This window comes from Cajanus cajan, chromosome 2 (assembly GCF_000230855.2).
Source record: "Cajanus cajan strain Asha chromosome 2, NIPB_CcT2T_4, whole genome shotgun sequence".
Classification (NCBI taxonomy): domain Eukaryota; kingdom Viridiplantae; phylum Streptophyta; class Magnoliopsida; order Fabales; family Fabaceae; genus Cajanus; species Cajanus cajan.
In genome coordinates this window covers 54,940,867-55,085,045 of record NC_138518.1, presented here as the reverse complement: position 1 = coordinate 55,085,045, position 144,179 = coordinate 54,940,867, and the positions used below count along the sequence as shown (strand labels likewise).

General features: G+C 31.3%; 7 protein-coding genes, 2 long non-coding RNA genes and 1 other non-coding gene across 20 annotated transcripts; 4 read left to right on the top strand and 6 right to left on the bottom strand.

Annotated features, from left to right (window-relative positions):
* Window positions 1–4,283: 4,283 nt before the first annotated feature.
* On the bottom strand, window positions 4,284–25,620 carry LOC109814680 (uncharacterized). The gene is given in 15 exon segments (XM_083068456.1): window positions 4,284–15,257; window positions 15,401–15,519; window positions 15,608–15,667; window positions 17,174–17,269; window positions 17,401–17,553; window positions 17,825–17,911; window positions 18,808–18,875; window positions 19,571–19,694; window positions 20,268–20,284; window positions 20,287–20,362; window positions 20,470–20,579; window positions 20,686–20,803; window positions 24,147–24,212; window positions 24,868–25,028; window positions 25,114–25,620. Coding segments are annotated over 15 exon segments (1,677 nt in total). The 5' UTR covers window positions 25,352–25,620; the 3' UTR covers window positions 4,284–15,073.
* An 8,130-nt stretch (window positions 25,621–33,750) lies between these two features.
* On the bottom strand, window positions 33,751–36,239 carry LOC145955308 (uncharacterized). The gene is made up of 2 exons (XR_014431935.1): window positions 35,057–36,239; window positions 33,751–33,961 (listed from the first exon to the last, which is right to left on the bottom strand). It is a non-coding gene; the product is annotated as an uncharacterized LOC145955308 (long non-coding RNA).
* Window positions 36,240–52,173: 15,934 nt separating this feature from the next.
* On the top strand, window positions 52,174–67,504 carry LOC109814666 (actin-related protein 2/3 complex subunit 1B). 2 transcript variants are annotated; one of them, XM_029274639.2, is made up of 16 exons: window positions 52,174–52,224; window positions 52,360–52,457; window positions 56,086–56,171; window positions 58,560–58,636; window positions 58,769–58,863; window positions 59,381–59,450; window positions 61,645–61,714; window positions 62,402–62,475; window positions 62,559–62,601; window positions 63,602–63,683; window positions 64,045–64,133; window positions 64,244–64,329; window positions 64,540–64,603; window positions 66,661–66,767; window positions 67,001–67,056; window positions 67,170–67,504. In XM_029274639.2, the coding sequence occupies exons 2-16, from the start codon at window positions 52,388–52,390 to the stop codon at window positions 67,226–67,228; spliced, it is 1,128 nt and encodes a 375-aa protein (XP_029130472.1). In that variant the 5' UTR covers window positions 52,174–52,224; window positions 52,360–52,387; the 3' UTR covers window positions 67,229–67,504. The 2 variants fall into 2 exon arrangements, with proteins under 2 accessions (XP_029130472.1, XP_082924581.1); XM_083068455.1 differs by lacking the exon at window positions 52,174–52,224 and adding an exon at window positions 54,001–54,128 and having other exon boundaries at window positions 52,231–52,457.
* A 143-nt stretch (window positions 67,505–67,647) lies between these two features.
* On the bottom strand, window positions 67,648–73,543 carry LOC109814656 (uncharacterized). 2 transcript variants are annotated; one of them, XR_014431578.1, is made up of 3 exons: window positions 72,348–73,543; window positions 70,851–72,034; window positions 67,648–70,735 (listed from the first exon to the last, which is right to left on the bottom strand). It is a non-coding gene; the product is annotated as an uncharacterized LOC109814656 (long non-coding RNA). The 2 variants fall into 2 exon arrangements; XR_002241087.3 differs by having other exon boundaries at window positions 70,851–70,983; window positions 72,348–73,522.
* A 3,195-nt stretch (window positions 73,544–76,738) lies between these two features.
* LOC109814664 (Amidase family protein) lies at window positions 76,739–82,322 on the top strand. The gene is made up of 10 exons (XM_083068454.1): window positions 76,739–77,301; window positions 78,774–79,085; window positions 79,253–79,432; window positions 79,558–79,652; window positions 79,775–79,850; window positions 79,980–80,057; window positions 80,220–80,313; window positions 80,399–80,448; window positions 80,987–81,100; window positions 81,850–82,322. The coding sequence occupies exons 1-10, from the start codon at window positions 76,798–76,800 to the stop codon at window positions 81,940–81,942; spliced, it is 1,596 nt and encodes a 531-aa protein (XP_082924580.1). The 5' UTR covers window positions 76,739–76,797; the 3' UTR covers window positions 81,943–82,322.
* Window positions 82,323–85,452: 3,130 nt separating this feature from the next.
* LOC109814665 (transcription elongation factor B polypeptide) lies at window positions 85,453–89,153 on the top strand. Its single transcript, XM_020379148.3, has 8 exons — window positions 85,453–85,674; window positions 86,530–86,719; window positions 86,813–86,950; window positions 87,297–87,375; window positions 87,767–87,835; window positions 87,968–88,043; window positions 88,494–88,547; window positions 88,719–89,153. The coding sequence occupies exons 2-8, from the start codon at window positions 86,537–86,539 to the stop codon at window positions 88,801–88,803; spliced, it is 684 nt and encodes a 227-aa protein (XP_020234737.1). The 5' UTR covers window positions 85,453–85,674; window positions 86,530–86,536; the 3' UTR covers window positions 88,804–89,153.
* A 2,598-nt stretch (window positions 89,154–91,751) lies between these two features.
* TRNAM-CAU (transfer RNA methionine (anticodon CAU)) lies at window positions 91,752–91,823 on the top strand. Its single transcript has one exon. It is a non-coding gene; the product is annotated as a tRNA-Met (tRNA).
* A 3,039-nt stretch (window positions 91,824–94,862) lies between these two features.
* LOC109814674 (citrate synthase, glyoxysomal) lies at window positions 94,863–102,475 on the bottom strand. Its single transcript, XM_020379158.3, has 13 exons — window positions 102,076–102,475; window positions 100,411–100,591; window positions 100,092–100,177; window positions 99,313–99,417; window positions 98,199–98,261; window positions 97,943–98,052; window positions 97,517–97,636; window positions 97,150–97,225; window positions 96,942–97,015; window positions 96,389–96,509; window positions 95,963–96,060; window positions 95,543–95,666; window positions 94,863–95,179 (listed from the first exon to the last, which is right to left on the bottom strand). Exons 1-13 carry the CDS (start codon window positions 102,313–102,315, stop codon window positions 95,048–95,050), a joined length of 1,530 nt encoding a protein of 509 aa, XP_020234747.1. The 5' UTR covers window positions 102,316–102,475; the 3' UTR covers window positions 94,863–95,047.
* Window positions 102,476–108,189: 5,714 nt separating this feature from the next.
* LOC109814676 (Aminotransferase-like, plant mobile domain family protein) lies at window positions 108,190–112,891 on the bottom strand. 6 transcript variants are annotated; one of them, XM_083068453.1, is made up of 8 exons: window positions 112,741–112,785; window positions 111,675–111,753; window positions 111,400–111,571; window positions 110,868–110,983; window positions 110,100–110,747; window positions 109,813–109,980; window positions 109,326–109,715; window positions 108,190–109,251 (listed from the first exon to the last, which is right to left on the bottom strand). In XM_083068453.1, the coding sequence occupies exons 4-8, from the start codon at window positions 110,973–110,975 to the stop codon at window positions 108,295–108,297; spliced, it is 2,271 nt and encodes a 756-aa protein (XP_082924579.1). In that variant the 5' UTR covers window positions 110,976–110,983; window positions 111,400–111,571; window positions 111,675–111,753; window positions 112,741–112,785; the 3' UTR covers window positions 108,190–108,294. The 6 variants fall into 6 exon arrangements, with proteins under 6 accessions (XP_082924579.1, XP_020234750.2, XP_020234752.2 ...); XM_020379161.3 differs by lacking the exon at window positions 111,675–111,753 and having other exon boundaries at window positions 112,741–112,891; XM_020379163.3 differs by lacking the exon at window positions 111,675–111,753 and having other exon boundaries at window positions 108,190–109,230; window positions 112,741–112,891.
* A 16,648-nt stretch (window positions 112,892–129,539) lies between these two features.
* Window positions 129,540–142,442, bottom strand: PP5.2 (protein phosphatase 5.2). 4 transcript variants are annotated; one of them, XM_020379150.3, is made up of 14 exons: window positions 142,284–142,442; window positions 141,149–141,308; window positions 140,777–140,946; window positions 140,618–140,689; window positions 137,251–137,401; window positions 135,215–135,385; window positions 134,236–134,344; window positions 134,030–134,147; window positions 131,776–131,923; window positions 131,188–131,436; window positions 130,884–131,009; window positions 130,701–130,801; window positions 130,137–130,211; window positions 129,540–129,933 (listed from the first exon to the last, which is right to left on the bottom strand). In XM_020379150.3, the coding sequence occupies exons 2-14, from the start codon at window positions 141,216–141,218 to the stop codon at window positions 129,874–129,876; spliced, it is 1,620 nt and encodes a 539-aa protein (XP_020234739.1). In that variant the 5' UTR covers window positions 141,219–141,308; window positions 142,284–142,442; the 3' UTR covers window positions 129,540–129,873. The 4 variants fall into 4 exon arrangements, with proteins under 4 accessions (XP_020234739.1, XP_020234740.1, XP_082924578.1 ...); XM_020379151.3 differs by having other exon boundaries at window positions 141,149–141,305; window positions 142,284–142,437; XM_083068452.1 differs by lacking the exon at window positions 142,284–142,442 and adding an exon at window positions 142,143–142,160.
* Between the last annotated feature and the right edge of the window lie 1,737 nt (window positions 142,443–144,179).

Genomic DNA, 144,179 nt, shown 5'->3' with positions numbered 1-144,179 from the left:
ACAGGCATCTAATAATAACCGACGATATCAGGATGAGGCATAAGAAGATCATATACCTTTTTCATCATTTGTCGACAAAAATAATCATCATGTAAATACAACTATTTTTTACCGAGAGAAGGGACAAAGTCAAATATATAGGACTTTCATGCCCTATATTTTTTCATGATAGATACAACATCCATCTAATTATAACCATCTCAAATTTTTGAAATCAGGATGAGGCATAACAAAATCGTATACCTCTGTCATCATTTATCGACAAAAATAATCATCATGTATATGCAAGAAATTTTTACCGAGATGAGGGACAAAGGCAAATATATAGGACTTTCATGCCCTATATTTTTTAACAATGCATACAACATGCATCTAATAATAACCATCTCACTTTTTCGATATCATGATTATGCATATGAAGATCGTATACTGCTTTCACCATTTGTCGACAAAAATATTCATCATGTGTTTACAAGCAACTTTGATCAAGATGAGGGACAAAGGCAAATATACAGGACTTTCATGCCCTAAATTTTTTCATGATGCATACAACATGCATCTAATAATAACCATCTCACTTTTTCGACATCATGATTATGCATATGAAGATCGTATACCTCTTTCATCATTTGTCGACAAAAATATTCATCATGTATTTACAAGCAACTTTGACCAAGATGAAGGACAAAGGCAAATATATAGGACTTTCATGCCCTATATTTTTTCACGATACATACAACATACATCTAATAATAATCGTCTCAATTTTTCAACATCAAGATGAGGCATAAGAAGATCATATACCTCTTTCATCATTTGTCGACAAAAATAATCATCATATAAATACAATCAACTCTTACCGAGGTGAGGGACACAGGCAAAGATATAGGACTTTCATGCCCTATATTTTTTCACGATGACTACAACATGCATCTAATAATAACAGTGTCAATTTATCGACATCAGGGTGAGGCATAAGAAGATCGTATACCTCTTTCATCATATGTCGACAAAAATAATCATCATGTAAATACAAGCAATTGTTACCGAGATGAGGGACAAAGTCAAATATATAGGACTTTAATGACCTATATTTTTTCACGATGCATAAAACATGCACCTAATAATAACCGTCTCAATTTTTCGACATCAGGATGAGGCATAAGAAGATCGTATACCTCTTTCATCATTTGTCGACAAAAATAATCATCATGTATACACAAGAAATTTTTACAGAGATGAGGGACAAAGGCAAATATATAGGACTTTAATGACCTATATTTTTTCACGAAGCATACAACATCCATGTAATAATAACTGTCTCAATTTTTCGACATCAGGATGAGGTATAAGAAGATCATATACCTCTTTCATCATTTGTCGACAAAAATAATCATCATGTATATACAAGCAATTTTTACTGAGATGAGGGACAAAGGCAAATATATTGGACTTTCATGCCCTATATTTTTTCACGATGCATACAACATGCATCTAATAATTACCGTCTCAATTTTTCGACATCAGCATAAGCCATAAGACGATCGTATTCCTCTTCCATCATTTGTCGACAAAAATAATCATGTAAATACAACCAATTTTTACCGAGATGAGGGACAAAATCAAATATATAGTTCTTTCATGCCCTATATTTTTTCACGATGATTACAACATGCATATAATAATAACCATCTCAATTTATCGATATCAGGATAAGGCATAAGAAGATCGTATACCTCTTTCATCATTTGTCGACAAAAATAATCATCAGGTAAATACAACCAATTTTTACCGAGATGCAGGACAAAGGCAAATATATAAGATTTTCATGCCCTATATTTTTTCACAATGCATACAACATGCATCTAATTATAACCGTCTCAATTTTCTGACATCAGGATGAGGTATAAGAAGATCATACCTCTTTCATCATTTATCGACGAAAATAATCATCATGTAAATATAACCAATTTTTACCGAGATGAGGGACAAAGGCAAATATATAGGACTTTCATGCACTATATTTTTTCACGATGCATGCTGTTGAGCTTAGGAGAGCTTGAATCTTAAAGGAGTTTTGATGATCACAACAAGTATACAAAAACAACTTGGAGCACAAAAACAAAGTTAAAGAAGAGTCAAGAAAATGCTATGAAATGGAGCTATGTAATAGAGCTTAGGAAATAAATTGTTTTGAATGTGTTTTTATATTTTGTGTGCTTTGTATGCTTTGTGCATAAGCAAATCTATATCTAAACTAAGTAGAGAGTATATGATGATGAATTTAAAAGATTGGAAACTTATTTTGAGGTATAAAATGATGTTTTAAAAACTAACTCAAAATAATCGATTATCATTAAATATAATCGATTATTCCAGCTAATAGGCTAATTGGAATGCCTTGCTGTAACAATCGATTATCGCAGGAACAACTCTCTGGAATAATCGATTATCCAGCTAAATAATCGATTATATTGTTCTTGGTTGATTTCCAGAAAATCTGAAGAACAAAATAATCGATTATTCTTTAAAATAATCGATTATCTGTGTCTGAAATTTTTATAAATAGTTTGAACTTTGAGAAACTTCAGAAAAGGAGTTAGAACTGATAATCAATTTGTGAAAAATGTTTTTGTGAGTCTTTGTGACATCTTGGAGAGTTTTCTTTGTGAAATCCAAGAGTAAAAACGTTTGTGAAAAGCTTTGTTAGAAGATCATCATCATCATATTCTTGAAAGGGGAAGATAAAGATTTGTTCAAGAATTCCAGGTGAATTCGTTCCTTTTATTCTTTGTGAATCTTTGTGGAAAATCTTGAGAAGGGTTTCTCAAGTGGTAAGGTTTCTTGTAGTGGGTTCTACAAGGGGTGCTTTCTTGGGGTCAAGAAAGTGGTTATCTTTAGTGTTGAAGTATATGCATGTGTGTGTGCTTGTAAACCTTCTTGCTTAAAGATAGTGGAACAAATCTTAATCAGGTGTTGATTAAGGACTGGATGTAGGTCATATGTGGAGTGGTTGAACTAGTATAAAAGACTTGTGCAATCTTCTTCTACCTTATCTTTTACATTGTGTAATTTCTTGGTTGAACTTTAAAGAATATAAAACTTGATTAACAAGTGTATGTGAATCTTGATGGTTTAAATCTGTAATTGAACATTATTTTTGAACCTCATTATGTTGTAATCAAGTGAGCATATTGCATTCATATTTTCTTAACAAGTCTTTAGAAGAGCTTCATTTGAAAATTCTGTCATAGAAAAGTTTTCCTTAGCTTGCATAGGAAGCTTGAGGAACCAAAGCAAAGTTGAAGAACTTTGCTAGAAACCTAGAGTGAAGGTTCTCTACGGTTTGGTGACTCTTGATTGAGAGAGAAAATCTGATTTCATTCTCAAAATTGTTCAAAAGTGAGTACAAGAGAGGTAATTACAAATATATAGGTTAGAGGTAGCTTTTAGGAGAAGCAAACCTTAACCATGGTTCCCTACGAACCATGGTAAAGTAGACTTAACTCCCACAGTTTAGTTAGCTTGTAGGAGAAGCTAACCTTGACCATGGTTCACTTAAGAACCATGGTAAGGTAGGCTTAACCTTCTAAGGTTTAGAAGTTTGCAAGGCAAGCTTCAAAAACTTAGAAGTGTAGCTTAGAAATTCGGCCAAGGAGAAAGAAAAGAGCTAGGCGGCCTTTGGTTCAAAATGCTCCATGATTTAATTTGAAAATCCTTGATTTGGTTTAGTTAGGTTCATCATATGATGATGAGACCTAACTAAATCAAATCTATGAAAAATTAGGAGCAAAATGAGTCCAATATGCAAAATTTTGCCTAGGCCCAACTCAGGCCCAATTTCTAAGTACACCCTCAAGCATTGTTAAATGTCACCCTTTTTTCCCTACTGAAAAAATACAAAATGAAAGTATCAACTAGGGAGGTTAAATGGAGCTAAACTCTCCAAGTAGCCTACCTTAAAAACAATATACAAAAACACTAGGAAAAAGCAAGTAAAGTGCCTCACAAATACAAAGGCAAAAATAACCTATACGAGAGACTATGTACAAAATATATGCAAAAGGTCTTTAAGATCATCCCATTCCTCTTGGTTCTTTTAAGGTATCACCACTTGGATTCCTTGGCCTGGGCCATAGTCTATCAAACCGTTTCAATTTTTTGACATCAGGATGAGGCATAAGAAGATCGTATACCTCTTTCATCATTAGTCGACAAAAATAATCATCATGTATATACAAGAAATTTTTACCGAGATGAGGGACAAAGGCAAATATATAGAACTTTCATGCCCTAAATTTTTTCACGATGCATAAAACATGCACCTAATAATAACCGTCTCAATTTTTCGACATCAGGATGAGGCATAAGAAGATCGTATACATCTTTCATCATTTGTCGAAAAAAATAATCATCGTGTCAATACAATCAATTTTAACCGAGATGAGGGACAAAGGCAAATATACAAGACTTTCATGCCCTAAATTTTTTCATGATGCATACAACATGCATCTAATAATAACCATTTCACTATTTCGACATCATGATTATGCATATGAAGATCATATACCTCTTTCATAATTTGTCGACAAAAATATTCATCATGTATTTACAAGCAACTTTGACCAAGATGAGGGACAAAGGCAAATATATAGGACTTCCATGCCCTATATTTTTTCGCGATGCATACAACATACATCTAATAATAACCGTCTCAATTTTTCAACATCAAGATGAGGCATAAGAAGATCATATACCTCTTTCATCATTTGTCGACAAAAATAATCATCATATAAATACACACAATTTTTATCGAGATGAGGGACAAAGGAAAAAAAATAGGACTTTGATGTCCTATAGTTTTTCACGATGACTACAACATGCATCTAATAATAACGGTCTCAATTTATCGACATCAGGGTGAGACATAAGAAGATCGTATACCTCTTTCATCATATGTCGACAAAAATAATCATCATGTAAATACAAGAAATTGTTACCGAGATGAGGGAAAAAGGCAAATATATAGGACTTTAATGACCTACATTTTTTCACGATACATAAAACATGCACCTAATAATAACCGTCTCAATTTTTCGACATCAAGATGAGGCATAAAAAGATCGGACACCTCTTTCATCATTTGTCGACAAAAATAATCATCATGTATACACAAGAAATTTTTACCGAGATGAGGGACGAAGGCAAATATATAGGACTTTCATGCCCTATATTTTTTCCCGATGCATACAACATGCATCTAATTATAACCGTCTCAATTTTTTGACATCAGGATAAGGTATAAGAAGATCATATACCTTTTTCATCGTTTATCGACAAAAATAATCATCATGTAAATACAACAAATTTTTACCGAGATGAGGCACAAAGGCAAACGTATTGGACTTTCATGCCCTATATTTTCACGATGCATACAACATGCATCTAATAATAACCGTCTCAATTTTTTGACATCAGGATGAGGCATAAGAAGATTGTATACCTCTTTCATCATTAGTCGACAAAAATAATCATCATGTATATACAAGAAATTTTTATCGAGATGAGGGACAAAGGCAAATATATAGGACTTTCATGCCCTAAATTTTTTCACGATGCATAAAACATCACCTAATAATAACCGTCTCAATTTTTCGACATCAGGATGAGGCATAAGAAGATCGTATACCTCTTTCATCATTTGTCGAGAAAAATAATCATCATGTAAATACAATCAATTTTTACCGAGATCAGGGACAAAGGCAAATATATAAGAATTTCATGCCCTATATTTCTTCACGATGACTACAACATGCATCTAATAATAGCCATCTCAAATTTTCAACATCAGTATGAGGCATAAGATCGTATACCTCTTTCATCATTTGTCGAAAAAAATAATCATCATGTGAATACAATCAATTTTAACCGAGATGAGGGACAAAGACAAATATACAGGACTTTCATGACCTAAATTTTTTCATGATGCATACAACATGCATCTAATGATAACCATCTCACTTTTTCGACATCATGATTATGCATATGAAGATCGTATACCTCTTTCATCATTTGTCGACAAAAATATTCATCATGTATTTACAAGCATTTTTGACCAAGATGAGGGACAAAGGCAAATATATAGGACTTCCATGCCCTATATTTTTTCACGATGCACACAACATACGTCTAATAAAAACCGTCTCAATTTTTCAACATCAAGATGAGGCATAAGAAGATCATATACCTCTTTCATCATTTGTCAACAAAAATAATCATCATATAAATACAAACAATTTTTATCGAGATGAGGGACAAAGGCAAAAAAATAGGACTTTGATGTCCGATAGTTTTTCACGATGACTACAACATGCATCTAACAATAACGGTCTCAATTTATCGACATCAGGATGAGGCATAAGAAGATCGTATACCTCTTTCATCATATGTCGACAAAAATAATCATCATGTAAATACAAGTAATTGTTACCGAGATGAGGGACAAAGGAAAATATATAGGACTTTAATGACCTACATTTTTTCACAATGCATAAAACATGCACCTAATAATAACCGTCTCAATTTTTCGACATCAAGATGAGGCATAAAAAGATCGGATACCTCTTTCATCATTTGTCGACAAAAATAATCATCATGTATACACAAGAAATTTTTACCGAGATGAGGGACGAAGGCAAATATATAGGACTTTCATGCCCTATATTTTTTCCCGATGCGTACAACATGCATCTAATTATAACCGTCTCAATTTTTTGACATCAGGATAAGGTATAAAAAGACCATATACCTCTTTCATCATTTATCGACAAAAATAATCATCAAGTAAATACAACTAATTTTTACCGACATGAGGGACAAAGGCAAAAATATTGGACTTTCATGCCCTATATTTTTTAACGATGCATACAATATGCATCTAATAATAACCGTCTCAATTTTTTGACATCAGGATGAGGCATAAGAATATCGTATACCTCTTTCATCATTAGTCGACAAAAATAATCATCATGTATATACAAGAAATTTTTACCGAGATGAGGGACAAAGGCAAATATATAGGACTTTCATGCACCTAATAATAACCGTCTCAATTTTTCGACATCAGGATGAAGCATAAGAAGAACGTATACCTCTTTCATCATTTGTCGACAAAAATAATCATCATGTAAATACAATCAATTTTTACCGAGATCAGGGACAAAGGCAAATATATAAGCATTTCATTCCCTATATTTCTTCACGATGACTACAACATGCATCTAATAATACCCATCTCAAATTTTCGACATCAGTATGAGGCATAAGATCGTATACCTCTTTCATCATTTGTCGAGAAAAATAATCATCATGTGAATACAATCAATTTTAACCGAGATGAGGGACAAAGACAAATATACAGGACTTTCATGCCCTATATTTTTTCATGATGCATACAACATGCATCTAATAATAATCATCTCACTTTTTCGACATCATGATTAGGCATAAAAAGATCGTATACCTCTTTCATCATTTGTCGACAAAAATATTCATCATGTATTTACAAGCAATTTTTACCAAGATTAGGGACAAAGGCAAATATATAGGACTTTCATGCCGAATATTTTTTCATGATGCATACAACATACATCAAATAATAACCGTCACAATTTTTCAACGTCAAGATGAGGCATAAGAAGATCATATACCTATTTCATCATTTGTCAACAAAAATAATCATCATATCAATACAAACAATTTTTATCGAGATGAGGACAAAGGCAAAAAAATAGGAATTTGATGTCCTATATTTTTTCACGATGACTACAACATGAATCTAATAATAACGGTCTCAATTTATCGACAACAGGGTGAGACATAAGAAGATCGTATACCTCTTTCATCATATGTCGACAAAAATAACCATGATGTAAATTCAAGCAATTGTTACCGAGATGAGAGATAAAGGCAAATATATAGGACTTTAATGACCTACATTTTTTCAGGATGCATAAAACATGCACTTAATAATAACCGTCTCAATTTTTCGACATCAAGATGAGGCATAAGAAGATCGTATACCTCTTTCATTATTTGTCGACAAAAATAATCATCATGTATATATAAGCCATTTTTACTGAGATGAGGGACTAAGGCAAATATATAGGACTTTCATGCCCTATATTTTTTCATGATGCATACAACATGCATCTAATAATAACCGTCTCAATTTTTCAACATCAGCATGAGGCATAAGACGATCGTATACCTATTTCATCATTTGTCGACAAAAATAATCATCATGTAAATATAGCCAATTTTTACCGAGATGAGTGACAAAATCAAATATATAGGACTTTCATGCCCTACATTTTTTACTACAACATGCATAAAATAATAATCATCTCAATTTATTGACATCAGTATAAGGCATAAGAAGATCGTATAAATCTTTCATCATTTGTCGAGAAAAATATTAATCATGTAAATACAACCAATTTTTACCGAGATGAGGGACAAAGGCAAATATATAAGACTTTCATGACCTATATTTTTTCACGATGCACACAACATGCATCTAATTATAAGCGTCTCAGTTTTCCGATATCAGGATGAGGTAGAAGAAGATCATACCTCTTTCATCATTTATCGACAAAAATAATCATCATGTAAATACAACCAATTTTTACCGAGATGAGGGACAAAGGCAAATATATAGGACTTTCATACCCTATATTTTTTCACGATGCGTACAACATGCATCTTATAATAACCGTCTCAATTTTTTGACATCAGGATGAGGCCTAAGAAGATCGTAAAAATCTTTCATTATTTTTCAACAAAAATAATCATCATTTGTACACAAGAAATTTTTACTAAGCTGAGGGACAAAAGCAAATATATAGGACTTTCATGCCCTATATTATTTCACGATGCATATAACATGCATCTAATAATAACAGTCTCAATTTTTCGACATCAGCTTGAGGCATAAGAAGATCGTATACCTCTTTCATCATTTGTCGACAAAAATAATCATCATGTAAATACAACCAATTTTTACCGAGATGACGGACAAAATCAAAAATATAGGACTTTCATGCCTTATATTTTTTCACGATGACTACAACATGCATATAATAATAACCATCTTAATTTATCCACATCAGGATAAGGCATAAGAAGATCGTATACCTCTTTAATCATTTGTCGAAAAAAATAATCATCATGTAAATACAACCAATTTTTACCGAGATGAGGGACAATGTCAATTATATAAAACTTTCATGCTCTATATTTTTTCACGATGCATACAACATGCATCCTATAATAACCGTCTCAATTTTTCGACATCAGGATGAGGTACAAGAAGATCGTATATCTCTTTCATCATTTATCGACAAAAATAATCATCATGTAAATACAACCAATTTTTACCGAGATGAGGGACAAAGGCAAATATAAAAGACTTTCATGTCCCATATTTTTTCACGATGCATACAACATGCATCTAATAATAACCGTCTCAATTTTTCGACATCAGGATGAGGCATAAGAAGATCGTACACCTCTTTCATTGTTAGTCGACAAAAATAATCGTCATGTATATACAAGAAATTTTTACCGAGATGAGGGACAAAAGCAAATATATAGGACTTTAATGCCCTAAATTTTTTCACGATGCGTAAAACATTCACCTCATAATAACCGCCTCAATTTTTTGACATCAGGATGAGGCATAAGAAGATCGTATACCTCTTTCTTCATTTGTCGACAAAAATAATCAACATGTAAATACAATCAATTTTAACCGAGATGAGGGACAAAGGCAAATATACAGGACTTTCATGCCCTTAAGTTTTTCATGATGCATACAACATGCATCTAATAATAACCATCTCACTTTTTCAACATCATGATTATGCATATGAAGATCGTATACCTCTTTCATCATTTGTCATCAAAAATATTCATCATGTATTTACAAGTAAATTTTACCAAGATGAGGGACAAAGGCAAATATATACGACTTTCATGCCCTATATTTTTTCACGATGCATACAACATACATCTAATAATAATCGTCTCAATTTTTCAACATCAAGATCAGGCATAAGAAGATCATATACCTCTTTCATCATTTGTTGACAAAAATAATCATCATGTAAATACAACAAATTTTTATCGAGATGAGGGACAAAGCCAAATAAATAGGACTTTCATGTCCTATATTTTTTCCTGATGACTACAACAGGCATCTAATAATAATCGACGACATCACGATGAGGCATAAGATAATCATATACCTCTTTCAACATTTGTCGACAAAAATAATCATGTAAATACAACTAATTTTTACCGAGAGGAGGGACAAAGTCAAATATATACAACTTTCATGTCCTATATTTTTTCACGACGACTACAACATGCATATAATAAGAAGATTGTATACCTCTTTCATCATTTGTCGACAAAAATAATCATCCTGTAAATACAATCAATTTTTACCGAAATGACGAACAAAAGCAAATATTAGGATTTTCAGGCTCTATATTTTTTCACAATGCATACAACATACATCTTGTAATAACCGTCTCAATTTTTCGTAATCAGGATGAGGCATAAGAAGATCGTATACCTTTGTCATCATTTATCGACAAAAATAATCATCATGTATATGCAAGAAATTTTTACCGAGATAAGGGACAAAGGAAAATATATAGGACTTTCATGCCCTATATTTTTTAACAGTGCATACAACATGCATCTAATAATAACCGTCTCAATTTTTCCACATCAGAATGAGGCATAAGAAAATCGTATACCTCTTTCATCATTTGTCGACAAAAATACTCATCATATAAATACAATCAACTCTTACCGAGGTGAGGGACAAAGGCAAATATATAGGACTTTCATGCCCTATGTTTTTCACGATGACTACAACATCCATCGAATAATAACGGTCTCAATTTATCGACATCAGGGTGAGGCATAAGAAGATCGTATACCTCTTTCATCATATGTCGTAAAAAAATCATCATGTAAATACAAGCAATTGTTGCAAAGATGAGGGACAAAGGCAAATATATAGGACTTTAATGACCTATATTTTTTCAGGATGCATAAAACATGCACCTAATAATAACCGTCTGAATTTTTCGAAATCAGGATGAGGCATAAGAAGATCGTATACTTATTTAATAATATGTCGACAAAAATAATCATCATATAAATACAAATAATTGTTACCGAGATGAGGGACAAAGACAAATATATAGGACTTTAATGACCTATATTTTTTCACGAAGCATACAACATCCATGTAATAATAACCGTCTCAATTTTTCGACATCAGGATGAGGTATAAAAAGATCGTATACCTCTTTCATCATTTGTCGACAAAAATAATCATCATGTATATATAAGCAATTTTTACTGAGATCAGGGACAAAGGCAAATATATAGGACTTTCATGCCCTATATTTTTTCACGATGCATACAACATGTATCTAATAATAACCGTCTCAATTTTCGGCATCAACATGAGGCACGAGACGATCGTATACCTCTTTCATCATTTATCGACAAAAATAATCATCATGTAAATACAACCAATTTTTTCCGAGATGAGGGACTAAATCAAATATATAGGACTTTCATGCCCTATATTTTTTCACGATGACTACAACATGCATATAATGAGAAGATCGTATACATCTTTCATCATTTATCAAGAAAAATAATCATGTAAATAGAATCAATTTTTGCCGAGATGAGGGACAAAGGCAAATATATAAAACTTTCATGCCCTATATTTTTTCAGGATACATACAACATGCATCTAATTATAACCGCCTCAATTTTCCGACATCAGGATGAGGTATATGAAGATCGTACTTCTTCCATCATTTATCGACAAAAATAATCATCATGTAAATGCAACTAATTTTTACCGAGATGAAGGACAAAGTCAAATATATAGGACTTTCATGGCCTATATTTTTTCACGGCGCATACAACATGCATCTTATAATAACCATCTCAATTTTTTGACATCAGGATGAGGCATAAGAAGATCGTAAACCTCTTTCATTATTTTTCGTCAAAAGTAATCATCATTTATACACAAGAAATTTTTACTGAGATGAGGGACAAAAGCAAATATTTAGGACTTTCATGCCCTATATTTTTTCACGATGCATACAACACACCATCTAACAATAACCGTCTCAATTTTTCGACATCAGCATGAGGCATAAGAAGATTGTATACCTCTTTCATCATTTGTCGACAAAAATAATAATCATGTAAATACAACCAATTTTTACCGAGATGAGGGACAAAATCAAATATATTGGACTTTCATGTCCTATATTTTTTCACGATGACTACAACATGCATATAATAATAACCATCTCAATTTATCGACATGAGGATAAGGCATAAGAAGATCATATACCTCTTTCATCATTTGTCGACAAAATTAATCATGTAAATAAAATCAATTTTTACAAAGATGAGGGACAAAGGCAAATATATAAAACTTTCATGCATGAAGGTCGTATACCTCTTTCATCATTTATCGACAAAAATAATCATCATGTAAATACAACCAATTTTTACTGAGATGAGGGACAAAGGCAAATATATAGGACTCATCTTATAATATACGTCTCAATTTTTCGTCATCAGGATGAGGTATAAGAAGATCGTATACCTCTTTCATTATTTGTCGACAAAAATAATCATGTATACACAAGAAACTTTTACCGAGATAAGGGACAAAGGCAAGTAAATAGGACTTTCATGCCCTATATTTTTCACGATGCATACAACATGCATCTAATTATAACCGTCTCAATTTTTTGACAACAAGATAAGGTATAAGAAGATCATATACCTCTTTCATCATTTATCGACAAAAATAATCATCATGTAAATACAACTATTTTTTACCGAGACGAGGGATAAAGGCACATATATAGGACTTTCATGCCCTATATTTTTTCACGATGTATACAACATGCATCTTAACTGTCTCAATTTTTTCACATCAAGATGAGGCATAAGAATATCGTATACCTCTTTCATCATTTGTCGACAAAAATAATCATGTATACACAATAAAATTTTACAGAAATGAGGGACAAAGGCAAATATATTTGACTTTCAGGACCTATATTTTTTCATGCATACAACATGCATCTAATAATAACCGTCTCAATTTTTTGACATCAGGATGAGGCATAAGAAGATCCTATACCTCTTTCATCATTTGCGACAAAAATAATCATGTAAAAACAATCAATTTTACCGAGATGAGGGACAAAGAAAAATATATAGGAATTTCATGCCCTATATTTTTCACGATGACTACAACATTTATCTAATTTAACTGTCTCAATTTTTCGACATCAAGCTGAGGCATAAGAAGATTGTATACCTCTTTGATTATTTGTTGACAAAAATAATCATGTATATACAAGCAATTGTTACCGAGATTAGGGACAAAGGCAAATATATAGGACTTTAATGACATATATAATTTTTCACGAAGCATACAACATCCATGTAATAATAACCGTGTCAATTTTTCGACATCAAGATTAGGTATAAGAACATCGTATACCTCTTTCATCATTTGTCGACAAAAATAATTATCATGTATATACAAGCAATTTTTACTGAGATGAGGGACAAAGGCAAATAGATTGGACTTTCATGCCCTATATTTTTTCACTATGCATACAACATACATCTAATAATTACCGTCTCAATTTTTTAAAATCAACATGAGGCATAGGACAATCGTATTCCTCTTTCATCATTTGTCCACAAAAATAATTATCATGTAAATACAACCAATTTTTACTGAGATGAGGGACAAAATCAAATATATAGGACTTTTATGCCCTATATTTTCTCACGATGACTACAACATGCATATAATAATAACCATTTCAATTTATCGACATCAAGATAAGGCATAAGAAGATCATATACCTCTTTCATCATTTGTCGACAAAAATAATCATCTTGTAAATACAACTAACTTTTACCGAGATGAAGGACAAGGGCAAATATATAAACACTTTCATGCCCTATATTTTTTCATAATGCTTACAACATGCATCTAATTATAACTATGTCAATTTTTCCATATCAGGATGAGGCATAAGAAAATCGTATACCTCTTTCATCAATTGTGGACAAAAATAATCATCATGTAAATACAATCAATTTTTACCGAGATGAGAGACAAAGGCAAATATATAGGACTTTCATGTCCTATATTTTTTCACGATGCATACAACATGCATCTTATAATAACGGTCCTAATTTTTCGACATCAAGATGAGGCATAAGAAGATCGTATACCTCTTTCATCATTTGTCGACAAAAATAATCATGTATATACAAGAAATTTTACCGAGATGATGGACAAAGACAAATATATAGGACTTTCATTCCCTATATTTTTTCACAATGTATATAACATGCATCTAATAATAACCATCTCAATTTTTCAACATCATGATGAAGCATTAGAAGATCGTATACCTATTTCATCATTTGTTGACAAAAATAATCATGTAATATATAAGACTTTCGTGCCATAGATTTTTTCACGATGACTACAACATGAATCTAACAATAACCGTCTGAATTTTTCGACATCAGGATGAGAAGATCGTATACCTCTTTCATCATTTGTCGACAAAAATAAACATCATGTAAATACAACCAAAGATGAGGGACAAAAGCAAATATATAAGACTTTCATGTCCTATATCTTTTGACGATGCATACAACATGCATATAATAATAACTTTCTCAATTTTTCAACATCAAAATGAGGCATAATCATCATTTTTTTAGACAGATGATGCGTTGTGCTCACCAACATTGTACTTGTACTTTTGTACTCCCCATCTTTTTTAATTAAAAGGAATTTTCATACTAGAAGTTATTTATACTAAAGAAAACAATAGATCACCCTTCAGCAAACAACATAAATACAAATTACTGAACATAAATGTCCTAGCATAGAACCAAAGTCATTTTTCAATTAAAGTTTTATGTGTCGTGATGCAAATTTTAATGAATGGAACAGAGATAATTCATGTTCCAAGCCATTGAAAACAAAAAATTTTGTGCAATATACCTGACTGTGTATTCCGCTGTCAGTTACATTAATTAACTGTAAAACTCGAGCTGAAAGTTCAGCATCAAGTACTTCCTGGGATTCAACACTGCATATAAAAATGTTAAAAGTAAATAAGACTACAAACAAGTTGATACATCATATGCTATGAAGACTGCTCAGAACTTATTTGGCAGTCCTCCATATTCCAAATTTCCAATTTGCAAAGGCAAGAGCTGAAAACGTTTTTACCTACAACCAGTACACTGTTTTATTTTAAGAATTGCAGCAATGATATGAACAATCCAAGCAAGTTTATCTTCAATCACAGTGAGGTCACTGTTATCAGGAACATGTAATCTTGCTCTTTCCTATTCCAATCAATAGTTAAGCATCAATCTTTAATTCATTTCTCTCAACAAAAAAAGTACCAGCCTTCATTGAAAGTTATAATCACACCGTGTATATTTGCAGGACTGGCTCCATTATGTTTATTATAAATAAACTACTGCTTTCATACTGCACAATGAATTCAAAGGAGTCAAACAACCAACATAGTTCAATAAATTGCAGCAGAACTGAAAAGGACTAAAACTTAAGAATGAAGAGTTTCCCATGTTGGAAGCTAGATTATATTCAGTAAATGAGTAAAAACAATGATATCTGTCCGACTCCTTGATCAGCCACAAGGTTTGGACTCAGTTGGATGAATTAATTCAAAGTTCACTCTTGATGGTCATTTTCTCTCTGGTTGAAAGGTTAACCCCTCTTTAGTAGGTTTCAAGTTTAGAATCAGAAACACTCTAAATACACTTTTTGCTTAAGATTAACAGCCAATTTTCTCAGTATAATGAATATCAAGAGAATCATTGATTTTGAATATAACAATTTATTATATATATCAGAAAGAATAAGATATCCTATGTAACGAGGCAACATGGTAAACTGAAGGGGGAAAAGGCCATATCCAAAATGTTAGAGTTAGACACCCTTCTATGCATATCAGCTAGAAAGATTCCCTCAAGTAAACCACCGCATATCTGATTTCATTGCAAACTGTAACAGACTCTGTACAAATGGTAATTTTTCATTTTCAACTTTCTGAGGCAGATCGGCATAATTTAACAATTGCTCAAACTCACAATCAGATTTTTTTTAAGTAAATTCTGAGTTGCAACTCAATTTGGCAAGATTGGATTAGCAGTTATTGATGTGAAGAGACAGATCCATAAATCCTCCAACTCTAGTCATGTACCAGTGTGTTGTCAGGTTTGGTAATGATTGGCAGGAAACTGTTGGGCTGTTTCTTATTGGGACTCTAAGATTCATAATATCCCAGAATTTGGAAGGGTGACTCATTTTCCATTGGGAGGATAACTTGCTCACAGGAGAGGTAAAATTTTGACTCAGTAATTTGGTGCCCAGAACCATTGCTTCAGAGTATTAACTAAAGGTATCTTCCTAGTAGCACCAGGCTGTTAAAAGTAAGTCTAGTTTAAACCATAATATGTGGAATGCTAACATTGCAATGATCACAACTCATTCAAAACCTAAAAAGTTCATTTACATGATCATGTCTCTTTTAGACCACTGGCTTTTTTAAATGTGACTTGATATTTCAGAGGATCTTTCAAAGGTAGATGTTATCTTTATCAAGGCCCCTCTCCATTACTGTCTTTCTTCTTTGCAACATTCTCCAAATCTAAGCTTCAAGAAATTTTGAACATTTCTTTTATTGCTACTTTTTCTCTCAGTAACTTGGAGGACTGACTTTGATCCAGAATCACTAATCTGGAATTCAACAGCTCCTACCAAGATCCTTCTATGAATTAGGATAGTATCAATTCTTTATCACACTTTAATTAGCCACAGGAGATGGAAAGAAGATTTCTTTACTTCCTGTTAGTTTCAGCTTTGTCTTCTACTGCTTTGTTTATATCCTCCTTTGGAATCCTTCTTGCCTTCTAATTAAATTTCTTCTTTTATTAAAATGAGAAGAATGAAAACATTAAATATGGATGATACCTGAAATCTACATAGGTATGGGAAGCAATCTAATTGATCCTGACGAAGTTCAGCATTGTCTAAGGGGTTCTCAGAAAGATCGTCAGGTAATCCAGCCTATAAGAAACAGACAGAAGATATTATACTTCCGAAAGTTCTCTTATTAACAGAAGTTTTAAATTAAATACATACAGCCTTGGAGTATGCAGTAGGCAACAAGTAAAGCAGGCATGGATAATTGGAAATACCTGCACAGAGTTGAACCGTGATGTGATGAAACTTTCAGTAATCTTGGGAACAAATTCATCCAGTAAGCTTGGAGCGTCGCCTTTTAAATATGGAACAGAAGACAACAATCTAGACCACATCCCTAATAGGTAGTACACACTATTGCTTGCCCACTGACAATAAGGTATCAGCTTAATAAAGATCTCAATATTTCACAATACAAATGCAAAAAACACCTATGTTAAAATTTTATTAACTAATGAAATATGTTATTGATAATTCTCACATGATGTCACCCTGAACTTTGTTTCCAAAGGAGGAGGTGGCAGCGCCACCATTGTCCCAAAAAAGATAAATTGCTCAAATAGTCATCAGAATATATTTTTGAGCAGCAATATATCATGTATTCTCTGGAAAATATTTTAAAGCAACACAATAGTTAACCTGCCATGACTGCAATGATTTGAGAGTAAACTCTGCAACCAAACGTATCCAATCGCTGTAGCCTTCCACATTAACAAGCTCTGACAACTGCAGCATTCAATTAACAAATATTGGTAACAGGTTCAAGGTAATTGAGGAAGGAGGTAACTATAGACCAAAAGGGTGTTCAAATGGAATAAATTATATTATAGAACAAGCAAATATTGTTAATCCTCCAAATTTTTCAACATAAATGTCGGTGTATTGTTACTGTAAGAAAACTAACAAATCAGGAAAAGTCTATTTCCTAGTTTAGAGGCAGCAGTTTTGGGAGAGTTAACATTTGATGTTTATTTCCAGGTGCATTAAATGCTCATCAATTTTGAATACTAAATTTTTAACAGTAGAATAAACATACAGTTAGCTGAGAGACAAAAAGGACAAGCTGCAAATAAAGAAGTGAGACAAGGATAGGATGTCCCTGTGGTAATTGACTTGAAATAAACAGCCCCACTTAACAAGTTCAAAATTAAACATTAATGCCTGTAATTATTGTGTGTATGGAATGAAGTATTTGAAACACTGGCGGAGTAAATATAGAAAGCAATGACAAAGTAGATTAAAAATATATTCCAGCTATTTGTATATCTCTTTTATATACTAACTACATTAAATTAAAAACGAAAGTTAAATGATACGCTAACTAACTACAATAAACAGTGGCAAAGTGCCAAAGTCAAAATAAAAATATGGTCAATCTTTGAAGTTACTCTCCTAGCATGGTGTGTATTAAAGTTTAAAACTTAAAATCCCACAAGTATTACAAGGGCCATTTTGTATGATGCACACAGTTCAGTGCCCTTCTAACTTCTAAGCCAAAGTATGTACCTAGCCTCCACTGCATGAACCCCATATGTCCCTGCTTATGTACATTGCATTACTGCCAATTAGAAATAAAAACCAGTAGATAGACCATAAAAGGAGAAAAAACTACACGAGTTTACCTGATAATTCACTCTGAACCGACCAAGAAGACGACAAAACTCATGGTAATTATCATGATCTGCAAGACCTGCTTTCCAACACATTTGAAATTATAAATGCATGGCCAGCAAGGCAAAAACAATGAAATGGAAATAACAAATTAAAGAGTGCTTAAAAATGTATATGCAAGACTGGCCAATATTTGTCGCAGGAACTTACTTCTTCACAACATTTTTTGCTATCCTGAACCTAGAGGGATTTACTAGGGTTTTCCCTTTTCAATGCTACTGAAAAATAGAGTATGATTGGGTCTTAAATTAACTAATCTATTTCCTGACTAATGGTTTATAAAAAAACAACCACATCTCCAGCCCAATTTCACCTGTAATTACAAAATCTCACCAAGAGCTTTTACCTAGGTCGAGCATGGCGCTTCTACAAATTACCATACAACCTGCTGATGCAAAAATTAGGTTGAAATTCTCATTTCCTAAACTGGCAGGAAATAACTGACTGGTTTGTTGAAGAGGTAAAGAGATCAAACAACCCAAAGGCCAAAGCAAAGATAAATTGCCAAGATGACAAATGCATGCATAAAAAGAAAATGAGATACAGAAATATTCTTTTTTATTTGGTGCTTCTCATAATCAATATGTAACAAGGAATCCAAAAAAAAGTGAAACAAAAGACATTTTTCCCCTTTCACCTGTAATAATGGAACATAATATTTCCAGTTTGTCATTACAATACAAAACAAGTGAAGAAGTAACAAGCCTACAACACCTTGCCCTGTTTGCAGGATTACTTTGGTTCCTGTCATTAAATGGGCCAAAAATTTAGAACGAGCAGCATCATTTGTAAACAAAGAACGTCTTACAGACGCTAGTCGCACCAAGCACTCCAATGCCTGGAAAGAAAAATAATTAATACCTAAGAGAGAAAGTAGGTTCAAAAGTACAAGTCGATGAACCATCAATAAGACATTTCACAAAACAAAATAAACAATAATCAATCATTAGTCAAGAAACAATTATAGTATCAATTTTCTGAAATTGGACATAAACCAATAAGAAAACAAATTGTCAACTAATAGAAGTGATAATATAAAATTGAAATATATACATGACACATAATTTAATACCTCAGTAGTATGTTACTGTGGAACTATATTTTCATGCAAAACATAATATAAAAGGAAGGTAATGTTGAATAATGACTTTTCTCCATGTTGTGCATTTCATTTCAGAAGCAACTGTAATTTTACACTGCCATTCACTAACATACTTTGGTGAAGCTTGGAGTGTTTACATTGAAAATTTTGATACTGATCAAAAGATTTTCGAACAAGACCACCTTTCTAGAAAGTAGTAGACGATTTCCCAAGAACCAAAACAGGTTCAAATTTTAACAGTTAATTAATTAACAAGGACTAAATGTTAAATATCAATCGTAGAAAGTAGAAACAAATGCTTGCACAGACCTCCTTTGAAAGAGGGGCTTTGTAATGGCATAGTAATCAAAAAATATTTGCAGTGTTGAAGAATCCTCCAAAACAGGCTTCCAAGGTGATGGAATCTGCAAACCACCATATTACAAGATATTAGATGAACCAACATACATAGAAGGAATTCATGCAGGATTTTCCAAAAATTAAAATTTTAAATGATAATAAAACAAGACACCTGAACTGTGCCAAACTCGTCTGAACTTTCATCAACAGACGTCCCCACAAAATCAAATGATAAACATTTCAAAGAAAGAGCAAGGGCAAATTCTTGCAATTGATTGACAACTGCATATTATATAATTTCAACTCTTAAACTCATGATCAGGAAAAAGTAATGAAAATGGTACTAAATGGAGGGATGAAATTTTAAGCATGAGTATACCCAGTTTACCATCATTCTTCAGTTGACCGAATGATGTTAAAGATATTTGAAATATCTGAAAAAGATGTTGGTCCCTAAAGGAGCAAGCAACCCTTCGATGATTTGTTGCAGGCATACCAGCATTAGCCTGAGGAAGGAATTAAGAAATAAGGGATGTAAGAACAATAGCAATGGTATAAAGTAATTTTGAAACATGTTTGCCAAATCAGTTTTTTAATTATTATTTATTAACACAAACCCATCCAAATGTGTCAGCAACCAACACAAACATTGGGAATAAGGTTAGCACAAATTTCAACGAAGACCTAATGAAGCATATAACATGACCAGTGCTTTAAACTAGTTAATGAATATGTGTCGGCATGAAAAATCATAAAAAGTACAATAAAACAGAAACCATTATATGAGCACAACTAAGCAAAAAATTTAAAAAAATAAAAAATAAAAATAAAAAATAAAAATAAAACTCCAATATCGTTGAAATACCAAGACTAATACAGGAATATTGAGAAATTTCCCCCAACCAAAGGCAATTACTTCCACGAACTTGAAAGGGTCCTATTTTACTTACCTATGAAGCACATATACCTCTTTTGTTCAAAGTGTCATGGTGTAGGACATGTTTCAACATTGACACTCCACGACATGTCAGACATGTCTAATTAGGTGCCCAATTGAATTTTTTCTGTTTGGACACCTAAGCTGACACCTCTACACACTATTATTATTGTTTAAAAAAATATTCATTTTTTAACTTTTAGATAAGTCACCTTAAATATAATCAGTGTTGTTAAAAAACAGTTATGGCGGCGCCATAACGGCGTGGCGGCGGCCGCCGCGATCCGTTATGGCGGATTTGGGTGTTTATGGCGGGGTTCCGCCATTTTGGAGATGGCGGCCGTTACGGAAGGTTTTGCGTGGCGGTCCGTGGCGGACATGGCGGACATGGCACCGTTTTTGGGCCATTTTTTTTCCGTTTTGGCCCCTTGTTTTTTGTTTTGGGCCTTTTTTATTTTCTGGTTTGGGCCCAGGTTTGTTTTCCGGGTTGGGCACCCAACAGATGAAATAGGGCATTAGAAACCCTAAATCAATTAGAGTCCCTTTCGTGCAAACCTCTTCCCCGCAACTGCTCCGACTCCCATGCCGCATCTGCCACCGTCGCCGACGACGCAACCGCCACCGTCGCCTCCAACTCAACCGCCGTTGTCGCCTTCGACGCAGCTGCCACCGTCGCCGCCTCCGACCCAGCCGCCACCATCACGTAAGAACTAAGAAGTGAGTTTCTTCTCCTCCTCCGCTTGCATCACTGTCGCGCCACCATGAGGAGGAGGAACCAAATGCTAATTTCATACATTCAGATGGAGAAGAAGCTGAAGGATTTTTGAATGAGCAACATCATCATGTAGAAATTAATTATGCAGACATTGATGAGGATGAAGAGTGAAGAGGATTAAACAAAATAGTTTTAGGAATGACAATTGTGTTTTGCTACTTTTTAACATTGTTGCTTTGTTTTGATGGCTGTTTTTGTTGGTTAGGGGTTTATGTTTCTTTATGATGACTATCAATAAATTATAAATGCCATGAATTTTAGATTGATATATTGATGGTTTTAATGTGACTGTGTTTGTTATTTTTCTGCTTTTGCATCATATTATATATATATATATATATATATATATATATTTTTTTTTTTTTTTTTTTTTTTTTTTTTGTCCGCCATGATGTCCACCATAGACCGCCATGACATCCGCCATGGCAATATGACACTTAAAGGTCCTTGCCGCCATCCGCCGTATAACCTGTATAACCTTATTGATAACCTTGAATATAATACAAAATTATAAAACTAATGTCTTGCTTTTGTTTAGGCTTGTTAACATAGAAGGGTGGTTTAAAAAGGTGAATGTACAAATTTGGATATTTTGTTAATGTTACTCATATTTTATTTCATTAGTCTCTCTCTCTGTGTATGTATGTATATGGTGTCCTGGGTCCTGTATTTAAGAAATTAGCCAAGTTGTCCTGGTGTTCATGTCAAAGTCTGTATTTCGTAGATACTTCCAGTCTTACACTCAAGGTAGTCAAAATTGAGATTTTACTCAAGATTGGAAAGGGAAGTATGGGTCGTAAATCAGGAGGTCGTAACACGGATCATAAGATCCTACAAAATTTATGAAATTCATATATATGCACACATAATCATATATATGAGCATATTGAAGTAACATAAGTCATCATATCACACATGAAACACATAATTGAACTTCAATTCAACATGATAAGCAAAAAAAAAATATAATATGCATTTAAAGCAGTAAGCCGATAGATATAATTACTAATTATTTATTAAACATAATTAATATATAATTTGGAAGCAAAAAGGGATGGGGGAACCAGTGCTTCACAGCCCACACAAACAGAGAACAAGAAAGATGGAATGGGATCCCAGCGTGATTGCAAGTGATTAAATTGGTTCAGAAATGTAATTAGGGGCGGTAATTTTTTGTTTATTGGTAAAGGAAGAGCGGCAGTCTCTCTTTTTTCATAAAGGGAGAGTGGTCGTTATATTATTTAGCGAAAGGGGGGATGCCGGAGTCTTTGGACTTTGAAGGAAAAAAAAAATAGGCTTAAGTTTTGGTGTTTTTTTTACAGAAGGATGTTTTAAACTTCAGGTTACAAAACCAGGTTGCAAACCCGACCCGCGAAATAACCTAGAAATAGGCTTGCAATAAGCACCATTCCACAGCTACTTGCAATCTCCAACATTGATCGGCTGCAATTTGACAAATTTCTGGTCCAGAGTAGGAGCGAACTCAGAAATGGAAGAGAAGATTGTGAACGCATTCGATCTTGTGAGTGAAACCGCGATTTTGACTACCTTACTTCCTTTCAAATATCACTAGAAAAAATTTCATAGTTATAAACAAAAAATAATGATATCATCATCGACAAGCAAATCATTTTCAATAAAAAGAAGCACAAGATTATAATATCTGAATACAAATACTCTTTCTCCGGTGTCAAATATAAGGGGGAAAACTGGTATATTAGTCTAAAAAAATAAGTAAATTTCAACTAATTTCACTATATTTATTTATATCATCCTCAAAATACCCCTTCATTTAATTGAGAGTGTATTTCCAATGACCTTTTCTATACTTGGTATTGAGTTCCAATGAAGGATAGTTTACGAAAATGGGTTCTTATTTAAATGGAATTAGCAAAATTAAATGATGTTAACTAACTTTCTTAGCTTAGGAAAATATGGTTATTGTTATCATGCAACCCACCCCCACAAGGCACAGAACCGACAAAGCCACAACCACTTTTTTACTTCAACTAATTCTTGGATGGACTCCATGAACAAGCACAGACCCACCCAATATGATAAATCTACCCAACCATTGTAATGTCCACACTACACAGCAGCACCAAACATATTCAAGTAGCACAAATTAAATCCTAACCTGATTCATCTCAGAGATAAGCTGACTTAGGATCTTCAAACCAATGGCATAATGACCTGGCGTTGCCTGGATTTAAAAAATCTGTCGTGAGCAATACGTCCCAGAAAACATAAATTTACAGGTAAGAATTTCACATTATATATTGATTTCTAGTTAACCTAATAGGATTTAAGAAAAAATTTGCAGAAACCCAAGAAACTACTAAAAGTTATAAAAGATTCCTTTTTTTAAACCAAGGTATCCCTTAGTTCAAAGTTAAGGATTAATTCTCTAAGGTACTGAAATCCATTTAAGGGATTAACCACCTCCGGCAAATGTTTTTCATACACAATGATCAGGATCGAACACCAAATAAGTTATAAAAGATTATAACATAAAGAATAACCAGTTATTTTCGCAATCAATACACATCTGAGAAGGTGAAGAAATCAGTAGTGGGTTACAGGGTTACTACTTCGAGTAAACTTTAGGATGGGGCTTACAATTCACTGCCGGGTGCTAAAGAGGATACATTATTTTACCAAAATATGTATGACTGCTATTATTTTTTTTTCTCTTCGACAGCCTTGATAGGATGTGGCTGTAACGTAATGCAAACAAACGCACTTATTCCTTTTATTTTTTTGAGTCCGGTAAATAATCCTTCGATACCTTACTGCATACAAATTAAACAATCACTTTTTCCTAATGTAAAGCCAATATAATAACCGCTTTACATCACCTGACTCAAGAAGTTCATAGATTCTTTGACCAGGTCCCGGAATCGGTCATCGTCAAACCATCCAAACTTTGTGACTCGACACAAAAGTTGAATCAAAGAAGCCGTTACAAAGGGCTGTAACTCGGGTCCTCTGGTCGCTAGATAGTTTATGAGATAGGTCCCTGACATGCATTAACAATAGTTTTATGAATTCCAGCATTTTGAGTCGCCAAAGAGGGGCAAAAGATAAATGAAGAGAAGGAATACATATATCTAGGCGAAGCTTTAAGGCAAGGCTATGTTCGGTGACTTGTTTCAACAAACTAGAACTCGCTAGCATCAATGCATAAGGGGTCAAGGCATGATCAAGAATGTATTGGCATTGGGAAATGTATTCAGTGTTCATGGAGAAGCATTTCAGTGTGTTCTCCGCGTGAGCGCGTTCCACCGAGTCTTGTGAATTGTACAGCCTCTCACACATCGCTTATAGTTGTGCCAACTCCATCGCTCGTCAATCTCAGATTTCACCTACGGACAATGATTAGGGTTGCGATGCAAAGAACTACGCGGCGGCGGTGAGGAGGGAGGTGCCGCCGGCAACGGCGAGAGGACGGGGAAGGCGGAGTGGAGAATAACGAAATCAGACTAAACACAAGTGCGGAACACGATCATATCGCATTGCGAAACTGAAGAAATTTCTGTTCTTGATCCATCTAGGTTTTCTCAATCTCTTTCTTTCTTCCTTCGGGAGAGTTTTTTTCTTTTTTCTCGCGTTTATGTATGTTATGCGTGAACCACAAAAACCGTTTAAATATAAATACTTTCCGTTTTTTTACTCATGCACCGACTTCTTTTCTTTTACTTTTTAAAATTAAAATAAATTAGAATTTTGTGAATTTATTTAGGTTTTAAGATTTTTTTAATTTTTTATTGTGCTGTTAAAAAACAGATCTTTTATTTTCTAAAACGTTTAAAAATCATTGAAAAAAATATTTGTCTTCGTTTTCTTTTTACCAGCATTTGAATCCGATCGTTTGTCTTACAATAATTACCGTACAGAACAAGAACGTCGGTAAATGTTTATCTTCTTTTACTGAATCGTAATTTTAGTCATTTATAATATTATAGTTATAATTTTGGACTTTTAATTGTCTTACTAAATATTTATTTATCGATAATTAAAATTATAATTATAGTTTGAAATTAAATAAATAAAATAATAATTAATATTTAATAATATTTGAGGTAAATTTTACATATAATTCTTAACTTTATCATTTAAAAGTGATCATATGAAATGAAATTGGGTGAAATTGTTTTAGATTAAATATAATTAAATATTAATTATTCTATTATTTATATAATATTATTATAATTTTAATGATTAATAAATGAATATATATTAAAAAGATCAAGATCATAAATTTTATAAAATTGAGAGATTAAAATTATATATTTAAAAACTAAAAGACCAAAATTGTTGATTTGATATTACAAAAAAGTTAAAAAATATACTTTAATTTTATGTAATAAAAAAAACTTTATTCTTCTGTATTATATTATTTTTAGAGGATATTTAGCAAATTTATTCATGTATGTTACTTACTACAATGTATTTTATGGCAAAAATAGTACTTCTCATCACAATTGTAACATGTGTTTGCCACACAACATTCTTATAACTATTGGGAAGATAACTTTTTATTGGTAAAGTATTATAAACTATGGGTGTGGGGGTGTTGGTGTTGGATATAAGTCAAGGAACATAAAATTGTATATGAATATGGGTAGTACGAGTAAAGTATGGTTTAGAATCCTAAAACTTACCTTTGACCAACTTAGTCAAACTAATGGCCTAAGTAACAAAATAATGTTTTAGAATGGTCATCTCTCATTGTATCATAGGAGTTAATTCAAAAATTAAATAGTTTACAAATTTTGAAGGGTTAAACCAACTACTTGATTGCATTTTTTTCAAATGCGACTTGATAAGCAGATACTAACCTAGTTTTTTACTCTTAGATAACTTTGCCTAATGATTTGCATAAGTTGACGGTCTAAAACACAACTTTAAGGAGAAAATGAAATGAGACCAATTGCCCAATTGATCATTTGTGAACATCCATTTGAACCAACTTAAGGCCTCTCCCATCATATAAAATGTCATTGATCCCGCGATACTTGGTAAAACATGAAATATTGTTTATCCTGAAACAACTAATCAAGGGGTTTAAGGCCATCAAATGGTAAACATGTGAAACTTCGACAGTCATGTAAAAAAAGGATTATAGTAGGAAGCATTGTGATAGGAAGTATTTTGGCTAGATCCAAAAAAAGGTGTTATTAAGTAGCGAGAAAGGAAATGGTTGGATAGTAAAGAATGGTAGGGTTTATGTATTTGAAAACACAAAGACTGGGTTATAATGAAATGGAGTGATTAGGTTTTGGATATTAAACAATGGAAATGTTTGAGTAGTTGAAAATGGGAAGTTTGCATAATAGACAAAGAAAGTGTGGACGAAGGTCCAAATGGTAGGGTTTGGGTTGTGGATGTAGCACAAAAAAAAGTGATATGACCATGATTATCATAACTTATAGGAAAAAAATGGAGGTGAAAAATGGAAAGGTCCAATGTACTCAAAAGGCATCTAATGGAACAATATTGGGGGTGGTATTGAGACCATAATGGGTTGGACAATAGATAAATTAAGCTTGGAAAAAATGACGAGGGTTGCAAACCCACTAATGACTGGATGAGGTGATCCATTAGTGTAGACATAAGCAAGGTGAGTGACTCATGGCGTGTATCATAAAGTTGGTTATGATTATTGATTTGGGTTTGGAGAGCCTTGATTTATTCAATAAGGGCAAAAATCGAATCATCAGGGTCACACACAACTTTGGGACTGAAATCCCAACTTACTTTGGGAGCCATGGTAAATGAACATGAAAGTACCAATAATAAAAAGTTATAGGACAAACTTACTCTATGAAAGAAAATGCTGAGAACAATTTACATTTAATCAACATTAGTTTGCATAAATGGTAGTGACTTGTGTCTATTAAACAAGTTGTTTAAGGTTCGAATCTTGGTCTTGTGTGTGAAATAAACTATGTTAGAAGGGGAATACATACCTTGTGGGCACTCATGATCCTCAACGAAGATTAATCACTACTTCCAATGGTGAATACTTCATATTAATATCATAACTACAAAAAAAAACATTTTGAATTATCACCACACTCCATTGGAACAAAGTTTTTAGAATATAAAACAAGTCACTTGGGCTTCACACCAAGATGACAACCCAAAACCTCATTAAAAGTAATAAAATCTTAAGGCGAGTAACAATAAACTCAAAACAAACTTATACATAGTCATTCAACCAAACTGGGCTAGATAACTCTCTGCCTAACATTAAAAACTTTGATCAAAGGCCTGTCACTAACAATGTTACTTTTTTTTTTTTTTTTGTAATAAATTATTTTAAAAAATCTAATTGATCATTTTTAGTGAAGTCGTTTATCTAAATTAAACTTTTTCTATACACAAGATTTGAACCCAAGATTTTATTCAAGAAAACCTGAGTTTAATACCTCTTAAAGCAATGACTTGTTGATAGTAACAAGTTACTTTTAACATTCTTATTACATATAATGAGAAAAAATGTATAAAAAATACTTTTTTTTATTAATCATTATAGATACTAAATAATATCACTATAAATTATTTTAACATATATGAATAAAAATATCACTAATTTAATCATTTATTCAAATTGATATATTTTTTAATAATTTATTTATATGGAGAAAAAGTACTTACACAATAAAACTTTAATATTTAATTAGTACATTTTCTTGTCACAAAGGTAATAATTAATAATCAATACCTATAAAAACTCATTTTAGGTAAGTGTCTTTGAAGTGTAAAATATCTACAAAGATATTACAATAAAAATTATCAAATATGTTTTTGATTTTTATAATATAAATTATTTGTTTTCATTATTTTAAAATTATAGTTTTTTGGAGTCTATTTTAAAGTGACACTCGTTAATGATTACAGTGTTAAAACTTAAAAGGAAAGTAGTGATAATATTAAGTAACACTCAATAATGTTTTATAGTAGAATATCATTTTTTATAGTTTTTTGGTCTCCACTTTTTTTTTACCTATACCATTTTATTTTAAAAAATTAGAAAAAATATTTTTTAATCAAATTTAAGAACTTGAATCTAATGGATTAATCATAATACCAATTAGATCAATACATTTTTATTATTTTATTTTATTTTTATTTTATTTTTAATCGAGGCACGAAGTGTCTCGACCCCACTAGTATGGATAAAGATGTATATCTTATATTATGGTGATACATGTTTCTCATTCATATGGATAAGGATGTATATCTTATATTACCGTGAAAATAAAAGTTATTATTTTAACAACTACCTCTTATTATTCCATATTTCTTCATTCATTTCCATTTTTTTATCAATTAAAAAATAATTTTTTTTATAAAATTAATATATGTCAACCAAACATGTCTATGGGATAACATTTCCGAGTATAATAAGGGTCGTGTAACACGCAACACCATATAGCCACTTGTTATAAGTCTCATAATAAATTACATGATTTGTATGAAAAAAATTACATATTTATGGTTTAATAATTTGAATAGAGATATATCTTATTTTCCAAACTTTAATTATGTAGTTGATTGAGTTTGTTCTTCAAACTCATATTAATTAGGATATTAAAAGACATTAAAGTTTGAAGATATTAAACTTTTTGCTAATAATTATGATAATTAATTTAGAATAATGTTGATTTTGAAATGTCATGCTATTTAGTATATGTCCCAAAAAAATGTTATTAATTTATTTTTCTATATACACTTTACAAATAAATAATTGACCTCAAATTTTTTAATTATTTTTTTTCTTTCTCTTTTTCATCATTTTTATATCTATTTAGAAACTTCAAGTAATTGTTTCAAGTGAATAACGAATTTAAATTTGTTATGGTAAAAAATTCCCATGTGTAATTCTATATATTTTTGGTTTTTTGTCAATTTATCATTTTTATATATTTTATAATACTATTAATTTATTTTTTTATTGTTACTTTTATATTATTTATGACTTATATATGTTTTTAGCTTTTATATTTTTTTCATCGTTATAAGATTTATAATTATTACTTTTAATATTCATCATTATGTAATTATTTTTAACTATTTATTTATTTAAAAAATGGTCAAGTGATTATCTTTGATGCTACTTATAATAGATAGAGTGATATATACTATTGTGAATTTGTGACACATCCTAAAACGTTTCACAGGTTCTTAAAATAAATGTCACTTATACACTTTAAAATCATTGATAAGATAAAAAATAATAATTTTAGACTTTTATAAGGATAAAAATCAAAGAAAAAATAATTTTACAATAACCAAATTAAAGAAAAATTTACTCATTTTTAGAGTCTAAAAATATTTTTTAAGGATAAAAAATATTTACAATTTTTAGAAGAATAAAAAAAATATAAAGATTAAAATCAAAATTTTTTCATTTTGATTAGACTAAAAATATATTTAAATTATATTTTATTACACATTATAAAATTATAATAATATAAAATGTCAAATAAAATTTGAATATGATTTTAAAAACTAAAACAATTGATGAATAATCTTATAATTCATACAAAATTAATAACTAGCTTTGTATTTATAAGGTATTTATTAACACCATATCTCCATTTTTGAGGTTGTGGTAATTTTTTTAATAACCTATAAAAATTTACATCAAATATTAAATCTCTCATATTGATACTTGACACTCTATTATTTGTTTATACAGTTTTTTAAAGTTAAAGAAATTATGGATGATGTATTTTATAAAGAATTAAAATTTATTCTCGAAAGGTATGATATTATGCAATTTAATTATTAATTATTTAAAATGTTGTTTATTATTTATTGACATTTAATTTCGTTAATTTCGTTCATAATTTGCAGGGAAGCTAAAAATCGTCCTGAAGCAAAATCATTATTTGATCTTCCTATTAAAAAAATTTATACTGGAAAAATTGCATGTGATTATTTTATATATTATTTTAATCCATCATTACAAATATAATTATGTAGAACGTAAATTTTTCTTTTATATGAATTCGCCTTCTATTATGTTTTGATTATTATGCACTTCATCTATAAAATGTTTTGTCAAAGAAAAAATTGTAAATATTTTTTTATTCTTAAAAAATATTTTTAGACTCTAAAAATGAGTAAATTTTTCTTTAATTTGGTTATTGTAAAAGTATTTTTTCTTTGATTTTTATCCTTATAAAGTCTAAAATTATTATTTTTTATCTTGACAATGATTTTAAAGTGTATAAGTGACATTTATTTTATATATTATTTTAATCCATCATTACAAATATAATTATGTAGAACGTAAATTTTTCTTTTATATGAATTCGCCTTCTATTATGTTTTGATTATTATGCACTTCATCAATGAACAATGATTGAATTAATCATATTATATTGTGTAAAATTATTTATACAATTATATATCAAGAATGAATTCATTCAATCCATGCGTTATTTTCAATTATATCTCAATGGATGGATGTCAAACATATGAGATGGGGATAAGGCAGTTTAAGTTTTTTTATTTTATTTTAAGAGAAATAATTAATTCAAATACATATTTCAAAATTTACATCAAATATATTGATACTAAAATTATAATAATATAAAATGTTTTGTCTTAGCTTTGTATTTATGAGGTATTTATTTCATAAATTTTGTCTTAGGCCTTAAATTATATTAACACGGCCGTATATAATATTCCTTGAAAAAATGAGATTTATGATACATTGAGATAAACATTTTTTATGATATTATTTTAAGATGTCTAAAATAAATATTATTTATTTTGAAAAAACGTTTGAAACCAAAATTAGAATTTACTTATTTTATAAGAATTAAAATAAAAGTTTTCAAAATTTACATGAACAAAAAATAAAGCAAAAAAATATGAAACAAAAAAAATCATTTATCTTATAAAGATAAAAAAAAAATATTTAAGTCTTAAAATAACAATTTGTTTTAAATAATATTTAATTCTAAGATTTAATTTAATTACTTTTTTATATTTTAAATTATTCAAAATATTGTTTCCAAAATTTTAACAAAGTTTTATATTTACAATATATTATATAGAACAATTAGATTATTTTATCATTTCACATTTTTACATGACAAAATTATTTAATTTTAACACAACTTGAATTTTTAAAAATATGAAACACAGATTTTTAGTTAAATTAAGCTCTTCATCTCTCTATAATATTTAGTCTACAATTTTACTCCTTCAACTTTTAATTAAGTAACATGCATATGATAATAACCGTCTCAATTTTTCGACATCAAGATGAGGCATAAGAAGATCGTATACCTCTTTCATCATTTGTCGACAAAAATAATCATCATGTATATACAAGCAATTTTTACCGAGATGAGTGACAAAGGCAAATATATAGGACTTTTATGCCCTATATTTTTTCACGATGCATATAACATGCATCTAATAATAACCATCTCAATTTTTCGACATCAGGATGATGCATAAGAAGATCGTATACCTCTTTCATCATTTATCGACAAAAATAATCATCATGTAAATGCAACCAATTTTTACCGAGATGAGGGACAAAGGCAAATATATAGGACTTTCATGCCCTATATTTTTTCACGATGACTACAACATGCATCTAATAATAACCATCTCAATTTTTCGACATCAGTATGAAACATAAGAAGATTGTATACCTCTTTCATCATTTGTCGACAAAAATAATCATCATGTAAATACAACCAATTTTTACCGAGATGAGGGACAAAGGCAAATATATAGGACTTTCATGCCCTATATTTTTTCACGATGCATACAATATGCATCTAATAATAACTGTCTCAATTGTTTGACATCAGGATGAGGCATAAGACCTGTTTCATCATTTGTCGGCAAAAATAATCATAATGTAAATACAACCAATTTTTACCGAGATGAGGGACAAAGGCAAATATATAGGACTTTCATGCCCTATATTTTTTCACGATGAATACAACATGCATCTAATAATAACCGTCTCTATTTTTCGACATCAGGATGAGGCATAAGAAGATCGTATACCTCTTTCATCATTTGTCGACAAAAATAATCATCATGTAAATACAACCAATTTTTACCGAAATGAGGGACAAAGGCAAATATATAGGACTTTCATGCCCTATATTTTTTCACGATGACTACAACATGCATCTAATAATAATTGTCTCAATTTTTCAACATCAGGATGAGGCATAAGAATACCTGTATCATCATTTGTCGGCAAAAATAATCATCATGTAAATACAACAAATTTTTACCGAGATGAGGGACAAAGGCAAATATATAGGACTTTCATGCCCTATATTTTTTCACGATGCATACAACATGCATCTAATAATAACCGTCTCAATTTTTCGACATCAGGATGAGGCATAAGAAGATCGTATACCTCTTCATCATTTGTCGACAAAAATAATCATCGTGTAAATACAACCAATTTTTACCGAGAAGAGGGACAAGGGCAATGTATACGACTTTCATGCCCTATATTTTTTTTGATGAATACAATATGCATCTAATAATAACCGTCTCAATTTTTCGACAACAGGATCAAAAAACATTAAAGAAAGTAAAATAAAAAAATAGACGTGGTCCTACGTGATAATTTTGTTGGACACTAAATAGTCTCCTATCACACCTTCACAATATCTAACAAAAATTAATAAATATAATTAACAGAAAAATAGAAGTTTGAGTAGGCACTTAGAACCTCTCAAAACCATTACCAAAAGAAAGGCCTTTACAAGAAGAAATTAAAATAAAAATGAATTACAAAATATAATAAACAAACTCATAAATGTAAAAGTGTTTTCCAATGTTTCACTTATCTCTTTGGTGTTTGATCTTTTCAAGCTCTCCATAAGATAGTCTCACCCAAGTGGCAAGTTCTCTTAGGCTTTTATCAAAATTCCAAAATGCTACCTTCGCTTGAAAATTCATCACCAAAACAACATTAGAAAAGTAAAAAACGAAAAAACAATCAATAAACATAACTAAACTCTAAAGTATCACAACCATATGATATTCCCAATCCCATATAGGTTGTTCCTTAATTCCAACAGACACATTCAATAAAATCAAAAGTGAATAGCTATGTCTTTCAAGTTTTAGATTGAAATAAAAGATGCAATAATGAGAATCAAATTCATGAAACAGAGTTAAGGTAAAGAACAAGTGAGAGAAAAACATGCAATCATTTCAAAGCCAAAAGAAACAATCAAAAAGAGAGTCAAAGAACCGAAAAATTTAAAAAGAACATGAAACGAGAACACGGATTTGACGAAATAAATCAAAGAAATAAAAATGTGAAACAGAGTGAAAGATAAACATGCAAGAAAATAACGTTAGAAGAAAGAAAAAGCTAAAACCTCAGCGAGGAACCCGTTCATGCAAAGCATAACCCAAGCATTTTGGTGCTCCATCACTTTATCTTTCCTCTTCCTTGCATTTTGGTGTTATACAAGAATTCTATTCTTTTTTACACTCCAAGTATACCAGCTAGCTTGGTTTTTATTCACAAATTTCTCTCAACATATTCTACCCCTTATTCCTCCTTTGACTTTCATACACTTGCAGCCTAGTAAGCTCACTCCTCTTCCAAGCATAATATATATATATATATATATATATATATATATATATGTGTGTGTGTGTGTGTGTGTGTGTGTGTGTGTGTGTGTGTGTGTATAACAATGATTGACTACTGTGAAACAGGATAACACTCAAAAGTCAAAAAATATTTCAGCCACCACCTTAAACCATATACCTTCAACCATATACCCATCATCATTGACTTAGCTTGTCAAATACATGCTTCAACAAATATACATTTCTTGCAATCATTTTTGGATTTCTATTCGCAGCCACAGGCTATTTCATCTTCATACTATATATTTTTATGATCATTCTTTTCACATCACAAGTTTCACAAATACTGAAACAATATAATTATAATAGAAGTTTTAAGCATAAATAGGCTACAAGATTTAAATTAACTCAGGGCTAGATTAGCCTCACCTTTCATGCATTCCATCTCATCTCCCTTCACAACTCTGTCAATTATTGTTTGGTTCAAATTTTTGGGGAACCAAATTCCTATCCTGTAAAAAGCAAACAATGCATCAAGGAAGTAAAAGTTCCAAGTTCAATTCTCATCCTAAAAAGAGCAAGGAGTGTAAAATTAAACACACATAAAAGACAAGAAGAAAAAGCTAGCAAATGGCTATTAATATCTAAGAAATAATATTGATAAAAAAATTTAAGGAAATCTTGTAATGAATGTGACACCCTTACTACCCAACACATATATTGTAATAATGAAAACTTACAAATATTTTTTTTTTCAATTTTGGTAAAAGGGTTCACATGAGAATCTTCAAAATTGTTCTTCAATAACCATAATAATAAAAATTTAAAAAAATGAAACACAAGAATTTACAAATTGTTTTCAAAATAATATTTACAATTCCAAATCCATATAAAAATCTATGTCCTAAAAATCCTCTGCCCCGATGTCACAATATCAGAGCATACCCACAATTCAACTGTTGACATTCTAGATGCCACTCGTAGCCGGATCTTCCTCACCTAAAATATCTACAATTTGTACGGTAAAAAAAAGAAACATCTATATGAAAAGCACACAAGGAAAAACACAACATAATCATAACTCATTATTTAATGAAATATTCACAAGTATTTCTATATATCATAATTTAACAATCATTCAACTTCACATCTCAATTCACAATTACACCAATCCATCACAATCCACACAAATCTTACAATTAACACTATGCCAAGGCCACGCTGCATTTGACACAAGTGATACGGGTTAATTGCCTCACTCATCCCACACCATGCCAGGGGCACGCTCGTCCTTGTAGCATCACTTACTCAAGGTTCGTCTCATCCCTGGTCATTAGTGTGAGGAACCAGAATCACATTACAATCCACACAATCTCTTACAATTAACCCTATGCCAAGGCTGCCATATTTGACATAAGTGATGCGTGTTAATTGCCTCACTCATCCCACACTATGCTAGGGGCACGCCATCCCTGAAGCATCACCTGACCAGGGTCGTCTCATCCCTGGTCATATGTGTGAGGAACCACAATCACAATCATATTTACATCCATACAACATCTCATCTCATAGCTTAATTCCATATCACATACACAATTTCATAACACATACACAACAGATAAGTCCAACAAAATAAGGGTTTACACACCCCTCAGGCAATTCACATCTAGATCATCAATTCTTATCAAGTAATATAACAATAACATTCATAAATTAATATAATAATCAATGGAATTACCAATTTAATATAATCTTAACATAAACGGTAAAACCCCCAATTATTCCAAAACCTAACTCACAGACACTTTTCTACAGTTTCATTCTCTCTCTCAGATTATCATTCTTACAAATTAAATATATATTTCTAATCCTCAACACATACAGAATCTAATGGAATCATCAATTTCTCAAACAGAAATAATCCAATTTTTTCAAAACCTAACTTACAGGCACTTTTCTATAATTTCGTTCTCTCTCCCAAATCATCATTCTTACAAATTAAATATATATTCATAATCCTAAATACATACAGAATCACATAAGACCAATAATTCTCCAAACAGAAATAATTATAAAATTACTCATAATCCTACAAGCTTCCTCTTCTACTCAATTCCCTCATGTAACTTTGCCTACAAATAATCCCCTTTTCCCCGTACTTGGATAAATAGTAACTGAAACTAAGGATCTGGTTGATCTCCTCCGCTAGGTTCCCCTCGATCTACAGAGAGTGCAAAAGAAGAGAAGAGAAGAGAGTATAGAAGAAAAGAGTCAGAAATGAGAAGTGTACATTTTAGGAGTGGCAGAGCGTTCTATTTATAGGCATCACGCATCTCCGGAACGGCCTGTTTCAAATCTAGAACGGCCCGTTCTGGACTCTACGTCATGTGCAAAATTTCACATCCAGAATGGCCTGTTCCCAAACTAGAACGGCCCGTTCTGGGGTTGCATTTAACCCACAACGGCCACATTTGGAACGCCCCGTTCCAATTTTGGGTTATGGGCCATTTTGGTGGTCTGGAACGGCCCGTTCTAGGCTACCAAAAATGGGTCTTTTTAATAGTTTGGAACGGCCCGTTCTAAGCTACTAAATTACCCTAAAAATTACCACATTACCCTCAATAAAGGTATAAAAATTGGGATGTTACAGTATACCTATTTATTTTATTTTAGAATGAGTGATTTAATAAATAATACTGACTTTAATTGATTTTTAATAAAGTTAGAATTAAAATTTATGAAAATAATACTTATAAAAAATAAGTAGGTGTATTTTAAAAAATTATACATATTATTTTATCTATAAAAATTATTTCACAATGATAATAATAATGTTTCATGTATATTATTTTAATTTTTATCATTAGCAAGTTTTATATAGATTTATTCATGTACATTTACTTATTTTAAAATTAGACATAAATATGTTTTAAATCCCATAAATTTATTTTGAGTCTTCTAAATTTAAAATTTAGAAAATGTCACAATTTTAATGTGATGATTTTAGTCCCTTTCTAATATATGTAATTTGAAAAATGTTGGTTTAAATCCCTAAGATTCTATATACATTTACTTATTTTTAAATTAGACATAAATATGTTTTAAACTCCTTAAATTTAAGATAAATTTTTTTTGAGTCTTTTAAATTTAAAATTTAGAAAATGTCACAATTTTAATGTGATGATTTTAGTCTCTTTCTAATAAATGTAATTTGAAAAATGTTGGTTTAAATCTCTAAGATTCTAAGTACATTTGCTTATTTTTAAATTAGACATAAATATGTTTTAAACCCCTTAAATTTAAGTTAAATTTATTTTGAGTCTTTTAAATTTAAAATTTAGAAAATGTCACAATTTTAATGTGATGATTTTAGTCCCTTTATAGTATATGTAATTTGAAAAATGTTGGTTTAAATCCCTAAGAACCATTGGTGACAAGGTCATGGTAGGGTGACATCCAAATTGTGTTAACCCTAATAGGAACATTGGACTTTCATAATTTAAGTAACAAAATTCGATAAACCATGTTGTGTTGTAAATTTTTACCTAAATTTATTGTTGATTTAACAAGTCTAAAAATATCACATTACTTATGTTGGTTTGACGGTGTTAAGTCGCTTAAACAACTTACTTGTGGTATAAAAGATTTCTTAGTTGAAATGTGTGACAACACAATGTGTTATTTTGTTGTTAAGTTGATATATGTTGACATATTGTAATGTTGTTAAGTTGATATATGTTGACATATTGTAATGTTATGAAGTTGTGTCATGAAATAGTTTGTTGTGGACTATTATGTTGATTACATGTTGTGTTGAAGAATTGTAGTATTTATATGCTAAATTAAGGTATTGTTGTGTTGTACTGTTGAGTACCATGAATTGTATTATGCAGTTTATATGTTGATGTTGAAAGTATAGTTGCACTTTATCTCTATACTTGTTATGTTGTTTTCTTTAAGCTTACCCTTGCATATTTCCTTGTACTTGAATTGCAATAATCATACTTGTTATAAGAGTAGGACATGATTAGGCGAGATGATTGTTAAGTTTTTGGGAGTCATGCTAGAGGATAACGATGTTTCTTGAGCTACCCGATACAATTATTTTGTAGTTTTTGCTTGACCGACAACTAAGATTTTATGCTTTCAATTTTGAATTATTGTAGTTATGTATATATGTACATGAATCTTGAAGTTAGCGGAAAAACACACAGAAGGGGGGTTGAATGTGTGTGTGATCGAAGGAATTTTAATACCGTTTTCGCAAAGAGACCCTTTTTTGTCTAATAAGAATATTATTTTGAACACTTAAAAACTGTGCAAGTTTGGCTTAACAAAAGATTTTGTGTTTGAGAGTTTATCGTCTGCACAAGGAAAATGTTTCTTAAAATAATAAGTTAAGCAGGTGTATTTTCCGTTTGAAGATAGTTGCAGTGAAAAATAAGTAGTGGACGAAATTTTCAGTATGATATATCAGCTAAACAAAATTGCATCTGAGAGATAGATAAAAAGTGCAAAGAGTTTTATGCTGGTTCGCTCGACCTGAGCTACATCTAGTCTCCTTCAACCAAAGGGTTCCACTAATCACAACGGATTACAAGTATTATCAACCACTTATGGTTCACCAACTTCACTCGTCAGCGTTAGTATTCTTAAACCACTTTTGGTTCCCCAAGTATTATCAACCACTCTTGGTTCGCCAACTTCACTTGTCAGCGCTAGTATTCTTAAACCACTTCTGGTTCCCCAAGTAATTCAGAAATCATTTTCTTCTATTCTTTATAGCTATAGAAATTTTTGCTAAATCAGACAAAAGTTGATTATATGCATGTTGAAGAGATTTAAAGTCAGATTTACTAACCTCTTCATCATTAGATTTCAATGATGAGTTTGTGTCTGCCATGAGACATATATTTACTTCTTCATCATCTTCAAACGATGACGTGTCTAGATCTTCCCAAGTGGCCAGCATGGCCTTCTTCTTTTTATGGAAGGTCAGCTTCTTCTTTTCTTTCTTCAATTCTAGACATTCTGTTTTGTAATGTCCTAGTTTCTTGCATACTGGTTGTGTCTTATCTCTTGGAGTTCTGTTGATAAGAATATACTAGCGTCAACAAGTGAAGCCGACGGGCCAGGAGGTGGTCGAGAATACTCACTGCTAGCTAGAAGTGGCTGATAAGAAAATACTAGCGTTAGTGAGTGAAGTTGGCGAGCTAGGAGTGGTCGAGAATACTTGGGGAACCAGAAGTAGTTTAAGAATACTAGAGTTGGTGAGTGAAGCTAGCCAATCAGGAGTGATTGAGAATACTCGTGACCAAGAGTGGCCATGACCTGGGTGGTCTAGAATACTCGTGACCAGGAGTGGTCGTGACCTGGGTGGTCTATAACACTCATTGCTAGCCTGAAGAGGCTGATAAGAAAATACTAGCGTTGGTGAGTGAAGCTGGCGGGCCAGGAGTGGTCGAGAATACTCAGGTCCAAGAGTGGACGATAATACTTAATGCTAGCCTAAAGAGGCTGATAAGAAAATACTAGCGTTGATGAGTTAAGTCAACAGGCCAGAAGTGGTCCACAATACTTTTGTACTGAATTGCATATTTAGTGGAACCCTTCAGTTGAAGGAGACTGGATGTAGCTCGGTCTAAGTGGACCAGTATAAAATAACTTGCACTGCTAATTCCTATTTCTCAAATGCATATCTTCATTACTGGTTAAATCTTTGTGAAAAACGTCGTCCACCCAGAATCTCTTAGTGAAATCATTTTTCAGATGCAGACGCAAACTTTGTTTAATATATATTTAATACACTAAAGAGTTTTATCTACTACTTATCTTTAAATGAAACTATCTTGAAAAGGAAAAGCAAGAACTTTAATCATTATTGTTATATGAAACATTTTCCTTTAGCAGATGATAAATCTTTCAGACGCAATGACCTTATGTTAAGCAAATTTTGCATAACCGTCTGGTATCTAAAAGTGCATTGGACGAAGAACATTATTCTTGCGAAAATGGTTTAAAATTCCTTCTTAGACACACACACATATTCAATCCCCTTTTCTATGTGTTTCATGTCTAACTTCAATTGGTATCAGAGCTTGACCCCTTGGGTTGAGCATCTAACAATGCAGGGGTACATAACGATCCATAGAAGAACGAAGGACAAAGGAAAGCTGAAGAGAAAGGGAGACGAACAACCGGTATAGGTAAACCTAGTATCAAACCATTCACTTCAAATGATGCACAGTGCTTATGTTATGAGAGTAAATTACATCTGATAGGGTAGGACATTATGTGTGCTTATGCAATTTCGTCTGAAACACATTAGAGCAACAAACATAGTAAAACACTACGTTTAATTATTCCTCAAAGTGCAGTAAGAAATTACTGCGTCTGGAAAATCTCTATCTGATGAAGCATCTAGAAAGGTTTCCATGCGTCTGAAAACACTATCCTTATGTATGAGAAATTTAGTCTACCACACTCCTAATAAATGATCGTCAATATCAAACGATGCATCAGTCAAATCAGTCGTGACAATTATCTATTTCTTAAAAAAAATTATTAAAGGGGATAAAATCTTTAAATTAATGAGAAGCATGACTGTCACTCAGGGATCCTCCTGGAAAAAACATTTCCCTTATCCAAAATTTAATGCAAGTCGCATGTTTCGCCGAACGAGGAGAACAATGGGTGCCACGTCATAATAATAATAACGGAAACAAAACTCCTCTGCATCAAAAATCTCTATAAATTCTCCTGCACTTAGTATGATACTTCACACTCTTGAACGCTCAAGACCTCAAAAGCCTTTCTGAATTCCCACACTCCATTCTCTCCAATATGTTCATCATACACTACAATGGATGAACAAGTGGAAAATGTTGCACCAGTGATCATCCCTGCTGAAATGCGCGAAGTCATCAACTATGCCCATACCTTCACCTCGAAGGTAAAACCAGTAAAGTATCTGGAGCATCACTTCAACATAAGCCAGATGAATAAATAGGGGATAATCATCTACGAGGATTTGACCAGCTGTGAAATCCTCGAGTATTTAAACATTAAGGAGTCACAAAGGAGGCCACAACACGAGATAGGTGAAGAAGTGAAAACAATTGCTTGAAAGGTGGCGCTGAAGAAGCAAAAGAGGAATGAGCATCGGCGAAAAAACAAGAACTCGATGCTGGGAAGAAGAAGAGAGGCAAAAGCCGCAAGCTCATCTACAGTAGAGCCAAACAATACAATGAGCAGAAGAAGGAATTGATTAGGTTGAAGCGTGAAGGGCAAAGCCAAAATGACCAACTTAATCGTCCTCCTACATTAGCCTTCATTTCCTCTATCAAGAGTTCATCCTGACCCCTTAAAACTTCATTTCCAAAAATATAAGTTTTATTCACTTTTCCTACGCATCTAACCCCATAATAGTGGTCATTAGAATGAATGTATAAATACATAAATAGTGTTGTCTACCCACTCTAAACTCCTTCCTTCTGCGTTTGAACCTGGAAAGCAATATGATCTTATTGGATATATAACAAGTTCAGAATAGACCAAGACAATAAGTTGAATCGTCTATTCAACTTGATGACGTTGCAACCTTTCAAAGATCCACTTCCGTCTTTGTGATCACTGTAGGAGAAATAGGACAATAGGGATAACCGTGCTAAAAACTTTTCTGTGTAAAGTTCTCATGATGTACATATTTCTAAGTCAAGTCAAAGATATATATACATTTTCTTATCTAGGATTATTGGTTGACATATGGAATAATCGGTTAAATACTATTATTGTTGGATATGATAACTCTTCTAGTATCAGACTGTTTCCAGAAACTTAACCATTTCGTCTTAATAATCATAATAGAAAAATGTGTTTTCACTTGATTGTACAGACTCTTCATGTTGCACATATTTTTGATCCAGATCAATGCGTGTGCTTTAAAATTATTGTTGATGTATAAATTGGTCTGCTCATGACTACACGATTCTCTTACTCCTTAAGCATCTCGCTTACTGTATAAATCTTTCTGATGTCTGATTACCCTTAGAAACTCATCCATCTTGATGACTACAAATGAGAAAAATAATAAGATGTTCTTTTTATGGTACACATTTTTTTTCTCCCATGTACGTTTGCAGTTCAACTCAATCTAGTTTAACTAAGTATATATGGTTCATGCAGAGTTATCATCTTGATAAATGAAATGCTCCGATCAATGTATTGATATCTATAATGATCAATGTTATGATGAATAATCTTGCATGGAATCTCACGTGTTGTACTACTTATTTTGGAATAAAGATTTTCTTAAAAACTATCGCTCTGCTCTGATATTCACCCTGGTATTAATTTCTTTTTGATAATTACAAAGGAGGAGAAATAGAAAAGAATTAATCAAATAAGTAATAAGTTATCTAAATCAAAAATAATCAGAAATAGATCAAAAATGGACAAAGAGACAATCTAGTAAGGGGGAGAGCATATACTAAGGGGGAGAAATACAATGAACCTGGGGAGAAATATAACGAACCTGCCATAACATACAAATAACTCTGATTTAGCTTATCTAAAACCATTTGATCAATTATATTTGTCATCATCAAAAAGGGAAACATTGTTAAGTCAGACGAAGCAATTCCTAGTAAGGTTTTGAATGAGACAAATATAATGCATATTGTTATCTCTAACAAATGTGTTAGTGTTTCAGATAAAGATATAACTACATGCAAGCTGAAGAATAAAGAATATACATGTACCACCATCTACACCAGAACCAAGAAATATGAGCTAAGCATCGGATAAAGGTTTATCAAAAGAAAAGAAAATAACGAAGCCTCAGATGATACAAGACTACAGGCGATGGACAATAGCATCCTAGACAGAGTTAAAAGGCCACACAGCTGACCAGACGAAAGAAAAAGTCAAAGTCTAACTTTCAGACGGAGACTCAAATATGTAGACGAAAACGAAGAATGTGGGACTGCGTCTAAAGTCTACTAAATCACAACGAGAAGTACTTCTTATCACCCACACTCTCAGAAGAACATATGAAGTCATTAAAATAGGAAAATAGGGAAGAGAAAAATGGACTAGAACTTATCCACAAGTCAAAGTTGCATGTGTTAGAGCAAATACACCTATCAGTCAATAAAAGACAATGCCTCTGTAGCCACAATGCCAGGAAAGTACAGAGATGTCTAGGTCATGATTAATGTCAGACATAGAAGTAAACAAATGGCACAAAAGACTTCGTGAAACGCAGATTCGGCAAGCAAAAATTTAATGAAAGATCAAATGCATTAAATGCAAGATCTACGAAGCTTGAACAAACTAAACAAGAGAATCAGACTAATCAAATTGAAAAAGACAAAGCACAATATGGGCACCAGACGACTATGAGTCCAATATCAGATGAAAGTGTGTCAAGGACAACCTTCAGTGCAACATAAGGAATTAGACGAAACATGAGACAAAGAATAGAAAAAAGTCAACAACATAGAAGACGAAGGACAACACAAACTAAAAGACACATCAGACAAAGAACAAAGTTTGTCCACGTGTAACGTTAACCAAATCAAAGAAAGTCAAAGCATTAAAACTTAAATGCTCAAACGAAAGTCAAGATTGAGATGCATAAGACCAACAGATGCAGACGAAGATTGTCACGCAAGAAATTGAAGAATCAAGTCTTAAAAGACAAATCAATGCATCGTCTATAATCACTCAAATGCTCTCAATGTAAACGCGTGATCAAAAAGAAAAGAAGAAGAAGAAGAAAAGCACGCAAAAGCAAAACATGCATGTGTCAGAAAAAGTACATTATTTTTTCAGAAAAGGACAACACTCTACAACTATGTGACCAAAAAAGGATAAAAAGGTTCCTAGGTCCCTGTTAAATTTAGACACTACTGCTACCAAGGCAAAGAAGACTCCACGCAAGGTCTATCATAGGAAGCAACATTTAATGCAAGAACTCAAGCATTAAATGAGAAGATCAAACTAGTCATAAACGACTATATCTGCTTCAACAGACACTTGCAACGAGCAGATTCTACAAACTATATATATCACTACCTCAAACCTTAAAAGGTTGGCTTTTCGAATATGAACAAAAGTGATATCAAGTCCATATAGTAACGAAGCCAGAGACAGAGCATATAGAGTCAAATGTACCTTAGTGTATTTCTCTCTGTAGACTAAGGAGTTCTAAGTGTAACTTAGGAACGTGTACCTTAGGGAATGTAACAAGTTTATGTATCCTCTCCGTGAGAGTAAACCATACTCAATCATTGCAAAAACTAAGGATGCAAACCTTAGTGAGAGTATCAACCCGTGTATCCTCTCTATGAGAGTAACCTAAACACTTAAACCAAACTTGCCTAGTTTATATTTGTAAAGCCTGAAGAGGCTAGGGAAAGAATACTTGTAAAGCCTGGAGAGGTTAGTCAAAGAATACTCACTGCTAGCCAAAAGTGGCTGATAAGAATATACTAGCGTCGACAAGTAAAGTTGATGGGCCAAGAGGTGGTCGAGAATACTCACTACTAGCCAGAAGTGGCTGATAAAAAATACTAGCGCTGGTGAGTGAAGCTGGTAGACCAGGAGTTGTCGAGAATACTTGGGAACCAGAAGTGGTTTAAGAATACTAGAGATGGTGAGTGAAGCTAACCAACCAGGCGTGGTTGAGAATACTCGTGACTAGGAGTGGTCGTGACCTGGATGGTCTGTAATACTCATTACTAGCCTGAAGAGGCTGATAAGAAAATACTAGCGCTGATGAGTGAAGCTGGTAGGTCAGGAGTGGTCGAGAATACACAGGTCCAAGAGTGGATGATAATACTCAATGCTAGCATAAAAAGGCTAATAAAAAAATACTAGCATTGATGAGTGAAGTCAACGGGCCAGAAGTGGTCGACAATACTTTTGTACTGAATTGCATATTTAGTGGATCCCTTTAGTTGAAGGAGACTGGATGTAGCTCGGTCTGAGTGAACTAGTATAAAATAACTTGCACTGCTAATTCCTATGCCTCAGACGCATATCTTCATTACTGGTGAAATCTTTGTGAAAAACTTCGTCCACCCCGAATCTCTTAGTGAAATCATTTTTCAGACGCAGCCGCAAACTTTGTTTAATATATATTTAATACACTGAAGAGTTTTATCTACTACTTATCTTTAAATGAAACTATCTTGAAAAGGAAAATGCAAGAACTTTAATCATTATTATTATATGAAACATTTTCCTTCAGCAGACGATAAATCTTTCAGACGCAATGACCTTGTGTTAAGCAAATTCTGCATAACTGTCTGGTATCTAAAAGTGCATTGGACGAAGAACATTATTCTTGCGAAAATGGTTTAAAATTCCTTCTTACACACACACACATATTCAACCCCCCCTTCTATGTGTTTCATGTCTAACTTCAATTCCCAGTAAGGTTTTGAATGAGACAAATATAATACATGTTGTTATTTCTAACAAGTGTGTTAGTGTTTCAGAAAAATATAAGTACAAGCAAAATGAAGAACGAAGCATGTGCAACTTCCCAAACCAGAACTAAGACAAAGGGTAAAAGCTACAAGGCATCAGATGAAGAGATCAAACGAAACCAAGCCCAACACAAGAAGGAAAATAATGAAGCCTCAGATGATACAAGATCACAGACAATGGATATACATAAGACGAAAAGAAAAATCAAAGTCTACCTCTCAGACTGAGACTTAAATTCCAGACGCAGACAAAGAATATTGAAAAATGTCTAAAGTCCACTAAGTCACAACGAGAAACATTGCTTATCATCCATACTCTTAGAAGAACACATGAAGTCATCAAAAACAGAAGAAGAGAGAAGAAAAATGGACTAGCGCGTATCCACAAGTCAAAGCTACATGTGTCAAAGCAAGTACAACTACCATTCAGTAAAAGACAACATCCTCATAGCTATAATGCCAAGAAAAGTACAGATATACCTAGGTTATGATTAAAGTCAGACTTAGAAGTGAACAAACAGTACAAAAGACTTCAAGTAACACAGATTTGGCAAGCAAACATTTAATGCAAAATTAAATGCATTAAATACAAGATCTACGAAGCCTGGACAAACTAAACAAGAAAATCATATGAGGGTTAGTCAAGCAGCAAGACTAGGTCTGATCAAAAGATAGAAGAACATTCAACAAATACTAGACGAGGCCTACTACAAGTCGAAACCTTGAAGTATTAGACGAAAATCCAAAACAAAGCTAAATCTAGAACAAGACAAAAATGGGTTAAACATCAGATGAAGCCCAATGGTCAACTTAGATGAAGAATAGTCAAGGCAAGGCACATCATGAGAATCAGACAAACCAAGCCAACTGAATATATAAAGTATGATATGTGTGCCAGACGACTATGAGTCTAAATATCAGACGAAGGTATGTCAAGGACAACCTCAAGTGCAACATAAGAAATTAGACGAAACATTGGTCAAAGATCAGAAGAAAGTCAACTATGCATCAGATGAAGGACAACACAGACTGAAAAGTATTATAGACGGAAACAAAACCTGTCCATCTACAATGTTGACTAGACGAAAAGAAAGTCAAAGCATCAACGTCATACACTCAAGATGAAGGTTAAGACTTGAGATGCACATGGACTACCAAACATAGACGAAGATTGTCAGGCAAGCTCTTAAAGAATCATGTCTCAAAGGACAAATCAAGCATCATCTACAATTATATAAATGCTCTCAACATAATGGTGTGATTAAAGGAAGAGAAGAAGAAGAAGAAAAAAAAGCACTCAAAAGTAAAAGCATGCATGTGTCAGAAAAAGTACATTACTTTTTCAGATAAGATAATGTTCTGAAGCTACGATGACCGGAAAAGGACAAAAAGGTTCCTAGGTCTTTGCTAAACTCAGACACAGCTGCTAACATGGCAAAGAAGACTTCACGCAATGTCTATAAATAGAAAGCAACATTTAATGCGAGATCAAACTAATCATGAATAACTACATCCACTTCAAAGGACACTTGCAACGGGCAAATTTTACAAGACTATATATATATCACGACTTCAAACCTTGAAAGGTTGGCTTTTGGAAAAAGATGAGCGAAGAGTGATATCAAGCCCACGAAGCAATGAAACTAGAGATAGAGCGTGTAGAGTCAAATGTACCATAGTGTATTTATCTCTGTAGACTAAAGAGTTCTAAGTGTAACATAGGAACATGAACCTTAGTGAGTGTATTCATCTTTGTATTCTCTTTGTGAGAGTAAACCACACACTCAATCCTTGTAAAACTAAGGTTGTAAACCTTAGTGAGTGTAAAAACATATGTATCCTCTCTGTGAGAGTAAACCAAACACTCAAACCAAAAACTATCATTTGTAATTTGTAAAGCCTGAAGAGGCTAGGGAAAGAATACTTGTAAAAGCCTGGAGAGGCTTGTCAAAGAATACTCACTAAGAGCCAGAAGTGGCTGATCAAAGAATATTAGCGCTAATGGTGAATTTAGCGGGCCAGGAGTTGGTCGATAATACTCATTGTTAGCCTGAAGAGGTTGATTAAAGAATAATAGAGCCAATGAGTGAAGTTGGCTGACCAGGAGTGGTCATGACCTAGGTGGTCTATAATACTCACTGCTAACCTGTAGAGGCTGATTAAAGAATACTAGAGCCAATGAGTGAAGTTGGCCAACCAGGAGTGGTCGTGACCTGGGTGGTCTATAATACTCACTACTAGCCTGAAGAGGTTGATTAAAGAACAATAGAGCCAATGAGTGAAGTTGGCCGACCAGGAGTGGTCATGACCTGTGTGGTCTATAATACTCACTCCTAGCTAGAAGAGGCTGATTAAAGAATACTAGAGCCAATGAGTGAAGTTGGCCGACCAGGAGTGGTCGTGACCTAGGTGGTCTATAATACTCACTGCGAGCCTAAAGAGGCTGAACAAATAATACTTGTACCTTATTAAAAATATAGTGGAACCCTTCATTTGAAGAAGACTGGACGTAGCTCAGTCTGAGCGAACCAGTATAAAAATACTTGTAGTATTTTTCAATGTTTTAGACACACTTTTATTTGGCTAACTTAATATACTGAAAACTTCATCTAATGTTTATCGTCTATTAAAATTATCTTCAGATGAAAACCACACTTGTTCAATTTATTATCTTAAAGAACGATTTTCGTTTAAGAAACATTTTCCCTAAGCAGACGATAAACTCCTAGACACAAAAGTCGTTTGTTGAACCAATCCTGCACAGTTCCAGTTTAGCACTCAAAACAACATTTTATTAGACAAAGAAGAAGTCCCTTGCGAAAATGTTTTTTAAAATGCCTTTGTTCACACACACATATTCAAACCTTCTTCTATGTGTATTTTCGCTAACTTCATATCCCACATCTGCTTGGCACTCTTGAAGTTGTGTACTTTGGTGTACTCTTCCTCAGATAGAGCACACATGAGTGCATTTCGGGCTTTGGAGTTCAGCACGAATCTTTGTTTTTGTTCTTCATTCCAACGTGCTTTAGGTATCTCCCTACCAGCCTCGCCAAGTGGAATGTAGTCTCTTTGTTCTATGACATCCCACATGTCTATATGACATGCGTCAAAGAATGCGATCATTCTTTGTTTCCAGTAGTAATACTTTGTTCCTCTGAAGAGAGGTGGGTGGTTCACAGCTTGTCCTTCATTTTCCATCGATCGTTATGTACCCTTGCAGTGTTAGATGCTCAACCCAAGGGGTCAAGCTCTGATACCAATTGAAGTTAGTGGAAAAACACACAAAAGGGGGGTTGAATGTGTGTGTGAACGAAGGAATTTTAATACTATTTTCGCAAAGAGACTTTTTTTCATCTAATAAGAATATTATTTTGAACAATTAAAAACTGTGCAAGTTTGGCTTAACAAAAGATTTTGCATTTGAGAGTTTATCGTCTACACAAGAAAAATGTTTCTTAAAATTATAAGTTAAGTAGGTGTATTTTTCGTCTGAAGATAGTTGCAGTGAAAAATAAGTAGTGGACGAAATTTACAGTATAATATATCAGCTAAACAAAATTGCGTCTGAGATATTGATAAAAAGTGCAAAGAGTTTTATGCTGATTCACTTGACTTGAGCTACATCCAGTCTCCTTCAACCGAAAGGTTCCACTAATCACAACGAATTACAAGTATTATCAACCTAGTATTCTTAAACCACTTTTGGTTCCCCAAGTATTATCAACCACACCTGGTTCGCCAACTTCACTTGTCAGCGCTATTATTCTTAAACCACTTCTGGTTCCCCAAGTATTCTTTCAACTAGCCTTTTCAGGCTTTACAGCAGATAGATGTTTTGAGTGTGTGTATAACTCTCATAGAGAGGATAGGATGGTTTCTACACTCGCTAAGGTATGTAACCTTAGTTTTACAGAGATATGTGTTTTGAGTGTGTGTATTACTCTCACAAAGATGATAGGATAGTCTCAACACTCGCTAAGATAAGCTATCTTAGTTTTACACAAATATACAAGACTGTACAGGAAGAGATGTAAGTTTTCTTTTATGTTCGCTTTTGCTTATTGGTCGTTGCTTCACACTTCTTCTTCCTTCTCTTGTTAGGTCTTGATATTTATAGCCTCGTGATAAATCTACCTGTTGTTTAAATTTGAAAGTGTCCGTTGGAGCGGAGCTTCCCATTGGCGCAGATAGTAGTTTGTTCATGGCCATATAGATCTTTCATTTAATGCATTTGATCTTGCATTGAATGCTTGCTTACTGAATCTGTGTTACGTGAAGTCTTTTGTGTAGTTCGTTTACTTCAATTTATGACTTCAATCATAACCTAGGTATTTCTGTTCTCTCTCCCCGTTAGTGTGGCTGTAGAGGCATTGTCTTTTTCTGAAAAGTAGGTGTATTTTCTCTGACACACGCATGCTTTGACTTGTGGATACGCGCTTGTCCATCTTTCTTCTTTCTTCTCACAAATTTGATGACTTCGTGTGCTCTTCTATGAGTGTAGACGATATTTGATATCTCTTGTTGTGAATAGTGGGCTTCAGATGCTTTTTATTATTCTTCGTTTGAGTATGGTAATGTATCTCAAATTTGAGTCTCCGTCTAAGAAGTAGACTTTGACTTTTCCTTTCGTCTGGTCAGTTGTGAAGATGAAAGACTTTAATTCTGTCTGGAATGTTTCTTCGTCTTGTGTTATCCATCGTCTGATACTTTGTTGACCTTCGACTAGTAGTACGCCTTGTCTTGTATTTGTTGTATTTTCATCTGACTTTTGATCAGGCTTAGTCTTGATGCTTGATCAACCATCGTCTGATACTTTGTACAGCTCAACCAGGCTTCGTTTGGTTTAACCATAGTATGTGTAATAGGACGTACTTCATTTTTCAGTTTTGTTTGTTCTTATATTTATCTGAAACACTAACACACATGTTAAAAATAACAATATGTATTATATTTGTCATATTCAAAACCTTGTTGGGAATTGCTTCGTTTGACTTAACAATCTATGTTATAATTCCATTGGAGAACATTTATGTTTTATGTTGATTAATTTTCTCTATACACACACACACATATATATATATACACACACACACACACACACACACACACACACACATATATATATATATATATATATATATATATATATATATATATATATATATATATATATATATATATATATATATATGAGGAGGCATCCGTTTATTCCTAGAGTAAGTCTACCTAGACTTACTTTGTTCAATAACTCATGTTCTATATCAAATTTCAATGATCTAATAGTTAAATTTAAAATTCTTAATGCATAAATCAAATCTGCAAATTTTTAAAAAATTTGAAAATTATTTAATATTTTGTTTCGTAAATTTAAATCAATGTATAAAATGATTTTATGATTATCCGTCAATTTAAATTAATAAAATAAAGTATCAAATAATTTTCAAATTTTTTAAAAATTTGCATATTTGATCTATGCATTAAGAACTTTAAATTCAACAGCTGAATTGTTAAAATTTGATACAGAACATGAGTTATTGAAAAGAATAAGTTTAGGTAAACTTACTCTTGAAATAAACTGATCCTCCTCTCTCTCTATATATATTGTTGAACATATATTAATTGCTTGTATGATAATCTTAATTAATTTTGTATTTTTTGCTGCTAGTCGATGAGTTGTAAAATGCAAGATCTATTAGGTCATTATAATTAGTGAATTTGTCAAATATTGCCATACAAAATTCACTAATTTTTATTTTTGTTAGTAAAAACATTATATTAAATTTAGTTAATTTTGCATAATTATCTCAATGTATCTTATATATGTTATTGGTGACATGAAAAATTAAAACTATATTTTTTAAAATTACAAAGATTAAAAAATTTAATTTTAAATTTGAGAGATAAAAAAATTTACTAAGAACTTTAAAATATATTTAAATTTTATAATAATTTAAAACATTAAGAGGAAAAAAAAAATAAAATGCAATAAAAGAGATAAAATGAAAAATGGGCGCAGTACAAAGTATGTGTACCTAAACTACGTACACAAAATTTGTCGGGAGAGATAAAATTTGCGTGGAATTCCACAGAGAGAGCAAAGTAAGTTACCACATCGCAGTCGCATACTCATTTTCGTCTCATCGACACGCCAAACACTGAACAGTGTTTGTTGTTGTCTCAGTCTCTTTTGCACACACAAGTCACAACCCCTAACCTCCTTCTTCACTTCACCAGATCTCACTCACTGCAGAGACAAGACGAAATGACGGTCATATCGGTTCATCAATTCGCGCAATGCATCACTTGCCACGCTTGGAGCCCCGAACAATCCAGTAATCATCCTCTCTCGCTCTCTCTCTCTCTAATTTTTCTTCTTCTTTTTTTTTTCTGCGAATTTTAGGAAATCAGATACGATTTAAATTTTTTATTTGTTCTGTTAGTTGATGGATTGTGGTTCTGTAGATGCGATTTTGATTGGATCTAGTTTTGTGTTTCTTCCTGTGCGTTTTAAGTTTTTCACTTGAAAGCGAACGAAGGTTGTCGTTAGTGGAAATCTTTTGAGCGAACGTTGTTTAGTGGCGAACTTGGTTGTGTCGAGAATCGATTTCTTTTGCTTTGGATTTTGACGCGTTTGGATTCATAAGACTTGGAAAATTGCTGATGTTGCCGTGTTTAATGGTGTGTTTGGGAGAAGGAAAGATGTGTGTAACTTGTTTGATTGTTTTGATTATCAGTTTGAGTAATTCGGTAGTCTGATTTGAATCTAGGGTTAAATATACTATTATTAATCCTTATAATGAGAGTGAATTTTGGTTCTGGTCATTGTGAAAGTTTTTCTATGGTTTTCATCTCTAAAAAATCTGAAACCATTGTATTTGGTTTCTAGTGTCATGTGTCACTTGTTCACCGCGTAAATGTGGAATGTGTTTAACGGAGGATTAGGTGATCATTGCATGTTGCATTTACTTGTGTTTGTGAATCTCTATTGTTCTTTTTATAAATCCTTAAAATGAATGTTATTTATTTATTTACCTTAAAAGCAAAATGAATGTTAGGTACGAGAAACAGTGATTTCATATTTTGAAGGGATGCAAATAGAAAGAGAAAAAACATAATAAGCTCCGAAATAAATAAAAAAACATCTTTTTATAAAAACTAAAAACATATTTAAACCTGAAATTTGTTACAACTTTTCAAAAACTAGTCTGCTTTCTAGCTGCTGGAGAATGTTATTATTTAAGGAGAAAATTAGTAGTTATATTATTGTACACTGTAATCCAAGATGTATAGAAGAACTTGAGAGAGAGGTACTAGAAGTTTTGGACCCAAAGCAGAAAATAGGATTACAGTGCGTGTGTAGCGTACATTGTGAAATGTTTGTACAAGAAGGGAAGTGGAGAAGTAAGGAGGTTGAGTGATAAATTGTTTGGATATTTAAAACCCTCCAAATTGGGGGTGACTTTATTACTTAAAAATGTACATAAACGGGGTAGTTTTGGAGGTTCACATGATATACCCTTGTTTTCTTTCCTAATAAACTCCCAAATGAGAAGAGTCTTTACTTAAAACCTTCCCTTCCATTGCTATCTCTCCATCCAACCACATCTAGCTTAATGAGAAGGAATGAAGGCCGTCATTAATTATCTGTGTTTTATTCAATTATTAAATATCTCTTTTTCTTTATTTCTTTCCATTTTCTTGCCCCCAACTCCATGTTTCCCCCCTTTTAAATGAATGACAAACATTTATTGAAATATACTGAACCTAGATGGATGGACCTTTTCATCATGCATGTTGGCCTTAGACATCAATTTTATTTCTGGACTAAATCAAATGTGATTCATGAACATAGTTATTGATTGTGTGCTATACCAGCGTGCAAGCCCTATCACAGCCTCCTGCTGCAACAAATTTCAGTTTGTGGAGAACTTTAACGCCATGCTTGTCATATAGTGATTTGAAGCCAAAGTTGTCACCATTTGTACTGTTATTGCAGCATAAGGGTAAAGCCCCATTTCCCCCCCAGATTCTGACTTTTAAAGCCCTAATATTTTGATATTTTACCATTTCCCAGAAATATTTGGCATCAGAATATTGAAAACCGTCTTTTGCTCCTTTCCATTCATTATTGTTTGAATCAAGCATTTTTTTTCTCGTCCAACCTCATGAGCTCAAGCCCACTGATTGCTGGCAGTATTTCTGGCAATTCTAGCATTTACCAGTATTTCTGGTCACGGGAGTCTCTAGCTACTCGACCTCAATCATGCACTTTTTTTGCAAGTTATCGGCTTACTCTCTGCTGACCTTGATCACATCTTGTAGACCTTTATTTTTGTCACCTCTGTTCTTTTACTCAACCCCCACTGTTGAATGACTTATTAATTATGAATATGTTGTTAATTTTGAATAACTTTCTATCTTTGAGTATTTATGTGCATGATATAAATTATTTGTTAGATCTTTAGTCTTTGTTAAGTGGTATAGCTGCTATGAAGCCTGAATTCTAGTACGGCAGGGGTATGATATGACACGGATATAGGAATATGACAATTTTGTTTTTAAATTAAGGATACAATTAATAAAAAGTTACGGGAAAATGTATATAGATGTAGAATATTGGTAAAAAAAGAGACATTAATCATTTCTCAATAATTCATAATTGCAATGATCACAATTAACAAAAAGATATTTGTGAGCATAACAAAAAAATTTCAGTTTCTGCCCAGATCATGACCAATCTTAGCTAATTATATCAATAAATGCATCTTTGGTAGAACTGAAAACAATAGCCTACAACTCAAAAGCATCATTACTAAACTACTGTCTAATGCTAATTGCATCACTCTCCTCTCCTCTTCCCCCATTACCATCATTTAGAAAAAGCATAGCTTCTTCATCAAGAGATAACTTTGCCAATTCAAGAAGTCCAGCACCATCATCAAGTGGATGATGTATATCTCCACTAATGTCTCACAACCTTGTCTCTCCTTTTTCATACCATTCATCTTCCATGGATAAAAGTTGAAGGTTGAAATGCACATAAACTAGATTTTCTACCCCTTTTGGATCATTTTGTTTTCTTTAAATTTAAAGAATGAATAAAAAAGTATGTACTCCAATTTCTCTCTCAGCTGAGGAAGGACATGGCTGCACAAGAAGCTTAAGGGAAGCTTTTTGGATACATATCTACAAGCATCCTTGAAAAAAAAAAGGATAAAAAAATAAATAAAAAATTTATACTATCGGATATGTATCTGGAAGTATCTGAGGAGTATCAGTGTCTGACATAAATGCGACACCGATACTCTTTCATTTTTGGAGTATCCTTGAAAAAGAAGATAAAAAATGATTAGATACTTTTTGGAAGTAATCTGAGGAGTATTGGTGTCTGACACATATACAACACTGATACTCTTTTGTTTTTGGATTATCCTGGCTTCATAATATAGCTGCCATCTCACTATCTACTATCCCACTATAGCAGTTTTGGTGTAGGCCTCTTTGTGCCACTATCAAAGGGTGATAGCTATGTTCATGAAATGTGTAAATTGTAATCAAAACTTGTTGGAACTGGGAAGTTTGATCTCAATGAGCTAAAATTTAGGTTGAATGTTTTCTGTTATTTAGCTGTTTGTGGGTCTTCTGTCAAAAGTTAATACTAGGAAATCTATTTCAAGTTGTTGTTTTGGTTTAGATGTTTCAAGTTTTTTTTTTTTTTTTTTTTTTTTTTTTTTTTTTTTTTAATTATACAAATTGACATCATCTTTGGGAGTTTTACTATTTCATGAAAATGATGTGTGGGCATTTGAACATTTCATGTATCATATTACATACTTAAGATAAAAACTACAGTTCATGGGGCTTACCATAACAAATCTATTTTTTATTGCCTTTTAAGGCATATGATTGCTGCTTTTATTAATTCTTCAAATATTATAATATATTTTTCTCCTTCTGTAGTGGTTGCTTTTTGTCCAAATAATAATGAAGTGCACATATATAAGTTGGTTGAAGACAAATGGGAAAAGGTGTATGTTCTTCAAAAGGTACTCTATTAGTATTCCTCCCTTTTCTCAATCAAAATAATGTTATTAATTCTGTACTCGTTCTTCTGGATGTGATCACAGTTAGAAAATATTTTAAAGTTAATACTTAATATAGATTGTCAGGACTCAGAAGTGATTGGACAAGCAGCAAGACTTATTGCAATTTTTTCTGCAATAAGTTGTATTAGTTTACCAGTGTTCTATGAACTACTATGAGTACTATCTGAGTCTTGAAGCATTTGAATCTTTGTTCATGAAGGCACGTATTCTTGTGGGGATCAACTGCTGAAGTTGCAGAGGACTAATAGTTATTGATGTACCCACTCATGCTTGATTGCTTCTAGGATTACTTAATTATTTACCTTTTTGCAATTAGAGACTGCTGCTAGGATTACCTTGCAATTAGGGGCTGCTGCTAGGATTACCTAAAGAATTGAGAAACTTATGTGGGAATATTTCCCTGTCCTTTATTAATTATCTTTTGACTTTACACACTTCCCTGAGTCAAAATTTCCTTAATTTTAGGTCCAGTTCCTCTATTATTATCGTTTTCAATAAATACCTAAAGAGAAACTTATGAGGGATTCCCCTGTCCTTTTTAATTTTTATCTTTTCACTGTACACAATTCCCCTGTTCAAATTATCCTGTGTTCTAGTATCCACTTTATTCCTGGATTTTTTTTCACATTTGTACAACAGCACCATTGTTTAGAGGTTTGGTGAATGTTGCGTGTACCCTCTGGCTTTGAAGCAATTCTAATTGATTAAGTGAAGATGGTTTGAAAGGACCACGGAGGGCAAAACCTTATGCTGTTCTGCTATACAATGTGTTTGGTTTTAGCAAAATGCTTCTATGTCCAGGGTGCTTCATTATCTTTAACACTCTTATGAGAATTTTGATTATTTAGACTTCTTTTTGGATCTCTGGGATGCCTTCTTTAGGATGCCTTCCCATCATATTTACACCCTCTGATTTTGAAGCAATTCTAATTGATTAAGTGTAGATGGTTTGAAAGGACTATGGAGGGCAAAACCTTGTGCTGTTCTGCTATACATGTTTGGTTTGAGCAAAATGCTTGTATTCTCCAGGATAGTTATTCAAATCTTACAATTTACAATTCGAATCTTATGATTTGAAACAATTTGGCAACCTCCCGATTCATATCTTAAGATGAATCTAAAATGATTTTGTATCTTACGATACATGAATGAATCTATGCAATTTTGTAGTATTGATACGAATCATAAGAGTTAACTATTCATTATTTTTTTTCTCTTTTACCTTTTTTTCACCAATTATCATGAAAAATTGAAAAGTCGTATAAGCTTAAATTGTTAAATGAAAAGGAATTGAAGGAACACTTATGAACTTATCCTATTTGACTATTTTACAAGTCAATTTGTCACTCATTAATTCAATTTGGCCTTGAGTGCTTTTGTATGTGCCTTGTGTGTTTGTGTGTGTGTGTGTGTATATGTATGCTATTATTGGTTATTAATAATGAATCTTACAATTCATGATTCGATTCGATTCATGATTCAAAAAATAAGCTTTCCGATACACAAATTGTATCCCGATTCAACTACAATCTCCAGGTTGCTTCATTAGCATTAACACTGTTATGGGAATTTTGATTATTTGGGACTTCTTTTTGGCTCTCTGTGATGGCTTCTTTAGGATGCCTTCCTATCATATTTGCAGAGGGATTATTGGGTAAATTTTATTGTCTTAGCTAGAATCATACATTGTCCTCTTTTCTTTTTCTACGATGATTTTTGTTTCTCTAAAATATTTATTTTTGTACCACATTAGGTGGGCAGAAAGTGTGGATTGCTCGGCAATCTCTCTTCTCTAGAGTAATTTGTTTGGTGTTTTTGGCAGAGATTGGATTTGCCCCAAGGATCCTCAGAAGTTCCTTTGTGTTAATTTTTGAAGTGGAGATTGTTTGAGATTATGGGTGGTTCCCATATATTATGTTCTGATTTATTTGTTATCATTGATTGTTGATGTTTATTTTTTTTTTTGTATTTTAAACAGTTTTCTCATTTCTGTATAATAGCATATCAGGTTTATTCCTTCTAGATTTAGGATAATTCTTTCATTTTTTTTCTTCTTGTTCCTTATATATTTATACATGTATCTCTCAGTGCTTTGTATCAAGTCAAATATATCAAAATTTTCAGTTTTGCTTTGCATTTTAAACAATTCCTTGCTTATCAAAATAATCATAGGATTCCTAGAAGTAAACATGCAATTTTGACAACCTTGATGTTAATAATATCATGATTATTTTTTTTTCCAACACATTTCTGTTTGTCACGGTTTAACAAATTTGGTTGGAGATTTTGTGAATAGTTTTTTAGTTGTGTTTTGGCTTTTTATCTCAGCATGACCAGGTAATTTCTGGGATAGACTGGAGCAGAAGATCAAATAGAATTGTTACTGCATCCCATGATCGGAATTCGTGAGTGCCTGTGTGGTTTAAAACATTAGACCTATCACCCTAGCTTTTGGTTTCTTTTTATGGTTGCCTTTTTTTCATATACACAACAATGTGTAATAACAAATTAAAATACGAACCATGTGTTCTTTGTAGATATGTCTGGAACCTTGAAGGATCAGAATGGGTGCCAACTCTTGTTATCCTTAGACTAAACCGTGCTGCCCTTTGTGTTCAATGGAGTCCAAAAGGTATGAATCATATTGCCATGTTTCAGTTGCTATGTTTCTCTTCTTAAGTAAGGATAGTTCATATATTCATGAAACTTTATGTAGGACAAACAATTATTCTGAAAGTTATACGAGTTATGCCTGCCTTCTAGAATTAGATAACATATTTTTGGTGTTTGAATCATCTCAATTGAAAGCAAATGTGCAGGAGTGAAATCTTTGTTTGCTTTTCTACTCTCTGCACTGTTGAATTACACTTAGTGACTGTGTTGGAAGATGTAATGATGGCTAAGAGGCTATCATAAGCTAACTCTAGTTATGCACTGTTATGCATCTCTAATGCAATTTTTTTATATTTGATTGAATTTTTGCGAGCCCAAATCTTCCAAGTCTTTGGTGTAATGTTTAAATTGGAGGTTTGATCCTCCTCTTGGCCACTTTTATCCTTTCCTACTCAGGTGCTTGCACCTGTGACATTATTGTTGTTGCTGTTAAAAGATTATCTGCTTCTGATGCATTTCCAATTTCTGTGTGGCAGAAAACAAATTTGCAGTGGGAAGTGGAGCCAAAACTGTTTGTATATGCTACTATGAGCAGGAGAACAACTGGTCTGTTTCGTTGTACTTTGTTTCCCAATTTTATTTGCTTCCTGGCAATATAATGGTTTTGTGTAGTTTGTGCATTCTATATTCACCTTAGATCTTCTTAATCCGTAGTTTTAGACCTGGATGTTTATAGAAGGTGTGTTTAGAGTTTAGACAGTATTATGTTGTGTCAGATAGCCTAACATTGGAAGCATTGTTTTAATTGGTTTCTAAGGCATCTAATGCCCCCAATATATATCTTCAGTTAGTGGAATAGCTGGTTCATGTCCTTGACAAATTAACATGTTCATAAAGGTTGACCTTGACAATATTTAATAATTCAAATTGATGGGGTATGGAAGACAAATATCTTTAAAAACAATAAGTATGTTGAGACTGAGTAGATAGTATTCAACACTGAGAATCCTTTCCTACAAAATTGAAACTTGGATGTTTCCTAAGATTTAAGTAATATCAAAATACAATTTTCCTGTATAACATGTTGAAAAGCCTCCTTAATTGCGGTCACCCCTAGCCTGCCTTAGTTGCAACCTCTTTAGAGGCTGCCTTAATTACAGCCTCAAGGATGGTGTTTAGTCTCACATTGATTAGAGATATGTCTTAAATAGAGCTTATAAAACTTGGAAAGTGCTCAACATACAAGCTGGTTTTGTGGGGATTGAGTTAGGCCCTAAGTCCAAATTCTAAGAAAATGATTATTTCTCATCAAGTTTGAGTGTAGTCATTGTGGTCAAGGTTGTCAAAATCAAGTTTCAATGTTGCAAAGGAAGAGAGGTGTAAGATTGTCACATGAATTGTAAGTTTCAACTAAAATGCAAAATTATATTTAAGCACACATGCATAAAAAAATAACATAGATAAGAAAAATAACCTCTAAATCACAACAAACATTTAATTAAACTTAAAGATTCATAAGGTCTTATTCAACTCATGAATCCAATAAGTTTTTGACAAGACATAGGCAATGCATAAACTAAAGCATAAAAGAAAATAGAAAATAAGACCAAGTATCTAACAACAAAGCACATTGCAACAAAGAGGGAACAGACAACTGAAGAAGAAAAAAGAAACAGCTACAGTCAACAGAGAGGGAACAGAGAGCAACAGAGCATGTGGCAACCCAAAGGACCAAATGGTCAGAGAACACAATAACAGTGAATGGAAGGGGTCCGTTAGGGTAGAGGGAGGAAAACCACAAAGGGTGGGGAAACCAGAGTCACTCGAGTGTTGAGAAAGGGTCACACCACATTTGACCACTCAAAATGGAAAACAGGTTTTATTTTTAAGGGTCATGCAACCGCAACCTTGTTTGTTTTGCACTAGCAGCACATTTTTGGAGTGCCACTCTGATGATTCAACACTTTGGTGGATTTTGAATGGTGACTTGCCAGGGCTTAAAAAACATTGAATTGTGCTATATTGCAATCCAATGAGTTGGTGGATTTTGACATTGATTGTGGTCTTGTTGAGAATGTGATCAAATAAAATAGAGATGAGAAATCAATGAAGCGTCTTATGGAACATTGGGATGAGAAACCAATGATCTTTTAGCTCACAAGTTTCATGAGAAAATTAACAATGAAGCCAGGATTATAGCAAATTAGCAATACATATGTTATTGATAATGACACTAATTTCAATTGGTTTGCATGATTAATTGTTTCTGGATTTTGGGCTTGTTATGTTACCTTAGTTCATTTGAGACTCATGTATGCCATGCCAGTTTAGACAGTAGTTTGTTTGAGACTTGCATAAGGTTATTTATTGTTACTGTTTAGTTCAATTGAGAAATTAGTTTGTTCGAGACATATGCAGGATTTTGTAGACTTGTTATGCTACTTTCTAGTTAATTTGGGATTTATGTTGACTTTAGTTAGAGTTGTCGTGTGTAATGAATTTTCTGTTTTGTATCTTGGCATTATTTTAGCAATTAGCATGTGAAAATTTTCTTATTATATATGGCAGACCCATGAGTTCACTCATGAGTGTGTTGGGTTGGATCAGGTTGAAGGAAAAATGTATTTCCCTAACCTTTACCTAATCCAATCCGCTGCTTTCATGAGAAAGTTGAGTCCAAAAAATCCTAAACCCTGCTCAACCCATGATACCCATAGTTGATATAATTGGAATATTAAAATTTCAACATAGTTTTGGGTCTTTCTTGTCATTAATTTATACATTTGTATTTACTTTGCAGGTGGGTCAGCAAACTTATCAGGAAAAGACATGATTCTTCAGTGACAAGTGTTTCTTGGCATCCGGATAATGTTAGTCTGACTTTCTCATATACATACATGCCAGCATACATACATACATATGTAAATACATATATAGATATAGATAGATTTATATTACAGTGTTTGTTATTATTTTATAGTAGTTAATAGTTATTAAAAGCCTTTCTTGTATACCAAGTAAGGTCCAGGTTAGGTTGCACTTGCTTCACTTGAAAAATTCTTCGAAATGATTCAAATTTTTTTTATGGTTATATTTGGGTTATTATTATGATATTATTTGTAATCCTCAATATTTTAAATATATAATGTGTCTGGCTTTTCATATACATACATATATAGATAGATGTATATTCCGTGTCTTTGTTATTATTTTAAAGCTGATATTAAAAGCCTCTTGTATACCAAGTCAGCTTCAGATTAGGTTGCACTTGCTTGGCTTGTTGAAAATTCTCAGAAATGATTTATATTTTTTTATTTGGCTATGTTCTGTGGATTATTATTGTGATAGTATTCGTAATCTTCAATATTTTAAATATATACTATTTATTTAAACTTTTCTTGTGACCTCTTGTTTCTCTCGGATAATGTCTTGGTCTGTTGAATTATTTTAGTTTCAGGATCAAATGTTAGATTATTGTGTTTTGAAATATATTTGTTATGTGATATAAAACCCCCTATGCACAACATCTTTTTTTTTTTTTTATGTTTTAACTGCAGATTCTTCTTGCGACAACATCAACAGATGGGAAATGCCGAGTATTCTCCACCTTCATAAAAGGCGTTGATGCAAAGTATGATAAATGAAACTCTGAATGTGGCCAACTTTTCTGTTTATTTTTTATATCACTCAAGCTTAAATGTGGAATTGGTGCAGGGATTCAAAAAAGGGTACTTCATCAGATTCAAAATTTGGAGAGGTTCAATTTTAGCACTTATTCCTCATGTGAATTTTTTATATTCATGATCAGCTTAATGTATATTTGCATAGGTGTTGCAATAAATACATTGCTTGTGAAGCCTGTTAAACATCATATGGATATATTCACATGTTGATTGTAAAGTTGAAATTGATATTATTTATAAAATAAAAACACTTAAGGTCTGGATTTATATATTTTACAGTAACTGCACTGAACATTTTTTAGCATATTGATCAATGACTGAATGTGTCTGATATTTGGTTTGTGCAAGACTATAATAACTGAACAATGGTTTCTAATTAGTTTTCTTGTTAGAGCATTTTCAATACTAGAACCCATTTTGGGTTCTTAATCCATGTTTTGTGGCTCTCTCAATGCCACTTTGGATTTAAGAAATTTCTTTATTTTTGCTCCAATGGAAGAACTTAACATTAGTTCATAATACATTTTATGGAGCCTACATTTTTTATTTTTATTTAAGTGAAAATAATAAAAAGTTAAAAACATTTTTTGTTGATTAGAACCAGCTCTTTAGAGTTCTTATAAAAAACAGTTTTTACACTGTTTCATCTACATCAAATTGCCCCAATGGTAAAATTTATAAGAATCGGTTCTTATATTTAAGAACACAAGTAAGAACTCATTGAAAATAACCTCAATGAATTTTCTTCCATCTCCTAAAAAAATAAGAAAATAGAGAAATGAAATGAAAAGACCTGTTGGATTAGTGTAGCTTCTGCTTATTATTAGAATTCTAACTCAGAAAGAGAGAGAGAAAGAGAGAGAGAGAGAGAGAAGAAAACTCGTATTTCTATTATGATTGTGAAAACACATAGTTCAGTTGTAACTAAACTCCAACAGAAAAAAGAAAGTATACAATTCAGCAGGTCTCTATAATAAGAGCCTGCACCTATACTACTGAAAACCAAAGAAAACTATATTAATACAACTATCAGTCTAGTATTCTAACACTTATGATGTTTTTCTTGTCTAACAGATGATTGTTCAGCTGGATCTCTCATCGTCTTGGACATTTGGAGTCAAGTGGTCACCAAGTGGAAATACTCTAGCGTATGTAGGTGAGAAAATTCTCTCTTCTGGCTGGTTACACTTTGCTAGTTGTCATTATGGCTGCAAGGGAAATGTATCCTTTATCTGTTTTCATTTTTCTTCTTTCTGATGTAAAAAATTCAACATTGCTTATGAGCTTCTGATGAAGTTTAGTTATTGAGCTTTTGTTTAATAAAAGAATAATAAAGAATAAACATGTTAGTATTATTAGGTTTTCATGGTGCACAAAGATTTGATTTATATATTGACCCATCATATTAAAATAAAATATCAGGGTCTTTCATAAAATCATGGGGGAAATCATTGTATTTAATTAAGTCTGCGTATGTCTTTTACTTGTGACAAACTGTATTTGTTGATATTATACAGGTCATAATTCTATGATATATTTTGTTGATGATGTTGGTCCTTCTCCTTTGGCCCAAAATGTTGTGTTCCGTGATTTGCCCCTCCGTGATGTGGGTCAGCATCCACTCTATCTTACCATTTTTAGTTTTGCATGGCCATTTTGCGGTCAATTTACTAACATTTTCTGGAACTGGTGGATCATTGTATGACATGTTTTCAGGTACTATTTGTTTCTGAGAGAAAAGTGATAGGTGTGGGATTTGATTGTAACCCAATGGTTTTTGCTGCAGATGAAAGGGGAATTTGGTACGTGCAATTTCAGATATTTGTGTTTAAGATTGCCCTTGTCAATGTGGCTTGGCCAATTTATATGCAATCTTTCTTGTAGAGCTAATTATTGAGGCTTTTCATCTCTAAATGATGATGCTTTTAAATATCTTTAGTTGGAAGGAAGAGAAGCGATTCTTTTGGTTCCTGATATATTTTTCCTTCATTTGTGGTGTGTTTTTCCTCTAGGAGTTTTGTCAGAAATCTGGGAGAACGGAAAGCAGTATCTTCTGGATCCAGATATGGCTCGCAGGTAACTTAGTTTCTTGCAAAAGATTCTTCAATATTCAGCAGTTATGAGAAACATGAAACTCTAGCAGGAAATCAATTTCATTAATTGTAAATGTAATGTCTAAACATGGAAATACTGATGTAGTTGTGGAATGGCTAGCTCATTGTAGAGAGAATTCCTGGTCCTCCTAGCACAAATTTAGATTTGAGAAATTAGAAAAATGGCTAAATTATATTTTTGTCCTTTATTTTATTTGTTAGATTCATTTTGGTCTTTTATTTTTTAAAGTGTTCATTTTAGTCTTTTATCTCTTAAATTTGGGTCAATTTGGTCCTTTTGAAACAACGATTGCTTTCAATTTTGAGACATGATTTTAGATTATTATTTGACTGATTCAAGACTTGAAATTTGTCTGATTAAATTTACTTATATGAAAACTATTGGATACAATTGAAGTTCAAATAAAAAAGTATTACAAACATGGTGAAAATTGCATAAAAATAAGTCCAAAAAGTAATTGAAAACTCAATATAATTTCATACTATTTTCGAGTTATTAATGAGACATGTTTTTCACACGATTTTCACTATGTTTATAAATTTTTTGGATTTAAAAGTTAATTAAATTTTATAATTTTTATATTGTTGAATCTAATGTTACAAGTTTTACGTCTTGAATCAGTTGAAAATTAATTCAAAATTGTGTCAAAAAATTAAAATTTATTATTGTTTTAAAAGGATCACCAAATTGATCCAAATATAAAAGATAAAGGATCGAAAGGAGCATTTTAACATATAAAGGACTAAAATTAATCTAAAAAATAATATAAAGTACCAAAAGTATAATTTTGTCTAGAAAAATAGAAGGATCAAAGATAAAGACCTTGTGTTGTGTAGCAAGACTTTATCTTGGAATCATCTTGTAATCCATGCAAGATCTTTTATCTAAGCTTCGTACCAAAACAAAATCAATTTGCAACCTTGAGGTTCCACTCTTATAAGTGATTAGATGCCTTAAAACCAATGTTTATCATCTTGAAATCATGAGTTTTTGGAAATTCTTACAATGCAAGTTTAAATCTAACTCAATTTTACAAAACTGACTTATAAGATGAGAATTGCTCCCCACTTATATGCATTATTATGCTCCTACAAGATTAGACATTTGTGGGTGGTCTGATAAAAGTACGATAATGGGTGACACAATAGCCTAACAACAAATGCTCGTTAGAATAGGTTCTAATATCATCTTTGAAAGTAGATTGAGTCTAATTCAACTCTAAAAAATTGGCTTATAAGTTATCTAAAATCAACAATATTGTCCTTCCTAGTAAGTTCCTGTAAATCGCTGCCTCTGCTGATATGCCCATTTAGATCCCTGTTATGAGTTTCTTTTCTTATGAAAAGCCTTAAACCAACCTCTCCAGATCTTCCTAAAACTTCTTTCAAAATTGTTTCTGATCCAATGTGTGGTGCATAAGCATTCATAGTATTGGCTAGCAGCCATTAATTTTAAAGAAAAAACCTGTCCCCAGTCATTTTTATATAGACCCCATTCTCCGTCCAATTCTTGTCCACAATACTTGTCAGTGTACCAAAACCTATTTAAACACTCTTGGACTAGCTTGTTTACTCACATTCATCCAGAAAAATGTGAGCATCCTTGCTCATTTAACACTACATCCAAGTGCTGATGTAGCGACTTTTAACTCATTTAGTATTGTACTCCAACCATTGTGTGTTACTTCTAGGCAACTACCTAGCGCACTCCTGTCATGAGTTGTCCATGTTTGGGGTTTCAACAAGTTTTTATGTTGTTGATTTGTCGAGGGCATAATTTAACCCCCTGTTTACCAATGCCTGGGAACAAAAAATTAGTAAGGGACACAAATCACACATTGGTTTATAGAGAGACCAAAAATGCTATTAAGTATTTCTTTTATTATCTAAATTTCATATATAATGTTGCAAACTTTGACATCTAAATAAAGCTTTAGATAGGTTGGCACATGGTCATTAGTTGTATATATTTCATTTATTCATGTAGTATTCATTTGTCAAATTATGTCTTTTAATCAGTTCTCTGAAGCATTTGGGAAGTTTTATGGCCAATCAAAGCATGGAGTGAGCAATGACGCAGTTGAAACTTCAAGAACGCGTGGAATTGTTCATGAAAACTGTATAAAGTATATATCTCCTTCATGAGCTCCGTACTTTCTTTAAATGTGATTGGTTGTTTGCATATTTTCTTTGTAAAATGCTTAGTTTTTTCAATTCTACGATATGGTTGCTCGGTTTCCATTGTTCTATTTATTTTGCCCATACCCGCAATACAGTGTATGAATTTTATAAACAGAGTCAGGAAACTTGGAAGTCCGTATAAACTGCTAATGACTGGGCTGATTTTTGGGCTTTGTAGTTGTATTATGCCTCTTGGGGATCATGGCTCATTGAAAAGGCGTTTCAGCACATCAGGTTAGTGAATGGTGGATGGTAATCTGAATTTTTTATGTTGTCTGTGCTGATAATGTTCTTTGTTAGTTTCAATTAGGCTGCTTCTGCTAATTTCTACTCATCGAATCTAACAGGATTGGATGGAAGAATTGCTGTATGGGATTTGGAAAATGAGCAAGATCTGTTGGAATAAGCTTATCAGTAAATTGTCCCATCTTCGTGGCAGTGTGAAGCTGATTGTCGCATGCAGCATTATACCTTGTAAATTAATTTGGTTATGAGGGATTGAAGTGATCTCTAATCATTATAATCAAGGCTTGAATGTCTCAGATATCAGCTCTTAGAATATGTTTATAAACTGTACCTGTATGTTAACGAATTATCCTTTTCTATATTTTGGCTGTTGTTTTTCATGCAATGACTCTCTCGGGAAAAGATATATAACCAATAATATATTCTTACAGAGGAATATCAGTGTTCATCTTTAGACGACTTAAATGTTCTTTTTCTCTATGCATGACATATTTTCATCTGGTCCATCATTTTCCTGAAGTTAAAATTCAGTCCCTGTAAAACTTTTATTTCTCATATAATTCTTTTGTTACAAGTTTTGTCCATCAAGTGTAATTTTCTATTTTTTTTTTGTCCTTTTAAATATAACAAATTTTCATTCGACTTTTCTAAATACTGCTAGTTTTTAATTTAGAGTTTATTTGGATACAAATTTAGAAGTGTTTTTGAAAGCTTTCCTACTAAAAAATATTCTTTATTTTCAAAGAAGTTCTCAAAAATGTTTCTAACTTGTATCTAAATAGACTTCTACTATATTTTGTATAATATGTAATATAAAAGTTTATTCAAAGAACTATATTATTTTTAAAAATAAAAGTTCCTTATTTTTTGTTGTCTTCGATTAAATTTCTGAATTTTGCACTTCAAGGACATAAATCTTTAATTATTAGTTGCATTTCATCAAATATTGTTGTGATTTAAGGATTGTGTAGCAATCTTTAACATACATAACTCTTATTTATAATGAAAAAAAATAAGAATTTACATGATATGACATAATATGATTAGCAAATATATGATTAACCTTACTAAATCCTTACAATATCTTAATACTTCCCCTTAAGTTGAAACATATATATCATACACACCAAGTTTGTTACAAATATAATTAACTTAAGCGATTTTGTAAATATATTTGCTAATTGGTCATTAAGTGGATGAACTTAGTTGAGATCTTTCTTAAGAGCACTTTCACTCTTACAAAATGTGACAGTTTGTTTCTGTGTTTAGTTCGCTTATGGAAAGTTGAATTGGAGGCAATGTGAAGAGTAACTTGATTATCATAAGTGAGTTTAGTTTCCTGAGTGTCTCCTATTTGGAGTTGTTTGAGAAGTTATTGTAGCCATGTAATTTCACTTGCAATTGTTGCTATAGCATGATATTCTGCTTTCGCATTAGATCTAACAATTATATTTTACTTCTTTTCCACGAAATCATGTTACCTCCAATCAAAACACAATAGTCAAAAGTAGGCCTTCTAGCTGATGGCGATCCAACCCAATTAACATTAGAGTAATAAACAATTTTGGAATTGCAATTGTCCTCATATAGGAGTTCACAACTCAACATCTTCTTGATATATCTAAGGATCCACATGACTATTGTCCAATGGCTATCATGATGATTGTTGATAAATGACTTGCTACATTTATTAGGAATGCGATGTCTAGCCTAATGACAATTAGATATCTTTTTAGGTCATCCAATGATTCTTCTTGACTCGAAAGAAACTTGATGTTGAGGTCATCGAAGTGTAACTAGGACGACAATCAACCATATCAGACTCAGTGAGAATGTCTAGAGCATATTTTCATTGAGAAATGACAATATCGGAAGCAAATTCAGCAACCTCGTTCCTCAAAAAATATTTTAGGGGGTCGAGGTCTTTTATCTGAAACTGGCACTAAAAGTGAGATTTGAGGCGATAAATACCATTAGAGTCTGACAATGTCATCAACATATACCACTAAATAAATGTAAAGATCAAATGAAGATTGAAGGAAGAAAACTGAGTGGGCAACCTCACATGGAGTCATACCAAACTTAATTATGGTTGAGTTGAAGCGACCAAACCAAACACGAGGAGATTACTTGAGGCCATTAATTGAATAATAAAGGCAACATACAAGGTAGAGTCACTAGAAGTAGTATAGTCAGGAGAGTTGGTCCATATAAACCACTTCGTGCAATTCACCATTTAAAAATGTATTTTTAATATCTAGTTAGTGCAATGACTATAGACACTCAATTTCGTCTGGGGGCATACAAATAAGGAAAAGGACTTCCATATTCAGAGAAAAGGAGCTCTCAAGTATAGAAACAACAGGACATGACATCAAAAGGCCTAAGCCCAAACAAGTTGGTTTTAGTAGCCCAGAACAGGCTGTTCCAAAATTGGAATAGGCCGTTTCCAACTCAGAACGAGCTATTCCTAAACTGGAACGGGTCGTTCCTAACTCAGCACGGGTCGTTCCTAAACTGGAACGAGCCGTTCTAAGGTACTAAAAAGGCCTAAAACCCTAGTTTGGAACGGGCCATTCCAACATAGGTTGTTATGAGTAAAACGCGAACCCAGAACGGGCCGTTCTAGATTCATATTTTACCCATAATGGATTGGCCCAAAACGGGCCATTTCGAATCTAGAACGGGTCGTTCCGGTCAGTTCTGAAGTCTATAAATAAAAAACTCGGGCACAGTTCTCAAGGTCAGGAAATTTCGTATAAGACTCCTTTGAGCTCGAAAATTCTCTCTCTTCCCCCTATTGTATTTCTTGAGATTTGTGAGGCATATTATAGTGTAAAAGGTTGCCACAAAGTACTTAAAGATCTCCATATTTGAAGATTTAATAGAGTTCGTTTAAGAGGTATTTCAGTCGATTCTCTCTTATTTTCTCTATTCCCTTATTTCAAATATTGTTATTATAAAGGCAATCATATAGACGTTTTAGGATTAACCATGTAATTTTAAATTTCAAGCATGTAAATTATAATTCATAAAGGGGATTAAATATTTAAATTATTAATTCTTACTATGCTAATTTCATCATAAAGGTACTGATTAAGGGAGTTGTAGAGGTGCTTAATACCTTCCCTACATGTAATCGACCCCCCGAACCCAATTTTGGTTATCAAGGCTATTATTGGATCTTTAAAAACCTTTTGTTTTTCCCAATGTTTTGAGTAAAACATTGGTGGCGACTCCATGAACCTATTTTCAAAACCATTAATTAAGGATTAGTATGGTGTCCGGACATTCCTTAATTGATGAGATTTTCAAAAAGATGTCTAAACGATAGGTTGCAAGATCGAAAATTTTCGAGTTACGACAATGACCAATGGCGAATGGTAGCCATAGCAAGAAACGAACGAATAAAAGTTATCTTGGCTATAAGAAAGTATCCCGATAATCAAGGCCATAGATCTGAGTGTCCTTGTCAACCAACTATGCTTTAAAGCGATCAATATTGCCATCTGGGACAACTTTCACTGTGTACACCCATTGACAACCAACTATAGACTTGTTAGGAGGCAAAGGCACCAACTCCCATGTGTCACTAGTATGTAAAGCATCCATATCATCCAACATTGCCTGTCTCAACCTAGAATCAGTCATAGCTTCACTTGTAGACCTAGAAATAACAATAGAATCCAAAGAGGAAACAAAAGAAAAATGGAAAGGAGACAATCAATGACAATAAAGAGTACATGCATATAAACGGTTAGGATTATGGGTAGATCGAATACCTTTGCGAATGGAAATGGGAAGCTTGAGTAAAGGAGGTTCAGGTGTAGGGAGCATTGCCAGATGACCTTTTGGAACAAGAGATGATGTTGAAGGATGTGTATGTGGAACCACCTATGGATGTCGTGTCCTTCTCTGATAAACAAGTAATGGTGGTGAATTAGTGACTAGAGTGGGAGTTGGAACATTAGGTTGAGCATTCAAAGGAGGATGATTGTCAGCATCCATAGAGAAGAAAGGAGATGACTCAAAGAAAAAGACATCAACTGAAACAAGGTATTGTTGAAGTTGTGAACAAAAGCAACAATATTTTTTCTAGAGACGAGAGTACCCAAGAAAGACACACTTAAGGGATCGTGCAAAAAGTTTATCTCTTCTTGGGGGTGAGATCATGGACAAAACATGTACATCCAAAGATACGAAGTGAGACAAGATAGAGGTCATGTTGTGGATACAAAATGGTGTATGGATTTTGATTATTGAGAATAGAGGAGGACATGCGATTAATCAAGTAACATGTAGTCAGAACCTCATCACCCTAAAAGCAAAGTGGAACTTTATGATGAAGGAGAAGAGTATGAGTTGTTTCAACCAAATGATGAATTTTGCATGCAACAACACTATTTTGTTGTGGTGTATGAGAACAAGAAGTTTGATATGAAGAATATCTTCCGAGGAGAGTAAAAATTGGAATTTGGAAGACCAATATTATTTGGTATTATTATTGTGTGAAATTTGAATTGACGTCTCAAACTGAGTAGCAATTAGTGGAAAAACTTCAAAAAATATTGAAAACATCATAATGGTGTTTTATTAAGAAAATCCAAGTGCAATGCGAAAAAATCATCAATAAATGTAAAGAAATAAGAATGACCTAAAGTTGAATTGACTTGACTATAGGTCCCCAAATATTGTAGTGAACCATAGTAAAAGGTGACGCAACACATTTATTGACACTAGATCTATAGGACTGATGGATATGTTTACCTAATTGACATGACTCACACTAGATGGATTTAATTCGTAGAAAAATTATGAACTAAAAGATGTAATTTCTTTAAGTTGGGGTGACCAAGACGTTGATGAGCAAGATCAATACAAGTGGAGACACAAGCAATCAATGGTGAAAGATGATACAATCTCTAGACTCATGTCCTACTCCAATTGTCCGTCTGGTAAGTCGATCCTAAACAAGAACATAATTATTAACAAACAACATAGAGAAATTAAACGAGTGAGTTTGCTAATGAAAATTAAATTAAAAGGACAACTAGGAACAAACAAGACAAAAATGTAAAGGAAGGTTAAAGAGTGAGTGTGTTTGAATGCCATGAACTATTAGTTGATAACCATCCACAAGAGTAACAAATGGCAAGGAGGTTGAGAAAGACAAGTAAGAGAAAAAAGGGATTGGTTACTGGTCATATGATCAGAAGCACCAAAGTTAAGAATCTAAGGTCTAAAAGAAAGAAACTAAGAAATAAAGGATATAAGATTACCGGACTGAGCCACAACAGTGACAAGTAAGGCAAATTGTTGGGCTACTTGGCTTGTGTAATTGGTCGATTCGATCAATTTCTGACATGGAATTAGGGAAACTTTGGTAAACGTCATGGACAAAGCAGAAATGGGAGTTGGCATGGGAAATGAGGTAGAGAGGGACCAAAACTAAATAGGACCAAGCAGAGGCCAAATGGAGCCAAACAGGGTCATTGGAGATAGTCAACCATAATTGAGGGATTGCCACAAAAATAATGTCACGTGCATTACTATTCATGAGTAGGGACAATTCACGTGTGGTATTGTTCACGCAGTAAAAAAATTTACAAGTTTTAAATACCATATGATTTAGAAATTGTGTGTCAATCTTCAACATATATAACTCTTATTTATAATGAGAAAAAAATAAAAATTTACATGATATGATATCATTAACTAAGATATGATTAACCTTAATAAATCTTTACAATATCTTAATAAATATAAATGATCTTTTACAATTAATTATTATTAATTCCATATATATTGTATAGGAGACATGTTAAAATGAGATAAAACATGATTTTTATTTTATATTCAAGAAATTGTCAATAGGTGTTTTGAAGAAATTAGTTTAGGGAATAAAAATAGTTTTTTGTTTTTTTTTAAAAATAAGTGTTACTGAAACACTGCATAATTTTTTTAATGAAATATCACCATAACATTTTTAAAAAATTATTAATTCCTTAACTATGATTATTAAAATACTAATTATAATTATCCGTAAACTTAAATTAATGAAATCAAATAGTTTTCTACCATTTTAAAATTTTACAAATTTGATCTACGCATTAAAATTTTTTAATTTGACAATTAGATCGTTAAAATTTAATACAAAATATGAATTATTAAATTATGTAAGTTATAAATTTATTTTAAAAATAAGTGAATCTCATATATATATATATATATATATATATATATAATTTAAAATTATAAACCCATGTATCTTGATTTTATACTTTTTAACCTAAAATAAAAATACAATAAATAGAGAAGAGAGTGTGTTTAAAAATGTAAATACGAAGAGTGCTAACAAAATTTTTCTCTCTAATGTATATACGAGGAAAGTGTGTTTGTTTGAAAATGTATATATGACTCTGGTCTCCAATGTTTTATGTATATATGAGATGTCTGACACACAAACTTTTACATTTGAAAATAAATTTTAATCAAATACAAAAATAATATTTAAAAAAATGTGTTACTAACCATCAATAAGATAGACCTTATAATAACTTTGGTGAATTTTATTTATTTATTTTTCTAAAATGTATAGATGAATGAGAGTGAGAAGGGCTTTTTGACCTCAGTAAATTAAAAAAAATTAAAAATACATGAAATAAATTAAAAAAAAAAACTAATTACTGAAATAGGTAGTTTTGGACAAGTCAGCATATATGTGGCACTGAAAACGCCTGGGGGGTGGGCGTTTTTTAGAAAAAGCCTCCCCCCCAGGCGCCTTCTATTGCTGATGTGGCACGGGCAGATTTGAACTGAAAACGCCTCCCCCCTAGGCGTTTTGTTGACGTGTCAGATTTGAACCGAAAACGCCTCCCCCCCAGGCGCCTTCTATTTTCAGAAAGAGCCTCCCCCCAGGCGCTTTCTATATATGGCAAATTTGAAAAGAAAGAATCTGTGGGGTAGACGTTTTCAAAGCCACCTCTCCCTGAGAAACATTATGTTTGATTAAGTTATTTTTTTATTTTTAAAATCATTTCATAAAATAACTAATATTTTAGTTTACATATCGCAAAGAGTAAATGTTTATTATATTTAAATTTTATAATAAATTATACATATAAATAAATATTATATTTGAATATATAATTTATATTTAAAATTTATATAAATAGATATTTTTAAATGTATAAAGTATATTTTAGATATGAGATAAATAATTTATATTGTAGCACAATATTTTTAATTATTTTGACTTTGTTTAAAAAATAAAATTTAACTTATAAATAAATATGATAAATAAAATGAAAATATAATTATTTATTAATTAAATATTAATATTTTAAATTAAATTATCAATAAATAGTGTTATAATAAAATGATTTATCATAAATTAAAATATAATTTATATATTTAAAAATATTTATGTATACTAATTTTAAATATAATTTATATTATCAAATATATATTTGTTGAGCTTAGGAGAGCTTGAAGCCTAAAGAAGTTTTGATGATCACAACACAAGTGTACAACAACTTACAATTTGGAAGCACAAAAACAAAGTCAAAGAAAGTCAAGAAAAAGAAAATGCTATGTAATGGAGCAATGTAATAGAGTTTAGAAATTAAGTTGTTTTGAATGAGATTTTATATTGTGAGTGCTTAGTATGCTTTGTGCATAATCAAATCTATTTCTAAACTAAGTAGAGAGTATATGATGATGAGTTAAAACATTGAAAAGTTATTTTGAGACTTAAAATGAAGTTTTAAGTACTAACTCAAAATAATCGATTATTGTTAAAAATAATCGATTATTCCAGCAATAGGCAAAATGGGATGCCTTGCTACAATAATCGATTATTTGCCAAAATAATCGATTATTCCAAGAACAACTTTCTGGAATAATCGATTATCCAGCAAAATAATCGATTATATTGTAATCAAGTGAGCATATTGCATTCATATTTTCATAACAAGTCTTTAGAAAAGCTTCATTTGAAAATTCAGTCTTAGAAAAGTTTAAAAGTGAAATAAAGATCCTAAATACTCTAATAATTTTTAAAAGGTCATAGAATCCAATTCACCCCCCTCTTGGATTGTGCCATTCTTTTCTAACAGTATTTATTTATATATAATTTCTTATAAAATTTTAACTATATATAACAAATATTTAGCATATATATTGCACATATTAAAATATTAGATAAAAAATTATAGGAATTTCTAAAAAAAAATATTATTAAAATAAAATCTCTAAAAATATTTTCATACAAAATAACCGATTTTATGTTATATATAAGGATGAATTTTTGAAAACTAATTTTTAGATAAGAAGGGTGAGGGCATAATATGAGACAAACCAATAGAGAATATGAGTATTAGAAAATTGAAAAGCAAAAAAAATGATATTTTAAATTTTTTTAAAGAGATACAAGTAGTTGTGATTTGCTTATATTCAAGACATATTTTTTTACTTATAATAGAAAATAAAAGGAGTAAATCTTTATTTTTAAAAGTAAGAAAACATGTCCTAATTTTGAGAAAATATTATTTAAAAAAAAATTAAAAAATAATAATTCACCATTGTTTTAAGTACTAATTCATTTAGTGAAATAAATTCAAATAAAATTTATGCGCATTAAATTCCAAACTCGGTATGTAAGTTTTAAATTAACTAAAATCACATCTTTCTATAATAGACTCAAAATAATTTTTAACATTTAATAAGTCTAGTCTGAGTGGTGTATGACTCAATTCTCTAAATTTAGAATTCAGGTTTTGTGTAAAAAAAATATATTACTGAGAGAAAAGACTCAATTATTTTGTATTAACAACATAGTTACTAAAAAAGTTAACTTGTATTTTAACATTTTTTTTTACAACTACTTTGAATGTATTTTTTACAAATATTCTCATACGTGATGTGTATAAGATAAATCTTCATTTTATATAACTAAAATATCAGTAAATAAATATTTTGTATTATATAAATTATATTATAATTAAAATTTATAATAAATAAATGTTTTTAAACAAATAAAATATTTTAATTTGTAATAAATAATTATATTTTTATACAAGGTATGTTTTTAACTATTAACAAATTTTTTAATAAAATATTGAAATTTAATTTTGAAATAAAAAAGAAAAAGATAAAGTATTATTTTTGAAAAGAAATTTTCTAAAACACTATCATTGAAAAATATATTTTAGAAAAGTCTTATTAAACATAAATATTTATTTTAAAGAAAATTTAATTAAGTACGTTTCTCAGGAAGAGGTGGCTTTGAAAACGCTTACCCCACAGATTCTTTCTTTTCAAATTTGCCATATATAGAAAGCGCCTGGGGGAGGCTCTTTCTAAAAATAGAAGGCGTCTGGGGGAAGGCGTTTTCAGTTCAAATCTGACACGTCAACAAAACGTCTGGGGGGAGGCATTTTCAGTTCAAATTTGCCCGTGCCACATCAGCAATAGAATGCGCCTGGGGGGGAGGCTTTTTCTAAAAAACGCCCACCCCCCGGCGTTTTCAGTGCCACGTGTGTGCTGACTTGTCCAAAACTACCTATTTCAGTAATTAGTTTTTTTTAATTTATTTCATGTATTTTTAATTTTTTTTAATTTACTGAGGTAAAAAGGCGAGTTAGAAGTATAAGCAAAGAAAAGATATCCGAAAACATTAGCCTCACTTCATTTCTCTTCCTCTTCAAATTCATTCATTCAAAACTCAAAATGCTATCCACACTCCAAACCCCTCGCTCCCTCACGCGCCTCTCCCACTCCTTCACCTCACGCGCCTCCCTCGCCGACCAAGCCGCCGCCCCTCCCCACTCCGAAATCCTCTCCATCCGCCACGCCCTCCTCTCCCGCCGCGCCTCCGCCGCCGACCTCGCCCGCGCCCACCTCGCGCGCCTCCGCCGCCCCGAGCCCCGCCTCCGCTCCTTCCTCCACCTCCCCGACGACGACGCCCTCCTCGCCCACGCCCGCCGCCTCGACGCCCTCATCGCCGCCGGCCACGACCCCGGCCCCCTCGCCGGCGTGCTGGTGGCCGTGAAGGACAACATCTGCACCGCCGACATGCCCTCCACCGCCGGCTCGCGCATCCTGGAGGGCTACCGTCCGCCGTTCGACGCCACCGCCGTGAAGAGAGTGAGGGAATTGGGCGCCATTGTGGTTGGGAAGACCAATATGGATGAGTTCGGAATGGGAAGCTCCACTGAAGCTTCTGCGTTTCAGGTATGTGTTGTTTTGCCTTTGAATTTCAATTTTTTTTTTTGGTATTCTTTTCCAAGGGCTTGTTTGTTTTGTTCAATTTGAAGGCTCGTTAGTGTGTTGTGTTTTTGAGGTTTGGACTACTCTTTTAATCATATGTATTCAGAGAGATAGGGTATTGTTAGAGTATTGAAATTGAGAGATTATTAAAAAAGTTTCATTTTTTGCGTACGGGTATGAAGATTTGGGAAATGTTGTTTTTATAGAAAGTGTACAACAAATTTATTTATTTTTTATTCATTACCAAGGAGTATCTTCTGTCCGAAGCAGGATTAATACTAATCTCTTGGAGGGTTTGAGAGATGTCGAATAGGTGGGCATTTAATCCCGGTTTATGCTTTAGGATGAGGAGAAAGACAGAAAAGAGAGAGAAATATGAGATGTGATAAGTGATGCAATTAGTGTTGTACAAGGTACTACAAAAATAAACACTACTAGAAAATGAAATAAATTTCTTTACTAGCTAAAAATATTATTATCTAATTTGTAGATACTTTTTCATATTAACATTTCAGAAAGTAAAAAAAATATATATTTTTAGCTTGTACGTAAGTTAGTTTTAGCTTATAAATAAATTTATTTTATTTTTCTTTAAAAGTACTTTGGAAAAGTTTATCCGGTTAACCTCAAAATGTTGTATTAACTGTTGTATGAATAATTTGTTGAGAAAAAGGTGTATGAAAAACACAACTCTAGTTATGTTTACATCACTAACTAATTAGAAATTACCATATATATGACTTGTAAAATAATTGTTATAAAAGTTAATAATTTTACAATGCACATTAATCTATGATTGGATGACACTGTAAAAAATATTTACACTATTGGTGCATGCCAATTACATTCTTAATTAAATGCATTAACAAGATGTTGATGATCTTTGGAGTTAGTAAAACTGTTACAAATTATTATTTTTCTGGTGGTTTCAAGCCACTATAAACTAATTTCAGGATTCAGTTACATTTTTTTTTTAAATTTAGAGACCAAAATTAAAAGTTCTCAAAAAGTTTAAGGACCTATTAATGTATTAAACCTATTTGTAATTAATAAAAGGATGACTGGATGAGTAATTTTATGACTATGATACTAGATGTTGCCTTTTTGTGTTTAGGAGTTCAAATGTTGATTGCCTGATTTATTTTGAAAGCAGGATTTCAGTGTTTGTTTTGGAGAGAAAATGAGGAATGAAAAATTTCAATGAATGACTTGATTGACATTACATGAAATGATGTGTTGCTAATTTTCATCCATGTAGATTATTTCCCTTCTTGTTATGGCAAAACTTGATGGAAATAAAAAGTGGGCTTGTATTAGCTGTGCCTCACCTGGGGGTTGACTGTCATTTTTTTATTTGGTTTCTAGCTTTATTGCTTATATTGCCTATTTATAACTGCAATTGGTTTACTCAGGTGCTGCATATGTTCATTCAATAGGTGACTGCTAACCCATGGGATGTGTCTAGGGTGCCCGGAGGATCGTCAGGAGGATCAGCTGCTGCAGTTTCTGCTAGGCAGTGTGTTGTATCGTTGGGAAGTGATACTGGTGGAAGTGTGAGGCAGCCAGCATCTTTTTGTGGTGTTGTAGGTTTGAAGCCAACATATGGGCGTGTCTCAAGATTTGGACTTATGGCGTATGCATCATCACTTGATGCCATTGGTTGCTTCGGTTCATCAGTTGCTGATACTGGGATTCTTCTTCATGCAGTTGCTGGTCATGATAGATTTGATGCCACCTCAAGTAAGCAGGTAAGAGTATAAGTTCGTAAGCTATTCAATTTCTCTTTATTTTCCAGGGATATTAATAATGTTCTGTAAAATCTGTGTCTCTATAAGATGAGTGATTGCTGAAAATGTTATTCATTTCTTGTTAATAAGCCGATTTCTATTCAATAATTAACAATTTCATTTGCCAGGATGTACCAAACTTTCTATCTCATTTTGTCTCTGCGAGTTCCTTGGAAAGTAAGCCCTTGAAGGGACTCAGAGTTGGTCTGATCCGTGAAACTATTGATGATGGTGTTGAAGCTGGAGTAATTTCTGCAATTCGTGCTGCTGCTTTGCATTTTGAGGAATTAGGATGTACTGTGAATGAGGTTCTTATCATTTTTCTCTATAATTCTGAGTGATAGCTTAACTTTTGTAGGTGCTTTACAAGTCTGTATCATTACTGTTTATATCCTTGGTATGTCCTTTTCATTTGTCTACTAACTTATTGCAGGTCTCACTTCCATCCTTTTCCCTTGGGTTGCCAGCATATTATGTCCTTGCTGTGTCTGAAGCATCTTCCAATTTGTCTCGCTATGATGGTATTAGGTCAGTGGTTGAACCCCCTTTCATATCTCTCTCTCCCCAAACACACACAACAGACCACAATGTTTCATTACATTTTCATTGATAAACCATTAGCCTGGCTTTAACCCTTTGTATATATTTAGATATGGAAACCAAGTTTACGCCGATGAGCTAGATTCTCTTTATGGAGGTTCCCGAGCTAATGGGTTTGGTTCTGAGGTACACACCTTTCAGTCCTTAATTTGAAATTTGGCTAGAAAATGTGTGGTAGCTTTACGTATACCATTTTAAAAGAAATGGTTGATATGTGTTTGTATTTGAGCTAGCTTTCAATTTTAAATGTATCAGGTCAAAATGAGAATTTTGATGGGAACATACGCCCTTTCAGCTGGTTATTATGATGCATATTACAAGCGTGCACAACAGGTACTACTAATATTATTCCATTTTTTTCTTGATAGGTCTGATTTAAGTCTTAATATGAATTCAGTTTCATAAGATTGGTTTTTGAAGTTTCCAGAGTTAATCAATTTCATCTTCTAGAAGTTTAGAGTTTTAATGAAGATATTTATGAGTGTTATATTACAGGTAAGGACCATAATAAGGAATAGCTTTAAGGAGGCACTGAATCAAAATGACATCTTGATTTGTCCTGCAGCTCCTTCAGCTGCTTATAAAATTGGTAAACTTCTACATCTCTTTGCTTTTGCATTATTGCATTTTAGTGCTTGCTGTGCTAATTGTTTCATTGCCTTCGGCATTTTCAGGTGAAAAGAAAAATGATCCCTTGGCTATGTATGCAGGCGATATCATGACTGTAAGCATTTCATTCTTCTTGAGCTAGATTTCTGTCTCATAGTTTTGATTATATGTGAACCAGATATGATAGTATGAAGTCTTAGACTTGCACTATTGAACTTTTTCCACCCCACTTAGCTCAAGCATGAATCACACATGAGCTGCTAAAACTTTAAATCATTTGAGCACTTGAGTGGACCACATAACTGATGGTGATCAGATTTTGCAAGAATAGTTGGTTAAGCCTTAGAAAATTTTGTTCGGTGCTAACCAATCCAGGGATTATCTTTATTGCTAACCGTTAACTGTGGGGTTCTCTGCATTGCATTAGTTCATACTCAACATGTGCCAAGTATGTATTAGTTTGAGTTCTAGCAGCTCGGCGAGGAAATTTCCCATTGGAATTAAATCACCATTGAGCATAACTAAATAATTACACAATGGTTTAGAGTTTGATATTCTTTGTGTATTGTCTGAAGTTTCATTCATACACATTAACGAATCAAGCGCGGTGTTTTCCACTTTCCCTTCTTAATTTGTGGTTTGGCTTTTTATAGGTAAATGTTAATCTAGCTGGACTACCTGCCTTGGTTTTGCCATGTGGATTTGTTGAAGGTGGACCTTCAGGCCTTCCTGTTGGTCTACAAATGATTGGTGCAGCATTTAATGAGGTATTGACTTTTCCCATCCACTGCAATGGACTGCTTGTTGATGGAGTTCTCTATGTTAATGGTTGTTTTGTTTTGTTTATAGTCTTTATATCTTAAAAATATTAAAAAGTAAGATGTTGATACCTGTAAGATTTTTTCATGTTTGAGTTGAAAATGTCAAACAAGGCTAAGAGAAGAAAAAATAGATAAGCTTTGGGGATAATGTAAAATTTTTAAAAATTTGGTTCCGTCAAATGAGATTTTGTGTAAAAAGTACAAATTTCACAATGATCTGAAAGATGAATTGAAGTAGGAGGCATAAAAGTTGAGCAGATGTTGAGCTGAAAGACTATCAAAATTTAAAAGGTGAATAATAGGGAGGAAACATTACTGATTACATTTTCATAAAAAATCTTCTACAAGAATAATTTTGGATTAGTGTGAAATTTTATAAATATGACGATTCAAACTTTAAATCCAATTGTAGATTTTGGGATAAATTATTTACTAAGAAGTTATTAGATGATTAAAGAGTTATTTGACCTCCAGTATGTGAAAATATACACTCATTTTTTTGTAAAGATACAATTTGTCAGTGTGATTTTCTTTGCTTATAAGATTGAAATTTGCCATATGGCCAAACTTATGTGGTCTTACTCAAATTCTGATTGGAAACTTTTGTGGAATAACATATATAATGTGATGATGTGCATGAGTATATTTTGACACTAAGATGCAGAATCATCTTTTGGTTGTGAATTAAATTGCAGGGAGAGCTGCTGAGAGTGGGACATATCTTTGAGCAAACTCTTCAAAATTGCAGATTCGTTCCACCAATTGTAGCTGAAGACATTGGATACTGAGTATAACTTGTCGTTCTACATTTTGGTTTTCCATCAATGTTTCATTAGTTCCATGACCAATTGACAATGAGGTGGCTGGAGCAGGTATTTTTCGGCAAAGTTAATAAAATTCTTCTCCAAATTATGACTGCAACTGGATTGAGTGAGCTTGAAAGTTCACTATTTGAAATTGAATATGTTCATAATAAACCTTCTAGCAGCTTTTGATGAGTGGGTCACTTACCATGGTTAGCACAATTGTATGAATAATTAATGTATTGTGTTTATTATTCTGTGTAGAACTTGCTAGATTGTAATTGAAACAATTTGCCCTTGTAATTTATTCTTGAGGATTTCTTTCGAATTAGAAATATTATAAGTAGGAATGTTGTTTTTGGAAATGTTTAAATAGGTGTTTGGTTTATTTTAATATTTTCTATAAATGTTTTTTAAAATTTATTTAATTTTAAAACAAATAAAAATAGAAGTTATGATTACCCTAAAATCTAAATCCTAAACTGTGGTTAGACTAGTCTAACGACTATATGAGCCGGGTTTAAAATCTATGATCTTTCCTTTATTTTAATTTGATTATATATTGATTTGAAAATTAAAAATTATTTATTATCCTTTGTGGTCAAACTTATGAATACTATGTAAAGGTTTGACATTCTAAACTTTGAGATACACAAATAAATACTCTTATTTGAGGATTTCTTTTCTTGTATTGAAATTATTTTTCTCATCTTGTGTCAAATAATACAACATTCCTTTTCTTTTATTTTTTAGACAATTTGAAAACCATATTTTTTAATTTCTTTCACAATTGACGACTATTATTGTCATAAATAATAATTTGGTGAATAAAGTAAATCATTTCAATTTAGTATATTTTTATAACATAATTAATAGTATCTTTACGTTAAAAAATTATAATTATTGTGTGTGAATATTTCTATGTACATACATAAATACTATTTTTCATTATAAATTCATGAAAGTTCTTAGCGACATGTGAAACTAATAAAGGTATATTGTTGCAATCTCAAATCCTTAAAAATACATCTAATTAGTTATTTATGTAAATGTATTTTCAAATTATGTTCTTAGATTGTTTCGGGAAAAAATAATTATGATTATTTTGAATAAAATATAATATGCATATATATATATATATATATATATATATATATATATATATTAAATAAAATGTAATTTTTATTGTTGACCACTCTTGTATTTCAAACTTAGCCCCACCCCTGCTATTTTTATTTGTGTTGTAGTGTATTTGTATATGTTTGTAGTTGTACTTTCTGAGAGACTGAGACCCTTTTTTTTATTATTATTACATCGGTGCATGTTTCTAAGATCCACTTTTTAATTTGAAATGTATTAAACATGTAATAGAATTTATATATTTTTGTTAAGTTTCATCCTAAATATGAATGAGAAATATATTCGTCCCGACTTTGACGGAGAATACCCGATTTGACCGGTACGGGTAAAATCTGATATGTTAAATCGGGTATGGGTATATATATACCTGTATCGTCCCTGATTGAATTATATTAAAAAATTTAATATTTTATTATGTATAATTATTTATTATGATGTGAAATATTTATAGTTGTTTAATTATTAAGAAATCTCTTGATTAAAATGAGATAGAGAAACAATTTAATATAACTACAATATAATAAAAAAAAAATTTAAAAATATTGTTTATTTTTTCGTAAAAAAAATATTAATTTTTTACGCGTACGGGTATGGGTATACCAGATACCCGACAGGGACGGGAATGAGATGGAAATTACATACCCGGCAGGTACAGGGATGGGATTGAGTCGGGGACGGGGACGAGTATCATGAAACCCGTATCCGACACACCCCGTTGCCATCCCTAATCCTAACATCATTTTTATATTATTTCTATATATAAACTAACATAATTATCTTAATAATAGTGTTTTTAGCTACTATTTTTTAATGAGGGTAATTAAAAAGAAATTATCTTGTATTGTAATAGAAATTATTTATGACAAATATAAAATATAATATATGTGATAAAACTATTTATTTATTTCAAAGTTTAGTTATAATATATTTATATATTAAAAATTAATAATTTATTATAAATTTTAATTATATAAAATAAAATTTTATTTTATGTATTATGCAAGTTAAAATATTATTATTTTTTATACATAAATTAGAATAAGTATCTTTTTGAATAAGAGTGTTTTTAGATATCCTTCTTTATGGAGAAAATTTTTTGAGGTTTGTCTTAATTTTATCTCTTTCGATTTACCCACATTTTTATTTCTACATTAAATTTAATATTGTAAAAGAAAATATTAATTGATAAAAATAATCTTGTATTATAATATAAATTATTTATCATACATATAAATATAATTTATATACTTAAAAATATTTATTTATTATAAATTTTAATTATGATATCACTATAAAAAATATTATATATAAATTATATGTCACTATAAATTTAATATATATATTTGACATATATTTATACATAATTTAAATGTTGATTTTGAATGAGATTATATGTCAGTTCATGACTATTTTTTTTATTTTATAATATATCAACATATATTATACCTATAAAGTAATTAAAAGTATTTTAGTAATAAATATTGTATCATTATAAAGTATATATCATTACAAGATAATTTTGTTTTGTAGTACATAATCTTTAAATTCTAAAACAATGTTATATAAATCAAATTGTAATTGACTTGATCAAGATAGTGGATAACTAAGGTGAATCATTTTAAGTCAACTCTAATATTATTTTAAACATTTTTATTATCTCAGAACTTTATTTAAAATATTAATTTTATTTTATAAAATAATAAGTATGGTTGTTGAAAGTATGTTTATATTAATAAAAATAACTACCAATAATGTTAATATTTTAAATGTTAAACAAAATAAAAAATATTAACTTTAATTATTTTAAGTAAATAATATAATTTATATCAAATAATTATTTTATCCCAAATAAAATATTTAATCAATAAAATAAATTTAATTATTTTATTTAAATAAAATTAAAGAGCTTAGTTATTTAATCAAAATAAGAAATAAAAAAATCTAAGTACTTTATTCAATCTCAAAAATATGAAAATAAAGAATTTTAATTTCTTTATCCAAACAAAAAAATTTAAAAATAAATAAATTTCAATTGAAACAACTAAAATTTCTAAAATTTAAAATTCTTTAAACTTTTAAAATCCTCAATCCAAACACAGCCTAGAAAATCTTCTTGCAAAAAGAAAAATATCCACAATCCAAACACAACCTAAAAAATCTTCTTGCAAAAAGAAAAATATCCAATTACTCTTTCTTATAGTATAGATACTCGTATAAATCAATGGATTAAACAAAATTGAATGAATATTCTTTTTTTTTTAAATTGTTGGTAATTTCAAAGAGAAAAGGGTTAAACAAAATAAAAGCAAGGTAGTTAAAAAAGACGCGCTAACAAGCACATATTTATAGGTGTGCTAACCTAAACCATTTCCCATTGACCCCCACACTCCCTCGCGGCGCATGTTAGCATTTTCGGCCCTGAGAAAGAACAAAGCGCGTGAGACTCACGCGCCGGAGTCTTCATCCTCCTCTTGCAACCATTGTCGACACTCTCTCTTTCTCTCTCTACCTTCGTCTCTTCGATTCCTCCAAGATTCTGTTCCTTCTTTCGGATCCACTTCCGCTTCGATCCAATTTGTAAGCACTTCTGAAATTCTCGATTTCCACGTTCATCTGTGTTTGAATGAATTCAGCTTCTGTTTCCATGATCTGATATATCTGAGTTCGATTTTCAATTTTCTATCTTTTTTTTAATTGGAATTTGAATTTTTTTGATTGTTTGAAATTGTTCTCTTGATGGGTTTTAATTGGGGATTGGGGGTTGGAGGATGTTCTTCTTATTATTTTTTTTATGAATGACCAAAATTTACTGCAAGAATCTTATAGATCGTCTGTTTTTAATTTTATGAATTAATTTATGGAAAAGGTTAATATGATCCAGTTGAATTTTCAGTTGCTGTTTTACTGAATAGATTTTTTCAATTTGATGGTGTTTTCTTCATAGGTATAGCTCAGGTAGTTGGTGTGGCGTCAATTATTATTATTACTACGATGATCATGAGTTTAATTTGTATATACTGTTGATTAATTAGAAATCGTGTAAGGTACTTTTCTAGTTTACTGTGTATGAGGTTTAAAGGGTCTCATCATGCATACTATCCCTATCCCTATCACTAGCCCAACTCTAGTAGTTCAAATCGTGTTAGGTATAACTTTTAAATTATGAAAAGCAACAAATACATGACAACCTGTGATCGGAAGGCATTGTATTCTGATTGATTTTATCATGGTTGTTGTTGTTGTTGATGATGATGTTGTTGCTGTTGTTGAATTTAACTGCTAATTCATGTACCCAAAAATGGGTGGCATTTTAGTAGGAAAAGCTTACTGAGAAACAGAAAAACGGATGTATATATCAGCTGAGTTTCGTTAGTTTTTTTCTGTGTTCTTTTTAATGAATTTTTCTTGTTGGGTTGCTTTCTTCATGATCAGTGTTACAATGATGAGAATAGATCAAAGGCGCCCACCTAAGATGCCAAGCTTGGTTGACCTTTGTGTTCAGAAAGCGATAGATAATGTGAGGTACCTTGGAGATGTTGGTTGTCTTGACTACCATCTGCTTGATCAAATCTTGTCACACTGCACAATGCAGCAGTTGATGCATGTGGAGAAGTCTACCAAAGTAAGATGGGTTTTGGTTGTTTTTGTTAACTGAATGAAGTTGGAACAAGAATAAAATGGTTATATAATTTGATTGATTGGTCTGATTTTTCAGGGAAGAGATCTGAGCCCTGTAACTGATAAGTTGTGGAAGAAGTTCTTTGAAAAGCAGTTTGGCACAAATTGCACTAATGAAGTGATTCGGAGGATGAGAGAAAAGAAAGCATCATTTAAATGGCTGCAGTTGTATGAGGTAACTTATTTATTTGTTTTGCTGTTTTGACTTTCATTTTTTTCTTTTTAAGCTTGGTTATATTTAAATGAAAGAGAAGTGTTGGATATAACTTTTAGTTCTTCCATTTTCCCTATGAAGAACACCAATTTTCAGTTGTGCTAACTAGGTAAAATCCTTTCAGGAAGTTAGAATTAATTAAGCACATGCATAATAAGTGGTTTTAGCTGTTACTGGTTCAGGTGATTTGTACTGAGTGACTCTAATTTAGGGAATGATTCCTCTTATAATTAATACTTTAAAATGTGCATGGTATAAATTTATAAATGTGTGGAAAGATTGGTCTCATTTCTAATTCTATGCACAGGCAAAAGTAAAGGAAATGGCTCAGGCTGAGAATAGAGCAGTTGATCGAATCAGGCAACTGTACAAGAAAGAAGATGCAAGTATGACCCTAGTCCCTATTCTCATTTTCTTGTATTTTTGGTGGGGGTGGGGGAGGGGGGCTTGTCCAAGTGATATTGGCTTTTTTTGTTTTTTTTTTTCCTATTAAAATTACATTGACAACACCAAGGATTGAATCTAAGACCCGATGTATACTACCTCAATCCCTCACCACTAGACTAATCTTAATAATTCTTTTATACTTTATTTAAGATGAAGGTCTATTATTTCTTATTAATATTTTTGTATTTAAAAAATGCAAATATAACTAATAATTACTATTTGATTTGATTAGCCTTACATTTTACAGCATGGAGCTATGTAGGAATTCTTGGATAGTTATATTGCTTGCGACCTGTATATAAATAGTTACCAAGTATTGCTTCTATGCAGAGAAACAGAGTAGGCAAGTAAGGACATGCACCAAGGTTCCACCTTCAAGTAAAAGAAGATTTTGGGGAGGTAACCCTTAATTTCTTCATTTTGGTTTCCTTATAGTTCACTCCAACTACTGCACTTTTGTTAAGTATATTTTGAATTTGATCAAGTTTTAGTTTTTATTCACCATTTCATCCTTTTGAAAACCTGTTGTAGATAATGGACCTGGATACAATGTATCAAATGTGAAGAGCAATATAATGAAGAAGGCAAAGATAGAATTTCTGAAGAGGTAACATTTATTTTATGATTAATTGATGCTTCAAAGGATCTCAAGTTCAATCAATACTTCCATCTAGTTAAGAGAGTTACTAAGCTTTACCTAGGAGGGGATGCTAGCTTTTTATTTGATCATTGAGAAACTACACTTCTTTCCTGTAGTATACACGTGATTGCATTCAGTTATTTATCATCCACAAACTTTCCTACTTCACTGGAATCTTGTTCCTAGGTTGGAAACATTTGCTTAGAATTTCGCAAAATGATACTTACAAATTTTCCTTTGCCACCTAATGATTAAAAGAGTTAACTGAGTAAAATACTGAAAAAATAATCTGTATCTCAATTTATCACAAGTTTACTGGAATTTGGTATGGTGTAATTCTATCTTGTGATTATGCATCTTGAAGCTTGTGTACAACACTGAATATTGACTTCAATTTATTTTATCAATTTTATACAGTAATGAGGTAAAAAATATTGCAGCAATGAAGAATTCTATCCAGAGGAATCATAGGTACATATAACATCATTCCTTTTCTTTTGCTGAAACTATTTCTTGGCATTCACTTTTATCCTTGGTTTCAGTTTATAAGGTTGAACTATATTTTTGACCCTGGTTTTTCTTTTTCCTGCTCTCTCTTTCTTTTCCTATACAATTCTCATGCCGTTTCTCCATGTCCTGCAGTTCATCAAGCACCATGAAGACTGGAAGAATGTCTGGAATTGGTTCAACTTCCAAAGATCCCAAATCTACAAAAAGGATTTTTTAGAGGCAGATTGCAATGCTATGTATCATTATTTGCTTTTAAATTTTATCATTTATCTCCATAATAAGAAGAAAAAAAAATGGATTTTCTATCTCAGCTAAGCAATTTTACTTTTATTTAGATTTATGTTTGCCGCGAAAATAGATAGCTTCAACGTGAAGTATGCATGGTAATTATTGTAATATATTGATTTCCATGTATAAAAATTTCCATGTAAGATGTTTATGTTGTAGCTGCTGCTGGCATGGGGTGTCTGTAAGTTTGTTGTTCATCAATTAGTGAACCAGTGTCAATTTTAATAGGGAGGAGGAAATTGCATGTTTTATTGATTTCTTCAAAATGTTTACTGCTTATCTACTTGTGTTTGTTAACCTTGATTTGTATAACTGTATTCTTTAGATTAGCTATTGAGAAGGAATGGCTCAATGCTTATAATACCATGATAAATTTGTTAACAGTTCCATAATTCATTTTGAAACATAAAATTCATTCCATTTTTTAAATTTTGTTACCCCCCCTCCGGGGGATTAATGATGGAAATACAAATGGATGAAATTCATGGTTGTCAAACTCGCGAGTTAACTAGTAGACTCGTACGAGTTTACGAGTTTAGGGTAGCAAAATTGGTTAACTCGTGAACAGAATAGGTTTTTGATAAACTCGGGTGGACTCGCTTAGAATCGCGAGTCTGAGGGCGAGTTCGCGAGTCAACTTTAGGTTAATTTTTTACCCTCTAAATGTCCAAAATGACGTCGTTTTAGAGAGGGTTTCTAAGCCCCTCTATATTTTCTTCGATCTCTCTCCCTCTGCCGCATACGAAAACAACACTTTGCCTCCGTTGCGTTCTTTGATCTCTCTCCCTCTGCCACATACGAAAACAACACTGTCTGACTTCGTTCTATTCGCCTAGCGCCGTCATTGCAGCTTTCGGCGTCGTCACTGCAATTTCTGACGAGCTGTTCGTCACTTTTTCCTACTCGTTCAACACCGTTCATGTATGGTTTGATTGATAAATTTAGATCTTGTTTTATGTTTTTGACTTGTGGACTTATGTGTTTTGGACTTTCGGTTGTTCATGTATGGTTAAGATTTGTATTATGACATTTTATTGTTGTTATTTGACTTATTTCAGACTTAGAATGTTGAATTAGTGATATATATTGTGTGTGTTCATGTTTTTTAATATCTTTTAATATTAGGTAGACTCTTATGAGTCTACGAGTCGAGTCTACCAGAGCTCCACGAGTTTGTGTAAACTCTCGAGTTTGACAACCTTGGAAAATATCACTTGTAAGATAGTATAAGGAGATGCACTCAATATCAAGGCTGGAAGTTTGTTGCTGCTTTGCTTTTTCATTAGGGTTGTCTGTTGTTGTTATGAAGACATTGATACATAATGAGTGAATGTTTGCATTTTTAAGCAATTATTAGTAATATATTCTCTAAAATAGCACTTTTCTAACTCACTCTTTATTAATTAAAAATTATTAAAATTACAATATTATGAGAAATGTTAATCAAATAAATTGAGACTTACAAAATATTGTGTTTTTTTTTATAAATTTTATTTGTTAAAAGAGTGTGTTATCAATAGAAGAGTGTATTAGTAGCTTTTCTCAAGTATTCAATTAGTTACATATTTATATTTAATGTTTTCACACCATTTCCATCGTTAGATGATAGACAACAACTCCGAACAAGAATTCCATTTTGGAGGTAAAATAAGATCCAATGACCACTTAACAATACACATTATTTTAATTGAACTAAAAAAATAAAAACAACTTGTAGGTGAGAACATTAACATTTTCCTTGTTCGAATAATCAAAGGGTATGATCCATCTCGTGTTCTTCAACTTTAGCAAATGAAACTGTCATTTGAAGTAAGGTTCATGCCAATGTCACCCTGAACCCGTGATGTTACCATTAGCATTAGCATGATTCAATTGAATCATTAACTGTAGTAAAGTTTGTAATTCATGTGGGAATGATTTACAAGGCTCACAGCATAAAGACATAAACATAAGCAATGCAAGTTGTTAGTCAACTATGCCATGCACAAAAGTTTCAAGGCCTTCAAATGAGTCGAGGTTTTTAAGCATGGTTATGAAAAATATTTTATTAGAAGTGATAAAACTCATTTTTGATGATTTTTATACTTAAAAGAGAAAATAATGCACGTTTATTTGTATATTGGTAACTACAATTTTATATATTATATTACTAAAAATATTAATTTTTTATATTTTTATATATATTTACTTAATTTTATTCTCGAGAGCTATATTTTAAATGGATTATTTTCTTCAAAAATTCACCATATTTGTTCTTTTTATTAAGAATTTTATCTCTAATCTTAAGTTATTTTTATGAATATGAAATTACATTCTATTTCCAATTTATTTAATTTTTTAGCATAAAGTATTGTAACCAAATTTTTTTACCATAAAGTATCTGTTAAATACTAAATTAATTAACGACATTTTATTAAAAGATAAACATCATAAAAAATAATTAAATTATAAACAAGTTAACGAATCATGCTTAGACATCCTTATTTCTACTGATTAAAAAGTTATTATATACTGATAAATAAATTTTTTAAAAAACTTATTTCAAGGGTCAAAGCTTGAATTTCAAGTTTTTTTCCGTGTTAATCATTTGAACCCTTATAGAATGTTTATTTACAACTCTAATGATGCATTAGATGAAAGAAAGATTAATATAATGATTTTGTTTTTCATTTTTGTTTATTTTCTCTTTCTTTCAAAATTTATTTTCTTATCTCACTAGTAAACACTGAGGGTTGTCGTTGTCATCTTAGACAAGAGGTAGGATAATATTTCCCTTTTGAAAATCTCCCCCAAAATTAATGCAAAAACAATGTACTCATTAACATCAAATAAATGAAACACAGAATAAGTAATATAATTGTGAACATCATCTCAACAATCAGAGTGGCGCAGCGGAAGCGTGGTGGGCCCATAACCCACAGGTCCCAGGATCGAAACCTGGCTCTGATACAGAGTAGCTTCCATGTGTGTCTCTTTTTTCAATCGTTTCGTTACATTTTATTTTATATATTAAAATAATACAAGTGAACGCGATTTTGGTGAAACATTACGTAACCTAAGTCATTAAGATGCATTTGTTAATATGTATGTAAACAAAAACAGTAACATAAGTTTTTTTTTTTTTTTTTGCTTCAAAAATTAAAGCAAAGGTTGTTTATAAAAAAAAATTTTAAAATTAGTAAAACTCTTTTTAAATATTTTGTCCTGCACAATAGAAGCAATGGTACCAAAGCTACGGTGTAAAACAAAACTATTGAAGTAAAAATAATTTCATACTATAAAAGGGTAACATTTTTCATAGATATATATATATATATATATATATATATATATATATAGAGAGAGAGAGAGAGTTAATCACCTATACACTGTCAGTGTAAAGTTTTTTTACACTGACAACCAATTATATCTTTTAATTGTACCATTATATATTAAATGCAAACCTTTATCTTGTGTGAAAGTCTTGTTAGATGATTTTTCTTTTGACGAAAGAGTTTTTAATTTTGTTAACTTTTTATTTAATTTAGTTTTTATTTATCATAATTATTTATAAATTAAATTTTAATATTTTTAAAATAAATTATCAATAAATATAAATAATATTATACTATAATATAAATTATTTATCAAAAATCTAAAATATAATTTATATATTTAAAATTTCTATTTATGTAAATTTAAAATATTATTTATATATTCAAACATATTATTTATTTGTATATAATTTAATATAAATTTTAGTACATATAATAAATATTTAACTTATGCAATATTAGTCATATATAAAATTAATTTGGGGTACAATATGAAACAATTTTTATTTTTTTTACTTTTAAGTTTGCATCAGCAATGTAAAACGCAATATCACACAACACAAAATTTCGAAGTTTGATTATCCTCATAAATGTTAAGTTTCGTTATTTATTTATTTTTTCAAATTTTGGAACAATTTAGAATAGATAATTTATCTTCATAACTCATAACTACTACCACATGACCTTTACTTGATAGTTGATGGCTAGAATTTGAATCCAATCATCATTCCATCAGCTTGCTTAATTTACAGTGACATACTCCTAAAGGAAATCCCCTGCCTTATTTGATTATACCAAAGTAAATTTAGCTAATCAAAAGCCATAGTAGAAAAATAATAATAAATCTTTTTCTATTAAGTTTACTACATTAATATTCTACTATAAATTATATTAACCAAATATTGTCCTCTAAATCATTTATACTAATTTAATTAGTTTAAAGTTTTTAGTTTTTATAGTCTCTCCTAAGGATGGCAATGGAGCCCATAGGAGCGGGTAGTAGTAAATCTGTCCCCGTCTTGCTAGATAAAAATTGACTCCATATTCACCCTATATTTACGTGTGTATCCATTAAGCGGGTATCTATGAATTTCTTAAATACTCACAGATATCTATGAATATTTATAAATTTTTTAAGAAATTAAAAAAATATATTATAAATAATTTTAAGTTTATATTTAATGGTATTGAAATATTAAAAATAAAAATTCAGTGTTAATTTTAAACTTGTATTTAATGTTAATTTTGTTGAAATAAATAAAAATGCAAGATAATCAATAACTTAAAATACATCAATCTCACAAGTAAGTTAAAGTCTTGTCACAAAGCTACAATAATTCAATCTCATAATTCCAAACGAAAATAAATAACTTAAAATACATAAATCTTATTAGTCCAATTAAAGCTAGAAAATTAATCAAATTACATCCAACATAATTCTATAACATGCTTAACACATGTTGATAACTTCATCAACCTCACATTAGAGTTATGTGGTACAAGAATAATTAGGATATTTAAGAATTATTATTAAACGGATACCCGTGGGTATGAATATCATCATACTCGCCTTTGGCCCATTTATAAACGGGTAAAAAATTATTCATCCCCATTATCTACGGGTACCCAATTAGCTTATTCATTTATTATCCATAGCGAATTTTACCCACAGATACTCGCAAGTACGAATATTTTTGCCATCCCTCTCTCCCCACCTCTAGCAATAGAATTACCCTCCATCTGATCCACATTCCTTATTGAGACTGAAATTTCAGAATTATACAATTTATCACATTGCGAACTCGAGGTGTTTCTTTTTTCCCGTATAGGAAAGTAATAAGAAAAAGGGTAAAATGTTTGTGATTCTTCACAATATTTTGAAATGTTAGTTTTACTATCATAAAAAATAAATAAAAAATTATCCACTTTTAGTGCCAATATTTACCAAAAACTAGTTGTAGTCCGACATTAGTGTCTAACAACACATTCTCTTGTTACAAGGATAACAACGAATATAAATTTTAGAGACTACAACCAATATTTAAAAATATTTTGTGACCAAAATTATATTTTATCTTAAGAGAAAAAAAAAAAAAAAAAAACTGGAACCAAAGTCTCATTGATTTAATGATTTTATTTATCTATTCAACTAGTGTAATGTACATGATAATTATTTATTTTATATAATTAAATTATAATAAATAAATAAATATTATTATGTATATTATATTATAATTAAAATTTATAATAAATAAATAATTTTAAACATATAAATTACATTTTAAATTTATGATTAATTTATATTGTGACACAATTATTTTAACTATTGATAATTCTTTTTTTTATATATAAATAAATTAATATGAAAATGATATATTTAAAGAGATAAGAGATAAAAAAAAACATTAAAATAAATATAAAATGATATATTTTCAAATAGAAAAGTGATAAAAAAAAACCGAAGATAAAACATTTTTCTTTTTGATATTCAATTAGTATTATTTTTGTTAGATAAGAAGGTGTAACTCCTTATTAGGTCGACCCAGTAAAGAAATAATCAGTTACTATTTGTTGAGTAATTGATTGTTTATCTGAAATAAAACTAATATCCGACGGTTGTACAATAAGAGAGCAAAGTTCACCTCATATTTAAATGAAAATGAACGTAAGAGCATGAAAAAAGTGGAGCATTTATAAAGTAGATAATTATTCTAATCTATAAATATAGATTGATATCATAATTTTATACATTAACAAACGATTATTCTTTCATATACCAGAAAAAACAAATTTCTCTGGAGTTTGGACTTTATTGATCACTTGGCAGTTTCACTAGTAAATCCAAAACAAGCCTAAAGACTATGCCCCAGATCCAGCAAGTCGCCTCTTTGAGGCATTTGATACAGCCAATTGACCTAGTTTGTCAGTGTTACTTGATACGGTCCTTTCCCTGATTGGTGTGTAATGCCTCAACCACTCCCCAACATAAACCTGGAACATGAAATAGGTATAGGTCATGGCTAAAACCAGTCATAATCAGAGTATATCTCAAAGAACAAAAACCTGTAAAAATAGTTGCCCTAGGCCAGTTCAAAATGTTGATTCATATTAACCAAGGATGATTATGTCAATGAGGAGTGTTAACATCACACTTCTAACACACTCCTCATAACATACTCTCTTATTAGTTAAAATTCATTGAAAACTACAAGCTTAGGGAAGTCATTAAATAGGATATGGAACCCAACAAATTTTGTGAATTCCAATAAATTTTAACCAATCAGAAGTAGTATGTCGGAGAGTTTGTTCCTATGCAATATTATATTAGTAATGAATTTAAAGAAAGGAAATAACCTGTTGAGGTCTCATAATCTTTGTATCAGGATCATCCAAGGACTCTCGCCAATGTGCCAAGTACCCAGCCATTCGAGGGATGGCAAATAAGACAGTGAAATACTCAGGTGGAAACCCCATGGCCCTGATTGCATAAAACTATCAGCTTAATACTAGGGATAGGAATGTTAGTGAAACTCTTTCAAACACTATTAGTGACAGAAACTTATTGAAAATCACAAATTTTATGTCTTGTATATCTCATTTAATGAGCATCTCTTCTGATTTAGTAATAAGACTTGTCAAAATTTGTGATTTTTATCTGATAATAAAGAGTATTAGTAAATGAGTGTTAGAGATAGTGTCACTAACATTTATAATCTAGGTGGAGTAACATGTTATCCTCCCTGGTTACAGAAACTGAATGTAATATTAGGTTACCTATAAATCAATCCAGAGTAGAAATCAACATTTGGATATAGCTTCCTCTTGATGAAATACTCATCAGACAGTGCAACCTTCTCTAAGGCTACTGCAACCTGAACAACCAAATAATTTCAGATGAAACTTCCAAGTTCAAACTAGATATGTTGAACTGAGTTGACGTTGCATTAAGCATAAGAATTTTTCCTTTAACAAGTTCAAAGAACTTGACTGAATATAGTTGAACTAAATCCAAATACTTATACATATATTCATTATATGTAAAAACCGCACCAAAATATTCTGTAACAAAATTTTTTTAAAAAAAGTCTCAAAATAATACATATAGAAAATTTTTCAAATATAGTATCTTGATATTGTATTCTTAGGCCTCGTGAACAGCATATCCTAAGCAGTACAAAAGAGGGAGTACAAATTGGATACCTCTATAAGAGGATCCCGGCCAACAATGGAAAATACTTCCTCTGTCAACTTTCTCAAGACCTTTGCTCTGGGATCATAATTTTTGTACACACGATGTCCAAAACCACTGAGCTTTCGTTTCCTGGAGAAAAAGCATCAGACAATTATATCAAATAAAATTATCATTTTCCTTGCTTGCTGTGGATAAATTATTAGGCAGTCTTAAACCACATAATCCCTACTAATATAAAAGTCTGTTCAGATACAAGGTAGAAGCACTTTTAAGAACTTTTCTACTGGAAATAAAAAGTATTTTTTAGTTGAGAAACTCTCAAGGTGTCTCCAAATAGGTTCTATATATGACATGTAATCAAGTATAATTAATTTTCTTATAAGTTGAAAAAACTTAAATGACACTTGGTAGTCCTAAATTACCAAATAATTTCTTGCTTTGAAGAGACCCAAAAAATAGGAGGCACAAAAGAGCAAGTCATCACACCATCACCAATTTTGACATGTATGGAATAATGGAAAACACAAACCTAGAAGAAAAACAAGAAAAAGTAATAGCCACCTGGCTTTAACACCCTCAATGAATGCTGGAATGTTCTCAACAGTTCCAATTTCACTCAGCATTTTGAGAACAGCCTGCATAATCAAAGGTTACATTAGCATTGTCCCACAAGTATAAACAATGGTTAAATTTTTGCTTTGTTTCCTTTCCATATTTAAATAACCAATAGAAAAATAATCATGAGAGCATACTAAGTCATTTACATTACCTCATTGGCTCCACCATGAAGAGGTCCATATAGAGCTCCAACAGCACCAGCAATAGCAGTATATACATCAACACCACTGCAAATAAGGTTACATAATATAAGACAGGTTGCTTCATTTTGCTTTGAAAATTGCTACTTAGAACTTGTTTGGATACAAGCTAGAAGTACGTTTGAAAGTTTCTCTACTAAAAAATGCAAACTCTACTGGAAAATACTTCGTATTTTCAGTAGAAAAACTCTTAACAGTACTTCTAAGCTTACATCCAGACAGACTCTTAGACCAAAATGTGTTTGTTTAAAAGCAGTGGAAGCAGACTCAGTAAGTTTGATTAGCAGGACTCTCTTGCTTATGTAGTAAGATGTCTACCTCGATGAGAGGTGACGTACGGTGGATGTAGAGCAATTCATTTCATGTTCTGCATGCAGGATGAAGATAATGTCCAGTGCTCGAGTTAGCCGAGGATTAGGTTTATATGATCTATTGCCACTGAAAACATGAATAGTGGAAATTTTATTTGAGTAAAACATATATTCTCACACAATAACAAAAATAAGCTAGCATGTTGTTAACATTCTACCATCAAAGATGAAATCAAAATTCGCACCATGAAAAAAAATACTATTTTTTCTGGTGAGTAAATCATACTACATTTGAAAAGATTCATATATTTTTTTTAATCTGAGGAAAAGAATAAAGAAAACCATCATTAAGCTCAGAAGAAAAGATAACTTCAAACACAAAAAAGTTCAGGTTATTCCAAATATCAATCAGACTTGATACAGTAAGACATACAAAGAGTCTAGCATGTAAAGGAAGTTCTCTGTGTAAGAAAGTTTGTTGGATGGAAGCACAGGTGGCCTTCCTGCCAATCTAAGATTAATCGCAGCAGCAATTGTTGTTATCTGCAGTCAAAGTAGAAAATGATGATGAAAAAAACAGTTAGACAGATTGCAAATAAGCAAGTAATTGCTTGAATACTGCAAAAAAATTCAGAAGATAACCAATAAGCAAGCAATATGCATTCAGAATAATTGATATATAAGCAAACCTTTCCAATAATCCGAGCTATTTGCTTGTCTCTCACTTGCTTTGAGTTGTATATATCAACACCCTACATTAAAATATAAAAAGTATTGAAAGAAATAATCAAAGCTGAATCATATACGAGAAGGCAATAACATGTTGAATCCTAATAAATAATAGGGTACTACTCTGCAGTCACATGTATATTGAACTAAGACAAAGGAAAATGTAATATCCCATGAGAATCACTTATCAAAGTAATGAAAAGCATAAAATCTAAAATAGAGGAAGGCAGGTAGTATCAACAAACGGTAAGTCTGGGTCTACCAATTTTTTCAATATAACAACTAAGAATTATTTGATGGTGACAGCAGTAATTGATTGAAAAAGAAATCCTCATTATTTTCAAAAATGAACAATTTAACAGAATCTAGTAAATACTTTAGAAATTAACTGGAAAATAATCATCTATTTTTCCTTTTTTCAATTAAGTATATCAAAGCTGAGATAAAACATGGTTCAAACTTTAAAAAATAACATGCAGTTATTTATATTACTTGTCTCATTATACACTTAAATATTGCAATCATCTTAAGCAATAGCCACCAACTCGCACCTTCAAATAACTTGCAGCAAAATAACATTAATTCCTATATTGTTACAAGATTTCTGAGTTCTAACTTCTAATTTGAAACTAAAATTTCACAGATTCATTTTTGTAGACATCTAAATCTTTAGGGATTCCCATAATATTAAGAGTCTGTTAGAATATGTAGAGGGATGTCTCATAATATCATAGTTACATATTTAGAATAGTTTATTAAAACAAGAGAATATTATTCAGAATCACTCTTCTCTCTGTTCCTCCCTACCTTCCTAAATCCCTTTAATCTCAACAGAATCAAAGTTCATTGATGTATGTAACACAAAAAGTCAAATGAAACAAGAGCTAAAAGAATTGCAAAAAATAGAAATTTGAGAAAAATAAGAGAAGTTCTACAAAATAAAGTTAAGAACATATTTCCATCACAAAAGTAATGTTTGCAAAGTTCCATGTAATATTATCATCGTATATGCATCCTTGCTGAGCAGATCAAAAGTTCAGTAACTTGAACTTGACCACAGTTTGTGTTACTTACTCTGAGAGCCGGATTTGCATCGGGATGAAAAACAGACAAAGCGCTCATGGCATTAACAAGCATACCCATAGGATGTGCATCATGAGGCATTGATTGTATGATATCCTACAAAACAAATGTATACCACTAATGTTAGATTAATACACTTGTACTTCTCGGAAAAAAAAATTAACAACCAGATTACTCTCCTCTAAATGATCATGACAAAAGAACTCTGTAGAGTGATTGCTCAAGAAACTCAGGCTTATAAATTAGAACATAAACCAGCTGGTAAAAGAGGCATATACACAACATAAAAATGAACAACAATAATACCAATACATGAGCCACCCCTAACATTTATTGGCCAACCATTAAGCGAGATAACAAAGTGCATTTTCACCTTAAAAACATCGCTAACTCACCTCTTCAAGAGTCAAGACAATAGAGGTATACAATAACCAAGTAAGAGTTCATGTTGTTTGAACTATTTTATGAGTATGAGTATGTGAATGTACTTGCTGCTTAATTGGTATACTCTGATTGATTACTTTAGCTTTTAAGCACTAGTCCTTTATAAATTCTAACCAATAAATAAATAAATAAAAATAAAAAAGCGCTACCACATTTTTCTAACAATATAAAATACAATTGGTATATTAAATTTGAAGCAATAATACAACAGATGTAATTTGCTTTCTAATCTAAAAATGGTCACTGACTGAAACCAGAAGGTTATCAGATAGGAATCTGGGTCCTTAAATCCATATTAAGTCATTTTATAGAAATAAAAAGCTCACCAAAACTCCTTGTGGTACAGCTGAATGCTGAGATATGGTGAACTCCCATTCCGCTAACTGACTTTCAGAAGGCAAATTTCCATACACTAAAGAGACAGAGAAAGGCAGAGTTAATAAACACTGAAGGCATGTATGTTATGCATAAAATGAAGCCTGTAATTAACAGGATCCATAAATAAGGACCTTAAACCTGCCTAAAGTGTATGCATCATTGCGGTATCTCGGCTAATCTTCAGTAAAAAGAAAAGGCATACACTTATCATAAACAAGGGCCACAAAAGTTCCATGCACATGCTAGAAAATTTCTAAAAATACTCACGTATGAGATATGCCACTTCCATAAAGGTGCTTTTCTCCGCCAATTCCTCAATCGGGTATCCTCTATATCTAAGGATTCCCTCATCACCATCAATGTAAGAAATCCTTGATATGACAGGAGCAGTGTTTAAATAGCCAGGATCATAAAGTTTGAGTCCCTTGTCATTCTTTCCAGTTGATATCTACAAATCAAAAAATAGAAAAAACCCATAATCAAATACTAAAAACAACATTTAAATACACAATCATCATTTTAATTAATTACAAACCACCCCACCTACGAAATTGTATGGGCCAGTCAATTTGGTCTTTAACATTAATGAAATACTAGGATTATAGTACACTGACCTGCGTGCAAGAAGAAACAAACCAAGGAGCAAGCAATCACTTCCACGTGAACAGAACATGAAGTTCTGATCAAATATCCAAGTTCACTCACAAAAAACTAAAAACCTAATCCAAAATTCAGAAGGGAACCCCAAAAGCAGGACACAAGCTGAAATATGATCAAAGCTTATGTTCAAAGGTTCAGGTTCAGTCAATGCAGAAGTGAATGCTAACCCCTTGTTCACATGTTAGATCGCCATAATCCCCACTCTCTACCACATACTGAAAGTTTTTATTTTATTTCTTAGACCTTGAATATATATGCCTTTAGAATTGGAAATTTTGAAGAAACGTATTTTTTCTTTTTCTTTAACTGTTGCTGTAGAGAGGAGCGTGGTGTGAATTGTGGAGACAAAGGTTAAAAGTGGTTTTTAAATTGTGAAGACAGAGAGGAGGAGTCAGTTTCGTCAAAATTGTTCATTTGATTTGCGGTCAATTTGGTCCCTCGACATTGCAGGCGTGTGTCAACTTAGTTGGATGTCACAAAAGGCAGTTGATGTGCCAATTCATTCCTAATGAAATTGAAACTAACCATAGATTGAGCGAAAGGTGCTTTCAATTGGCTAGAATTCGTTACTTGATTGAAACTAATTCTCCTAATGGAATCATTGAATATTTGATGATACATTTTGTACCAAGCTAAAAAACTGATCCTTGTTTACCAACCACACATTGTCTAACCAGATCAAACTCTCTCTCAACATATTCCACAAAAATCTGATACGTGCGGATTCTTCCTCCAATTAACAAATCTTAACGTTATTGCCACATATGAAATTGAGCACAATTTTGCAAAGAAATAGACCACTTGTTTCTCAAGAAGAGATTGGAAACATGCTCAATATCATTTATTAAAAAGTTGACCCACCCTTTCTAACAACCTTTAATGACAACAGCTAACAAAGAGATTAAATTGACTGTCGATCTACAACTTCAGTTATCATTTTGCCATTTCATTAATGCTAGGAACCAAGTTGGTGACTCACTCACTCCAAACAATTCAACCAAGCACAAAGGAGCAAAATTGAGCACAACCCACTTCACCAAATTCGAACCCCTTTCAAGGGTCAAGTTCACAAACGAAAATCCATCGACAAAACACAACTTTCTCGTAACAAAATAACCACACCACAAACGCTAATTCCAAAAAAAAAAAAAAAAAAAAAAAAAAAGGAACCAACACCAACAACTCCAAACGATTGAACGAACACGAAAGGATCAAAATTGACGAAGACCCACTTCACGAAATCGGAAAAGGAGAAGGAATCAGAAGAAGTACCTTCTTGAAGTCAGAGGCTCTAACAGTGCCTTCTGGGGAGACTTGGATCCGGTACCTCTCGCCGGTCCTGTCATCGACGACGGAGAGGGTGCCCTTCAGGTTCGGCGGAGGCGAGGCTCCGGCGGCGGCGGAGAGGCGGAGAGGGTGGAGGATCGCGGCGGAGGTGGCGTCGGAGGGAAGTAAGTGCGCTGCGAGAGTGGCCAAACGGTTGCGTGCAGTGTGTTCGGAAGTTGTTGACATGGTTATGGTGTGTGTGTGTGTGTTGATGCTTCTTCGTAGGATGTGGAATTTGAATGATTAAAGTGAAGGGATCCAAAGGATTGGATATGCGAATGAATTTGGAGATCACAGTTGAATCGGAAGTTTGAAGAAGATTGTTCAGACTTTCACAATTTCACATCATGCACGTGTTTCATATTTCTAATTTTCTTTTTCTACATTTTAGGACTTTGTTTATTTTTAGTTGTTAATTATTAAGCTATAATTTATATTAATAATCTATAATTTACAACATTGCTAAAGAAAATGTCTTGTTTTTTATATCCACTTTTTTTTTAAGATTCCTTTACTCTTAAAAGATATATAAAATTATCTTATTGTTTTTTACAAATTATATATAAATTTATAACCATGTTTTCAAGCAATATTTTTTTAAAAGTAAGTAGATGGTGGGTTTTATTGATTTTTATTTTTTTAATAATTGCAATAATCACATTTGAAAAAATATCATTATTGTTCATTTTATTTATTTTTCTCTTATTATTTTTTTATTTGAATAAAATTTATACGAACATAAAGTGTTCCAATCTTATTAATATTTAATAAAGTAAGAATGGTGCTAAAAACATTTTCTTTATAGTATTTATAACAACTTTTATATGTATGTATTAAATTTTATCGATAATTATACTTTTTAAAGAAATTTGATGGATGAGAAGTGTAATTTGTTAATAGGATGTTATTGAAATATATATCTATTATCTATTATAAAATGGATACTAAGATATGTAACCATTTTTTATCTCTACTTTTTAGTGGACCATTATATTTCTTGATATAAAAAAAAAAAAAAACTTCTTATATCTTATCTGAATAATTACACATAATTTTCTAATATTTCGTCTGTCTATAACTATTACATAAATGAAGTGCATCAATCCTTCTAATTTTTTATAAAGTAAATCAACAAGTGTTTTTTAGCAAGGTTTGAATTGAAGTATTGTATATGAAAAAAAAATGTGATTTAGAAGAGACTCATTAAAGTGGTTAAATCAATGAATAATTTGAATCAATAACATGATTAAAAAAATCTAATATATTTATAACAATAGAATCCTAACTGATGTATGTGTTACTATTATTATTTTTTTTTGGATAAATCAAGAATTACACCAAGAAAATTATCACCATGAAAAATTATAAAATTCCAAAGGTTAAAATATATTTTTGATTCCTCTACGATATTACATTCACAATTTTGGTCCTTTTATTTTTAAATTCGTAATTTTAATCTCTCAATTTTATAAAATCATTGAATGTTCATCCGTTGACAACTAAAATTGTAACACTTGTTGTGACAAAAAAAAAATATATAGATGACACAATTAATATTTAAGGTAAATTGTATTTTTAATTCTCATTTTCATCTCATTTTACCATTTCTATAATATAAAATCGAGAATTAAAAATAAAATTTAACTTGAATATTATTAAACACTAATTGTTATGTCAACCTCAATATTATTAAACATTAATTGTTATGTCATATACTTAATGTCAAATCATTACTAACATTACAATTTTAATGATCAACAGGTGAAATTTAACAAGGGGACCAAAATTACAAATTTTATAAAATTGAAATACTAAAATTGCATATTAAAAAATAGAGAAACCAAAATTGTGAATTTGATAAAATAAATGGATTAAAAGTACAATTTAGTCAATTCCTAACTAATGAATGTGCTACTAAATTAATCAGTCTCCTTCCATATCTATATTTATATTCTACATCTTATATATTATTAAAGATAGAATAGTCTCAAATTTTTTGGCTCCAGACTACACAATTTGGATTCACTTAGTTTCTGAAACTCCTATGCCTTTTAGAATTCAAGTATTTTCTATTAATTATAAAACTAAATTAGTCTTTAATAAATTTAATGATGTCAATTAAGGACACCACAATTTTAATATTTTTAATGCTAGTTATGTAATTTCAATGATTTTTATTTGATTTTTTTTTTTGTGTAGATTTTATGAGTCTTTTATCAGTCCATAAATAATCTCTATTTCACTTTGTGTTCTCTTCCTTCGCCTACTAATGTGGTCCTTTTCATAGAATCAAATTTTTGTTCAATTTTTTTTATGCTCTTTGTAGATGGTGGATTGATAGTGACGAAACTTAGTAATGGATTAAAAGGATGTACATGACTAAGACAAAATTTGAGTATTCTCATCTTCTCATATTTTCTCATCCTAAAAAGTTTATCATAAACACTATTTTCATGATTCAATATATTCTCCACATGACTCTATGTGAATTGCGTTATTAATAAGTATTCAACTTCTCATCATCTGTTGTCCAATTTCCATCCTACACTTTGTTCAGTGTTAAGAAGATGGTAAGTACATTTTTTCCTTTCATTTTTATTTTCTCATTGTGACACCATCTACCCTACATGTGACAATGAGCATAATAATATAATATTTTAAAAGAACTAAATTTATGAATAGAAAATCAATTGAATACAATCAAGTTTGAAAGAGGGGTATCACATAACAACTAGAGAAAAACGTTACTCCAACATGAATGTCTAATGAAAAATAAATAACATAAAATAAAATACAATATCAAATCCTAAACATAACTAAACATCATAAATTCAAATCCTAGCTACACCCTGATGGCACATTTTATCATAGTATAAATCTCAACACAAGGTTTAGACCTTATCACTAGCATCATCAACATTGTGATGATCCTTACCTGCAACAAGATACACACAAAACATACAACAAGAAACGAGGAGTGAGAATCATCTCACTTTGGTTTGTGACATAAAACATAGTCGGTTAACCAAACACATATCAACAAGATATAAGTACAAAAGGTTATAGTAATAACAAGATATAGAAAAAGACAACATGTAGTAACAACAAGATATAACTCAACATGTTTAATCACAAAGTCACAATGTGCTTGATCACACAATTCCACATTTAATACATAATGCAATGAACATGGACTCAATAAGCACATGCATGTGGCGCCAATAAAAATCACATTGATTTACCTCTTGCTCGAAGGTACATGAGAGTATACTAGAAGAACATGCAAGGTCACTTTACCTTGTTCATCTAACTTGTTTTTGAAAATCCATTTAGTTTGAATAATACTTTAATGTTTAAGCCTTGGAACAAGTTGTCAAACATCATTTTTCTCAAACTGATGAAGTTCTTCTTGCATATCTAAAATCTAGTCATTATCTTTAAGAGCTTTGTCGATTATCTTTGGCTTGATTTATGAAACTAGGGCATAGGAGGCATTGTGTCTAAGGTAGATCTTGTTCTAATTTCATCAATATTATATTATCTCCCAATATTTGATCTTGAGAATGATAGTTGACAAACTTTCAATCTTTGTGAGATCTAGATGCATCACTTGATTGATTCATTTGACCTTTAGTCTCAACAATCATCTGCTCCTTTGTGTTTTTCCCAACGATCTTCACAAGTTCAATTTGTAAATCTACAAATTCATCTTCTAGATTTGATAGTTTTCTATCAATGTTAAAACATCGTTAAACTTGACATGGATTGATTCTTCAACTACAGAGGTTTTAAAGTAAAAAACTTTGTATGCCTTTGAAGTTCAAGAATATCTAAGAAAAATACCCTTGTCCATTTTGAAATCAAACTTTCTAAGTTGATCCTTAGTGTTAGGGATATAACATTCACATCTAAATAGATGGAACTATCATATGTTGGGTCTTCTTCTCTGCCATAATTCATAGGGAGTTCGAAATGATATATTGTATAAATATGATATGTTGTAAATAGCAATGAGATGTATAAATCCTTGATTTGTATAGTAACTATATGAACAATAATATCTAATTATTTATTTTTAAATTTTCATCTTGAACTCTCAATTTGTTGCAATGAAAGAAGAAAAAAATTAACGATGATGACATATCACCAAAAAACTTGTAATGGCTAATAAATAGATGTTTTCAACTTGATTTGAAGATTTTAGTAGAATATAAGAGATCGCGATTAAGAGAATAGAGAGAGAATTAATAGATTATATATATATATATATATATATATATATATATATATATATATATATATATATATATATAAATGGTAAAGAGAAAAATTAAAGAAAATAAGTCAATAATATATTATATATCACACTTTCCTCTTTATATTTAACATCAATTTATTTTCCTAAAATTGATTTTTATTGAGAAATAAAAATATCACATATCAATTTATTAATTGTTGTTTTAATTTTTTTTTATAATAATAACTTTTTTATATAATTTTATTATGTAAATTTTATTTTTATATTTATATAAATTAAAGAAATTGTTATCCCTCTTAAAATGAGATTCTAAACAATGGCTCACCTTGATTGTACTTGGAGCTGTCATTGACCTAACCTATGTTCCTTCCTTGAGGCAGTGGAATCCAATTTTGAACATATTACTCCTCTTGAAGTTGTCTCAATTTTCACTTTAGGTTGGATCTTTAAATGCCAAATAACCATCCATTCCTCGTCTTCTCTCCATTAGTTTCGTGAAAAGTGAAAACAGAATATACAATTATTTATTTTCATTCTTCAATTTTAAAAATAATTAAAATTAAAATAGTTTTAAAAAATAATTTTAAAAAGTTACTTTATGCTTAGCTAAATACTTCGGAAGATTAAAAAAAACTAAATTACATTTTAAGCACCCTAAAAAGAGGCTAAAAATATGTTTCAACTAGATAGATAGATATTCACAATTTGTCTTCCAATTTTTAATTATATAATTTTAACCTCTTAATTTTATAAACTTCACAATATTAATTTTATTATTATATATTTATCCATTGACCATTAAAATCATAACATTTATCATATAATTAATATTTAAATTAAATTACACCTACATTCTTTTTTTATATAGATAAATTACACTTACTTTCTTAATTTATCTAATAAAGTTGGGGAAAATAAAAATGAAATAAAAAAATAGAACTAAAAATACAATTTAATTCAAATATTATTAAATTTTAATTATCATGTCATCTATTAAATATAAGATTATAATCAATATTATAATTATAATAGTCAATGAATGAACACTATAAGGTCAAAATTATAATTTTTATAAAATTGAAGAGTGAAATTAAAGCCATGAGAAAATAAAATCACAAGTTGAATATTATATAAGCTAAAAGTACAATAAAAGAAGGGGGGAAAAACAAATAGAACGACAAAAGGCAATAAATTTCCTTCTGTCAAAAAATGTTCAGAGGTAAGAATTCAAAGTAGAGAAGACATTATATACCCCTCGTCTTTAAACCATGTATAACATATATTGTTCCCTCAAAATATTATAAAATTTGATTTTAGTCTTAAACAAAATATTTTTTAATCCCTAAATTTTAATATAAAAACATTTTGTCTCAAATGGAAGACTAAATCCTTATCACTTTCAATAAATGTAAAAAATTAAAAACGAATAAAATCTTGAGAATAAAACCAAATTTCAAGATATTTTAAGGGGACAAAAACATATTTACCCTATAAACCTGATAGATTTTGAAAAACAACATTGGTAAGCCTTACCCTTTTCTTTATAGAAACTCCTAAAAGTAATGGTAACTGAGTTCTCATTACACCCAATTCCAAAGGAAACAGGAAATCTGAAGCTGCACAATCACAATAATCCCATCTTCCCATTGCACTAAACTATAGTTGAGATTAATATAAGGAACAAATTACCATATCTACTCCTAGTTGCATGACCATGTTCTAGTATGGAATTGGTGATGCCTTGGCAATTAAGTTGCATATCATGCACCTTAATCCACAACCACAGAAGAAAGTGCAAGCTATGCATCAAAAAATGAATATAAATAATTATACATGGCACCATCACACCTTTAAATTGAGTCAGCCTAAAAAATTTTGCTTCTCTACAATATGGTAAGGTATTCACCCTATACAGCAACACTACAATCACCTTTCTGTGAAATATCCTCATTAGTTTCAATAGAAGAATGTTGAGACACTTCCATTGCTGCTTTGGCAGATGGAAGTTCACTTTCAGTATTAATATGGGAAAGCTGAGAATTAACAAGATTGTCAATTGGATTGCTTTGTTGGGGATTGACCAAATTTGAGTCACCAAGTTGTGAGTGATTGGCCTCTGCAGCAGCATCTGGAAGCGTCACATCATCAATGTCATGACTTACATCACAAAGCTGTGAATTATCAATCACAATATTATCAGAAGGTTGCACAATGTGAATCTCATTAGCTGCATTCAGTTCCTCAATGTTTTCCTCTCCAGTCACATGGTTAAGTTCTTGTTTTATTTCTTCACCAGCTCTGTGCTTTAGTTCTTCATGGCTAAACTCAACAGCTACATCATCTGGCTCCTCATTATTTTCTTCACCTGCTGCATAGCCTAACTCAGATTCATCAACCTCAATGTGTGTATCACAGAGCTGCATATTCTCACCATCAGCATCTGCATGAATCAACTGGACAACACTGACTGCATTGTCTACAGAACATAACTGCGCATGATCCAGCTCTCTTTCAATATGACTTAGATGTAGTTGGCCAACATCAATAGCAGTGCCATAGTACTGAGGTTGTTCATCCTCACTAACAGCGTTATATTGTACCACACCATCCTTTCGCATTCGTTTACCCACTCCTCCTTTTCTTCTAACCCTCTCCTTTCCTCTTACCCTTTTTCCTAGTTCAACTTGGGGGCTCCCCGATGCCATGACCGGACCACCAATTTGGTCTCTCAAACATTCATGGGCTATATATCTTATCCTCGATATTGATTCAATTTGTTGTGGATCTAGCCCTTTTGTCGAAAAGGTATCTGCTATGTGTGCAATATCTCGCAGACCGGCATTCTGCAAACATTTGTTTGTTTTCTTTAAAAAGCATTTCAAACTTAATCCATAATTTCTATAAGATATAAAAACAAAATCATGAAACATATCCTTACCGTTCTCTGAAACTCTGAAGACAGAGAAATAGGTCTCCCGATGAACTTGCGAGTAATTCTCAAATACCACTCCATGTACTCACTTTCATCTACACCCTCATCCCCTTCAACAATATGCAGTTGTCGGTTCATCCATTCATTAAGCTCTGATTCCATTTTCCCTGACAAATCAACGCCTCCATCAACTCCTCTACTCTTCCTCTCCCACCGCTCCACATCATCTGGAATTGATTGAAGCATGCCATACTGCCTTAAGCATCGATTCGGAAGATGTCTTTCTGCCTTGTCAAAGCATATCAGCATTGTCTTTGACCTTCCAAGAATTAAAGTGCTCTTGATATGTTCTGGAATTACCATGCTGTCCATGTTTCGGTAGGGAAGCCACTCCACCTGTACATTTACACTAGTAAAACTAGATTCTATTTTTAAAATATATCAGAATATTTCCACATCAGCATGAAACATACATTTTGATAACAGGACTTACATCACATGGTTTTAGGGAATCCAGAGCCTTCCGATAGAAAACTACATCTCGATTTGCAGTTGGGCCACTTTGTTTTCCTTTCCATCTAAGCACAAAGGGAAATCGATCATGCATCATATCAAGATTGAGCTTTGGTCGTCCAATATTTAGGTGAAAGTAACTCCAACACTGCATATACATAATAACCAATCAAATCCACACTTTCAAGAGAGGAAAACTGCAGTTTGAAAGAAAATGTAGAGTCAAAGAGGAGTTAAAAAGAAGAGATACATATTTAAATAAATCACCTGAAGTAGTGTTAAACAGCCACTAATGGTACTTTGAGTTTTTAGTGAGGCATTCCCCAGTGCTCTATACAAGAATGCCAATGCTGCAGCACCCCAGGCATATTGCCCACATCTATCAAAATTCTCAAATAATGGCAAATACATTACAGGGACTTTATTCCCCGTAGTGGTGGAGAATATGGTGCTACCTACAAGATAAAGAAGATATGCACGAGTATGTTGCTCTATCACTTCGATCGGAGCATCTTCGGGACATCGTGAAAAGAACTCTTTCAACCAACTTAGCTTCACCATTCCGCCACTTGTGTAACCAGATTCCGGTGTTCTGCCAAGATACTTTTCACAAACTGAACTGCAAGTGGTATATGTAATACCAATTACAGGTTCTCCATCAATTGCCAGCCCAAGCAAGAGTGCAACATCTTTAAGGGTTACTGTCATTTCACCGACATTCAAGTGAAATGTGTTTGTCTCTCTTCTCCACCTTTCAACTAGAGCAGAGATAAGTGGATTGTCTAGACTAATAGCTGGGATTGACCTTAAGTATCCAAATCCAGCCTTCTCTACCAATTCAACCTGTTTAAGGGTAAGTGTCCACTGATCAAGCTTTGAAGTATGTTCATGACATCTGAGGGCACCACGCTCCTGCTAATGAATTAATGAAAGAACAATTATATATAAATATTCAAGATATAGAAGAGATTTTCAGAAAAGAAAATGAAATAAAATATGAAGCCGAAAGGCTTCTTTTCAGCTAGAAAATAACACCTGTCCATCCCAAACTGCTGTGGAGACATGCTTGTCTTGGTCATACAGAACTGAACCATCAATTGGACCTGGATTAGTTGTATAAGGGTCCACTGCTCCCACTTCCATTACTATGACTAACAACCAACATCCAAGAAAGAAGTAAAGTTAGGAAGAAGAGCCTCAAAATTTTCTTTTGTTTTATAAAAGAAGTATATCAATAAGAAAGAGAGAAAAGCAGTGGCTGAGAAAAAGAGCAAACTCTTGAAAGAAAAAAAAAAGAACAAAGTAGGTAAAAACTTGTCAATACATCAATGGCATATAAAGCCTACAAATCCTAATGATTAGTAGCCCCAAAGTCCCAAGTTTTAACCCTATGCCCCAAATCTCCATAAGCAACCTATTAAAAACTTCAAAATGTATATCATATGCTGATTATTACTGTATAACTGGAATAGTCAGAAGGATGTCCAAGAATGAAACTAAACAGAAGTTAGCATCTATCAACTCAATTAAGGAATGACAAAATGAGAGATATACAAACTTTCTTTACCAGGAAATGAAGGATTTATACTGCAGATTTTAGGGATTGATCCTTCCTGATATCTAAAGCATGTAACAGATAAACCTCGACGCTGACTGCCATCTATTCTTGCTTCATGAAGTTACAAAATTCTCTTTCCTTGTATGAACAGCATTCAAGGGAATACTGACACAACCGAAACCTGACAAAACACAATAATAACGCCGTTAGTCATATACGACAATTGAAAGATTTCGAGCAACATTAAGTCAACAAATCATCATAAATTGCTCTTGCAAACGTGCTTGAGATAACGGCATCGCCTAGTCATCCAACAGATTGGAAACTTTGCTCTTTTTACTTTTAAGGCCAGTAGAGTCATGCCTAAAATAGCAATAATTCAATATAATGATTACTAACATAGACCTTAATTCATTAAAAACATCTAAAACTTGTATGCCAAGAGTTACACAAGTTCAAATCATTTCACTTTCATTTAATCCACAAAAAGTACCATCCATATACAAGAAGAATAAAACTAAGCAAGATTTTAAAAATAACTTCAAACTCTCTGGGTCCCACTCAAAGTATACAGAAGAAAGTTAATTTACTTTCTCCTTAGGTTATCAAAACCCAGTTTCCTAAATCCCTATCTGCTCAATCTGTCTTTAACCTAACATTACTATTCAATTCAAAAACAAAACCCCATTGCCCCATACTACCCCTCACCTGCTAGTCCAGAATTTTAACACTTTCATCTTACTATCATCCATTTCAACCTCCTGAACCAAACAAACACAACAACTCCTCCTATATAACCTTATCTTCCACAAACATAAGCCCCACCCCAATTCACTAAAAAAAACAGCATAATCTCCCTCAAAGCTCAACCTCAACACAACACAACAAACCTTCCCATTCCATAACACTCAATCAAACTCACTCCAAAAACACTACAATAACCAATTGCATTACCGGCACCATCATTTTTCCTCAAGAAAACCAAACCCCACAACCCAGAATTGCCACTTAACACCAGAAACACAGAGCAAAGAGTGAATCACGTAAAAGCACCCACAGCCCACCAAAAAAGATGAAAACTTTGGGCAAATTGAACGCAAGGGTCGAACTGGGTCATCACAAAAAAACACTCACAGAGAAGAGGTGCTCGGGTCCCACACGAATTTGGGACCCCGGAGAGAGAAAGATGAGAGGCAAGAAGCACAAGAAGAAGGTGAGAAGAGATCTGCATGGCTTTAGTTTTCGCTCGGAATTGCATTGAGCTTAGAATAATATTAATAAAAAAATAAAAATGAAAAACAAGGAAAAGTGAAGAGAGAGAGAGAGAGATAGAGAGAGAGAGAGGCTTACAGTGAATGGAGGAGAACACGATACGACTTCCACCGTCGTCGTCCCTTGATTTAGCACTTAGCACAGGTTTGTAATTGTTTGAGGGCAACAACACGCAAAAAGGGTGTGTGGATTGTGGAACATCTCACAACGGGCTTTCTTTGGGCTTCTAGGCCCGAATTAAGGTCGATGATATATACACCTCCTTTTTTTGATAAGTACACTTTCTTTTTAAAAAAAATAATTAAAATTTTAAAATATTTTTATTTTTAATTTTTAATTTTATATCTACAACATTTAATTTAGTACTTTTTTTACATTTTTTTCTTTTTTTTCTTCAATTTTTACATGCACTCCTTACCTTTCCTTCACCCCACCTATTTTGGTAGCATGTGAAAACTAAAAGAGAAAAAAAAGTGTGTGAAAAAGAAGAAGAAAGTAGCAAATTAAAAATTGAAGGTGTGAAATTAGAAAATTAAAAAAAAAACTACAATATTTTATAATTTAAAATAAAAATAAAGGAGGTGTACTTAAAAAATAAAGGAGGTGTATATATTATGAGGCTTTTTATAAGTGCACCTCCTTTATTTTTTTAAAAATTATAAAATATTGTCATTTTTATTTTATTTTTTTAATTTTACACCTTCAACTTTTAATTTGTTACTTTCTTTTTTTTTCACACACTTTTTTTTCTCTTTTAATTTTCACATGCTACTAAAATAGGTGGGGTGAAGGAAAGGTAAGGGAGTACATATAAAAATTGAAAAAAAAAAAAAAAAAAAAAGATGTGTAAAAAAAAAGTACTAAATAAAATGTTGTGGTGTGAAATTAAAAAATTAAAAAAATTAAAAAAATTTTAAAAATTTAATCATTTTTTAAAAAAAAAAAAAGGTGTACTTATAGGAAAAAAGGAGGTGTATATATCATCAACCCCGAGTTAATCATATCGTTAGGCCCAAGTTAAATTATGTGGGCTTTGTCATTCTGGACTACCAATTGCAATTGTTAAACATACCTCCCTTCGGTATTTTTTTCACTAAAAAACTATATTTACCAATTAATAAAATTAGCTTGAAGAAATGTTTGTGCTTCCTTCCCTTACAATTAAGGACAAGCATGAACCACGTTCATATCCATCTCATGATGAAGCATTATATGGACGATCAAATTATAAAACTAGATTTTGACACGTATGAAATATTTGTTTTTAGTGGACATAAGCTTCGTCGACGAAGAAGCAACAGAGCTTCATTTTTTTTCCGAACAAAAACTTTTGTGAATAAAAGGATTCTGCTCACCATAGGTTCGGAAAGCCCCGGTAAATGTTTTTCTAAAATAATATTTATTTATTTTAATTGTACTTGAATAATATGTTACATTCATTTCTCTAATAGTTGAACTTATATTTGAAATCCCTTAAACCAAATTTATTTTGTTTATTATTATTTTTAGTTTAAGGTTATATGATAGTGAAATTGAGGTGTTTGAAATGTGCAAGTATAATATGATGGTAATCATTTTTTTAATTCTTATTCTTATTTACATATTCCTAATTATGGAAATAATATTTTGATGGTTTATTATGTTTTTCATTGCCTTGATAGGAAGTATAACATGGAATCTTCAAATGTTGATTGAAAACCAAGAGTTGATATGAAATTTGATAATTCAAAGCTGGCTTTGCAATTTTGGATTGTTTATGATGCACATATTAGTTTTGGAGTTAGAAAACCATATGTGAATGCTAAAAAAGGAAGATGGAATTGTTACTTCATGCAAATTTATTTGTTGTAAAGAAGGGTTATGAAAAACAAACAAGAGAAAGTTGACTAGTGAGCATGAATCTTTGCATAAGCTTGCAATGTTAAAATATGCGTTATCACCAATATTGATACAAATGGAAAAAATACTTACATAATATTTGACTTATTCTAGAATGAGTTTAAAGCAAACCCTAAACCCTAAACATACTTTATTCACATACATTGAAAGTGTTTAAAGCAATTGATGTTATTCCTCATAATGTTTTTTTTATAAGATGGACAAAAAAAGCTCGTAATGACATTGTGCATGATGTGAGGGGAAAAAGTTGAACCAGATCTTAAACTATCTAACACACAAATATTTAAGCAACTTGTATTTAAGTTTGTTAGATTAGTCATTAATGTGTTAACATGTGAAGAATATCATAAGGTTGTCAATAACAATGTATATGTCATGCATAATGAGATCTGGGAATGGTTTTTACAAGTCAAAAATATTTATAGTCACAACAATGATAATCTCACATTTGTAAGTGATGGTAGTAAGCAACCAAAGGGATTAAAACATAAACATGGCTTAAAGAGAAATAAGTGATTAAAAGGTTGGACTAAGCTTCAATCTAACATGAAAAAAAGTTGTAAGTAAAGAATGTCATGTATATGAACTGATGTACATATTGATTTTTAATATGTTTTAACTTTATATAATGTCACTTGTTTTAATTTTGTTTTATATTTATTTTAGGATAAAAAAATGAGAAGTCATCAACCCAATATGCTATCTTGTTTAACATCTCCAACTTTTAAGCTCCCTCACATATTAGAAAATTAATTTAACTTTCCTTAATTTTTTTATAGTAATGTCACTTTTCATTATAAATACAAAATATTATCTTTCTTTTGTTTACTTTTAAACATCTTCATTAGTTTTTGTTATTAAGAAAGTACTCTTTCATGATGTAAGCACTCAACCATTAGATGACATGTCTTTAATCCTTGATATACATTCAAATAAATGAAGCTAGTTGATAGTAGTGTTATAATTAGTTGGTGTTGTACTTTTCTGGTGTATTTTGACTCAAACATTAGATTGCATATCTTTAATTGTTGATTTGCGTTAAAGAAATGAAGATAATTGATAGTAGTATTACAATTAGTCAGTATCATACCTTTTGTGTATTTTGATATCATTGAGAGAATTATTATAATTAGTTGGTATTATACTTTTGTGGTGTATTATGATGCCATTAAGGTCAATGTAATCATAAAATCCACTTTTTTTTAGCATCATGTTAACAATTATAGTGCTTTTTGCATAATGTAATAGGTAGTTATATTAGCAATGAACACTACTTCAACAATTATATAGTTCATCTTTTATGTCAAAGATCCAAGTTTCTTTCTTCTTTTTTTCATTTGTTTGGTCACTTTGGTAACCTTGTAGAATGGGGTGGGATGCATAGATATTAGAAAGACATATTAGAATGATGGATAAAGTAGATTACTAAGTCAAATCATAATGATTTTTGACATTTGGATTGTCATTGTTATGATGGTTAGAATTAATGTTTTTTAATGTATGAAATAAATTGGATTATTAGAGGAAAGTTAATAACTCTAAAATTATTTCATCAAGTTTATATTTGGTAGTTATGGACACATTGTTATCAGAAATGTAGTTGATGTTGAAGTGAATCATGTATTCATGTGGGGTTATTTTGCTTCAAATTTATTAACTTTTTAAAAGTGAAGGGATAAAGGAAATAAATAAGAAACAATACTTATTCACATTTAAATAGGTTTTTGACTTTTGAGTTAATCATGAATATTTGTGAGTTATGACTCCGGATTTTGTTTTTGTAAAATATTTATGAAAAGAAGTTGTATTGTGTTATAAGGTACATTAAAAAATAATGTAAAACAAAATTTTCTTGTTCAAGCACCTTGATAAAATCAAACATTTATTATTGTCTCTTTTTCTCATTAATTATTATGCATTAGTAATATAGACTATAGGTCTTAATCTTTTTAATTGTAAATCAAATCATAATTCTTATAGTTATTTGATTTCTAAAGTATGTGTTTAATCTTTAAGAAATTTTGCTCATTTTAAAAGAAATGAATGTCATATAAATAAGTTTTTGAAATAAGAAAATCATTTAAAAAAATTACAATTTAGTAGGATAAATATATTAGTAAGTTGTCATTTGTCTAAATTGAATTATATAAGTGTGTTTAAATGTTAAAGTTGTTCTTAAGGACTAAATTGTATATTAACAAAAGGTCCTTCATTATTCTACACAATATTTTTTTATATTAGTGGTTGGTTTGTATTTTCCTATTTAGACCATTATTTTTCATTTCATTATAATTTGTTATATAGAGTTGACTTGAAAATGACAATCTTAGAATATTTTGTTTGGTTTTTATTTTATATGCTAAATAGGAGAAGATTTATTTTATTATAGTTTGTTATACATGTTTTTTTGGTTCTATTTTGACCAAGAAGTTTTATTTCATTATAGCATGTTATACAATTTTATGTTAGTTTTTATTTAGATTAAATTGAGGCTTGATTCATGATTCTATATAGAGGAACTTGATTTAATAGATTACATGAAGGTATAATAGATATTGATATTTGTCTTAAACTCAAACCATTCTCTTCAGAGTATCATTCCATCAAAATAAAATTGTCAAAAGAGGTAACTAATATAGGATGAATAAAAATTGTCTTGACAAGTTAGGATTTCATGGTTTGCCATGAAAAGAAAAGAAAAAGTAAAAGTGTAAAATTGTAGGGAGAAAAATAGATAATCACATAAAGGATTAAAATGGGTTTTTTTTTTATATTATATTTTCAATAAATAATGTAAAACAATAATCTAACAATCCAAATGATTCAAAAGTTACTCTAATTTTGATGCTTCCACATTAGATAATTTGAATCCAAAGTAATACCACATCTTGTTCATGAATTCATATTTTTATTACCATTTTTTCGAGTTTCATCACAATTACATTCACACACTCACCCTCTTATGCCACCAAAGTGACCTACACAAGTAGCTCCTTCCAAACTAATCTGATAATAACAGCAAACAATTAGTTGCTTTGAAAAAATATTAGTTTCTAGAGGGTTTTTTAAGTAAAAAAAAATACCCAAAATATATGAGAGGTATGTTTAATAATTTAGGGTATAAGTAACAATTAACTCATAGTAATTATTATCAACTAACTTAGACTAACGGTTACAAGTTCATCTCCTAAATAGCATGGATATAGTTGGAAACAAGGTTATGCACTATATGCATATTTACTTGTGCATCAATTTTTTTTTATTTATCAAATCCATGTTTGTGAGAAGTAACAATGAGTAATTTTTGTTGATTTTTGTTATTAAACACATTATAGATACACATTCTTTTTCCAAACACATGTTATATTTGGTTCTTGGTATTATAATATAGATCTCATGGCGAAGAAGCTCTCAAATTTTATTTTATAAAGGTTATAAAAACTTTATAAAAGACATTATGATTTAAAATATAAGAAGATTGGAGAAGAAATATTTATGTGATTAATCTATATATATTAAATCTTGATGTCAATATTTCTTTTTATGGTAAGTACTCTAAACATGTATTCTGAGGCATTCATATTAACACTCTCAATTGTCGCTTCAAATTGATTGAAAACTACCAAATTTAATTATTAGTTAAGCTCATTATATAAAAGTGAAACTCATAAAATTTGTTATTCTTGATAAATTTTAATTAATAAATAATGTGTTAAAAAATAAACTTTTGTTTGAATGCTGCCCTTTTAAATTTTAAGCATTAGAATGTCACACTACAAATTTTATTGATCAAAATGTCACACTTTCATCAATAGAGAGAAGTCGGGTATGTGAAACTCGACTTCTCAACATGTTTTTTTACTTTAAATTTTTAATAGTAAATACATAAATTTAAATATTTTATTAAATTAATTTAAAGTATAACTTATTATTAAAAAAAATTGTACAATCATTTTTTTTACTTAGTTAAATTCTTTAACCTTGTTGTAAAGGTTAATCTTTGTATAATATGTTTGATATTTCTTTTTGTTTGAACAATGATTAATACTCATAATTTTCATGGTTGTGAATTTAATAGAGTCACCTTATGTCTCAAATTAGTTATAAAAAGTCTTCATAAATTTTTTGCTTTAAATTTTAATTTATAAAAAGTGTTTTTTTTATAACTAGAGTTGAGTACAAATTAATCTAACTTAGGTTACATGTAATCGTGGTTAGTCTAACTTGCACCACAAGCTACCAAACTCTATAGATATCTTCCTCCTTCATGTAACACACCACTTTTGAGCATTTAAAAATAATATTCATAGTTTTTTCTCTTCCAAAAGTCTTAGTTTTCTCTTATGGAAAAAAACTTCTCTTTATGAACTTTTATCAAGAAGTTTCTCCTTGTGACAAGTTTTTTCTCTCTTGCTCATCTTCACTTTGAAGTGGTGCACCTCAGCCTCTTCCTCCTCCACCATTTTTTATTTTATTTAAAGGTTTTAAATCCATGGAAGAAAATTGGGAGCACATTGAAGCTAGTTGAAGAGAAACAATTATCATCTCCTCCACTAGTTTCATCAAGCTTTCTACCATAACACCCCCAAGGTTTAGGTAGATGACCATAGAAACCCTCATTGAAAACAAAGTATGAATGCATGAAATCTATACACGACAATACCACACTACAACAAATGTAATGTCCACTTGGTGATTTTGTCAAACCACAAAGTCTGAACTTCTCCACAACATATCAAACCCTACTTAGATCTCATTATTAGCAATTGTAGCTTAGACTTATACATATCATCAACATCACCTCATACATCATGTTGTCATCAACATCATCACATATCATAACATTATACATCAATACTTATACTTTCATCATCATTAATTATTATCGTCTCACATATCGTCATTCACTAACACCTCAAACATTGCACACAACATTCTCAATTCAAACATCAACATTTCAGATCATATTCCACACAACCATCTCACATCTCATATAGACACTTAAAGAATAAAACAACTCACCATTACAACTTACAAATTCTCTTATTATCTTAAACTTCTATGACATCATGTGGTCTAAATGCAATATCTATACTTGTACCTAGGTTACCATGTTGATCTTAATTTTATCAGAAATTTAAGATAATTATTTACAACTTCTATGTTTACCAAAAGAGTTGATTTTACCATCTATTATTTTTAAAAATTACAAAACTGTAGTATTTAAGCCTTAATTTGATGATTTGACATTTGTTCACTAATTGAATCATAACTTGAGTTTTAGAACTCCTTTTTGAGTGATTTCAGCAGGGTCATTAGAAATATAAAATCTAAGGCTACAACTCTTATGAATACCATGAAACTTAATTTGGTCATTTAAAGGTTATCACAAAATTTACAAGTTACAAATGTTACCTTTCATGCATAAAACGTGAGGTTCATCTTGTAACTCACATAACTTGATAATTTCTTAACATTTTTATATGAATCTTAAGTGTAAAATACATATCCAAATGTCTACTTGCCAACCCAACAAGTGGAACTCTATTTGGTTAATTACATAGAGAGAAATCACCTTAATATTAAGGCATGTTCATGCAAAAAAAATGCAAAATCAATCAAACCACACCAAAACTCTCAAATCATAAATATAACCCAACCCCCAAATCCATAACAATCTCAATCAATCATCACAATTTTTTAATTATAGAAACAAAATAACAATCAATCACCAATTATGCTCATACACATCTAGACAATTTTAAATTAACAACGTAATAGACTTAGGAATCACCTCACTATCCATACCCCGCATATGTGTCCATGAATTTGACATCATCGCTCTCCCTTACCTCGAGTGATGATCTTTGTAGAACAAGCATGTTCCTCGTAACCTTAGCCGTTACTCTATATTTTCTCTAGTGGCTTCCTCTAGGTTTTCCTCTACAAATGCTCTTAGGGTTTAAAATAGACATGTAAAAATGACCTATCCCTTATTTTTTTTAACAAGCCTTTAAGTTGGGTTCAAGAGTACAATTTAAACCTCCTCTCTCCAACAACCCCTTTTTTTATTTTTTATTTTATCTAATAAAAACATTTTAATTATATTACTAACCCAATTAATTAAATTAATTAAGTTAGAAAATATAATTATTTTATTAGATACTTATTTTATTTAGGAAAAATAGGATGTTACAAATTTCTCCCTCTAAAAAGAAATCTGTCCTAGAATTTACCTTTGTGAAAAACTTCAAATACACTTCCTTTATCTTACTCTCTAACTCTCAAGTAGCACTCTCAGAAGTAGCTACACCCCAGGCAACCTTAACCAAATGAGTTTTATTGACTCTGAGTTATTTAACCATTCAGTCCTCAATTCTGAACAGGTTCACACCAACACAAAGGTTTCGTATATCTCCTCCCATACAAGGCTTCGTAGGGTGTCATCCCAATATTGGAATGGTAGCTATTGTTGTAGGTAAATTTTATCAGTCATAAAGCTATCCCAACTACACCTTATTTTAATACAAAAGTTTTAAGCTGATTCTCTAAGGATTGGATAGTTATCTAAGTTTGGCCATCAATTTAAGGATGGTAAGCTAAACTCAACCTAAGTTTGGTTTCCAAAGCTTGGTGAAGACTCCCCCAAAATCTAGAGGAAAACATAAGGTTTCTATCATAAACAATGTTAGAAGGCATACCGTGCAATCTAACAATCTCACTAATGTATAGATTATTAGCAAATCTCTCCAAGAAATACCTAATGTTGATCGGGATGAAATGAGCAAACTTAATCTATCAACTATAACCTAGATGGAAGCTAAACCCCTTGCGATCCTAGACAACTTGACCTGATCACAATGATCATGGAAACACTCTCATTTTCACTCAAGTACACTCAAGGTTGTAACAAACCTAATAGTTTTTAGTGCTCTACCTTAGCCTTCTAACATACTAAGAATGCTCACAAACTTAGCTATGTACCTCTTCATCTTAGGCCACCAAAACATCTTTCTAAAAGTCTTGATATATATTAGTGGCACCTAGGTGAAAACTAATGGTAATAAATGGAGTAGCATGCATGGGGTCATTAGTTCAAACTTTGTTATCATCATTGTAATTTGATTTATTAAAAAATAGGAAATTTTTATTTTAGCCATTTAAAAAAAAAAAAGATTCCATTCTTTTCTTACAAAAAAAATTGTTTGATTTTTGTCCTTACTATCAGATTGATCAAAAAATTAAAAAAAAAAATTATGAAGACTAAAATAGAAAAATAAGAAAATTATAATAACCAAAATTTAAGAGGACAAAAAAAATAAAAGTTTGGGAAGATCGAAATGAAAACAACATTATTTCATATAATTAAATATTTACTTAAGTCAAATATATAAAATTCAAACTTTTAAATATAATAAATGCAAGTAATTACATATAGGAAAATGCAATTCCAAGAACTATATTCAACCTTTGTTTCTAAGAAAGGATAATTGCAAAACTCGAGTTGTTGTAAAGGACTTTGTCTAGGCTACTACTTTTAAGTGAAGCTAAACTCAAATTATTATGCATTAGTACATAGTAAAAAAGTACTAACTATGATGAATGCACTAATGACTAGAAAAAAAATTAATAAAAATTAAACACACGACTTTATAAAAGTCATACAATGACATAATCACTCGTACAAATATACAAAAAAATATATCAAATAAATAGAAAAAAATAATAAGGTAAAGATAATAAAATAAAAACATAGCACATGAGCATGAAATGATAAGGAAATCAAATGAAGTATGAAAAAAAATTACATTAAAATCCTTTCTGCATCACACCAATATCTCGTACAAATTACATTAAGCAAAAAAATTCTTTTTTATTATCTCATTCTCGATTGCTATCACCCATTTTGATATTTGTCATGTTTTATGTTTTGTTTTATTACTTTCTATTTATTATATATGTTTCATGATTTAAAGGTGATTGCAACTTTATTAGACTTTTATGAAGTTTTATGTTTAAGGTTTAATTTTGTTCACTATTCACTAAAAATTTAAGAATTTTACATGTATAAGTATAAGTGTAACTTAAAGTTTAAAGTTTATAAATTTAGCTTAAATAGAAGTTTAGCCCCTTTAAAATAAGATTATTTTAATTTTAATTTTCTTAATTCTAGTTATTTTCATTTTAATCCTCTTAATTTTAGTTATTTTTATTTTAGTCCTAAAAAATTTTAGTTGTTTTTAGTTTTGGTCTTTTTCTAGTTTGGTTCTTAAATGTCTCGATTTTCTATTTTAGTCCTTATAAAATTTTAACCTTTTTTCTATTGGATTTAATGGTCAAACTATTGACAAAGGTGAAAACTGAAACAAATTTTTTACAAGAACAACATTAGTTTTTTAAAAAAAATATACACTAAAATAAAAAATCCTCATTTATTATAATTGAAAAATTAAGTAAGCCTAAAAAATTTAATACATACTATAACTATTTTTAGGTTCATCATTCGTAAACCAAAAAACGCTAGCAATTCATTCTTTATCACACTCTTTTAAACATAATTTCTCTTATTGATTAAAAATTTGTTAAAAAACACAATTCAGTGGATCTTATATCCTATTTAATGATTCTCTCTCTTGATTTTGTAATTTTTAATAAATTATAATTAATAAGAGTAAGTATATTAAAAGAAATGTGTTAGAGAGCATGTTATTAACACTCCTCTTCATAAACCACATGCAATGATTGATTTCCTTAGTATTCATCTTCGAATCGACCAAATTGACTAAGTTGGTTGGATTCTTAATGGACTAGGATGTAGGTCTACAACATAAATATTCCTTGAACCTAGGTTTGTACATGCATACTTAATTTACCGTTTAAAATCTTTAAAATCACGTTGAACAGAAATCACAATTTTACTTCTTAGTTTAGTACATTGGAATATGTAATTTTCCATTAACATTGGTATAGACGGGTTCTCTAACACAGAAACTCATTAGAGCTAGGTTCACCTCATTAGCTTGGTGGCTTCATTGCATACTTACATTGATGGCTACATGGAAGCCATGGTAACCACTTTGTTTTGTAGTTGGGTTGAGAGTCAAGTCTTTCAATTTTGTTCACCACCTTCCTTCAAATTGACTTCACATTGAGATATTAGTCACAACTTTAAAACTGAATTCGCAGCATTGTGAGTTCAGACGTTGAAATCCAACATTTAAATTTCATAACACAACAGTTTGAGTTTCGTTGTATATTTTATAAAAATAAATAAATAAATACATGACTGTTATGAATAATAATTAGTGACTTAATTAGTGGATGCCAATATTCATTATCAATCATTACTATTTATATATCCGTTATGTATTATTCCCTTTATTGTGTAATTGTTCAATTACCACATGTACTTATAAATAGGTTAGTCCTCTCCTAAAGATAATACACTAGTCAGATTCTTTTCTCCATCTTACATTGTCTTATTTGTTCTCTCTATTTTTCTTCCTTTTGCAACATGTTATCAGCACGATAGTCTTTCCGCTATTAACTGTAAGACAAAGCTATAAAGAATTTTCATGAAGAAAATCATATTTTTCAAAAAAAATATTTCAAGGTTAGTTATTCATCTTCCACAATAAACATTTTATCAAATATTTGTATTGTTTACATTGTTATGTATTAAAGTAGTCTTGAAGACACTATTAAATATAAAAAAAAATTATACATCCTTGAAATGTGTCTAGAAGATGCTATCAAAAGAGAATATTCAATCTCTTTTAATTTATTATTTTTTCTCACTAGAAGTGAGAAATATCAATATTTCATTGACGTAATATATTTTGTCATTATTATGCAATCATGTTTTTTATATTATGAATTTGATAAAATATTTATATTTTTATGATTGTGAAATTTATTTAAATATAATTGATTTTAAAGATAAAATAAAAAATATATATAAAAATATTTTTATAATGGTCTAGAAGACATTGTCAAATAAAGACATTTTAATACTTTTTTCTCACTTCTAGTGAGAAAATGATGAAAAAAAATGAAAATGAAAGATAAATTTTCTTACTAGAAGTGAGAAAATAATATGACAAGTGAAAAATAAAATACATTTCACCAGAAGTGGAAAAATGATATAGATATATTACATTGTGTTTGATCCTTTGATATAAATGAGGTCACCATCGAAAGTGAAATAATTTTGTCAATGTCATAATTATAATGTTGAATGATATTTGAGACACTTTTAAATATTATGACTAATGAAGCGTGTCCTTAAACCTATTTAGGTTTTGTGTGATTTCTTGAAAGGATTATGAGTTTTCCTATATTTATAATTTGATATTGTTCATGATTAAATTGATTGAAATAATCAACTTGTCATGTAATTGAACTTATGTGTTACATCATTGAATCTTAAAAAGGGTTTAATTTCAAATCCTATTAATAGAATTAATATTATTTATTTTTATAATGTTATGCATCTATTATTTTAATTGATGGAGATATCATTACGTTATAATTTGATTGTGATTTGTACAAAAATATTAGAATCTAATGAAATTATGATCAATGTTTATTTCCTTATTTTTTTCGATACAACATTTATAAGGAGAATAATTTCCCTAATTTTTAGAATTATTTTTTTTTCTCCTTAAAGTCAACCTAGAATTGACATAAATATATTTTTATTAGATATTTTTTTAATAAGTATAATGAGAAAGATGCACTTGTTTTTTTTTATAAAGAAAGACATAAACAAGTTATGATTTTTTTTTCTTCAAATGAATATATGATTGTGTTGTATCATTCATTTCCTAAAATGATACAATAAAGTGTTAGTGAGATATGTTTTTAATATTTTTTGTATGAAGCATTTATTTGTAAATAATATACATGAGATGATATAAAAAAAAATTAGTGTAGATTTTGATATTAAATTGATGTCTAAAGATACATAACAAGAATGTCATATTTATAATGATTTCTCAATTTGAAAAGTATATTATATTTTTTATACATCTATTTTGCTCCAGAAGTAGCAATATTTTTTTTTATAAAAAAAAACATTAAGAAATATCCTTAGTTGGTTTATTGTCTCTTGAAGACTAAAACAAAATATTGAGATTTTTCTATGTAAGTGATCATTTTAACTAGCATTATTTCATTCCCTGAAGTGAATGTTCTAATGTATTAATTTTTGTCTTCTCATATTCAATAATGCGAGAAATTAATGTTATATGATACTACAAATATAATTGAAGGCTCTAGAAAAGTTAATATATTATTACTGAAAGAAACGAAGTTGCATATTAAAAATGCATTATATTTTTCTGTCTTACAGAAACTTATTGAGTTTCAAGGATATTCGTTTAAATGAGTTCCATATTAAAACAAAAAATGAAGGAAATATAGAATATCTTTATATCACGAAACTCAACTTGAATAAAAAAGAAGTATTGGAAAAATTATTTGCTTTTTCCTATGAAATGTATTGCATGTATATTAATACAGTTGAAACATATACTATTGTAAATCAGAAGTTTACAAATCAAAATAAATTTGAGGTTTGGCATGACCGGTTGGCTCACCCTAAGACTATCATGATGCGAAAAATAATTGAAAATTCATGTGGATATTTATTGGAGAGCCAAGAGATTCTTCAATCAAATATTTTCTCATGTACTACTTGTTTCCAAGGGAAGTTAATAATTAGACCATCACCAGCCAAAATTGGGAATGAATCTATCTTATTTTTAGAATGGATACAAGGTGATATTTGTGGACCAATACACTCCCCATGTGAACCATTCAAATATTTTATGATTTTAATTGATGCATCAACAAGATAGTTATATGTTTGTTTATTATCAACTTGCAACCAGGCGTTTGCGAAATTATTAGCTCAACTAATTAGATTAAGAGCTCATTTTCCTATCTATCCAATAAAGAAAATTTGTTTGGATAACGCTGGTGAATTCACATCTCATGCTTTTAATGAGTTGATTTTTCCAACATTAGGGAAGAACGCAAATAACTAGAAAAAGATATTAGTTTGAATGAATTATTACTATCTCATTTTGATCCTCGTACAAAACAATGTGAACTAGAAGTTCAAAAGATAATTCATTTGCAAAATCTAGTCAATCAGTTACCAAATGTATTCACAGATCCAAAAAGGGTGACTAAGTCATATGTATCAGCGGTTAATGCTTCAATAAGAGTCGAAGTCCCTGTTGGACAATCTAATATTGCAAACGAGTCACAAATATGAAGCGTGGTAGACCAATTGGTTCCAATGATAAGAATCCTCAAATAAAAAAGGGGGCTAAAGAGCAAAATAACCAAATTGAGGATGTAAAAACTCAAAAAGATTCATCTAACATAACTAATATTTCAGTTCTAGAAGAAACTCAGATACCTGAAATTATTGAAAATGAAGAGATCTCAATAAATTATGTTATGAATGAAATACGATGGAATCGAAACAATGTCAATATTGATGACGTATTTGCATATAATATAGCGCTAAATGTAATAAATGATATTGAGGATCAAGTACCTAAGTCCATCAACGATTTTCGACAAAGAAATGATTGGCAAAATAGAAAGATGCAATGAGGCAGAATTAGACTCGCTTGTTAAGCAAAAAATTGTTGGACCAGTACTACCTACATCAAAAGATGTAAAACCAATTGGATACAAATGGGTTTTTGTGCAAAAACAAAATAAAAATGGTAAAATTGTGAGATACAAAACAAAATTAGTTGTTTTTCGATATTTAATTAGTTTGGTTGTACATGAAAAACTTAATTTATACCTAATGGATGTAGTTACAACATATTTATATAGCTCTCTTGATGTTGACATTTATATGAAACTCCTAGAAGGATTTAATTTTTCTAATGATGCAATTTTTTGAGAAGATTATTCAATTAAATTGAATAAATCTCAATATGGGCTAAAGCAATCAGTTCGTATGTGGTATAATCGACTTAGTGAATATTTGTTACTAGAAAGATATAAAAATGATCCAATTTGTCCATGTATATTTATAAAAAGATCTGAAAATGGATTTTCCATAATTGTAATTTATGTAGATGACATAAACATTATTAGAACTCCTAAAGAGCTTTCAAAAGTAATAGATTAATTAAAGAAAGAATTTGAAATGAAAGGATCTAGGAAGGACAAAGTTTTGTTTAGGACTACAAGTTGAATACTTAGAAAATGGAATTTTTGTGCATCAAGAAGCTTATATAACAAAGGTACTTAAAAGGTTTTATATGGACAAATCACATCCATTGTGCACTCCCATTATTGTAAGATCTTTAGATGTTAACAAATATCCATTTAGACTCCAAGAAAATGATAAAGAAATACTTGGTCCCGAAGTACCATATCTCAGTGCTATAGAAGCATTAATGTACCTTGTTAATTATACACGACCTGATATAGTATTTGCTGTTAATTTGCTAGCAAGATATAGTTCTTCACCTACACGAAGACATTGGAGTGGAGTTAAACAAATCTTTCGTTATCTTAGAGGTACAATGAATATGGGGTTATTATATTCAAATGTTCTCAAACACATACAGGAAACTTATGGTTTATCTTCTAGAAAAATGACATCGACAATTATATATAAAGATAATGTTGCATGTATTGCATAATTGAAAGATGGATACATAAAGTGATATAGAACAAAGCATATTCTACCAAAAGTCACTTCCAAGAAAAGTTTTTGAACAGTTGATATACAAGATTGGATTCCACCGTCTTAAAGATTGTATTCATGAGGAGGAGAAATAAATATTTATGAATGATGTACTCTTTTTTCTTCACTAGGTTTTTATCTCACAAGGTTTTTCCTAGTAAGGTTTTAATGAGGCACATTCTAAATATTGGACATCCAAGGGGGAGTGTTATGAATAAAAATTAGTGGCTTAATTAGTGGATGTCAATATTCATTATCAATCATTACTATTTATATTTTCATTATGTATTATTCTCTTTATTGTGTAATTGTTCAGTTATCATATGTACTTATAAATAGGTTAGTCCTCTCTCAAAGATATTATACTAGTCAGATTCTTTTCGGCATCTCACATTGTCTTATTTATTCTCTCTATTTTTAGCAAATTAAACTTAATTTCTTTAATCTTTCTTTTACTGCTGAAGGAAAAGTTTGGGTGAATTGAATTCTCAAACTCACAGAGACAGACTTCAAAACTCTAAACCTTAAACCTTTAACTTAGAAAAATACTTACAGATCATTCACTAACAAAGTTCTTACATCGGATCTGAAATTGTTTATTTGCAATTCTATGAATCAACCCACAAGCTAGACAAGATAACATGATATGTTCATTGTTCACATAGATTTACCCATTGAATATTCTAATTTATTGTTTTTGGACAAAACCTTCGAGTATCTAGCGTATAATCTTGATGAATTCCTAATCATGAAAGATTATACATCATACTTTCGACTTAATTTTACAGTGCTTTTATATAAAATCTTTGATTAGTACAGCAACTATATGAACAATCAATAAATAAAAAAAAACTAGGGTACATTGAGAAAATGATAATAAAAGGACAACAAACCCTGAGGTTATTATCCTCATGCAAAAATTGCCATGTGTTTCTACACTAAATTTTCCCTTTATATTACTTTGTAAAAAGATGTTCATCAAAATACAGATGAATATTATCACACCGTCATAGATTGCTTCTAGCAAGGATAAAATTCAAATTGATAAATAAAATACATAAAAGATACTATGAATGCTAAAATTTGAAAACATTTTTTAACCCACTTGGATTAGCCTAATGAGAGTTTTAATAATTTGCATGCAATCTTTGGTTTTAACCTCATTACAACCGATGTACAAATAAATAAATAAAGTCGAAAGTATGATGTACAAATAAATAAATAAATTACTACATCTCATTCAAACTTGGAATCAAGTCTAATCAACTGCGATTCATGTAATTAATTTTAAGTAAAAACATTGTCACTAGAGTTTCACAAAGCTAATAACGATGCAAATTTCCTTACACTAGTTCACCAAATGGCAAAAAACACAAACTAAAGGGGTAACATTAGGGGGAGAAAAAATGAATTTTAATAAAATGTGAAGCCAAAAATATTATACATAACAACAGTGATCAACATGTACCACCACAGTACCAAATCCTCTCTAGCCACCACCTGAATCTTGCCCTTAGGGCATAACACAGTCATTGCAAAACAGCATAAACCATTGGCAGTTCTAGGCTTCTAGTCAGTTAAATAAATTATGAGAACATCCTGAGGAAGTTGTTTGCATAAGCCATTGGTTTCACATCAGGGTGTGGCTGCAAATTCAACAAAGTGAACCAGACACGAGTGAATTATGTTAACCTCATATAACAACAAAGATTGAAAGATATGCAGAGTCATAATGCACCAAAATATTTGTTAAATAAAACAGAGAATCAACACGTTCATTTATTTTTATAATTGAGGATGACAAAACATGATATAGCATAGCATACTACAAAACATGTAAGATACTAACCACTGCTGAGAATGTGACAATGTTAGGTTTCATTTCAGGAGCTTCAAATCGAATAAAGGCACCTTTGTTACCCATCTGCAGCATGCAATGAAAAATCAACATTTTATACATTTTAACAGCAACATCAAAATATACTTCATAGAAGGAAAAGTGATTACTTAGATATATCTAAGCATGTCATGCACACTGTCCATTCAAACAACAAATGTACAAATGCAAGGCAGTGAAATATTATTTTGTCACACGCTTAATGTGACCAGAAAAGCATCCTGGTTAATCAGGCAACATGCTTAATTGTCTCGCTCCTAGAACTCGTCTCGATAACATGTTTACGTACGCTACCACTAACTGAGAGTGGAGCATACACACAAGTAATTACAGATGGACTGAAAGAAAAGATTAAAAAAACAAAAGCCTCTTTCCACTAAGTGGGGTTGGGATCATCGAATCCCACTCCCCCAGGCCCCCCTCATCTCTCCTCTCAAATCTCCAGAGACAATCAATCAAGTAAGCAAAAGCCAAAAAAATACTAAGAAAATAATGTAGGAAAAGGGATATGGTTACCTGGTCACAGTAATTTGGAGCAGAAAACACGGTTATGAGTTTACCATCATGTTCAATCTCGTAACCCTCATCCTTTACTTCATGAGATCGCACAACTAAATCTGTAAATTGGTAATTTATGTGAAGCCACTGATTAAAGAACAAATAATCTTCAATAAAGTATCAGACTAATGGAAAACATACCTAAACTATTTTCCTGCAAAAACCTTTTTGTAACATCTGCACCGAAAGAAAGGCCTACACCGCGCTTGCTTGGGCCCCTTCCAGGGAGAGGTTGTGGATCACTCCATAATAATTCACACATCAACCCTACACATACCAAACATAGGTAGTTAGGTACATAAATAAGACTAGAATACCAAGGATGAAAAAGCCAGAGGGGTGTAGTCAATGAAGTGCAAGAATGGAAATTTTAGAGGGATTTAGGTATGTGCTGTTTAAATGAGATTAACTAGAGACAAAAAAAAAAAAAAGGGGTGCATCTAACCTTCTTCAGGAGGCTCACAAAACCGATTAATTGATCGGATGTCAGAGAGTTTGACCCCATCAACACTAAAAAGACCTCCATGAACTACGAAAATTTTCTCATTTATCACATGAGCCAATGGTAAACAGCAGAATACTTCTGCAAACAGTTCAACAAATGTTTCATTCAACTTCGAGCGCACCTCGCCCTCAAAACCATATATCTTGTTCATGCTCTTGCTCTCGTGATTTCCTCGTGCTAAATATATGCCTGAAAATCATATGGCAACAAAACAAGCTACAATATCACAGGAAACAAGAGAATAATATCCTCTCAATGTGAGGACAGACATAAATAGATTTTAAGTTCAATCACACAGAGCATTATACAATTTACTTGAATCAATAAAACTATAAAAGTAATTACTGCAATTTGTAGCTCAATTTCATAAGGAATTGCAATGAATTTCAACTAATAATGTCACGAAACAAAAAACCTTTTTGATTCTAACACATTTTAAAAAGTATCAAATCAGGTGATTAAGGGATCTTAAATTCGTAATGACTCCAAACAGATAACAAAACTTACTGATAAAGATCTAGGGTTTACCTGATGGAGACATGCACTTAAATGCAAACAAAGTGAGGATAACTTCCAATGAAAAAGAACCTCTATCCACAAAGTCACCATTGAATAGATATGGATTCTCTTCTGAAGGAAGCCCATTAAGCTCAAAAATATTGAGAAGATCATAGTACTGCAGAAGTTAAGGTTGAAAAATTAATAATGATTTGCAAGGTTAAGAATTAAAGAAAAAAATACAATAATAAAAAGCCAAGCAACATGATGCAATTGGATAAAAAACAGTTCACATTCAAGTATGTATGACAGAAATGGAACTAGAGAAAAGACAAAGTTATAAATTACATGCCCTGCAATGGTGGGACTGTGGAAGGACTTTTCTATGGGAATCCAGTTTTGTTTTTCTTGCATGACTGTTATTTATCAAGTTACTCTGTATTCTGGAAACACAATGCGCAGCACTGTTGAGGCTGGTTTTTCTAGTGAAAAATGGGCTAGTTTGTTCATTCTCAAATACCACTTTTCCTAAGTTCCTTTCTCAAATTACCTACATAGAACTACACAAGTATCAAGGTTATCAATGATGGATAACAGCCTATGGTAGTGAGCCAAAGTCCTCCATAAACATATAGCATGACATGGAAGCTTATGGCCAAAAAGCCATGGAAAACAAAAACAATAATATATATATATATATATATATATATATATATATATCGATAAATTAAAAAAAAATTGAAAATAGTTTTAGGATGCATGACTTTAAGTTTGTTATTAAATGAAAAAAGAATTGGGAACAACATTATAGGTTTGATAGAGAAAGCAGAGAACTACAAAACAGAGAACATGATTATGAAATTCTAAAAAACAGAACTAAAAATTCCAAAACTTAAAAAAAAAAAAAAAACAGCACAAAAACATTTAACAGATGAAGAACAAAAACAGTTACAGAGAATTAGAATAGAGAAAAAGAGATGAGGAATAAATGACAAACAGAGAAAATGAACGAAATGGAAGGGAGAAGAAAAAAAAGTTATGGGTCACCGGATTTGTTCACTGGAAAAGCTTGCCCCAGCTCAAGCCGCCATGGTTCAGGTTGCCGGAAAGGGCAGTTGCCTGAGAAGGCTTGCCAGGGTTGTTTGGCCGCAACTTGGTAGTATAACAAGAGAAGAAAAAAGGTGAGGGGAAGTTCTGCCATGAGCATTGCAAACCGCCACAAAGCCATGGCAGACAGGGCCATACAACACGCAATAACAGATGGCCAAAAACACCATATTATACCTTTATGGCAGCACCCATAATGGTTATTTGATAACATTGACAATCATCCTATTCATTCAGACAGCATACTTTCCTTTTTAGTGCCAACAATACAATAGGAATGATTCAGACATACATAGTAAATCATGATAGCTCACAGCTTAGTAAAGTGGTGAGTTGTTAAAGTTCAAACACCAGAATGTTTTTCCTCCCCTCTCCAACCACTAGAAAGGGAAGATGCTTAATTTCACAACAGCAGGGGTGGTCAGCTTATTATTTTAGTAGTTTTTCTTTAGTTTATGATGTTTATGAATGCATTTATCAACAATTTTAGTTTTAAATGTAATTTCCAAGGGTTTGTCGAGTGATGTACAGGAAAAGCCCTGTACTGGAGTGCAGTTGAGCCTGTACGCTGTAAATTGGTGATTATTAATAAAAATGAATGCCAGAATTTTAAAGGAGAAATTTTCAGTGCCTCTCAAATGGGATAAAATCATTACTACAAATGCATTACTTCATAAAACATTCTAAGGAGGATTTCTTTTTAGTTGTTCTGTGTTATTTACCCCTACTCTCCATGGATTCATGGAAGATTTTATAAATCATGTTTCTGTGCTGCTTTCTTTTTTCTCATCTAATAACATCCCTTCTCATCTAAATGGTCTTAAATTCAACATGGAAACCAAAGTTCCCCCAAACATATGAGCAAAATATAACACAGAAAACAGAATAAATAAATAAATAATAGCATGCTTATCAGCACATAAGCTCTCCAGTTGCTCCACATAATGAGAGAAACTCATTCCATGAAGTATGGGAGGAAATCAAAACAGAGGCTATAACAACAATCCTACCCTTTAAATATCTAAAAGTAACAGAAGGCACCATGAAGATATATGCAAGTAATGCAACAATTTGTTTTACCATATTAAGAAGTCAGCTCTGCAGTCATTATGTTCAAAATCAAGTCTGTGGCCCAAAAATATTATTAATAATTCAAAGATTATAATAAGCCAATTACCTGGCCATGCACATCACCACAAACTGTAAAATGTTTGCCATCGGGAACATGTATGTCAACAAGAGAAGGTAAAGCTTGCAACATCTTTCTTGTTTGCAAAACAATCTGGAATGCATACCTAAAATAGAAGCAGGACAAGAGAGGAGACACTTCAATAACTCATCAAGAAACAAACAGATATATAATGAAATTTCTTCCTTCAGTACCGTTTATGTAAGAACTTCTGATTCTTGAAATCTTCCATCATTTTTTTCACAAAATCCAAAGTAACAACTTCCCCCTCTATTCTTGCTCCTGAATATTGTGGCTCGACATCTACCATTAAAATGAAACACAAAAAATTGTTCATGTCCATGATTGAAATCAAATGCTACAGTAGAACTTGGAATCAGTATAATAATATAATAAAATAAAAATATCAATCAAGGAAAAAGTCATTAATTTTATATAGACCACTGACAAGTGACAATACAAAGTTAACAAGAATGGCTATTAATCTTTCATACTAAATGTGTGTTGTTAACAATCCAATAAAAAGGGGAAATTTTGAACATCAGAAAAATGCATCATCTCTACCATAACCAAAGGCATCTATAAAATACATACTGGACAATCATTCAAATTATGGAAGTTTGTAGATGTTGATCCAGGTAGCAATTGAACTCCCCAAAAAAATAATTCAACCAAGGTTGCAAGCAGCTGGAAAAAGTAAAATAAGCATAACATGTACATTCTTTATTAGTCAGTTAAAGGGGATGACTTATCCTCCTTTCTTGAACCTCTAACAGTTTCAGATAAAATACACTCTTACAAGTATATTGAAGAATACATGGCACCTACAATGCTTATTGGAAAACATAGGAAAAGAAATCTGCCAAAAAGAAAGAGCCTAGGTTGGTATCAAAATTCAGAAAGCCTAACGAGGGTAATAATCACATTCTAAGGAACTATTAGAGCCACAAGATACTTTTCATGTGATTAACTTGTTCCAAAAAATAACCAATTTAAGGAATTAAGTTGCATTGTAAAGAACAAAACAATATTTCTAACGCATTATTGATAATCATTCCATCTGACCTAAATTGAAATTCTGAGTTTTTTAATGTTCATTCTATAATTAACTAGTTTTAAGTATTAATTAGTTTAAGCTAAGACCTAAGTCATGCAAAGGACTCCTAAATGTACCAGTATTGTGGCCACTCCACCAAAAAGCCCCAAGGAGCAACAGCAAACCAACCACAATTGCAACTACTATTGTGGTCTTTGATGTCCTGAACAACATCGCCGCTGCCATAACTGCTACTGTCACTGCTGCTATGGCCACTTCGGTTGTCACCGAAGAATTGCGGCCCTTTCCTATAATGATACAATATATACAAAGAGTGATGATCTATAGAAAAGTACGACAAACATTCATAAAGAGACAAGCATAAAATATCCCTAGAATTTATGAAAAGGGACTTGGGAGGGAAAGAATGAATAAGGTATTGTGTACAACAAACATTCATTAAGAGACAAGCATAAAATATCCCTAGAATTTATGAAAAGGGACTTGGGAGGGAAAGAAGGATGAATAAGGTATGTGACGGAGTCCTGGAATTCTTCACTACTACTGATTTGGGTTGGAGGAGGAAAAAACCCATATGCAACAACCAGGAGGTGAAAAGGGTACTGTCACCCATACAATGTGACTATTTTTTGAACTTTTTTTCACTTCTACGACATGTTCCTCAAACATGAGACTCAAGTGTTATGATTAATTTATTTATTTTAGTCTTCTAAATTACCAATGAAAAGGAAGGAGATGGAAGGAAGAAACACAAGGGAAATGATCCATTTGTTTGACTTGACAAGAAGTGTTCCCACTAGTTTGTATATTCATTTAACCAATAATTTATTTACAGTTAACCAAGTATCAAAATAAGATAGATTATTTGTTAAATTAGTTTGATGTTTGATTAATCAATATACAAACTGAAACTGAAACTTCTTTAGCAGTGGTAATTACGTATGTTCCTTGGGTTAAATTATGTCATTATTTGGTTAAAACTTAAAAGTGTTATACAAACTCGAAGCATCAGTGCATCGCAAATTGGTGACACAACCTTCTGGGTAATTTTCCCAACTAACAAATGGATGGTCAATGGTTGAAATAAATATGCAAAGGGATGTTACAAACATAGATGAGATCATACATCACCAATACTTATTTGAAAGAGTAATCATATCTATAAGATGTTCTAGACTCTTGAACCATTGAGGAAATGAAAGGAAACAAGCAGAAGGAAGACATAATATTTCACTCCAGATGCACCAAAGTTTTCTGACTTTGGGTTCCTGTAGTTGGAGAAGAAAGTTTAAGCATTGGATGGTGCATTATATAGATGTTTAAATATCCATTTCTTTGTATACTAAGATGAAATGATATTACACTATTTTGTTATTCCTTCTCTATCAACATCAAACCCTGTTTTTCTTATTTAAGATTGAAAACAAATTCCATGTGGATGCACATAAGCAATTAAGAACCTGGGATGTTAAAAATTAAATCCCTAAATTCATAGGAAAATGGTCTATTAAACTGATCTCATTGCTATCCAAGACCACTATTTATTCAAAGAATCAGTAACAGTAGCCAATACAAATTTCACTACAAAAAGTGGCAATGAAATCAAACAAGATAGTGTTTGGCATGTAACTCCATTCAATCTACTACATGAAAATAACAGTATTCAATGAAGAAAATCTCATCAACAACGCAATTAAATGGGGAGAAAACCAAAGACCATATCCAATCAAATAATCTGATGAAATCTCATGCATAACTTAATTATCAAAATGACAACACAATTGCACCATTTTTCCACATTATTACATTAAGGATATGTTAGGATTCATTGCTAGGTATGGACTTAATCCCATATTGGAATAAGGGATCCTAGTATGGTGTTTATAATCAAAACAAAACTACAGTTAGTCTGTTAAGGGCATGTTATATATTATTTGAAGCGTTACAAAATTAATGTTGCAATAGCACCCTTAGTATCCACACCTCCTTAATAAACAAAAGTTAAGAGATATAACAGCATGCTGCATGAAATAATAAAATTTAAAAAAAAATTCAAGAAAATAAAAAGGTATGCGTGAGGGGAGGGAGGTAAACAAAAAAGGTGAAAATATAGATACTATACTAGCATTAGAAACCAAATTCAAAATAGTACCTATAGTATGGAAATCTATGGATTCAGCTATTGAGCGCCTTTCAGACTCTGGCAAAGCAATTGCTTCTTCAAATTTAAGTTTCATAACTGCTTTTTCACATTCCTTCAATTTCTTTGTTGCATCAGGATCATTTGGACACATTTTTTTGACCTATTCAATAAAATTATATTAAAATACAAAATGTTAGCACTTTAAAACAAGTACATGTTACAGAACAACAACAGTGAGGTAGTAATCAGGGTTATTTTGAAGGAAATAAAAACCTAAAAGTAGAGGCTGGGTTAAAAGATATCCCAAACAACTTAACATTAAAAAAGAAGTTGCAGCAAAATATAACAATATTAAAGGACAAGAACTGTCAGCTTCAGCCAATCAAGATGACTTTCATGTGACATCATTCCAATAAGGTTGCATGCCAAGAAAAATTTTCAGAATCCTACAATTTCAATAACTATTAGCAACCAGAGTTTAAAAAAAAATCTAGAATGAGAAAGCAAGTTGACAGAACAGCTTCTATTTACACAAAGGGCTCGCAAAAATAAGAGAGAATTGTATAGGCATCCATTGTTTAAATTGCATAGCGCATTACATGATGCAGCTCCAAGTGTGCAATATTTCAGTTGCAGTGACCCATGAAAACAGTATCAGGCTGCAATTGCAGACCACATTGGCCCACATCAGCCACCAACTATCACAACTACAATGCAACCATAACCAGAATTTAAAACCCTGGTTATAATCCATTCCAAGACATAAGAGTCCAACAGCATAAACATTACATACAGAAAATCTCAACAAATCTATTATCAGTAAAGAGAATAGCGAAGGTATTTCAGAACCTTCAATTTGTACTAAATATATTTTACCAAAGTCAAATGTTTTGTTAAATAAATAAATAAATATAACTTTTAAGGTCATCAAGTAATTAGGAAAAAGAAACTAATATCCTTAAATAACTACATTAATTTGCCTCTCCACTTTCTTTCCTTGATCCACCATTATCCCAACTACTTTTCTTCTAAACTACCACTACCACTAATATCTCTTTTTTCTTAATATTTCTATTTCTTCACCACACACAGTTTGGTGTGCCTAACTCTAGCTTGCAAAAAATCTGTAGTTTTCATTAGAAGGATAGCAATCACTTGAAAATATAAGTGGTTATGCATGTATTCAGATACAAGACCTAGGTATGTATATGCTAGAAGAATTTATAATGTAATGTACAGATTCATAAACAAGTACTAACAACAACAAAGCCTTTTTCTCACTAGGTGAGGTCGGCTATGTGGATTGTCGTCATTCAGCTCGGTGATATTATTTACCATGAGATCCTCTTGAGTCTCAACAATGTCACCCAATGTCCTTCATGGTAACCCTCTCCCCATTTTCAAGCAACTAAAAACAACCATGCAATATAATCTCTTGCTGCTTCTAGTAGCATGCTTTGTACATTAACAAAGCACCTTATCCGATTTTCAGTCATTTTTTTCCTTAAACAATGCTATATTAATATCTTTTCGTATACGATCATTTTGAATCCACAAATCCATCATACAATTCTCGTATCTATTATACCACCTTTTTTTCATGTTGTCCCTTTAAAGCCCAACACTCACTAACAGAGTATTGTCAGGCAAATAGTTGTACAATAAAACTTTGCTTTGAGCTTGGTAGTAGTTTGCAATCCCAAAGCATCCATCATTTTCTAGCATGTAGACAAGTATATGCTGTAGCACTATTTGTTACGTTAAAATATTTGGTAAATTTTGCAGTGGAGGAGAATACAAGACAGTTAAAGGATGTTAATTTCTAAATTTCACATATAATTTGAGCTTATCATATTATTTAGTGATTTCAATGGTGTGGACTTTTGTCCGATAACAATAGAATTGATAAACTGTCATGTGTACTCAGTTAATAACATGATAAAAGAGTATAAGGAGAGCGTGGAGGGGGTAAACAAGAATTGAGTGTGAATTTTTTGGATGGGAGGAAGCAAATCCATCAAAGTAGTGTGCAACATTTTTCATTTTTTTTCCTCTCATTATTTCTTTTCCTTCATTTTACAGTAGCTGTAACCCATTTTCTGGATTGATAACACTGATACGAGAACAGGAACAAACAAAGTATATTCAGTGTATATTACCTATTTCTGGTTCCAGTTAACAGCAATTGGTATACTGAATTTAAACATGGAATCAAGAGTAGAAACCGAAGAGAGAAATTTTGGTATGTTCAGAGAGAATCTTGCAAGATGGAGATGCGAGAATCCAGGACACAGCATTAAAAAAATCAGGAAGCCAGACTCAAATACAGCAAGGAGTTCTGAGCTAGGCTGCATCATCTCACATCTTGAAGCTGTCAGATTTATTTTGGAGATGGGAACTCTCTTCACGACCTCTTCCCTAAAATCAAATGGGAGAATACCACCCCTGTTGAATGTATTTGGAACTTCTGGTGGAAGATATTGGTGCCACATTATGCAAATTATGAGCTTTGTTCTGTAAGTGCTGCACTCAGCTGCTGAGCTAAGACACCACTGAGCCAAGTCAAGTGTCTGAGTGCTGCATTTTTTTTGTTAGTGTTTTGTTTTAACACTGTTTCGGTGAACCATGAGTGAGTGGTTCTGTTGCGGCTGGCAAGTGAACGTACCATAGGTTGGTGATGCTAGTGGGACTGGGACCAGGACTGGGACCGGTGCTGCTAGTGGTCACTTTAATGTCATTTTATATTTCATATAAATGTTTCAATATAATTTTGCAATTTGCATTTTAGGTAGGATCTAACGACCCATATTATGATCTCTCAATTTACCAGTTTACCTCCTCCCCACTCTCAATTCTAGGTGGGGTCTCAATCTTGACAACACTGCCTGCAACATCTCTTTCTTTTTTTCACTTTTCTTTTCTTTTCTTTTCTATCCTCTCTAGTCTCTAACCCATATTATATACATATGATGATATTAGACAGAAACTAATACTGTATATTCCATCTTAGCTCTGTTTCATAAAATCTACTAAATAATTAACTTTCAGAGAAAGTGCTGGCCTGAGACAAATGTTCAATATGGATACTGATAGCAGCACTACTATCAAATTGGAAGAACTGAAATCTGGATTGTCCAGATTGGTTTCCCAGCTTGGTGAATGTTGCTGCAAATTCTTTTTGCATCTCCAAATTCTCTTTGGTATTGTTTACCTACATGACTAACTAAAGGACCACTAATATAAATCAATCATGTTCTCCATATTTTGCAATAAGACAGGTCCACTAATGTGAACATGTTATTTTCAACCCAGGCTCCTTCATTCCAATATTTTAAAGACAACAAAGTAACAAACCTTTATAATTTGACATAGTTACCTGCTGAAAATCTTTCAGTGCATCCTTGAATTTTCCCAGCCCAAGATGAGCAGCACCTCGCCTGTAATAACCCTATAACAATAAACCATAATCAGGACATGTTTTAATTAATGATAACTAAATACAGGAAAGCCTCTAATGTTTTAGGACTTGGAGCACCTTCGAATATTTAGGATCAGTTTCAATAGCTTTTGTGGCATCTTGTATTGCACTACCATATTCTTCGAGCCGGAGATGGGCAAATGCACGATTAGCCAAGTAAACTGCACTTTGACTGTTTAGCTCAATTGCTTGTGTATATAGATCAATGGCTAGGGAGTATTTTCGAGCTGAAAAAGGAACTCAAATGATTAGCAAGTATAAGTTAAGAAATGTGTTAAAGCAGAGGCAACTGACAACTCAACAAAGTATGACTGCATATCAAAATTGAGCCAATTCAAGAATTCAGCTTAAGTTCAACACAAATTTCACTGCAATGTTGAAGAAAGTACATGAATCACATCACAAAGAAATTTCTCAAGCATTAATTACCATTGAATGCTTCGTTGGCAAGGAGTTTAAGTTCTTCAGCCTTTGAAACATTGGATTTTTCAGTTTCCATTTCGGTTAACACGTTAGTTGTTTATAGTGAGGAAATTCAGAACATAACAGAATCAGTCTTTTCACTTTTTTTCTTCACAAGATGGACCTACTAAAATCAAACAAAGAAAAAAAATATATTAGCAATATAGTAATAACCAACATGGTAATACTCAATTAGCAATAGACCTATATCAAAATACAGAAGCCTTTACTTTACATTGTGCAAACATTAAATTACCAAATCCCACAGAAATAAAGCCCTGCAAAGATTGATAAAGGTGGAAAAACAGACTAGAAGAATACATATATGAATCCACAGCTTCTCATGTTCGTAACTTATTATAGCTAATAGCAATCTCCCTAATTTATAACAGAACCCAATTTTAAACACAAAGAAGCTATAATAGTAAGGCCTAACCACATGTTCTTTGTGTCCCCACCTAATGTAAACGTCAAAAACCCAATCATTGTAATGTAATCACATTACTATCACTATCATCAACATCTTTAATTCCCACTTCCAACACAACAATCACATGACTAAACACACAATTTCCACTCCCCAAAACCAGTCAATTAACTCTCCAAAAGCAACTACATCTAAGGGGCTTCAAAACGCACACCCCCAACACAAAGTAAACCCGGAAAACAAGAGATTCTAGGGAAAAGGTCAAAACTTGGAAAAAGGACACCCTTAATTTTACATTATTTTTTTTATATAGTCACACACACGCACACAGAGAAACACGTGAACACAACCAAAAAAAAATCAGAAAAAAAAACCAAGCAGTTTCCATGAGCAATAACGTTTCATCAACACGTGTATATTTTAAACAAAGCTCCAAAGGGTGGGGAATAATAAAAGGTACACATGCAAAGATAAATAAATTATAAATAAAAAAAATGATTGCAGAAATTGTTGTAATTAGTGGGAGAAGCTAACTTGAAAGTCAATGGGTAGTTGGGGGAGAAACAGAAAAGGGTGAAGAATAAGAAGAAGAGAATAGGGTAAAAGAGAAAGATCTAAGGATGCGTTAATTGCACATGCGAAGAAGAAGAAGAAGAAGAGAGTTAGGGTCCGTACGATTAGGAGTTTCTTTCAGCGGGTGGAGGCTGGAATAGTGAGTGTGGTTGTGGGGTTTATGAAACAACACAACACAGCACAACACAACACAAATCTCTCTCTCTCTTTAACTCACTTTCTCTTTCTACCCACCCTAATAATAATCATGGACTCATTTCATTTCTGCATCATCTTACACCTTTGCAAATCTCTTTCATTTCATTTTAATTTTTAACCCCTACAAAAATATACAAACAATATTTAATTTAATTTAAATTTTAAGAAAAATACTATAATTATAATAATAATAATATTTTAAAGATAACCAAATTTGTTGTAATTGTTAATTACTATTGCAATTTTTTTCGTTTATGTGTGTTTTAACATGTGTAATAAGTATTTATTTATATAATTAAAGTTTGTAATAAATAAGAGAAACAATGTTATACACCATAGTGCAAAGTAATTTTAAAATGAATAATTAAAAATTTACAATAATTATGTTAAAAATTTAATTAATAATGATTTTGTATTGATTGTCGATATGTTAAAAATTTAATTAATAATGATTTTGTATTGATTGTCGATGTAAATAAATTTTTTTCTTTTATATAATTATCTTAAAATTTTGTCTTAAACTAATTTTATTCTATTATGAACGTCTATTTAAAGATTTTCTTTATTACCAAAAATAAATAAATATTATAAACAAAATATTTCTGTTAAGGATCGAATTCAAACACTATTTAAATAATTTTAATTATTAAAAATTTGAGTTTAGTATATTAACCATTTTGTATTCAATTCGGTAGTTAATATATAAATATTTTTTGAAAAAATAAATTGAATTTGAAATTTATAATAAATAATTTATATTATAATAAAAATGTTTGAATTATTATTAAAAATTAAAATATTGAAATTCAATTTAAAAATATCAGAAGGATGAAATAAATATATAAAAGAATTAAGAAAAGTATTTAAAGTAAAATGTTCTCGTTGTAGAAAAAATTTTAAGGATACAATCGATGGAAAATAATTCCAACAAATTGTTATTATTCAGGATAGTTATTTTAAGGCTTAAATATATTTTTTATTTGATAAATATTTAAATATATTTTAAATTTTTATAAATATGTTTATGATAATTTTTAATGTTCTATTTTAGTCATTATCTTTTAATATAGTTAGTTTAATTGACATGACTAACAAAATAAAGACAATGAATTAAGTTTAATGCACTCTAAACTCTAAATTTTTAGGGTTTTTTTTTTGTTGAAAAATAGGTCTTTAAACTAAAAATAAATCCTTAATACTTTTTTTACATTTTATAACTAAATATCTGGAGTTAATGGTTCGTTTACAAACATATGACTTTAACAAAATATTATTTATTCTTTTCTAACTTCATGGACTTAATTAAAAAAAATGAAAACATTAAGAACATAGGATGTATTATTCCTGAATAAAATTTTGTAACGATAAACACGCCCTAATCCCTATGACTTGCATATCCTATAAATCTCATTTTAAGATTTTTCTCTATCTTATAACTTAAAAAAATCATTGGATCATCCTATACCTATACAATGCATATATTGAACAAATTATATAGGAAAAAACTAACTTACATTCAAGGACAAAATTGTACTTTTAATAATGTTGTCAAAAATGAGCTGCTTAGTTTGGACTAAATAACAAGCCAAAGTTTGAAAAGCATGTCAATCCAATTTTTCATATAGCTCACAAATTATTTGCTCTACCTAGCTTGATGTGTTGGATCAAATTAATATATTCTTTCTTTTGTATATATTTTTTCATAAGAAAAAATAAACTAAAAAGTATTAAGAAAAATAAGTTTATTTAACCCTTTAAGTCAAATTAAATCAATTAAATCGAGTTTATCTTTTTAGGGTT

Bases quoted from the DNA above. Each gene is read 5' to 3' on its own strand.
- LOC109814676 (XM_020379161.3), bottom strand. From the start codon at position 110,975: ATGGAAGTGGGAGCAGTGGACCCTTATACAACTAATCCAGGTCCAATT. The intron at 109,981-110,099 runs GTGATTTATTTA...ATGTATATGCAG, and splicing joins GCTGTTTAACACTACTTCAG to TGTTGGAGTTACTTTCACCT. The intron at 109,252-109,325 runs GTAAGGATATGT...TGCTTTTTAAAG, and splicing joins CTTCAGAGTTTCAGAGAACG to AAAACAAACAAATGTTTGCA.
- LOC109814666 (XM_083068455.1), top strand. From the start codon at position 52,420: ATGCATCACTTGCCACGCTTGGAGCCCCGAACAATCCA. The intron at 62,476-62,558 runs GTATGATAAATG...GAATTGGTGCAG, and splicing joins ATAAAAGGCGTTGATGCAAA to GGATTCAAAAAAGGGTACTT. The intron at 66,768-67,000 runs GTATATATCTCC...TGGGCTTTGTAG, and splicing joins GTTCATGAAAACTGTATAAA to TTGTATTATGCCTCTTGGGG.
- PP5.2 (XM_020379150.3), bottom strand. From the start codon at position 141,218: ATGGAAACTGAAAAATCCAATGTTTCAAAGGCTGAAGAACTTAAACTC. The intron at 135,386-137,250 runs GTACTATTTTGA...GTATCATTATAG, and splicing joins CATAGATTTCCATACTATAG to GAAAGGGCCGCAATTCTTCG. The intron at 131,437-131,775 runs GTAAACCCTAGA...TATGATTTTCAG, and splicing joins TAAGTGCATGTCTCCATCAG to GCATATATTTAGCACGAGGA.
- LOC109814665 (XM_020379148.3), top strand. From the start codon at position 86,537: ATGATGAGAATAGATCAAAGGCGCCCACCTAAGATGCCAAGCTTGGTT. The intron at 86,951-87,296 runs GTAACTTATTTA...TTCTATGCACAG, and splicing joins AATGGCTGCAGTTGTATGAG to GCAAAAGTAAAGGAAATGGC. The intron at 87,836-87,967 runs GTAACCCTTAAT...AACCTGTTGTAG, and splicing joins TAAAAGAAGATTTTGGGGAG to ATAATGGACCTGGATACAAT.
- LOC109814664 (XM_083068454.1), top strand. From the start codon at position 76,798: ATGCTATCCACACTCCAAACCCCTCGCTCCCTCACGCGCCTCTCCCAC. The intron at 79,086-79,252 runs GTAAGAGTATAA...TTCATTTGCCAG, and splicing joins ATGCCACCTCAAGTAAGCAG to GATGTACCAAACTTTCTATC. The intron at 79,851-79,979 runs GTACACACCTTT...TAAATGTATCAG, and splicing joins CTAATGGGTTTGGTTCTGAG to GTCAAAATGAGAATTTTGAT.
- LOC109814674 (XM_020379158.3), bottom strand. From the start codon at position 102,315: ATGTCAACAACTTCCGAACACACTGCACGCAACCGTTTGGCCACTCTC. The intron at 96,510-96,941 runs GTGGCTATTACT...CTTTTTCTCCAG, and splicing joins ATTGAGGGTGTTAAAGCCAG to GAAACGAAAGCTCAGTGGTT. The intron at 95,667-95,962 runs GTAACCTAATAT...TTATGCAATCAG, and splicing joins TACTCTGGATTGATTTATAG to GGCCATGGGGTTTCCACCTG.